Source organism: Hypanus sabinus, unplaced genomic scaffold (assembly GCF_030144855.1).
Source record: "Hypanus sabinus isolate sHypSab1 unplaced genomic scaffold, sHypSab1.hap1 scaffold_316, whole genome shotgun sequence".
In the NCBI taxonomy this organism is placed as follows: Eukaryota; Metazoa; Chordata; class Chondrichthyes; order Myliobatiformes; family Dasyatidae; genus Hypanus; species Hypanus sabinus.
The window spans coordinates 88213-232391 of NW_026781227.1; the positions used below are offsets into that span (position 1 = coordinate 88213).

General features: G+C 43.6%; 2 protein-coding genes across 2 annotated transcripts; both read right to left on the minus strand.

Annotated features, from left to right (window-relative positions):
* Positions 1-2534: 2534 nt before the first annotated feature.
* LOC132388400 (uncharacterized) lies at positions 2535-86147 on the minus strand. Its single transcript, XM_059960752.1, has 24 exons — positions 86039-86147; positions 83421-83528; positions 79484-79591; positions 77406-77513; positions 74784-74891; positions 72216-72323; positions 65263-65370; positions 63186-63293; positions 60606-60713; positions 57986-58093; positions 50580-50687; positions 49410-49517; positions 47735-47753; positions 46851-46958; positions 41325-41432; positions 38695-38802; positions 36062-36169; positions 29144-29251; positions 26526-26633; positions 17664-17771; positions 13421-13606; positions 11271-11381; positions 8035-8059; positions 2535-6064 (listed from the first exon to the last, which is right to left on the minus strand). The coding sequence occupies exons 1-24, from the start codon at positions 86057-86059 to the stop codon at positions 6037-6039; spliced, it is 2334 nt and encodes a 777-aa protein (XP_059816735.1). The 5' UTR covers positions 86060-86147; the 3' UTR covers positions 2535-6036.
* Positions 86148-87748: 1601 nt separating this feature from the next.
* Positions 87749-118397, minus strand: LOC132388401 (uncharacterized). Its single transcript, XM_059960753.1, has 12 exons — positions 118217-118397; positions 115302-115409; positions 112690-112797; positions 110197-110304; positions 107576-107683; positions 104973-105080; positions 102411-102518; positions 99816-99923; positions 98161-98268; positions 91236-91343; positions 88639-88746; positions 87749-87889 (listed from the first exon to the last, which is right to left on the minus strand). Exons 1-12 carry the CDS (start codon positions 118334-118336, stop codon positions 87749-87751), a joined length of 1341 nt encoding a protein of 446 aa, XP_059816736.1. The 5' UTR covers positions 118337-118397.
* Positions 118398-144179: the final 25782 nt, after the last annotated feature.

Here is a 144179-nt window from a genome sequence, read left to right on the forward strand (position 1 = left end):
CTGCTGGTGAGCCCCTTGAAACAAAGGATAAGAAAATTCTACGCAGATGAGAAAATGATTGAAAAATAATAAATACAGTATATATGTTGTACCTCTTGTCCTGGTAGAAGACACACAAACAAGTTAGAAATACACTGCGGGGGGGGGGGGGTCAGCAGATCAGGCAGCGTCTATGGAAATGAACAGGCAGTCGACGTTTCGGGTTAAGCGTTTGTTTGACGGGAGCTGAAGAGGGAGAATGCAGGAACGAACCGGTCGTACGATTCGACCCGGCGGGGGACCGTGATTCGAACGAGACAGGTGCCGGGATCTACTGAGGATCGGTAAATATTATTGTTACAAGTTGGAAAAGTTGAGCTTCAGCTTGTGCATATTTGACTGTTTAATTATAATGGACCCTTTTTATTTTATTCTTTTTTTTTTCTTTACTAACACTTTAGTCAAATTAACGTTCGTAAATATAATTCCTTTAATCGTTTGCAGTGTGCTGTCTGTTGTTTCTTGGCACTGAGTTGTTGCAAATTAACACTAACCACGGTTTGGGGTGGGAGAGCCGTCTCAATCTCACGGGTTTGGCGGGATCGGAGTGGGTATTCCCTAAACTTATACAGTCCAAGGAAACCAGGGTGGAGAATGGGTTTCACATGTAACTATGATAGTAGTAAACATACAGACACACAAAAAAACATAACAATTAAAGACGAGACAGTCTGCAGATGCAGGAAATCCAGAATAACACAAACAAAATGCTGTAAGAACTCAGAACTGAGGAAGGGTCTTGGCTTGACTCATCAGCTCATCAACTGTTTATTCATCTCCATAGATGCTGCCTGACCTGCTGCGCCACTGTGTTACTAATGATAATGCAGCCCAGGTCCTGAGCGTTATGTCCTGTAGACTGATGGTGCAGAGGATATGGCCGGCAAGAGGAAGCTCACAGCAACCTGATCATTATGTACTAGTGTTACCTCAGATGAACACAATCCAGCTTGTCATCCACTGAGTGAACACCAGAGGGCAGCACCAATGGGACGGACCAATCCCCAGCCCAGCATGGACACCCACCATGCCACACCGCTTCCGGCATCTTCTCTCAGGCGGCTACAACAGGCGATCCCGCAGCAAGAGGGCCTGGTCCATGCTACAACCAAGGCCACGCAGCTGCCCCACTGTCTGTCTCACCCATGAAACAGTGAACCAGACATGTAGTATTCTACATTACCAATGTCCTACAGGATCTTGCGGTCACAGGAAAAATGTCCCAAGACAATCACTTGCGCCTTTTGTTAGACGGCACACCGACTCCGACGCCCTCCTGTAGCAGATTGTCACACGGTCTGCAACATGTCCAGCTTCTTTACCATCTTACTGAGAAGTATTTAATCAACCAGTCATAAGGCAGCAACTCAATGCATAAAAGCTTGCAGACATGTCAAGAGGTTCAGTTGTTGTTCAGACCAAACGTCAGAACGGGGAAGAAAAGTGAATTTAACCTTGCAATAATTGTTGGCGCCAGACAGGGTGGTTTGAGCATCTCAGAAAATGTTGATCTGCTAGTTTTTTTTTACACACAGTGGCCTCTAGAGTTCGGTGCAAAAAAAAAAAACATCTAGTGAGTGGCCGTTCTGTGGGTGAAATCATCTTGTTCATGAGAGAGGTCAGAGGAGAATGGCCAGACTGGTTCAAGCTGACAGGAAGGCAACAGTAACTCAAAGAATCATGTGTTACGGTAGTGGTGTGCAGAGAGCATCTCTGAATGCACAACACATTGAATCTTGAAGTGGATGGGCTAAAGCAGCTGAAGGAGGTACCTAATAAAGTGGCCACCGAGTGTATTTAACTAAACTGTTGGAGTACTTTGTGTAGGCTGGACAGATCTACGTGGAGCAGTGATTTTACAAAAAGCATTTGAAAATATGCCATGCAAGAGAACATAAACACGTTTTGAGGATTCTCCGCACAAACACAGACTGGGCTGATGCTTTATACAATACCTCCATTCAGTCTGCCAGGGTCACCCTGTGTTTCTAGTTACCTGCCACTTCAGTTCTCTCTCCCAGTCTGAATCTGATCTTCCTATTCTGGTCCGCCAGGATTCTAACCTGGCCACCTCAATCTGTTCCGGTGCCTAGATCGATGTTCAAACATTGTGTTCAATTGCCTCGCTGCTCTCCAAGGCCTGGACCCTACCGCCTCGATTCGGCCTGTAACGGACCTTTCAGATTCGGCATGGCGCTTAAGTCTCTGTCCAAACTCGGCAGCTGAGGTACATACGGAAGATGAGTAGAATTTTATTTTGTCATCGGCTAGTCAGTGAGAACTGTTCTGATGCCATACAGCTAAAGAAATAAAGGGTGTTGTTGGTAAGTAATGAAGATTTCAAATTAGAAAAGGAATGTTTAAATTTGTTTATCCAATGAAACAAGAAAACCAGTTTATCTGTTCAGCAAGAATAAATCCATAATACAGTTTTGATAGTCACCGGGGTTTGTTGAAGAAGTGTAGTTATAAAGTTCAGCACAAGCACAAAGTTTAGAAACTAATTTATTGTACCGAAATACAATTGCAGAGAAAATTGCCTTCACAGAAGTTACATTAAATCTAAACATCTTTAACTACCCTCTGTGTTCACTTTGTTATGTACATATACCCATGCACGTGTTCATTAATGCAGGTATCCAATCAGCCAACTCAATGTATAAAAAGTATGCAGATATGGTCAAGAGGTTCAGTTGTTGTTCGAACCAAACATCAGAACGGGGAGGAAATGTGATCGAAGTGACTTTTGCCATGGAATGATTGTTGGCGCCAGATAGGGTGGATTAAGTATTTCAGAAACCGCTGATTTCATAGAACTTTCACACACAACCAGCTCTAGAGTTTGCAGAGACTGGTGCAAAAGTAAAGAAAGACATCCAGTGAGGAGCAGTTCCTTGGGAAAAAGCATCTTATCATTGAGAGAGGTTGGAGGAGAATGGCCAGACTGGTTCAAGCTAATAGGAAGATGAGAGTAACTCAAATAGCCACCAAAAGTGATGTGTAGAAAAACATCTCCAACATATCAAAACTTGAGCAACACACGGAAAATGCTGAAGGAACTCAGCGGCCAGGCAACATTTATGCAAAGAGTACAGTACACGTTTCAGACAGGACTGCTGAAGCGTCTCAGCCCAAAACATCAACTGCACTTTTTTCCATTGATCCTGCCTGGCCTTCTGATATCCTTCAGCATTTTGTGTGTGTTGCTTGGATTTCTAGCAACCGCAGAGTTTCTCTTGTTTGTGATATCAAAACTTTAAGTGGATGGGCTGCAGCAGCAGAAGACCATGAACAGGTACCAACTGCATATTGTAAAGTGGCCACTGAGTGTATAATTTATCACACTGATCTGACTATTCAATTATTGCAGAGCACTCTACAATAATATATGAAACAATTTGAAACACAGACTTGAGAGCTCAGTTAAATTTTGCAATTCACAACTTCAAAATCCATTACACTTACACAAAATGAAGCATTGCAAAAATTAATTCTATCAATGTGATAAGTATTGTAATCATAGTTTATTATTACACCTCACTTCAGAGGGAACGTGACTTGACTCTAAGACTATGCTGGTGGGTGTATAACTTATAACATGGAGACAAATTCAGCCGCTAATTTTAGGCATTAGGCCCTACAAAACAATCAAGACCATAAGACTGTAAATTTATTAGCAGAATTAGGCCATTCAGCCCATCGAGTCTGTTCCACCATCCCATCATAACTGATTTATTATCCCTCTCATCTTTGTTCTCCTACCTTCTCCCCGTGACCTTTGATCCCATGTTTAATCAAGAACCTATCAACGTCCACTTTAAATATATCCAATGACTTGGCCTCCACAGCTGTTCATGGCAATGAATTCCATAGATTCAACACACTCTGGCTAAAAAATTCCTCCTCATCCTTATTCTAAAGCAACATCTTTGCATTCTGAAGCTATGCCCTCTGGTCCTTGACTCTCTATAGGAAAGCGTCTCTCTACGTCCGTTCTATCTTGAGGCCATCCGTTGGTCAGGATTGTCCACGGGTGTTGCGTCACAGCTGTCTACGAGACACGCAAGCCAGGGAAGTACAATATGGAGAGCAAGCTGTTACCCACATAGCAAGCTCCCCCGATGAATTCAAAGGAACAACAGAGGCCGATACAGTTTGTCACCAACTGCGTCGCAGCAGTTGTCAGTCAGTGTTGAACGCAACCAAGGACAGCCTTAGGGACTCCAGCTCCGGCTTTTTCCTCAGGGGTTTACTCCCGAAGACTTCCCCATGAATGGGTACAGCCGCAAGGCAACGGAGGCTTGAGACGAGAGTTTATTTTTCTCCTAGATGAGCAATCAATCACGACTGATGAGCCCCATTTGACTGAAGTGACTGGTTTTAAGTTGCCAGTATCCCGTCTTTGCCCCTTCTTCAGTCAGTAGAAATGGATCCATCAGGCTTTGTAGCTAAACTGCATGTGAAGGCTAGGAGCTGGACTTGTTTGTCAGAGGCTATCTTAGACGCATACGTTTAGTCGCATTTAATAGGTAGCGAGCGCTTATCCCCACTGTCACCCCCTCCCACCCCCAGCCATCACAACCTTAAGGAACCCCAACTCATCTATGTAGGCCTTCCAATATTCTATAGGTTTAAATGAGATTCCCTCTCATTATTTTGAACTCTAGTGAGTACAGGCCCAGGACCATCATAAGCTCCTCATACATCAAACAAGTTGTAGAATAATGAGTCCAACAACTGGTTCCACTGTGGTTCAAACCTGTATCACGATCATGGACTTCTCTATTTCTTCCCGTGAGTATAAATGGTTGATTTCAATTATTTCTTTCTTACTCATTCATCTTTTTTTTTTCTTTTTGCTCGAAGTTTTTGAGTATCATTCCTTCGTCTTATTTATTTAGAAGCAGAATAAAGGAAACTGAATTCCACAGGCAACAATCACCATTCTCTGTGTCCTGTGTGTTACCATTCATAATATATTCTGTAGGATGTTCCCTTCCAGTCACCCTGCATGGACAGATCCCATTACAAGTCACTAACGGAAGGGCGAGACATTTGATAGATAGTTTTGTCTCTGATGCATGAGCTTGTTTTCCAGTCTGACATCAAGGCAGTTCATAAAGAGATTTTGCGGTTGCTGGAAATACTGGAGGGACTCATCAAGTCAGGCAGCATCTATGGAGAGGAATAAAGAGGCGGCGTTTCCGGCTGAGATCCATCTTCAGGACTGGAGAGGTAGGGGGACATCTCTGCTACATGACAAAGCCAAACTTGTGTTGGAGGAGAAACACTTCATATTCCTCCTACGTAGTCTTCAACCTGATTACATGAACATCGATCTCTCTAACTTCTGGTAAGTTCTCCCCTCTCCCTCTTCTCATTTCCCATTATGGTTACCCTTCTCTTCTCCTCAACTGTCCATCACCTCCCTCCTCCTTCCCTCTCTTGTATGGTCTATTGTCCTTTCCTATCAAATTCCTTCTTCAGCCCTTTACCTGTTCCACCTATCTACTAGCTTCTTACTTTATCATCTCTCCCCCACCCACCCACCTTCTCACTCACCCGGATCTCACCTATCACCTGCTGGATTGTAGTCCTTCCCCTCTCCCTGCCTTCTCATTCGGGATTCTTCCCCTTACCTTTCCAATCAACATTTCCCTTAAATATTCTCCACATTTATTTCCAGTATTTTCTTCCAATTTCATTCCAAATCATAGCCTGCAAATTACTACTAGCGAAATTAACAAATGCTCGTCATATTCCTAAGAAAGTTCCCAGCTTTAACATTAGTAAAGTTTAACTGGGTTGCCCTCTCTATCAAATAAACACTGAGGTAAAAAAAAAACAGCTGTAAAAAGCAATTTAACATTCATTTTAAAGACACAATTTGATTTAATATCACAAATTGCAACACGAGAAACCGATATATTTCTGTCGAATGATGTCATTCGTTGCTATTTCAAGTCCCGCTGAGCGATGTCAGTGTTGATCTACATGTCATCGTACCAGCCGCTGTGGAGTTGAACTTGAAGTGAATTGTAAGATAAGTTAATTTATTTCTTTGAAAAAGAAAGCGAACATGTTAGTAAATTCATTTAATCTAATGCAAACATACAGGCAAATCATCAGAGGTAATATCCTCGCCACCAGTGAGTAAGTTTACAAAGAGCATGCCACAGGAAAGAATCATCAATCATCCGGGACCCCAGCCGTCTAGGCCATGCTCTCCTCTCACCACCACATTCAGGAACAGTTATAGCCCCACAGCCATCAGGATCATGTACCTCACTCATCTCAACACTAAACTGATTCCAGAACCTATGGACTCACTTTCAAGAAGTCTATAACTCATCTTTTCAGTATTATATGTTTATTATTATTTTTGTTGTTTTATATTTGTACAGTTTGTCTACTTTTGCACATTGGGTTGTTTATAATTTTATTTTATGTGTCATTTTGCATTGATTCTATTGTATTACTGAGAATGCCTTTAAGAAAATTAATCTCTAGGTAGAATATGGTGATATTTACATATGTGCTTTGATAATATATTTACTTTAAAACTTTGAACACTTCCATCATTTAAAAATTGCTTAATTATCAAACACCATCCATTAAATGTTCTCTTTGTCAATTAATCCAACAGCTCACCAAATCTTTCACCTCTGCACAATTCTTTTTCCCTCCCCACACGCCGCTCTCTCCCAACCCTACCTGCAGTGAAGGTGAATGATGTTCACTCTCAAATGATTAAGATTTTTATTTCACTAATACTCCACCACTGAACATTCTTCACAGCAATATTCCTTTAATTTCCCCTTTGGCTTTGCCTCACATAATTGTGATCAAAACTCCAGTATTTATAAATAGCTGCTCTTTCTTCCTCCCCCACCCCGGTCTGAATGAGGTCTCAAATGGCCCCCTGTAAATATATTCATCATCAGGGGAGATTAATACTATCTGCTTATCTCATCTGTTAAGTCTTTTAGTGCATTACCACTCCATTCCTAAGAATATGGACCAAGAGTATGCCATTTAACAGACAGATCTGTGACCTTATCTCCAAAACCAGCTTTTCACTGTACAGCTTATAAATTTGTTTATCATTGACCCCAAAAATGCTCGATTATCCTATTTTGCAAAACGCCACTGGACATTTAACCTTAGTAGCCGGACGACGTTAAATTTACTACAGGAATTGGTGGGAAAGCAAATTTGAAACTTGGCTCCATTTTAATTCTACTTTCTATTCCAATTCCCATCCTCATTCTGACAGATCAGGCCATGAACGCCTCTACAGTCACAATGAGGCTACTGTCAGGTTGAAGGAGGAACACCTCACAATCCATCTGAGAAGCCTCCAACCTGATCGCATAAATATCAATTTGTCCGACTTTATTCAATTTCTCTTCTCTTTCCCTCCTCTCTTTTTCGATTCCCCATCTGTCTCATCTATTACCCCTTCTCTTCTCCTCACCTGCCCATCACCTCTCTTTGGTGTCCTTCCTGCTTCCCTTTCTCTATGTTCCACTGACCTCTCCAATCAAATCTCTTCTCCTTCAGCCCATTACATCTTCCACCTATCACCTCCCAGCTTCTCATTTCATTTCCCCTCCGCCACATACCCACCTTCCCCCCTCACCTGCCAGCTTGAAATCCTTCCCCTCCCCACCTTCTTAATCTAGCTTTTGCCCCCTTCCCTTCCAGTCCCGAATGATTATTCATCTCCATTGATGCTGCCTGACCTGCTGAGTTTCTCCAGCATTTTGTGTGTGCTCCAGGGTTCCATTAATGTCAGTGCTTTTAAAGCACCTGATTTCTTCCAAATACAGCAAAAGAGGAATTTATTCTGATAATTTTTAACCTCAGTGATACAGTGCTTTTGCTTCTGTCTAAAGTTATCTGACACAGTTGCAGAAGTCGCAGTCATTTTACCATCATTGAACTGCTTGCAACCATGAAGAAACAAACGCTGGAGAAGTTACCAATACTCACAGGTCATTGGTGATGTCGGCTTGTCCTAAAGTATGTGAAAAACAAAGGAAATTATTATTCTGAGGATTATCTCGTGGCAACAATAAATATTTTTCAGAATGTCTGCTTCCTGCAGCTTGTCCCAACCCGATTACCATAACTGACCTATAGCTCCCAAACTTCTTTCCCACAATTATTGATATTTCTAAAATTTGCCTTAGATTCTGCCTTTGCCCGTCCTCCAGAGTCCCAACAAACATATCACTACTCTTGTTAATAGGCGATACCTCAAGAAGGTAGCATTTTCATTCAGGACCTTCACCATCTGTGACAGAACACATACAGTCCTGTGCAAAAGTCTTCGGCACATATATACGGTCCTGTGAGTCCTGTGCAAAAGTCTTAGGCACATATTCTGTATATAGCTAGGGTGCCTAAGACACTTGGACAGTACTGTATATTGGTGGCTGAGAAACAGAAGTAATAGTATTCAGCTTTGTATTAGCTCTGCAGTATTAAGTGTTATTTGATAACTGTAAAGACGTACATACTGTATAAGCCTAAGAATTTTGCGCACTACATTTCCAATTCTTGTACCAGCAAATCCTTCAACATATTCATCATTCCTTGTGTGAAAATCTTTCCCCTCAGATCTCCTTTAAACCTTTCCCATCTCACCTGAAAGCTCCTGTTTTAGATTCCACTTTCCTGGGGAAAAGATTGTGACAATTCACCTTAACCTCTAGGCCACCCCCTGTACCAGATCATCCAGTCTCTGCTTATAACTTATTCCTCAGACTGACAACATCCTGTCAAAGGGGGTTCATATCCTTCCTGCCGATGGGTGACCAGGACTGCACACTGTACTCCAAGTGCATTCTCATCAATACTATTTACAGTTGCAATATTTCATTCCGAATTTTGTGGTCAGTACCCTGACTGATTCTTCACCTGGGTCTCCACTTTCAGAAAAGTATCTCTACGTCTCTTCTGTTCTACAACAATCTCCCTGCCATTTATGGTACAGCTTCTTCCTAACTTAACTTCGAAAAATGCTGCACATGACAGTTGTCAAAGTTAAAAATGGGCTTTAGAAACTCAAAGACTTGGAATATTTCTAAGGAAAATTTTCGGTAAGCAAGGGGTTGAAGGGATACCAGGTTCCGGCAGACACACAAAGTTGAGGTGATGTGACTTTACGTAATGGTGGATTTATTTGTTCGTCAAAAATACAGTGAAAGGGGTTGTTTGCATTAACAACAAAGACACCCAAGCCCGTCATGTTCAGCAGAACCACAGGGAACACAATGGAACAAAAAAACAAAGCAACAACAGTGAAACAAGCCCCCTCCCTCCCTCCCTACCTCCCTCCCACCTGCCAACACACACACATTCAATCCTTCAACCGCATTACAGAGTGGTGAATTTGTGGAATGTGTTACCATAGTCAGCTGTCAATGCCAGGTCGTTGGGTATATTTAAGGCAGAGCTTGATAGGTTCTACATGTCTGACGAATCTTATAAAATTTTTTGAAGATGTAACTAGTAAAGTGGATAGGGGAGAGCCAGTGGATGTGGTATATTTAGATTTTCAAAAGGTTTTTGACAAGGTCCCACACAGGAGATTAGTGTACAAACTTAAAGCACACAGTATTTGGGGTATGGTATTGATGTGGATAGAGAATTGGTTGGCCGACAGGAAGCAAAGTGTGGGAGTAAACGGGATCTTTTCAGAATGGCAGGCATGATTAGTGGGGTACCGCAAGGCTCAGTGCTAGGACACAAATCGTTTACAATATATCTTAATGATTTAGACGAGGGACCTAAATGCAGGATTTCCAAGTTTCCGGATGACACAAAGTAGCGCGGCAGTGTTAGCTGTGAGGAGGATGCTAAGAAGATGCAGAGTGACTTGGATAGGTTAGGTGAGTGGGCAAATTCATGGCAGATGAAATTTAATGTGGATAAATGTGAGGTTATCCACTTTGGTTGCAAGAACAGGAAAACAGATTATTATCTGAATGGTGGCCGATTAGGAGAAGGGGAGGTGCAACGAGACCTGGGTGTCATTGTACACCAGTCATTGAAGGTGGGCAGGCGGTGAAAAAGGCAAATAATATGTTGGAATTCATAACAAAAGGATTTGAGTACTGGAAAAGGGAGGTTCTACTGCAGTTGTACAAGGCCTTGGTGAGAGCGCACCTAGAATATTGTGTGCAGTTTTGGTCCCCTAATCTGAGGCAAGACATTCTTGCCATAGAGGGAGTACAGAGAAGGTTCACCAGATTGATTCTTGGAATGGCAGGACTTTCATATGAAGAAAGACTGGACCGACTAGGCTTATACTCATTTGAATTTAGAAGATTGAGGGGGGATCGTATTGAAACGTATAAAATTCTAAAGGGATTTGACAGGCTAGATGCAGGAAGATTGTTTCCGATGTTGGGGAAGTCCAGAACAAGGGGTCAGAGTTTAAGGATAAAGGTGAAGCCTTTTAGCACCGAGATGAGGAAGAACTACTTCACACAAGTAGTGGTGAATCTGTGGAATTCTCTACCACGGGAAAAGGTTGAGGCCGGTTCATTGGCTATATTTAAGAGGAAGTTAGATATGGCCCTTGTGGCTAAAGGGATCTGGGGTATGGAGAGAAAGCAGGTAAGCGTTTCTGAGGTGGATGATCAGCCATGATCATACTGAATGGCGGTGCATGTTCGAAGGGCCGAAGGGCTTACTCCTGCACCTGTTTTCTATGTTTCTATGTTTCTGGATTGGATACGGCATCAAAGGTTATTGGGAAAAGGCTGGGAAATGGGGCTGAGGAGGGGGAGAAACGATCAGCCATAATTGAATGGCATAGCAGACTCAATGGGCCAAATGGCCTAATTCTGCTTCTATGTCTTGTGGTGTTTGGTCTGCAGTTTCCAGAGGGCTCTTGGATTCGCAGACACTGGAACCCTGCAATCTTAGCAGACGATGAACCTTGCATCTATCAAGATCCCACTGCCTAAATCATTCCAGCTTCCTCTTCATGGTCCTTCCAGAAGTACTTACCTGCAGGCCATCAAATCTAAAGGCTTCAATATGATAGAAATATTGAGGGTGACGTAAGCATCACCCATCTGTCAGTAAACTGACAAGTTGAGGGTTTAGCACCACAGGTTTGCAATGCACAGGAAGTATAAGCTGTTCAGATTCAACTTGAGGAACTAACTAAGGAGTCTTCTGAACACTATTATTATTTTTTCAACATAAGTTACCTTGATGATTTCTCCTGCATCTCCAAACGATCAATGATATTATTAAAAGAAGTGCTGCTCCTACCACCACAGGAATAATGATGAGGATTGGATTGTGGCAATTGACAGCATCTGGAGATAGCAACAATAGAAAACAACAATAGATTAGATCACTCACAAATTTCTACAGATGTACCACAGAGTGCATTCTAACTGGTTGCATCACCATTTGGTATCAGGGTACTCCTGAACAGAATCAGAGAAAGATGCAGGAGGTTGTAAACTCAGCCAGCTCCATCATGGGCACTATCCTTCCCATTATCAAGGGCACATTCAAATGCCTCAGAAAGTTGGCATTTGTCATTAAGGTCCCCATCACTCAGAGCTGCCCTCTTCTCATTGCTACCATTGAGGACAGGCAAACAGATAATGTGGAAAAGACAGCAAATTGTGTGAATACAAAAAAAAAAATCATAGTAATAATAATAAATAAATAGGTACAGCTATCGAGCACATGAGTTGTAGAGTCCATGAAAGTGAATCAATAGGTTATGGAATCAGTTCAGTATTGAGGTGAATGAAGTTAACAACGTTGGTTCAGTAGCCTGATGGTTGAAGGGTTCCTGCACCTGGTGGTATGGGATCTAGGGCTCCTGTACCTCCTTCCAGATGGTTACAGATTACAATGAGAATGACGATATTCTCTCTGTGACTGCATCTGTTTTCTTCAGGTACAGCAGTTTCCTCTGGATCATCTGTGGGTTGGTAGCCACTGCAAATTCCTAGAGTATGTAGCTGAGTGAGAGAAAGCACAGCTGTACCTCTACATCCTTACGAAGATTCAGCATGACCTTCAGAACTTTGAACAACTTCTATAGATGTGTAGTGGAGAGTATATTGACTGTCTGCATCACAGCTTGGTATGGAAACAACAATGCCCTTGAATGCAAAACCTTACCAAAAGTAACGGTTAAAGCACTCCCAACCATTGAACACATTTACACGGAGCGCTGTCGCAGGAAAGCAGTTTTCACCATCAGGGACCTCTACCACCTCAGGACATTCACTCTTCTCACTGTTGCCATCAGGAAGAAGGTACAGGAGCCTCAGGACTCTCACCACCAGGTTCAGGAACAATTACTACCCCTCAACCATCAGGCATTTGAACCAAAGGGGATAACTTCATTCAACTTCACTTGCCCCATCACTGAAATGTTACAACCAATGGACTCACTTTCAAGATCTCTCCATCTCATGTTCTTGATATGTATTGCTTATTTATGCATTATCATTATTTCTTATTTTGTATTTGCATAGTCCGTTGTCTTCTGCACATTCTGCAGATGCTGAAAATCTGGAGCAGCAGACCCAAAATGGCGGAGGAACTCAGAAAGCAAAGCAGCATATATATAGGGGAATAAACAATCAAAGTTTCGGGTTGAGACTGGTCTTGGCCCAAAACATCGACTGCTTATTCCCCTACATAGATGTTAACTGACTTTCCAAGTTCATCCTGAATTTTGGTTGAACATGTAAGACGTGTGAGTTTAATAAACAGTTCCACTTCCACAGTAGGTAGAAAAGGTCTCAGAAACATATAGGAAAGCAAGGTTTACTACTATTCAGTAGTCAGGAGATATGTGCCAGGTCTGACGTTTAACTTTACAGACACCCACCAGGCTGTGCTGGCAATGATACAGTTTTATTTACTATACAAAAATATTATTAATAGAACTTAATGATCAGCTTAATTTTTCACATGTACATCCAAACATATAGTCAAATGCATAATTTGCATCAAATCAAATCAGTGTGGTTTGTGGTGAGGGTAGCCCACAAGTGCAAACACACTTCCAGCAGCAACACAGTGTGCCCAACACTCACTAATCCTAACCCGTACATGTTTGGAATGTGGGAGGAATCGGAAAACCTGGAGAAAACCCACACGGTCACGGGAAGAACACACGATCTCCTTACGAACCACAACGAGGTGGGACTTCAGGTCTTTGTAACTCCTGCCCAATATTTGCGGAAAGAAAATGGCATGGCCTAAACTTTGTAGGGATTTGCTAACCGCGGTGCAATCATGCCACCAATTTCTTACACTGGAGAAACAGGTAAATTCATTTCCCCAAGTGCCACAGGCTATCTAAACAGACCAGCACACTGACCTTGACAGACTGTGTTGTGAGCCGTCCAGACGCCAGATGCTTGGCATGTAGTTGAAATGGTCCCATTCAAAATAAACCCCGGTTCACAGGTAAAGGTGCACATAGACTGGAAGTGTTTCTCTCCGTGCAAGTCTTCGCATTTAACTTGGCTATTGTTTGGTTTAGTAAAACCTGGACACGTTGTAACTGGAAAAAAAAAGCAAAGGAAAAGGAGTTGTCTTTATAAGGAAGTTTTATTCGGACCCAAAGAATTTTGCAGTGAATTAAACTGTTTAAAGTGTAATTACCATTGATATTATAGAAAAGATAGCAACATTACAGTAAATTTTCATTTTGTTTTATTTATTTTGAGATATAGTTTGGTAACAAGCTAATCTTGGACAACAAGCCACATCACCCAATCATTCCAATGTGAAGAATTCACCTACTAGTCCGTGCATCTTTGGACTGTGGGAGGAAGCCAGAGCACCCAGAGGAAACCCTCTTGGTAACGGGGAGAACATCCAAACTCCTTACAGACAGTGGCGGGATTGAACCCAGATCCTGGTGCTGTATATTGTTACGCCAATCATTACGCCACCATACTGGACTGAGAAAGGAACTGACGATAGCCAGAAAATGAAGGAGAAATCCTTTTCTTTTCCATGAGAGTGTGTCATGGAACCTTTCACACCCACACAAGCAAGTAAACAGAATCTTGTTTTAAACCCATCCAATGGTTGCACCCCAAGCATTGAGCCACATCCTGTTTACTGATGTGTTCAAATGATGGTTTTGTTTCTTGATTTCAATCCAGGGACTAATGACGCATAGAATCATAGAGTTATTGTTTCTGACAGCGCAATAACAACATGTTACTTTTTGTACCTGTGTATGCTAATCCCAGTTACTCATATTAATTCCTTAGACCCTGAGATTAAGAAACTGTCATCAGTGAAGTGAAATAAAAAGTTATTCTTGTCATGAATGCAGAGCGCTTAAAGATTAATTTTATAATCGCACGCTTGCAAATGTTTTTGCTACAACCAAGCAGGTTTCAAAGTTTAGACACAAACATTACTGTAGATGCTGGAAATGTAGAGCAATACAAATAGTATGCTGGAGGAGCTCAGCAGATCAGGCAGCATCTATATATGGGAATAAACAGTTGACAGTTCGAGCCAAGACCCTTTATCGGGATTTAAAAGGAAGGGGAGAAGTCAGAATAGGAAGATAGGGGCAGGAGAGGAAGAAGTACAAGGTGGTAGGTGAGAGGTAAAACCGGAAGAAGGGACGGAAGTGAAGAAAAGAGCTGGGAAGTTGATTGGTTGAGGAGATAAAGGGCAGGAGACAGGGAAATCTGATAGGAGGACAGAAGACCATGGAAGAAAGGGAAAGGAGAGGTGATGGACAGGTAAGAAGAAAAGGTGTGAGAGAGAAACAAGAATGGAGAATCATGAAGGAAAGGACGCAGGGTAATTACTAGAGGATTGAGAAATTGATATTCATGCCATCAGGTTGGAGGTTACCAGGACGGAATATAAGGTGTTGCTCTTCCAACCTCAGTGTGGCCTCATCGTGACAGTAGAGTCTCCTGACTGACACATTGGAATGGGAATGAGAAGTAGAATTGAAACGGCTGGCCATCAAAAGAGCAAGATTTTATGGTGAAAGTGCTCGACAAAATAGTCTCCCAATATAGGTCGGGTCTCACCAATATAAAAGAGGCCACAATGGTAGAACCAGATACAGCAGACAAACTCATCAGACATGCATGTGAAGTGTCACCTGACGTGGAAGAACTGTTTGAGGCCCTCAGTGATAGTGAAATATGGGGTGTAGAGGCTTAAACATATAGAAACAAAACAGAATAGTATCTACCTATTGAAATACAACGAAAAATGAGTTACTCAAACAATTCCCTGGTGGACGTGTAATTACAGGAGAGGCAACATTAGCAAAAAGCCTGTTGATATTCAATTTAAAGTTTATGTATCCATACTGGGCCTCTTGGAATATTGGTAGCTCTAATCAACAAGCTAAATACATATGTAAAAACTAAATCCATTGGTGTAAATTAACCAAGAAGTTGCTTGGATTAGAGAGCATGTCTAATGAGCATAGGTTGGGAGAGTTAAGGCATTTCTCTGTGGAGTAAAGAATGAGAGGTAACTTGATAGAGGTGTACAAGATGGTAAGAGGCATAGGTCGAGCGGACAGCCAGAAACATTTTCCCAGGGTGGAAGTGATTAATATAAGGGCATAACTTTGAGGTGTTGGGAAGAAAGTATGGGGGGGGGGAATGTCAGGGATAGTTTTTTTTACACAGAGTCTGGTGGGTGTATGGAACATGCTGCCACGAGTCGTGATAGAAGCATATACATTAGGGACGTTAAAGACTCTTGGATCGGTGCATGAATGAATGAACAGTGGAGGACTATGTGCATGGAATTGGTGAAATTGACCTCAGACCGAAGAGCCTGTACTGTACTGTGCTGTACTGTTCAATGTTAAATTGGAATGAAAGCAATGGTTACAAAGAGAAAATAGTTTGGGAATTGTGGCTTCTATTCAGTTAGTGGTTTGAAACTGACTGTCTTACTCAGGTAAAGTCTCTGCCGATTGTGCTTCTGGGATCTACGGGATGTACAGGTTAGTCAGAGCAAAGGCAGGAAATTCGGAGCTAGAGAAAGGGATGTTAATGAGACAGAGTCCCAGTCACCGCTGGGCTGCGTAGGTGAGTGCGACTGTCTGGAGAGGCACCAAACAGCTTCATCTGAGCGACTCACAAAATCTTCCAGTAACGGTGTGATTAATAACATAATCCCAGTTTACTTAATTACTCCCAGTTTATCTGATTAATCATAGAATAGAAGCTACCTACTGATGTACAAAGCAAAATGTACCCAAGCATGGAATGCTTATTAGTGTTCGTCAAAGCATGTAGAATACAAGAGACAATGTTAACAAGAAGCCTGATGGCAGACAAATGGAAGTTTATGAATCCTGTGATTCATTCTGGGAATCTTTGTAATGTTGCTTCCTCTAATCAACAAAATAAGGAAATATGTAAGAACTAAAACTATTGTTGATTGTAAAGTAAGCTGAAAGCTGCTTGGATTGGAGGGCATCTTTTACGAAGAGAGGTTGAGAGAGCTAAGGCCTTTCTCTTTGGACCGAAGGAGAATGACAGCCAACTTGGTATAGGTGTACAAGAGGTATAGATCAAGTGGACAGCCAAAGACATTATCCCAGTATGGAAATGACTGATTTTGTTTTCGCGTGTCGCACCAGACAGTCAGCCACTCTTTGCCCGTGGTGTCAGGATTGGTTTCCTTTCGGGTTAACCATGGTATGAAGTTTACTGAATCGACCCCTTTGTTTTTTTTTTTCATTTACGAAGCCGTGTGGCTAGCTCGATGCTTAACTAGGCACGGATAGAAAGCATGCTCGAAGGTGGACCGACTTGGATTCCAACTCGAGAACCTTTGTTCCAAAGGCAGGCATAGATACCAATGCGCCAGCAGTCAGCGTAATGGCTAATAGAATGAGCATAAGTTGGAAGTGTTGGGAGAACACTTCAAAGTACAGCGGGGATCTCAGGGATATTTTATTTACACAGAGAAAGGTGGGTGCATGGAACAATCTGCCAGAGGTGCTGGTCGAGCCAGGTCCTTTAGGAGCATTTCTAAAACTCCGAGAAAGGCATATGGATAAAAGAAAAATGAAGGGCTATGCAGAAGAGAAGTTTAAAATTATGTTCGAATCTGTTAAAATCTCACCGGCACACAAAACGGCCTGTACTGTACGGTACTGTACTGTTCCATGTTCAAAATTGGAATGAAGGCAATGGTTACAAAAAGAAAATAGTGTGGGATTTGTGGCATCCACAGGCATACATTCAGTTAGTGGTTTGAAACGAACTGCCTTACACAGACAAAGTCTCTGCCGATTGTGCTTTTGGAATCGACGAGATGTGCCAGGTTAGTCAGAGCAAAGGCAGGAAATTAGCCGCTAGAGAAAGGGATGCTAATGAGACAGTCACCGCTGGGCCATGTGGGTGAGTGCGACAGTCTGGTGGGGTAGAAAACAGCTTTATTTGAGAGACTCACTCAATCTCCCAGTAACTCAGCACAGTCGGTGATGAAAAACGCCCGTTTGGAAATGAGAGCTAAAGGCCACGAAGCTTTATGGAATTGTGTTCCAACCAGTTATACGGCAGTAATGGGAACATATATTTTGAATTTTCAGTTCCATTCCTTACCGTTTTCACAACTGTTTCCATAGAAACCTTGCTCACATGTGCACCTGAGCCCAGCAGATAGTTCAGAACACGTGCCTCTTCCATTGCAGGTTGTTGAATTGCATTTCCCTGCAGAGACATCAGTACAAATTTTCATATTGATCCCACGCCAGTCAGAAAGTGTTCGTGTCAGAGGACTTCGCAGATTTAGCCTGTTTTGTATATCCTATCCAGATATAAAATCTGGACCCAGCACACACGTGCACACTGTCTGAATGCCCAGACGCTCCCTCCGCACCACTTCCCAACACACGGGCACACTCTCATCATGCACTGGTGATTTTTCATAGATAATAGACAATAGGTGCAGAAGTAGACCATTCGGCCCCTCGAGTCTGCACCGCCATTCTGAGATCATGGCTGATCATTCACTATCAATATCCAGTCCCTGCCTTGTCCCCATATCCCTTGATTCCCCTATCCATCAGATATCTATCTAGCTCCTTCTTGAATGCATCCAGAGAATTGGCCTCCACCGTCTTCCGAGGCAGTGCTTTCCACACCTCCACAACTCTCTGGGAGAAGAAGTTTTTCCTCAACTCTGTTTTAAATAACTGACCTCTTATGCTCAATCCATGCCCTCTGGTACTGGACTCTCCCAACATCTGGAACATATTTCCTGCCTCAATCCTATCAAATCCTTTAATTATCTTAAACGTTTCAATCAGATGCCCTCTCAATCTCCTCAATTCCAGTGTGTACAAACCCAATCTCTCCAATCTCTCTGCGTAAGACAGCCCTGCCATCCCAGGAATCTACCTAGTGAATCTACGCTGCACTTCCTCAATTGCCAGAATGTCCTTCCTTAAACCTGGAGATCAAAACTGTACACAATATTCCAGGTGTGGTCTCACCAGGGCCCTGTACAAATACAAAAGGACATCCTTGCTCTTGTACTCAATTCCCCTTGTAATAAAGGCCAACATTCCATTTGCCTCTTCACTGCCTGTTGCACTTGCTCATGCACCTTCATTGACTGATGAACTAGGACTCCTAGGTCTCTTTGCATTTCTCCCTTACATAAATCTACACCGATCAGACAATACTCTGCCCTCTTGTTCCTGCTTCCAAAGTGGATAACGTCACATTTATTCACATTGAATGACCTTTGCCAAGTATCTGCCCACTCACCCAGCCTATCCAAGTCTCCCTGTATTCATCTGTTATTGCTGTTGTTTCACAAATTTATACAACTGCTTGCTTTAATATAATCATACATGAATCATTATACTGGTCATATATGTATATGGACATGGCGTGGAGAGGGGAGACGTGCAGCTTGGGCAACTGCTGGTCTTCCAAAAAAAACCTGCCTGGGCTTACGCCCTGGAAACCTTCCAAGATGCTAATCCATGTCCTATCGAGACCTACCGAGGCCTAAATGTCTTATATTTCAATCTACCTGCCAGTTTTCAGGGAATTACACTCAGTGATTTGTGGTGATATTATTTTGTGACTGTGTGTGCTGGATCGTAACTATATATACTGTGACTATATTTACTGTGTTGTGCACATTGGCCCCAGAGGAACGATGGTCTGTTCAGCTTTATGCAAGTGTATGGTTAAAGAACAATAAGCTTGAACTTGAATTGAAATTGGTCGAGCGAAGGGCACAAACTGCTGGAGGATCTCAGCAGGTCATGGAATATTTATGGCAATGAATAACCATTCTACGTTTTGGGCCGAGATACTTCTGTACGGGAAGGAACAGAGCAAGGGACTCAATAAGATGGTGGAGCGAAGTTGATTCTCTCCATCATCTCAATAATCAAATTTATCTGGCTTTCGTTGCCTTATTTTCACTATGGAAATCCTGTCCCTAAACATTTCCATCCCCCGTCATGAAAACCGTAAATATCTCGGCTTCTTACTGGACAACAGGCCTAATCCTTTATAAGTTGGTGCTGTGCAGGAAGGAGTCAAACGTTTTGAAAGTTCAGATGTTGAAGTTTAACTTCTTTTTGTATCGTGCTGGATGGAAAGTTTACGAGATTAATCACTGAACAGAAGCTACCTATAGAAATACAAAGCATCAAGTACCCAATCAGGGAATGCGTCTCAGTGTTCCTCAGAGCATGTAGGTTACAAGAGAGAGAATTAGCAATAAGCACGATGGTAGACAAATGGAAGTTTATGAATCCTATGATCCGTTCTGTGACCCTTTGTAATGTTGCTTGCTCTAATCAACAACCTTAGTAAAATGTAAAGTAAGCTGAAAGCTGCTTGGATTGGAGGGCATTTTTTTACGAAGAGAGGTTGAGAGATCTAAGGCCTTTCTCTTTGGATCGAAGGGGGATGAGAACCAACTTGCTATAGGTGTACAAGAGGTATAGAGCAAGTGGAGAGCCAAAGTCATTTTCCCAGTCCGGAAATGACCAAAGTTTATTTCGCGTTTCGAATCGGACAGTCAGTCAATCTGGCCTGGCTCATGCTGTCAGGATTGGTCTCCTTTCCGATCAACCATGGTACGAACGATCCTGAACCGACCCTTTTGTTTTTTTTTTATTATTTCCGAGGCCGCGTGGCTAGATTGATGCTTAACCAGACACGGATAGATAGCCTGCTCGAAGGTGTACCGACTAGGATTCGATCTCGGGATCCTTCGCTCCTGAGTCCGGCGCTGATGCCATTGCGCCACAAGTCAGCCTAATGGTCAATATAAGGAGCATAAATTTGAAGTGTTGGAAGAACATTTCGAAGTTCTCCGAAAACTGCGAAGTTCAGGGGGAATCTGAGGGATAGTTTATTGACACAGAGAGAGGTGGGTGTATGTAAAAACCTGACAGAGGTGGTGGTAAAGGCAGATCCTTTAGGAGCATTTCTGAAACTCTGAGACAGGCATATGGGTGAAAGTGAAATAGATGACTATGTAAAAGAGAAGGTGTAATTTATGTTCGAATATGTTACAAGGTCAACGGCACACCAAAGGGCCTGTACTGTACAGTGCTGTACTGTTGCATGTTCCAAATTGGAATCAAGGCAGTGGTTACAAAGAGAATGTAGTGTGGGATTTGCGGCACCCATTCAGTTAGTGGTTTGAATCTGACTGCCTTACACAGACAAAGTCTCCGCCGATTGTGCTTTTGGGATCTTCGGGATCTGCCTGGTTTTTCAGAGCAAAGACAGGAAATTCTCAGCTAGAGAAAGGGATGTCAATAAGACAGAGTCCCAGTCACCGCAGGGCCGGGTTTGTGAATGCGACAATCTGCTGGGGCACAAACCAGCTTCATTTGAGAGACAAGCTCAATCGGCCAGTAACTCAGCAGAGTGGGTGATGAGGAATGTCCGTGTGGAAATGGAAGCTAACGTCAACCAAGCTTTATGGAATGTGTTCCAACCAGTTATCCAGCCGTAATAGGAACACATTTTTTGTCTTTTCTTTTCCATGCGTTACCTATTCACAGTTGTTTCCATAGAACCCTTGATCACATGTGCAACTGAGCTCAGTAGGAGGGTCAGAACACGTTCCTCTTCCATTCCAGGTTGCTGAATTGCATTTCTCTGCGGAGTATAAATGTTCACCTTGAACCCACGTCAGTCAACAAGCGTTCGTGTGCGAGGACATCACAGAATTAGCCTGTTCTGTATATTTGATACTGATATAAAACCTTGAACAAGCACCCACGTACACCCTCTTTGAATGCCCTAACGCTCCCTTCGCATCTCTTCCCAACTGACGGGCACAGTCTCATCCTGCACTGGTCATTTCTCATCTGTTATTGCTGCCGTTTCAAAAAAATTATACAACTGCTTGCTTTACTGCAATCATACCTGTAACAATATACTGGTTATACACATTCATATATATGTGTCTTATATGCCCTTCCCTTGGACAACATTGGTGGCGTGGAGAGGGGAGACCTGCAGCTTGGGCAACTGCTGGTCTTCAAAAAAAAAAAAACACTGACTGGGCTTACGCCCTGGAAACCTTCCAAGGTGCTAATCCATGTCCTATCGAGACTAACCGAGGCACATATGTCTTATATACCTTGCAATTTCTATCAAACTGCAAGTCTTCTGTCAATGACACTCAGTGATATGTGGTGACATTATTTTCTGATGGTGCGCGCTGGAACTTAACTCTATGTACTGTGACTATATTTACTGTGTTGTGCACCTTGGCCCCAGAGGAACGGTGGTCTGTTCGGCTTTATGCAAGTGTATGGTTAAAGAACAATAAACTTGAACTTGAATTGACATTGGTCGAGCAAAGGGTACAATGTGCTGGAGGATCTCAGCAGGTCATGGAGTATCTACGGAAATGAATAAGCAATCTACGTTTTGGGCTGAGATACTTCTGTATGGGAAAGAGGAGAGCATGAGCCAGAATAAGAAGGAGGAGCGATGCTGGTTCTCACAGTGTTTGGATCGACTTTGGAGGAACATGAGGAGAGGCTGTTGAAGGTGTTGGGCCGGCTTAATGAAGAAGGGTTGAAGCTTTCCCTGGACAAATGCCAGTTCTGCAAGTCGTCGGTTAACTACATTGGCCATATCATTTCGCGAGAGGGAGTGGCTACTGATCCAACCAAGATAAAGGCCGTGACCACCTGGCCGAGACCCCAGAAAGTGGGTGCTCTGCGCTCATTTTTGGGGTTCTGTGGGTATTACCGGCGATTTGTAAAAGGATACGCCAAAGTGTGTCACCCGTTGACTCAGCTGTCGTGTGGCTATCCCCCGGTGGGGAAGAAGAGGACAGGGAACCAGAGGCAGGATGCTGGAGGATACTGGAACCCGGCGGAACCTTTTGGCTCGCGATGGGATGATCAATGTGAAGAGGCGTTCCGATCTTTGAAAAGGGCACTGACCCAGGCCCCGGTGTTGGCTTTTGCCGATCCGCAGAAGCCCTATGTGCTGCACACGGATGCCAGCCGAGAGGTTCTCGGGGCTGTTCTGTACCAGGAGCATGGCAGAGCATTGAGACCAGTAGCCTTTGTCAGCCGAAGCTTGTCGCCATCGGAGAGAAACTATCCCACTCACAAGTTGGAATTCCTGGCCCTGAAGTGGGCGGTGGTGGACAAGCGGGGCGATAACCTGTACGGAGCCAAGTTTGAGGTGAGAACGGATAACAATCCTCTCACTTATATTTTGACTTCGGCGAAGCTGGATGCCACAGGATATCGGTGGCTGGTGGCCTTGTCGGTATATGATTTCAGCCTGAGGTACCGCCCAGGAAGCAAGAATGTCGATGCTGATGCATTGTCTCGCCGGGAGCCGGGGGAGGAGGAGAGGGACGAGGAGTGGGAGAGTGTCCCTGCCACTGGAGTGAAGGCGATGTGTCAGTTTGTTATCACCGTGAAGGCCTCTGGAACGAGCCGTGGACCATTTGGGGTTTTTTGATGACGCCATACCCCTAGTTTACTGTGACCTGACCGCACTGGGGACTAAGCTGTTGCCGGAACTGAGTCCGGGGGAAGTGGCAACTGCTCAGCAAAATGACCCGGGCATTGGCACAGTGTGGAGAGCGGTTGAGAAGGGGGATGGGGCGTTGGCTGAGAAGGCGAAACAACCATGCGTGCCTCGGTTGTTGAAGGAGTGGTCTCGGTTGAAGTTAAAGAACAAAATCTTGTACCGGGTAACGACGCCTCCGGACCAACCCCGCTGTTGGCAACTGGTCCTGCCGGAGGAGTATCGCCAGGCTGTACTCCAGGCCTTACATGATGATTCTGGACATTTGGGGGTGGAAAAGACATATGGATTACTCAAAGACCGGTTCTACCGGCCCCGGATGAGGGGGGACGTCGAAGAATACTGTAGGGGATGCCGTCGTTGCATTCAGAGGAAGACCCTGCCAGCGTTGGCGGCTCCACTGTCGCACTTGCAGAGTGCGGGACCTCTGGACCTGGTATGTATGGATTTCCTGTCGATTGAGCCTGACACCAGCAACACCGCGAATGTATTAGTCATCACCGATCATTACACTCGCTATGCTCAGGCATTTCCCACCAAGGATCAGAAGGCGACGACAGTGGCGAAGGTGTTATGGGAGAAGTATTTTGTGCATTGCGGCCTTCCCAGGCGAATCCATAGTGATCAGGGGCGGGACTTTGAGAGCCGCCTTATCCAGGAATTACTGACTACGCTTGGGGTTGAGAAATCCAGGACTACCCCTTACCACCCACAGGGAGATCCTCAGCCAGAAAGATTCAACAGGACCCTGTTGGATATGCTCGGGACGCTGGAGATTGGGCAGAAAAGCAGGTGGAGTCGTCATATTGGACAATTGGTTCACTGTTACAATTGCACTCGCAATGATGCTACAGGGTATTCGCCCTATTATCTGATGTTCGGGCGGGAAGCGAGGTTGCCCATTGACGTGTGTTTTGGAGGTGGAGTGGGTGAATTCCCAGGGAACTCCCATCTAAAGTACGTGTCCGACATGAAGAGGGAGTTACAGCGGGCGTACGAGTTGGCTGAGGCTGCGGCTACCAAACAAAATCAGAGGAATAAGATGCGGTATGATCGAAAGGTGAAGTTTGTACAATTATTACCGGGTGACCGGGTCCTTTTACGGAATTTGGGACTCCCTGGTAAGCAGATCGATGGGCGGCCAGCCCCTATGTAATAGAGAGCCAGATGCCGAACCTGCCCGTTTACCGGGTGAAACCTGAGGATGGAAAAGGGCCTATCAAGGTACTCCATAGGAATCACCTGCTGCCACTGGGTCAAGCGGTGCAGGTGGATAAGGAGCCCGAGAGGGAGGTTGCGCCTAGTACAAGGACTCTGCGAGGGCGCGGAGAACGGGAAGAGCCCGCTGCTGAAGAGCGGGGACGGGTCCCTCACCCGGGAATCGCTACCGATTCAGAGGAGGACGACTCAGATGAGTGGGCCCTGTCCCCATTCGCTGGTGCTCCAGTACCAGGAGAGGAGGCTCCTGTCCCTTCCCATACTGAATGGGTTGAGAGGAGGGAAGGTCTTGAGGGTCAGATGGAGAGACAGCCTACATTGGTGGGAGAGAGGGTGGAACCCGAGCGTGAGCCGGAGAGATCTCAGGTGAGGGAGGATCCCTGTGAGGAAGGGGGTGCGGGTCTGTCAGGTAGACCTGGGGTGTCCGAGACAGTGGGTTCGCAGGTGACGAGGGAGCCCAGTGGGGCAGAAGGGGTATGGAGATCTCAGAGGATTAGGCGCCCCCCGTAGCGGTTGACATATGTGGTACCGGGAGAACCGAGTGTGATTTCTACTGCTCGGGGTAGTTATGTCACTGCTTTCTGCACCTGGGTTGGGTTTTGTGTGTTGCAAGAAGCTTTGGGGACCTCTAGTAATGCCATGAGGGCATGACATTTGATGGTGGGGAGAGAATGTACAATCTCCTGGGTATGTTACTCAAAATGGCCTCTTTGGTTTGTTACAAGTAGGAATGTTTCTTTGTCGGATAAGTGTTTCTCTCGCCGTTGTTTCACTTAAGAATGGCTGATATGGTAATTGTCTTCATTTGTTAATCAATGGGGAATGTTATTGTGTCTTGTGATGCTGGGAACTTGGGGGAGGGGATTTCGCGGGTTTGCCTGGCGGGAGGAAGACGTCGAGGAAGGTGGACGTGCGCTGCACTGCTCGGAAGACCCCCGCGCGTGGTCCTAGGGGCGAAGACGTGGAGGTCGGAGGCAAGCGACGAGGGGTCGAATGGTTCGTTGATTGAGCTCCAACGAGTGCACTAAACAGACTGAACTTTGATAAGTTGGCGCCTTTTGTTTTCCTCCTTGTATATATATATTGTATTGCCTACTACTCTTTTAATTTTAGTAAACTCATTAAAGTGTATGTCATAACGGTATTTGTTGTGTGTTTGATACTGTTGGCGGGGGCGAGGCATAAAACTCGATTCTCACAGCACCTGCGTGTACGGGAGGTGGGTTGGTGAGTGGCTGGATCTCCTTTTCCCCTAGACATATACCAGCCTGTTGGGTAAGGGTTACACTTATTTACGAGGCCATATGGCCAGCTCGATGCTTAACCAGGCACCGATAGAAAGCATGCTCGAAGGTGGCCCGACTTGGATTCGAACTCTGGAAACTTCGCTCCGTGTCCGGCACAGATACCATTGAGCCACCACTCAGCCTAATGGCCAATGTAAGGAGCATAACTGAAGTGTTGGGAGAACACTTCAAAGTTCAACGAACACTGCAAAGTACAGGGGTGATCTCAGGGATATACACAGAGAGAGGTGGGTGTATGGAACAACCAGCAAGAGGCGGTGGTAGAACCAGATCCTTTAGGAGCTTTTCGGATTCTCTGAGACAGGCAAATGGATGAAAGAAAAATGGAGGGCGATGTAGAAGAGAAACGTTAATTTATGCTCGAATATGTTAAAAGGTCAACGGCACACCAAACAGCCTGTATTGTACTGTGTCGTACTGTTCTATGTACCTAATTTGGATAACCGCAGTGGTTACAAAGACAAAATAGTGTGGGATTTGGTTTTTACAATGAGAAAATAGTGTGGGATTCGTGGGATCTATTCAGTTAGTGGTTTGGATCTGACTGCATAACACAGGCAAAGTCACTGACGATTGTGGTTTTGGGATCTACGTGATGTCCCATGATATACAGAGCAGAGGCATTAAATTCGCAGCTAGAAAAAGGGCTGCCAATGAGACAGAGTCACAGTCACCGCAGGGACGTTTGGGTGAGTGCGACTGTCTGGTGGGGCACAAAGCAGCTTCAGCTGAAACGCTCCCACATTCTCCCCGAAACACAGCAGAGTTGGTCATGAAAAATGCCGGTGTGGAAATGGGAGCTATATTTAACGAAGCTTTAAGGAATTGTGTTCCAACCAGTTATCCAGCCGCAATGGGAACATATTTTCCGTCTTTTCTTTTCATGACTTACCGTATTCACAATTCTTTCCATAGAAAGCATGGATACATGCGCACCTGTGCCCAGCAGGCAGTTCAGAACACGTGCCTCTTCCATTGCAGGTTGTTGATTTGCATTTCTCTGCGGAGACATCAGTACAAATTTTCACATTGAACCCACGTCAGTCAGCAATTGTTCGTGTTAGAGGACTGCATAGGGTTAGTCTGTTCTGTATATCTAATCCAGATATAAAACCTAGACCCAGGACCCATGTACATCCTATAAGAATGCACTGACTCACCCTCCGCACCACTTCCCAACTCACGGGCACACTCTCATCCTGCACTGGTCATTTTTCATCTGTTATTGTTGCTGTTTCACATGTTCATACAACTATTTGCTTTATTATAATCATACCTGTAGCATTATACTGGTTATTTACCTGTCATATATATTTGTCTTATATGCCCTTTCCTTGGAAAATATTGGTGGCCTGGAGAGGTGAGACTTTCAGCCTGGGCAACTCCTGGTTTTCCTGAAAAAATCCCTGCCCAGGATGCGCCCTGGAGACTTTCCGAGCTGATACTCCATGGTCTTTCGAGACTAACGGAGGCCAAGATGTCTTAAATACTTTGCAATTTCTATAAACCTGCCACTCTTCAGGCCGTGACACTCAGTGATTTGTGGTGAGATTATTTTGTGACTGTGCGTGCTGGATCATACCTATATGTACTGTGACTATATTTACTGTGTTTTGCACCTTGGCCCAAGAGGAACGATGATTTGTTCAGCTGTATACAAGTGTATGGTTGAAGGACAATAAACATGAACTTGAATTGTAATTTGTCGAGCAAGGGGCGCAAAATGCAAGAGGAACTCAGCAGATCAGGGAGTATCCATGGAAATGAATAAACAGTCTACGTTTGGGCCGAGAGCCTTCTGTATAGGAGAGAACGGAGCATGAACCAGAATAAGAAGGTGGAGGGAGGTTGATAATCTCCATCACCTCAATAATCAAGGTTTTCTGGCTTTCATTCCTTTATTTCCACTATGGACATACTGTCCCTGCACAATTCCAAATCCCATCAGGGAGACAGCATATCTCTTGGCTTCTTACTGGACAACAGCCGTAATCATTTGCAAGTTTTTGCTGTGAATAGGCAGGCTTCAAACGTTTTCAAAGTTCAGATTTTGAACTTTGAATTTTTTTGCATCGTGGTGGATGGAAGGTTTGTGATATTTATCACAGAATGGAAGCTACCTATTGAAATACAAAGCAAAATGTACCCAAGCAGGGTATGCTTATTAATGTTCCTCAGAGCATGTGGATTACAAGAGATTTTTAACAATATGCCTGATGGTAGGAAAATGGAAGTTTATGAATACTGTGATCCATTCTGGGGCTCTTTGTAATGTTGCTTGCATCAATCAACAACCTAAGTAAATATGTAAGAACCAAAACTATTGGTGAATGAAAAGTATGCTAAAAGCTGATTGGATTGTAGGGCATGTTTTATGAAGATAGGTTGAGAAGGCTAAGGTCGTTCTCTTTGGAGTGAAGGAAGATGAGAGGCAACTTGTTATATGTATATAAGTGGAATAGATCAAGTGGACTGCCAAAGACATTTTCCCAGTTTGTAAATGACCAATATTTTTTCGCGTGTCTCACCAGACAGTCAGCCATTCCTGTCCAGCGCGTGGTGTCAGGGTTGGTCTCCTTTCGGATTAACCATAGTAAGAACGTTCCTGACTCGACCCCTTTTTTTAATTTAAGTGTTCGATGCTCTCGATGCTTAAACAGGCACGGATGGAAAGCAAGCTCGAGGGTGTCACGATTTGAATTCGAACTCGTTAACATTCGCTTCGGAATCCGGGGCTGATGCCATTGAACCACCAGTCAGTCTAATGGCCAATATAAGGCGCATAACTTTGAAGTGTTGGAGGAATACTTCGACGTTCTGCGAACACTGCAAAGTACAGGTGGAATCTCAGGGATAGTTTATTGACACAGAGAGATGTGGGTGTATGGAGCAACCTGCCAGAGGTGGTGGTAGAGCCAGATCATTTACGAGCATTTCGGAAACTTTGAGACAGGCATATGGGTGAAAGAAAAATAGATGACTATGTAAAAGAGAATGTTTAATTTATGTTCTAACATGTTACAAGGTCAACGGCACACCAAAGGGTCTGTACTGTACAGTGCTGTACTGTTCCATGTTCCAAATTGGAATGAAGGCTGTGGTTACAAAGAGAAAGTAGTGTGGGATTTGCGGCATCCATTCAGTTAGTGGTTTGAAACGGACTGCCTTACACAGACAAAGTCTCTGCCGATTGTGCTTTTGGGATCTTCGGGATCTGCCAGGTTATTCAGAGCAAAGACAGGAAATTCGCAGCTAGAGAAAGGGATGTCAATAAGACAGAGTTCCAGTCAACGCAGGGCCGTCTGTGTGAGTGCGACAGTCTGGTGGTGCACAAACCAGCTTCATCTGAGAGACTCCCTCAATCTGCCAGTAACTCAGAAGAGTGGGAGATGAAGAATGCCCGTGTGGAAATGGGAGCTAACGTCAACCAAGCTTTATGGACTTGTGTTCCAACCAGTTATCCAGCCGCAATAGGAACATATTTTTTGTCTTTTCTGTTCCATGCCTTACCGTATTCACAGTTGTTTCCATAGAAACCTTGATCACATGTGCAACTGAGCCCAGTAGGCAGTTCAGAACACGTTCCTCTTCCATTGCAGGTTGTTGAATTGCATTTCTCTGGGGAGACAACAGTATAAATTTTCACATTGAACCCAAGTCAGTCAGCAAGCGTTCGTGTGAGAGGAGTTCATAGAATTAGCCTGTTCTGTATATTTAATTCTGATACAAATCCTTGTCCAAGCACACACGTACACTCCCTGTGAATGCGCTAACGCTCCCTCCGCAGCTCTTCCCAACTGACGGGCTCTCTCTCATCCTGCACTGGTCATTATTCATCTGATATTGCTGCGGTTTCACAAATTTATTCAACAGCTTGTTTTATCATAATCATACCTGTATCATTATACTAGTTATACACAAGTCATATATATGTGTCTTATAATGCCCTACCTTTGGACAACATTGGTGGAGCGAAGAGGGGAGACGTGCAGCGTTGGCAACAGCTGGTCTTCCAATCAGCACCCTGCCTGGGCTTGCTTGCTGGAAACCTTCCAAGTTGCTAATCCATGTCCTATCGAGACTAACGGAGGCCTATATGACTTATATACCTTTCAATTTCTGTCAAACTGCCAGTCTTCAATCTATGACACTCAGTAATTTGTGGTGATATTATTTTGTGACGGTGCGTGCTGGATCGTAACTATATGTACTGTGACTATATTTACTGTGTTGTGCACCTTGGCCTCAGAGGAACAATGGTCTGTTCAGCTTTATACAATTGTATGGTTAAAGAACAATAAACTTGAACTTCAATTGAAATTGCTGGACGATCTCAGAAGGTCATGGAGTATCTATGTAAATGAATAAGCACTCTACGTTTTGGGCCAAGCTGGTTCTGTATGGGAAAGAACGGAGCAGGAGACAGAATAAGAAGGTGGAGCGAGGTTGATTCTCTCCATCGCCTCAATCATCAAAGTTATCTGGCTTTAGTTGTCTTATTTTCACTATGGACATCTTGTCTCTAAACACTTCCATCCCCCAACAGGAAGACCGTAAATATCTCTTTTCTTACTAGAGAACAGGACTAATGCTTTCCAAGTTGGTGGTGTGTGCAGGTATGTTTCAAACATTTTGAAAGTTCCGATTTTGAACTTTACTTCTTTTTGTATCCTGGTGGATGGAAAGTTTACGAGATTAATCACTGAACTGAAGCTACCAATAGAAATACAAAGCAACTTGTCCCAATCAGGGAATGCCTCTCATTGTTCCTCAGTGTATGTAGATTACAAGAGACAAAATTAACAAGAAGCACGATAGTAGACAAATGGAAGTTTATGAATCCTATGATCCGTTCTGTGACCCTTTGTAATGTGGCTTGCTCTAATCAACTTCCTAACTCAATATGTACGAACTAATACTATTGGTGAATGCAAAGTATGCTGAAAGCTGCTTGGATTGGAGGGCATCTTTTATGAAGAGAGGCTGAGAGAGCTAAGGCCTTTCTCTTTGGAACGAAGGGGGATGAGAGCCAACTTGATATATGTGTTCAAGAGGTATAGAGCAAGTGGACAGCCAAAGACATTTTCCCAGTACGGAAATTACCAATTTTTTTCGCGTTTCGCACCAGACAGTCAGCCACTCCGGCCTGGCGCGTGCTGTCAGGATTGGTCTCCTTTCCGATTTACCATGGTCTGAATGTTCCTGAACGACACCTTTGTTTTTTTTTATTTAAGAGTACTTCTGGCTAGCTCGATGATTAACCAGGCACGAATAGAACGCATGCTCGAAGGTGGACCGACTTGTCCTCTTTTGGAAGAGGACAGCGAGCCTTTGAGAGCGAGTGCGGCGGCGGCCATTTTAGAATTGTCCAATTGCGTCTCAGATCGGAGTTCTGAGAGGCGGGACTGCGCAGGCGCGTGAAGGAGCCCTGGGAAGGAGGGAAGATTTAAAAAGAACGCACCCTTAAGAAGCGGGCAGCTTCGTTTGCGGGAGCAGAGTGTAGGGCTTGGGCTCAGGGGGCTTAGGCGGAAGAGGGCACAGTAGGCTTATCTTTTAGTTCTTGTTATTTTCAGTTATTTGGGAAGTATGAGTGTGAGGGCAGCTTGATGTTCTCCGTGTCGGATGTGGGATGTCCTGGAGTCTCCGAGCCTCCGGGACGTCCACATCTGCGCCAGGTGCACCGAACTGAAGCTCCTGAGGGTCCGAGTTAGGGAACTGGAGCTGCAGCTCGATGACCTTCGCCTGGTCTGGGAGAGTGAGGAGGTGATAGAGAGGAGTTACAGGCAGGTGGTCACTCCGGGGCCACGGGAGGCTGGTAGGTTGGTCACGGTCAGGAAGGGGAAAAGGCAGGTACTAGAGAGTACCCCAGTTGCTGTACCCCTTGACAATAGGTTCTCGTGTTTGAGTAACGTTGAGGGGGACAGACTACCTCGTGGAAGTGTCAGTGGCCGGGTCTCCGGCACAGAGGACGGCCCTGTAGCTCAGAAGGGAAGGGATAGAAGAAAGAGGGCCATAGTATTAGGGGACTCGATAGTCAGGGGTTCAGACAGGCGGTTCAGTGGAGGTGATCGGGAGTCCCGGATGGTAATTTGCCCCCCTGGTGCCAGGGTTCGGGACGTTTCTGATCGCGTTCAAGATACCTGAAGTGGGAGGGTGAGGAGCCAGAGGTCGTGGTACATGTAGGTACCAATGACATAGGTAGGAAAGGGGAAGAGGTCCTGAAACCAGCGGATAGGACGTGAGGAAGGCAGTTAAGAAGAAGGACCGCAAAGGTAGTAATCTCGGGATTAATGCCTGTGCCACGCGACAGTTACAGTAGGAATAGTATTAGGTGGAGGAAGATTGCGTGGCTATGGGATTGAAGCAGGGGGCAGGGATTCAAGTTTCTGGATCATTGGGGCCTCTTCTGGGGCAGGCGTGAACTGTTCAAGACGGACGGGTTACACTTGAATCCCGGGGGGACCAATCTCCTAGCGGGGAGGTTTGCTTGGGCTACAGGGCAGACTTTAAACTAGTAAGATGGGGGGTGGCGGGAATCAATTTGAGGAGTCTATGGGAGAGGAGGTTAGTTCACCAGTAGAGCAAGTAAATAGACAGTGTGTGAGGGAGGAAAGGCAGATGGTGGAGATGGGATGCGCTCAGCCCGAAGATGCAGAGGAGAAGAAAGAAAAGGATCATAAATTTGAATGCATTGTTAAGGATGAAAAGAGAGGAGGAGTTGGAGAGTATCTTAAATGTATCTATTTTAATGCTCGGAGCATTGTAAGAAAGGTGGATGAGCTTAAAGCGTGGATTGATACCTGGAATTATGATCTTGTCGCTATTAGTGAAACATGGTTGCAGGAAGGGTGTGATTGGCAACTAAATATTCCTGGATTTAGTTGCTTCAGGTGTGATAGAGTAGGAGGGGCCAGAGGAGGAGGTGTTGCATTGCTTGTCCGAGAAAATCTTATGGCGGTGCTTTGGATGGATAGATTAGAGAGCTCATCTAGGGAGGCTATTTGGGTGGAATTGAGGAATGGGAAAGGTGTAGTAACACTGATAGGCTTGTATTATAGGCCACCTAATGAGGAGCGTGAGTTGGAAGAGCAAATGTGTAAGGAGATAGCAGATATTTGTAGTAAACACAAGGTGGTGATTGTGGGAGATTTTAATTTTCCACACGTAGACTGGGAAGCTCATTCTGGTAAAGGGCTGGATGGTTTAGAGTTTGAGAAATGTGTGCAGGATAGTTTTTTGCAACAATACATAGAAGTACCGACTAGAGATGGGGCAGTGTTGGATCTCCTGTTAGGGAATGCGATAGGTCAGCTGACAGAAGTATGTGTTGGGGAGAACTTTGGATCCAGTGATCACAATAGCATTAGCTTCAATATAATTATGGAGAAGGACAGGACAGGACAGGACCAAGAGTTGAGAGTTTTGATTGGAGAAAGGCTAACTTTGAGGAGATGCCAAGGGATTTAGAGAGAGTGGATTGGGTCAAGTTGTTTTATGGGAAGGATGTAATAGAGAAATGGAGGTCATTTAAGGGTGAACTCATGAGGGTACAGAATCTTTATGTTCCTGTTAGGTTGAAAGGAAAGGTTAAAGCACCATGGTTTTAAAAGGGATATTAGAAATTTGGATCGGAAAAAGAGGGATGTCTACAATAGATATAGGCAGCAAGGAGTAAAGGAATTGCTCGAGGAATATAAAGAATGTAAAAGGAATCTTAAGAATGAGATTAGAATAGCTAAAATAAGATATGAGGTTGGTTTGACAAATAAGGTGAAAGTAAATCCGAAAGGTTTCTACAGTTATATTAAAAGCAAGAGGATAGTGAGGGATAAAATTGGCCCCTCAGAGAATCAGAGTGGTCAGCTATGTGTGGAGCCGAGGAAGATGGGAGAGATTTTGAACGATTTCTTCTCTTCGCTATTCACTAAGGAGAAGGATATTGAATTGTGTAAGGTGTGGGAAACAAGTAAGGAAGTTATGGAACCTATGACAATTAAAGAGGTGGAAGTACTGGCGCTTTTAAGAAATTTAAAAGTGGATAAATCTCCGGGTCCTGACAGGATTGCCCCAGGACCTAGAGGGCAGTTTGTGTAGAAATAACAGGAGCTCTGACGGAGATCTTTAAGATTTCATTAGAAACTGGGATTGTGCCGGAGGATTGGCGTATTGCTCATGTGGTTCCATTGTTTAAAAAGGGGTCTAGAAGTAAGCCTAGCAATTATAGACCTGTCAGTTTGACATCAGTCGTGGGTTAATTAATGGAAAGTATTCTTAGAGATAGTATTAATAATTATCTGTATAGACAGGATCTGATTAGGAGTAGCCAGCATGGATTTGTGCGTGGAAAGTCATGTTTGACAAACCTTATTGAATTTTTTGAAGAAGTTACGAGGAATGTTGACGAGGGTAAGGCAGTGGATGTAGTCTATATGGACTTCAGCCAAGCCTTTGGCAAAGTTCCACATGGAAGGTTAGTTAAGAAGGTTCAGTCGTTAGGTATTAATGCTGGAGTAATAAAATGGATTCAACAGTGGCTAGATGGGAGATGCCAGAGAGCAGTGGTGGATAATTGTTTATCGGGATTGAGGCCGGTAACTAGCGGGGTGCCTCAGGGATCTGCTTTGGGCCCAATGTTGTTTGTAATAAACATAAATGATCTGGATGATGGGGTGGTAAATTGGATTAGTAAGTATGCCGATGATACTAAGGTAGGAGGTGATGTGGATAATGAGGTGGGTTTTCAAAGCTTGCAGGGAGATTTTTGCCGGTTAGAAGAATGGGCTGAACGTTGGCAGATGGAGTTTAATGCTGAGAAGTGTGAGGTTCTACATTTTGGAAGGAATAATCCAAATAGAACATACAGGGTAAATGGTAGGGCATTGAGGAATGCAGTGGAACAGAGTTCTAGGAATAACAGAGCATAGTTCCCCGAAGGTGGAGTCTCATGTAGATAGGGTGGTGAAGAAGGCTTTTGAAATGCTGGCGTTTATAAATCAAAGCATTGAGTACAGAAGTTGGGATTTAATGTTGAAATTGTACAAGGCATTGGTAAGGCCAAATTTGGAATACTGTGTACAGTTCTGGTCACCGAACTATAGGAAAGATATCAATAAATTATAGAGAGTGCAGAGACGATTTACTAGGATGTTACCTGGGTTTCAGCACTTAAGTTACAGAGAAAGTTTGAACAAGTTAGGTCTCTACTCATTGGAGCGTAGAAGTTTGAGGGGGGATTTGATCAAGGTATTTAACATTTTGAGAGGGTTAGAGAGAGTTGACGTGAATAGGCTGTTTCCATTTAGAGTAGAGGAGATTCAAACGAGAGGACACGATTTGAGAGTTAGGGGGCAGAAGTTTAAGGGAAACATGAGGGGGCATTTCTTTACTCAGAGAGTGATAGCTGTGTGGAATGAGCTTCCTGTAGAAGTAGTAGAGGCCAGTTCAGTTGTGTCATTTAAGGTAAAATTGGATAGGTATATGGACAGGAAAGGAGTGGAGGGTTATGGGCTGAGTGCGGGTAGGTGGGACTAGGTGCGATTAAGAGTTAGGCACGGACAACGAGGGCCGAGATGGCCAGTTTCCGTGCAGTGACTGTTATATGGTTATGTGGTTATATGGATTCGATCTCGTGAACCTTCGCTCCGGAGTCCGGCGCTGATGACGTTGCGCCACCAATCAGCCTAATATCCAATATAAGGAGCATAACTTTGAGTGTTGGAAGAACACTTCGAAGTTCTCCGAACACCGCAAAGTACAGGGGGAATCTCATGGATAGTATATTTACTCAGAGAGAGGTGGGTTTATGGAACAACCTGACAGTGGTGGTGGTAGAACCAGATCCTTTAGGAGCAATTCTGAAACTCTGAGACAGGCATCTGGGTGAAAGAAAAATAGATGACTATGCAAAAGAGACGTTTTAATTCATGTTCGAATGTGTTACAAGGTCAACGGCACACCAAAGGACCTGTACTGTACAGTGCTGTACTGTTCCATGTTCCAAATTGGAAAGAAGGCAGTGGTTACAAAGAGAAAGTAGTGTGGATTTCTGGCATCCATTCAGTTAGTGGTTTGAAACGGACTGCCTTACACAGACAAAGTCTCTGCCGATTGTGCCTTTGGGATCTTCGGTATCTGCCAGGTTATTCAGAGCAAAGACAGGAAATTCGCAGCTAGAGAAAGGGATGTCAATGAGACAGAGTCCCAGTCACCGCAGGGCCGGGTTTGTGAGTGCGACTGTCTCGTGCGGCACAAACCAGCTTCATCTGAGAGACTCCCTCAATCTCCCAGTAACTCAGAAGAGCGGGTGATGAAGAATGCCCGTGTGGAATGGGAGCTAACGTCATCCAAGCTTTATGGACTTGTGTTCCAACCAGTTATCCAGCCGCAATAGGAACATATTTTTTTTGTCTTTTCTTTCCAATGCCTTACCGTATTCACAATTGTTTCCATAGAAACCTTGATCACATTCGCACCTGATCCCAGTAGGCAGTTCAGAACACGTTCCTCTTCCATTGCAGGTTGTTGAATTGCATTTCTCTGCGGAGACAACAGTATAAATGGTCACCTTGAACCCACGTCAGTCAGCAAGCATTTAGAGTTAGAGGACTTCATAGAATTAGCCTGTTCTGTATATTTAATCCAGATATAAAACTTTGTCCAAGACCAACGTCCACCCTGCTTGAATGTCCTAGCGCTCCCTCCGCAGCTCTTCCCAACTGACGGGCTCTCTCTCATCCTGCACTGGTCATTTTTCATCTGATATTGCTGCGGTTTCACAAATTTATACAATTGCTTGTTTTATCATAATCATACCTGTATCATTATACTGGTTATACATATGTCATATATATGTGTCTTACATGCCCTTCCCTTGGACAACATTGTTGGAGTGGAGAGGGGAGCTTGGGCAACTGCGGTCTTCCAAAAAAAAAAAAAACACACCGACTGGGCTTACGCCCTGGAAACCTTCCAAGGTGCTAATCCATCTCCCGTCGAGACTGACGGAGTCCTATATGTCTTATATACATTGCAATTTCTATCAAACTTCCAGTCTTCAGGCAATGACACTCAGTGATTTGTGGTGATATTATTTTGTGACGGTGCGTGCTGGATCGTTACTATATGTAGTGTGACTATATTTACTGTGTTGTGCACATTGGCCCCGAGGAACGATGGTCTGTTCAGCTTTATGCAAGTGTACGGTTAAAGAACAATAAACTTGAACTTCAATTGAAATTGGTCGAGCAAAGGGCACAAAGTGCTGGAGGATCTCAGCAGGTCATGGAGTATCTATGGAAATGAATAAGCAGTCTACGTTTTGGGCCGAGATACTTCTGTATGGGAAAGAACGGAGCATGAGCCAGAATAAGAAGGTGGAGCGATGTTGATACTCACTACCACCTCAATAATCAAAGTGATTTGGTTTCATTGCCTTATTTTCGCTATGCACATCCTGTCCCTAAAAACTTCCATCCCCCATCCGGATTACCGTAAATATCTCGGGTTCCTACTGGACAACAGGCCTAATCCTTTGCAAGTTGGTGCTGTGTGCAGGCAGGATTCAAATATTCTGGCATTTCAGATTTGAAGTTTGATTTCTTTTTGTATTTTGCTGGATGGAAAGTTTACGAGATTAATCACTGAACAGAAGCTACCTATAGAAATACAAAGCAACATGTACCCAATCAGGGAATGCCTCTCAGTGTTCCTCAGAGCATGTACACTACAAGAGACAAAATTAACAATAAGCAGGATGGTAGACAAATGGAAGTTTATGAATCCTATGATCCGTTCTGTGACCATTTGTAATGTTGCTTGCTCTAATCAACAACCTAAGTAAATATGTACAAACGAAAACTATTGGTGAATATAAAGTAAGCTGAAAGCTGATTGGATTGGAGGGCATCTTTTATGAAGAGAGGTTGAGAGAGCTAAGGCCTTTCTCTTTGGAACGAAGGGGGATGAGAGCCAACTTGATATATGTGTACAAGAGGTATATAGCAAGTGGACAGCCAAAGACATTTTTCCCAGTACGGAAATTACCAATTTTTTTCGCGTTTCGCACCAGACAGTCAGCCACTCTGGCCTGGTGCGTGCTGTCAGTATTAGTCTCCTTTCCGATCAACCATGGTATGAACGTTCCTGAACCGACACCTTTGTTTATTTTTTTTTTTTTATTTACGAAGCCGTGTGGCTAGCTCGATGCTAAACCAGGCACGGATAGAAAGCATGCTCGAAGGTGGACCGACTTGGATTCGATCTCGGGAATATTCGCTCCGGAGTCCCGCGCTGATGCCATTGCGCCACCTATCAGCCTAATGGGCAATATGAGGAGCATAAATTTGAAGTTTTGGAAGAACACTTCGAATTTTTCCGAAGAACGAAAAGTACAGGGGGAATGTCAGGGATAGCTTATTTACTCATAGAGAGGTGTGTGTTTGTAACAACCTGACAGAGGTGGTGGCAGAGCCAGATCCTTTAGGAGCATTTCTGAAACACTGAGACAGGCATATGGGGTGAAAGAAAAATAGATGACAAAGTAAAAGAGAAGGTTCAATTTATGTTCAAATATGTTACAAGGTCAACGGCGCACCAAAGGGCCTTAGTACTGTGCTGTACTGTTGCATGTTCCAAATTGGAATCAAGGCAGTGATTACAAAGAGAAAGTAGTGTGGGATTTGCGGCACCCATTCAGTTAGTGGTTTGAAACGGACTGCCTTACAAAGACAAAGTCTCTGACGATTGTAATTTTGGGATCTTCGGGATCTGCCAGGTTAGTCAGAGCAAAGACAGGAAATTCGCAGCTAGAAAAAGGGATGTTAATGAGACAGACTCCCAGTCACCGCAGGGCCGTGTTTGTGAGTGCGACAATCTGGTGGGGCACAAACCAGCTTCCTCTGAGAGACTCACTCAATCTGCCAGTAACTCAGCAGAGTGGCTGATGAAGAATGCCCGTGTGGAAATGGGAGCTAACGACAACCAAGCTTCATGGATTTTTGATCCAACCAGTTATCCAGCCGCAATAGGAACATATTTTTTGTCTTTTCTTTTCCATGCCTTACCGTTTTCACAATTGTTTCCATAGAATCCTTTATCACACGCGCACCTGAGCCCAGTCGGCAGTTCAGAACACGTTCCTCTTCCGTTGCAGGTTGTTGAATTGCATTTCTCTGCGGAGACAACAGTATAAATGTTCACCTTGAACCCACTTCAGTCAACAAGCGTTCGTGTCGGATGACTTCATTGAATTAGCCTGTTCTGTATATCTTAATACTGATACAAATCCTTGTCCAAGTGCCTTCGTACACACTCTTTGAATGCCCTAAAGCTCCCTACGCAGCTCTTCCCAACTGATGGGCACACTCTCATCCTGCACTGGTCATTTTTCATCTGTTATTGCTGCTGTTTCAAAAATTTATACAACTGCTTGTTTTATTATAATCATACCTGTAACATTATACTGGTTATACACAGGTCATATATAGGTGTTTTAGAATGCCCAACCTTTGGTCAACATTGCTGGCGTGGAGTGGGGCGACGTGCAGATTGGGCAAATGCTGTTCTTACACATAGAACCCTGCCTGGGCTTACTCCCTGGAAAACTTCCTTGTCCCTGTCCTATTGAAAATAACGGAACCCTATATGACTTATATACCTTGCAATTTCTATCAGACTTACAGTCTTCAGGGAATGACACTCAGTGATATGTGGCGATATAATTTTGTGACTGTGCGCGCCGGATCGTAGCTATAGGTTCTGTGACACTATTTATAATGTTGTGCACATTGAGCCCAGAGGAACGGTGGTCTGTTCAGCTTTTTACAAGTGTATGGTTGCAGAACAATAAACTTGAACATGAATTTAAATTGGTCGAGCAAGTTGCACAAAGCGCTGGAGGATCTCACCAGGTCATGGAGTATCTATGGAAATGAATAATCGGTCTGCGTTTTGCGCCGAGATACTTCTGTATGGGAATGAACGGAGCATGAGCCACAATAAGTAGGTGGAGCGACGTTGATTTTCTCCATCACCTCAATAATCAAATTGAACTGGCTTTCATTGTCTTATTTTCATTATGGACATCCTGTACCTAAACACTTCCATCCACCATCAGGAACACCGTAAATATCTCGGCTTATTACTGGACAACAGGCCTAATCTTTTGCAAGTTGCTGCTGTGTGCTGGCAGGATTCAAACATTTTGAAAGTTCAGATTTTGAAGGTTGATTTCTTTTTGTATCATGCTGGATGGAAAGTTTACGAGATTAATCACTGAACAGAAGCTACCTATATAAATACAAAGCAACAAGTACCCAATCAGGGAATGCCTCTCAGTGTTCCTCAGAGCATGTAGATTACAAGAGACAAAATTAACAGTAAGCACGATGGTAGACAAATGGAAGTTTATGAATCCTAAGATCGGTTCTGTGACCCTTTGTAATGTTGCTTGCTCTAATCAACAACCTAAGTAAATACGGAAGAACTAAAACTATTAGTGAATGTAAAGTAAGCTGAAAGCCGCTTGCATTGGAGGGCATCTTTTACGTAGAGAGGTGGAGAGAGCTAAGGCCTTTCTCTTTGTAGCGAAGGATGATGCGATCCATCTTGTTATAGGTGTACAAGAGGTATAGAGCATGTGGACAGCCAAAGACATTTCCCAGTACGGAAATGACCTATTTTTTTTGCGCCTGTCGCACCAGACTGTTAGCCACTCTGGCCTGGCGCGTGCAGTCATGATTGGTTTCCTTTCCGATTAACCATGGTATGAACGTTCCTGAAAAGACCCCTTTGTTTTTTTTTTTTATTTACGAGGCCGTGTGGCTAGCTCGATGCTAAACCAGGCACGGAGAGAAAGCATGCTCGAAGGTGGCCCGACTTGGATTCGACCTGTCGAACTTTCGCTCCGGAGTCCGGCACAGATACCATTGTGCCACCAGGCAGGCTACTGGCCAATATAAGGAGCATAACTTTGAAGTGTTGGGAGAGCACTTCAAAGTTCAACGAACACTGCAAAGGACAGGGGGGGGGGGTATATTAGGGATAGTTTATTTACACAGAAAGTGGTGAGTGTATGGAACAACCTGCCAGATGTGGTCGTAGAGCCAGATCCCTTCGGAGCATTACTGAAAATCTGAGAGAGTCATATGGGTGGAAGATAAATGCAGGGCTATGCAGAAGAGATTGATTAATTTATGTTCGAATATGTTAAATGTCAACGGCACACCAAAGGACCTGTACTGTACTGTGCTGTACAGTTCAATGTTCCAAATAGGAATGAAGGCAGTGGTTACTAAAAATAGTGTGGGATTTGCGGCGTTCTTTCAGGTAGTGTTTTGAAACGGACTGCCTTACACAGACAACGTCTCTGCCGATTGTGCTTTTGGGATCTTCGGGATGTGCCAGGTTATTCAGAGCAAAGGCAGGAATTTCGCAGCTAGAGAAAGGGATGTCAAAGAGACAGAGTCCCTGTCACCGCAGGGCCGTGTGTGTGAGTGCGACTGTACGGTGGTGCACAAACCAGCTTCATCTGAGAGACTCAGTCAATCTGCCAGTAACTCTGCAGAGTGGGTGATGAAGAATGCCCGTGTGGAAATGGGAGCTGTCCTCAACGAAGCTTTATGGAATTGTGTTCCAAACAGTTATCCAGCCGTACTCAAAGCATATATTTTGTCTTTTCTTTTCCATGCCTTACCGTTTTCACAATTGTTTCCATAGAATCCTTGGTCACATGTGCACGTGAGCCCAGTCGGCAGTTCAGAACACGTTCCTCTTCCATTGCAGGTCGTTGAATTGCATTTCTCTGCGCAGACAACAGTATTAATGTTCACATTGAACCCACTTCAGTCAGCAAGTGTTCATGTTAGAGGACTCCATAGTTTTAGACTGTCTGTAGAACTAATCTAGATATAAAAGCTTGTCCAAGCACACACGTACAGCCTATCTGAATGCCCTATCGCTCCCACCGCATCAATTCCCAACTCATGGGCATACTGTCATCCTGCACTGGTCATTTGTCATCTATTATTGCTGCCGTTTCACATATTTATACAACTGCTGGCTTTATTATAATCATACCTGTAACATTATACTGGTTTTATGTATATATATATATATATATATATATATGTCTTACATGCCCTTCCTTTGGACAACATTGTTGGCGTGGAGAGGGTAGACTTGCAGCTTGGACAACAGCTGGTCTTACAAAAAAACCCTGCCCAGGCCTGCGCCCTGGAAACATTCCGAGGTGCTAACTCGTGGTCTATCGAGACCAACGGAGGCCTATTTGTCTTACATACCTTGCAATTTCTACAAACCTGCCACTCTTCAGGCCGTGACACTCAGTGATTTGTGGTGAGATTATTTTGTGACTGTGCGTGCTGCATCGTAACTATACGTGCTGTGACATTTTTTTTCTGTGTTGTGCAGCTTTGCCTCAGAAGAACGATGATTTGTTCAGCTGTATACAAGTGTATGGTTGAAGAACAATAAACATGAACTTGAATTGTAATTGGTCAAGCAAGGGGCCCAAAATGCAAGTGGAACTCAGCAGTTCAGGCAGTATCCATGCAAATGAATAAACAGTCTACGTTTTGGGCGAGATACTTCTGTATAAGAAAGAACGGAGAATGAGCCAGAATAATTAGGTGGAGGGAGGCTGATTCTCTCCATCACCTCAGTAATCAAAGTTATCTGGCTTTCATTGCCTTATTTTCACTATGGACATACAGTCCATACACACTTCCATAACCCATCAGGAAGTCCGTAAATCTCCCGGCCTCTTTCTGGAAAACGGGCTTCATCATTTGAAAGTTTTTGCTGTGAATAGGAAGGCTTCAAACGTTTTCAAAGTTCAGAATTTGAAACATTGTTGGCGTGGAGAGGGGAGACTTGCAGCTTGGGCAACAGCTGGTCTTCCGCAAAAAAAAAACCCTGACCAGACCTGCGCCCTGGAGACTTTCGAAGGTGCTAATCAATGGAATACGGAGACTAACGGAGGCCTATATGTATTTTATACCTTGCAAATTCTAGCAACCTGCCAGTCTTCAGGCCATCACACTCAGTGATTTGTGCTGATATTATTTTGAGACTGTGAGTGCTGGATCGTAACTATATGTACTGCGACTATATTTACTGTGTTGTGCAGCTGTGCCCCAGAGGAACGATGTTTTCTTCAGCTGTATACAAGTGTATGGTTGAAGGACAATAAACATAAACTTGAATTGTAATTTGTCGAGCAAGTGGCGCAAAATGCAAGAGGAACGCGGCAGTTCAGGGAGTATCCATGGAAACGAATAAACATTATAATTATTGGCCGAGATACGTCTGTATGGCAAAGAACGGAGCATTAGCCAGAATAAGAAGGTGGAAGGAGGTTGATACTCTCCATCAACTCAATAATCAAAGATATCTGGCTTTCATTGCCTTATTTCCACTATGGACATATTGTACCTACACACTTCCAAATCCCAGCAGGGAGACAGCAAATCTCTTCGCTTCTTACTGGACAAGAGCCTTAATCATTTTCAAGTTGTTGCTGTGAACAGGAAGGCTTCAAACGTTTTCAACGTTCAGATTTTGAACTTTGAACTTTTTTTTATCGTGATGGATGGAACGTTTATGATATTTATCACAGAATGGAAGCTACCTATTGAAGCACCAGATTGTCAGCCATTCCGGTCTGGCGCGTGGTGTCAGGATTGGTCTCCTTTCCGATTAATCATAGTATAAGCGTTCCTGATACGACCCCTTTATTTTATCTACGAGGCCGAATGACCAGCTCGATGCTTAACCGGGTACGGATAGAAGGCATGCAGAAGGGGTCCCGACTTGGATTCTTTCTCTGGAAACTTCGCTCCGGAGTCCGGCACAGATACCAATGCGCCAGCACTCAGCCTAATGGCCAGTATAAGGAGCATAACTTTGAAGTGTTGGGAGAACACTTCAAACTTCAAGGAACACTGCAAAGTACAGGCGGGATCTCAGGGATAGCTAAATTACACAGAGAGAGGTGGGTGTGTGGAACAACCTGCAAGAAGTGGTGGTAGAGTCGGATCCTTTAGGAGCATTTCGGATTCTCTGTGACAGGCATATGGATGAAAGAAAAATGGAGGGCTATGTAGAAGAGAAATGTTAATCTATGCTCGAATATGTTAAAAGGTCAACGGCACACCAAACGGCCTGTATTGTACTGAGCTGTACTGTTCTATGTACCAAAATTGGATGAAGGCAGTGGTTACAAAGAGAAAATAGTGTGGGATTTGGTTTTTACAATGAGAAAATAGTGTGGGATTCGTGGGATCTATTCAGTTAGTGGTTTGAATCTGACTGCATAACACAGGCAAAGTCTCTGCCGATTGTCGTTTTGGGATCTACGTGATGTGCCAAGATAGTCAGAGCAATTGCATGAAATTCGCAGCTGGAGAAAGGGATGTCAATGACACAGAGTTCCAGTCACCGCAGGGCCGTTTGCGTGAGTGCGACTGTCTGGTGTGGCACAAACCAGCTTCAGCTCAGAGACTCCCGGATTCTCCCAGAAACTCAGCAGAGTCGGTGATAAAAAATGCCCGTGTGGATATGGGAGCTAAAGTTCACGAAGCTTTAAGGAATTGTGTTCCAACCAGTTATCCATCCGCAATGGGAACATATTTTTCGTCTTTTCTTTTCAATGACTTACGTGTTCATTTTTTTTTCCCATAGAAAGCAAGGTTACTTGCGCACCTGAGCCCAGTAGGCAGTTCAGAACACGTGCCTCTTACATTGCAGGTTGTTGGTTTGCATTTCTCCGCGGAGACATCAGTACAAATTTTCACATTGAACCCACGTTAGTCAGCAATTGTTCGTGTGAGAGGACAGCATAGGACTAGTCTGTTCTGTATATCTAATCCAGATATAAAACCTATAACCAGCATCCACGTACACCCTATATGAATGCACTGACTCTCCCTCCGAACCAGTTCCCAGCTGACGGGCACACAATCATCCTGCACTGGTCATTTTTCATCTGTTATTGCTGCTGTTTCACATGTTTATACAACTACTTGCTTTATAATAATCATACCTGTAACATTATACTGGTTAATTACATGTCATATATATTTGTCTTATATGCCCTTCCCTTGGATAATATTGGTGGCCTATAGATGTTAGACTTTCAGCTTGGGCAACTCCTGGTTTTCCTGAAAAAATCCCTGCCCAGGAGACTTTCCGAGGTGTTAATCCATGGTCTATCGAGACTAACGGAGGTCTATATGTCTTATATACATTGCAATTTCTACAAAACTGCCACTCTTCAGGCCGTGACACTCAGTGATTTGTGGTCAGTTTATTTTGTGACTGTGCGTGCTGGATTATAACTATATGTACTGTGACTACATTTACTGCGTTGTGCACCTTGGCCCAAGAGGAACGATGATTTGTTCAGCTGTATACAAGTGTATGGTTGAAGGACAATAAACATGAACTTGAATTGACATTTGTCGAGCAAGGGGCGCAAAATGCAAGAGGAACTCAGCAGATCAGGGAGTATCCATGGAAATGTATATACAGTCTACGTTTGGGCCGAGAGCCTTCTGTATGGGTGAGAACGGAGCATTAACCAGAATAAGAAGGTGGAGGGAGGTTGATAATCTCCATCTCCTCAATAATCAAGGTTTTCCGGCTTACATTCCTTATTTGCACTATGGACATACTGTCCCTACACACTTCCTAATCCCATCAGGGAGACCGCAAATCTCTTGGCTTCTTACTGGACAACAGCCGTAATCATTTTCAAGTTGTTGCTGTGAACAGGAAGGCTTCAAACGTTTTCAACGTTCAGATTTTGAGTTTTTAATTTTTTTGTATCCATGGTGGATGGAAAGTTTGTGATATTTATCACAGAAATGAAGCTACCTATTGAAATAAAAAGCAAAATGTACCCAAGAAGGGTGTTCTGATTAGTGTTCCTCAGAGAATGTCGATTACAAGAGGGAATTTTAACAAAATGCCTGATGGTAGGCAAATAGAAGTCTGTGAATCCTGTGATCCATTCTGGGACGCTTTGTAATTTTGCTTGCTCTAATCAACCACCTAAGTAAATATGTAGAACCAAAACTATTGGTGAATGAAAAGTAAGCTGAAAGCAGTTTGGATTGTAGAGGATGTTTTATGAAGGTAGGTTGAGAAGGCTAAGGCCGTTCTCTTTGGAGCGAAGGAGGATGAGAGGCAACTTGTTATTGGTGTACAAGAGGTATAGATCAAGGGGACTGCCAAAGACATTTTCCCAGTATGTATATGACCAATTTTATTTCGCGTGTCGCACCAGACAGTCAGCAAATCCTGAAAGGTTTGGTCTCCTTTCGGATTAATCATGGTATAGGCGTTCCTGACACGATCTCTTTATTTTATTTACGAGGCCTAATGACCAGCTCGATGCTTAACCAGGCACGGAGAGAAAGCATGCTCGAGCATGGCCCGACTTGGATTCGTTCTCTGGAAACTTCGATCTGGATTCCGGCACAGATACCATTGCGCCACCAATCAGCCTAATGGCCAATATAAGGAGCATAACTTTGAAGTGTTGGAAGAATTTCTCCGAACACTGCGAAGAGCAGGGGGAATCTCAGGGATAGTTTATTTACCCAGAGAGAGGTGGGTGTATGTAACAACCTGCCAGAGATGGTGGTAGAGCCAGATCCTTTAGCAGCATTTCTGAAAATCTGAGGGAGGCATATGGGTGAAAGCGAAATAGATGACTATGGAAAAGAGGTATAATTTATGTTCGAATATGTTACAAGGTCACCGGCACTCCAAAGGGCCTGTACTGTACAGTGCTGTACTGTTCCATGTTCCAAATTGGAATGAAGGCAATGGTTACAAAGAGAAAATAGTGTGGGATTTGCGGCACCCATTCAGTTAGTGCTTTGAAACGGACTGCCTTACACAGACAAAGTATCTGCCGAATGTGCTTTTGGGATCTTCGGGATGTGCCAGGTTATTCAGAGCAACGGCAGGAAATTCGCAGCTAGGGAAAGGGATGTCAGTTAGAAAGAGTCCCAGTCACTGTGTGTGAGAGTACGACCGTCTGGTGGTGCACAAACCAGCTTAATCTGAGAGACTCAGAATGCCCGTGTGGAAATGGGAGCTAACGTCAACCAAGCTATATGAACTTGTGTTCCAAACAGTTAGCCAGCCGTAAAAGGAACATATTTTTTGTCTTTTCTTTACCATGCCTTACCGTTTTCACAATTGTTTCCATAGAAACCGTGATGACATGTGCACCTGAGCCCCGTAGGCAGTTCAGAACACTTTCCTCTTCCATTGCAGGTTGTTGAATTGCATTTCTCTGCGGAGACAACAGTATAAATGTCCACGTCAGTCAGCAAGAGTTCGTGTGAGAGGACATCACAGAATTAGCCTGTTCTGTATATTTGATACTGATATAAAACCTTGAACAAGCACCCACGTACTCCCTCTTTGAATGCCCTAACGCTCCCTTCGCATCTCTTCCCAACTGACAGGCACACTCTCATCCTGCACTGGTCACCTTTCATCTGTTATTGCTGCCGTTTCAAAAATTTATACAACTGCTTGCTTTACTGCAATCATACCTGTAACAATATACTGGTTATACACATTCATATATATGTGTCTTATATGCCCTTCCCTTGGACAACATTGGTGGCCTGGAGAGGGGAGACCTGCAGCTTGCGCAACTGCTGGTCTTCAAAAAAAAAATAAAACACAGACTGGGCTTACGCCCTGGAAACCTTCCAAGGTGCTAATCCATGTCCTATCGAGACTGACCGAGGCCCATAATTCTTATATACCTTGCAATTTCATTCAAACTGCAGGTCTTCTGTCAATGACACTCAGTGATATGTGGTGATATTATTTTCTGATGGTGCGCGCTGGAACTTAACTATATGTACTGTGACTATATTTAATGTGTTGTGTACATTGGCCCCAGAGGAACGATGGTCTGTTCAGATTTATGCAAGTGTATGGTTAAAAAACAATAAACTTGAACTTAAATTGACATTGGTCGAGCAAAGGGTACAATGTGCTGGAGGATCTCAGCAGGTCATGGAGTATCTACGGAATTGAATCTACGAAATCTACGTTTTGGGCTGAGGTACTTCTGTATGGGAAAGAGGAGAGCATGAGCCAGGATAAGAAGGAGGAGCGATGTTGGTTCTCACCATCACCTCAGTAATCAAAGTTGTCTGGCTTTCAGTGCCTTATTTTCACTATGGACATCCTGTCCCTAAACGCGTCCGTCCCCGATCAGGAAAACCGTAAATATCTCGCCTTCCTACTGGACAACAGGCCTAATCTTTTGCAAGTTGGTGCTGTGTGCAGGCAGGATTCAATCATTTTGAAAGTTCAGATTTTGAAGTTTGATTTCTTTTTGTATCGTGAGGGATGGAAAGTTTACGAGATTAAACACTGAACTGAAGCTACCAATAGAAATACAAAGCAGCATGTACCCAATCAGGGAATGCCTCTCAGTGTTCCTCAGAGCATGTAGATTACAAGAGACAAAAATAGCAATAAGCATGATGGTAGACAAATGGAAGTTTATGCATCAATGATCCGTTCAGTGACACATTGTAATGTTGATTGCAATAATCAACAACCTAAGTAAATATGTAAGAACTAAACCTATTGGTGAATGTAAAGTAAGCTGAAAGCTTCTTGGATTAGGGGGCATCTTTTATGAAGAGGTTGAGAGAGCTAAGGCCTTTCTAGAGCCAACTTGATAATGGTGTACAAGAGGTATAGAGCAAGTGGACAGCCTTAGACATTTTCCCAGCAGGAAATGACCAAATATTATTTTTGCGTTTCGCACCAGACAGTCAGCGAATCTGGCTTGGCGTGTGCTGTCATGATTTGTCTCTTTTCCGATCAACCATGGTATGAAGGATACTGAACCGATGCTTAACCAGGCACGGATAGATAGCATGCTCGAAGGTCGACCGACTAGGATTAGATCTCGGGAACCTTCGCTCCGGAGCCCGGCTCCGATGCCATTGCGCCACCAATCAGCCTTATGGCCAATATAAGGAGCATAACTTTGAAGTGTTGGAGGAATACTTCGTCGTTCTGCGAACACCGGAAATTACAGGGGGAATCTCAGGGATAGTTTATTTACACAGAGAGAGGTGGGATTACGAAACAAGCTGACAGAGGTGGTGGTAGAGCCAGATCCTTTCGGAGCATTTCTGAAGCTCTGAGACAGGCATATGGGTGAAAGTAAAATAGATGACAAAGTAAAAGAGAAGGTTTAATTCATGTTCGAATATGTTACTAGGTCAACGGCACACCAATGGGCCTGTACTGTACAGTGCTGTACTGTTGCATGTTCCAAATTGGAATGAAGGCTGTGGTTACAAAGAGAAAGTAGTGTGGGATTTGCGGCACCCATTCAGTTAGTGGTTTGAAACGGACTTCCTCACAAAGACAAAGTCTCTGACGATTGTGCTTTTGGGATCTTCGGGATGTGCCAGGTTATTCAGAGCAACGGCAAGAAATTCGCAGCTAGGGAAAGGGATGTCAATGAGACAGAGTCCCAGTCACCGCAGGGCCGTGTGTGTGAGTGCGACAGTCTGTTGGTGCACAAACCAGCTTCATCTGAGAGACTCACTCAATCTGCGAGTAACTCAGAAGAGTGGGAGATGAAGATTGCCCGTGTGGAAATGGGAGCAAACGTCAACCAAGCTTTATGGACTTGTGTTCCAATCAGTTATCCAGCCGTAATTGGAACATATTTTTTGTCTTTTTTTCCATGCCTTACCGTTTTCACAATTGTTTCCATAGAAACCGTGATGACATGTGCACCTGAGCCCCGTAGGCAGTTCAGAACACGTTCCTCTTCCATTGCAGGTTGTTGAATTGCATTTCTCTGCGGAGACAACAGTATAAATGTTCACATTGAACTCACGTCAGTCAGCAAGAGTTCGTGTGAGAGGACATCACAGAATTAGCCTGTTCTGTATATTTGATACTGATATAAAACCTTGAACAAGCACCCACGTACTCCCTCTTTGAATGCCCTAACGCTCCCTTCGCATCTCTTCCCAACTGACAGGCACACTCTCATCCTGCACTGGTCATTTTTCATCTGTTATTGCTGCCGTTTCAAAAATTTATACAACTGCTTGCTTTACTGCAATCATACCTGTAACAATATACTGGTTATACACATTCATATATATGTGTCTTATATGCCCTTCCCTTGGACAACATTGGTGGCGTGGAGAGGGGAGACCTGCAGCTTGGGCCGAACACAGCAAAGTACAGGGGGAATCTCAGGGATAGTTTATTCACACAGAGGGAGGTGGGTGTATGTAAGAACCTGTTAGAGGTGGTGCTATAGCCAGATCCTTTAGGAGCATTTCTGAAACAGGCATATGGGGTGATCGAAAAATAGATGACTATTTAAAAGAGAAGTTTTAATTCATGTACGAATATGTTACAAGATCAACGGCACACAAAAGTGCCTGTACTGTACAGTGCTGTACTGTTGCATGTTCCAAATTGGAATGAAGGCAGTGGTTACAAAGAGAATGTATTGTGGGATTTGCGGCATCCATTCAGTTAGTGGTTTGAAACGGACTGCCTTACACAGACAAAGTCTCTGCCGATTGTGCTTTTCGGATCTTAGTGATCTGCCAGGTTATTCAGAACAAAGAACGGAAATTCGCATCTGGAGAAAGGGATGTCAATGAGACAGAGCCCTAGTCACCCCAGGGCCGTGTTTGTGCGAGCGACAGTCTGGTGGTGCACAAACCAGCTTCATCTGAGAGTCTCTCTCAATCTCCCAGTAACTCAGAAGAGCGGATGATGAAGAATGCCCGTGTGGAAATGGGATCTAACGTCAACCAAGCTTTATGGACTTGTGTTTAAACCAGTTATCCAGCCGTAATAGGAACATATTTTTTGTCTTTTCTTTTCCATGCCTTACCGTATTCACAGTTGTTTCCATAGGAACCTTGATCACATTCGCACCTGATCCCAGTAGGCAGTTCAGAACACGTTCCTCTTCCGTTGCAAGTTGTTGAATTGCATTTCTCTGCGGAAACAACAGTATAAATTTTCACATTGAACCCACTTCAGATAACAAGCGGTCGTGTCAGAGGACTTCATAGAATTAGCCTGTTCTGTATATCTTAATACTGATACAAATCCTTGTCCAAGTGCCTTCGTACACACTCTTTGAATGCCCTAGCGCTCCCTCCGCAGCTCCTCCCAACTGACGGGCACACTCTCATCCTGCACTGTTCATTTTCATCTGTTATTGCTGTTGTTTCAATCATTTATACAACTGCTTAGTTTATTATAATCATACCTCTAACATTATACAGGTTAAACACTAGTCATATATATATGTCTTATAATGCCCTAACTTTGGACAACATTGGTGGCGTGAAGAGGGGAGACGTGCGGAATGGGCAACAGCTGGTCTTCCATTAAGCACCCTGCCTGGGCTTTCGCCCTTGGGAACCTTCCAAGGTGCTAATCCATGTCCTGTCGAGACTAACGGAGGCCTATATGACATATATACCTTGCAATTTCTTTCAATCTTCCAGTCTTCAGGGAATGACACTCAGTGATTTGTTGCGATCTTATTTTGTGACTGTACGCGCTGGATTATAGCTATATGTCCTGTGACTATATTTACAATGTTGTACACATTGAGCCCAGTGGAACGAGGGTCTGTTCAGCTTTATACAAGTGTATGGTTGCAGAACAATAAACTTGAACAGAAATTGAAATTGGTCGAGCAAGTTGCACAAAGTGCTGGAGGATCTCAGCAGGTCATGGAGTATCTGTGGTAATGAATAAGCAGTATTCATTGAATATCTGTGGCAATGAATAAGCAGTATTCATTGAATATCTGTGGCAATGAATAAGCAGTATTTATTGAATATCTGTGGCAATGAATAAGCAGTATTCATTGAATATCTGTGGCAATGAATAAGCAGAATAAGCAGTATCCTCAGAGCATGTAGATTACAAGAGACAAAATTATCAATAAGAACGATGGTAGACAAATGGTAGTTTATGAATCCTAAGATCGGTTCTGTGACCCTTTGTAATGTTGCTTGCTCTAATCAACAACATAAGTAAATATGTAAGAAATAAAACTATTGGTGACTGTAAAGTATGCTGAAAGCTGCTTGAATTGGAGGGCGTCTTTTATGAAGAGAGGTTGAGAAAGCTAAGGCCTTTCTCTTTGGATCGAAGGGGGATGAGAGCCAAATTGATATATGTGTACAAGAGGTATAGAGGAAGAGGACAGCCAAAGACTTTTTCCAGTACGGAAATGACAAAATTTATTTTCGCCTGTCGCACCAGACAGTCAGCCACTCTGGGCTGACGCGTGCAGTCAGGATTCGTCTCCTTTCCGATTAACCATCGTATGAACGCTCCTGAACCGACCCTTTTGTTTTTTTTATTTACTTGTCCGTGTGGCAATCTCGATTCTTAACCAGGCACGGTTAGAAAGCATACTCGAAGGTGGCCCGAATTGGATTCGATCTCGGGAACATTCGCTCTGGAGTCCGGCACTGATACTATTGCGCCACCAGCCAGCCTAATGGGCAATATAAGGAGCATAACTTTGAAGTGTTGGGAGCAATCTTCAAAGTTCAACGAACACTGCAAATGACAGGGGGGATCTTAGGGATAGTTTATTTTCACAGAGAGGGGTGAGTATATGGAACAACCTGCCAGAGGTGGTGGTAGAGCCAGATCCTTTCGGAGCATTTCTGAAAATCTGAGAGAGGCATATGAGTGGAAGATAAATACAGGGCTATGCAGAAGAGATTGATTAATTTATGTTCCAATATGTTAAAAGTTCAATGGCACACCAAAGGGCCTGTACTCTATGGCGCTGTACAGTTCAATGTTCCAAATTGCTATGAAGGAAGTGGTTACAAAGAGAAAGTAGTGTGAGATTTTTGGCATCCATTCAGTTAGTGGTTTGAAACGGGCTGCCTTACACAGACAAAGTCTCTGCCGATTGTGCTTTTGGAATCTTCGGGATCTGCCAGGTTATTCAGAGCAAAGGCAGGAAATTCGCAGCTAGAGAAAGGGATGTCAATGAGACAGAGTCCCAGTCACCGCAGGGCCGTGTGTGTGAGTGCGACAGTCTGTTGGTGCACAAACCAGCTTCATCTGAGAGACTCACTCAATCTGCGAGTAACTCAGAAGAGTGGGAGATGAAGATTGCCCGTGTGGAAATGGGAGCAAACGTCAACCAAGCTTTATGGACTTGTGTTCCAATCAGTTATCCAGCCGTAATTGGAACATATTTTTTGTCTTTTTTTCCATGCCTTACCGTTTTCACAATTATGTCCATAGAATCTTTGGTCACATGTGCACCGGAGCCCAGTAGTCAGTTCAGAACACGTGCCTCTTCCATTGCAGGTTGTTGAACTGCATTTCTCTGCGGAGTCAACAGTATTAATAATCACATTTAACCCACGTCAGTCAGGAAGTGTTCGTGTTAGAGTACTGCATTGTTTTAGACTGTCTGTAGAACAAATCCAGATATAAAAACTTGTCCCAGCACACACGTACACCCTATCCGAATGCCCTTACGCTCCCACCGCATCAGTTCCCAACTCACGGGCATAGTGTCATCTTACACTGGTCATCTTTCATCTATTATTGCTGCTGTTTCACATATTTATACATCTGCCACTGTCTATGCCCATGGTCTATCGAGACTAACGGAGGCCCATATATCTTATATACCTTGCAATTTCTATGAACCTGCCACTCTTCATGCCATAACACTCAGCCATTTGTGGTGATATTATTTTGTGACTGTGCGTGCTGGATCGTAAATATACGTGCTGTGACGATTTTTTCTGTGTTGTGCAGCTGTGCCCCAGATTAACGATGTTTTGTTCAGCTTTATCCAAGTGAATAGTTGAAGAACAATAAACTTGAAATTGAATTGTAATTGGTCAAGCAAGGGGCCCAAAGTGCAAGTGGAACTCAGCAGTTCAGGGTGTATCCTTGCAAATGAATAAACAGTCTACGTTTTGGGCGAGATACTTCTGTATAAGAAAGAACGGAGCATGAGCCAGAATAAGAAGGTGGAGGGAGGTTGATTTTCTCCATCACCTCAGTAATCAAAGTTATCTGGCTTTCATTGCCTTATTTGCACTATGGACATACAGTCCATACACACTTCCATAACCCATCAGGAAGTCCGTAAATCTCCCGGCTACTTTCTGGAATAAAAGGCTTCATCATTTGCAAGTTGTTGCTGTGAACAGGAAGGCTTGAAATGTTTTCAACGTTCTCATTTTGAGTTCTTAATTTTTTTGTATCGTGGTGGATGGAAGGTTTGTGATATTTATCACAGACTGGAAGCTACCTATTGAAATAAAAAGCAAAATGTACCCAAGAAGGGTGTTCTGATTAGTGTTCCTCAGAGAATGTCGATTACAAGAGGGAATTTTAACAAAAAGCCTGATGGTAGGCAAATAGAAGTTTGTGAATCCTGTGATCCATTCTGGGACGATTTGTAATTTTGCTTGCTCTAATCAACCACCTAAGTAAATATGGAGAACCAAAACTATTGGTGAATGAAAAGTAAGCTGAAAGCAGTTTGGATTGCAGAGGATGTTTTATGAAGGTAGGTTGAGAAGGCTAAGGCCGTTCTCTTTGGAGCGAAGGAAGATGAGAGGCAACTTGTTATTGGTGTACAAGAGGTATAGATCAAGGGGACTGCCAAAGACATTTTCCCAGCATGTATATGACCAATTTTATTTCGCGTGTCGCACCAGACAGTCAGCCAATCCTGAAAGGTTTGGTCTCCTTTCGGATTAATCATGGTATAGGCGTTCCTGACACGATCTCTTTATTTTATTTACGAGGCCATATGGCCAGCTCCATGCTTCACCAGGCACGGATAGAAAGCATGCTCGAGCGTGGCCCGACTTGGATCCGTTCTCTGGAAACATCGCTCTGGAGTCCGGCACAGATACCATTGCGCCACCAATCAGCCTAATGGCCAATATAAGGAGCATAACTTTGAAGAGTTGGAAGAATTTCTCCGAACACTGCGAAGAGCAGGGGGAATCTCAGGGATAGTTTATTTACCCAGAGAGAGGTGGGTGTAAGTAACAACCGGCCAGAGATGGTGGTAGAGCCAGATCCTTTAGGAGCATTTCTGAAAATCTGAGGGAGGCATATGGGTGAAAGCGAAATAGATGACTATGGAAAAGAGGTTTGATTTATGTTCGAATATGTTACAAGGTCAACGGCACTCCAAAGGGCCTGTACTGTACAGTGCTGTACTATTCCATGTTCCAAATTGGAATGAAGGCAGTGGTTACAAAGAGAAAATAGTGTGGGATTTCTGGCATCCATTCAGTTAATGCTTTGAAACGGGCTGCCTTACACAGACAAAGTATCTGCCGAATGTGCTTTTGGGATCTTCGGGATGTGCCAGGTTATTCAGAGCAACGGCAGGAAATTCGCAGCTAGGGAAAGGGATGTCAATAAGACAGAGTCCCAGTCACCGCAGGACCGTGTGTGTGAGTGCGACAGTCTGGTCGTGCACAAACCAGCTTCATCTGAGAGACTCCCTCAATCTGCCAGTAACTCAGAAGAGTGGGTGATAAGGAATCCCCGAGTGGACATGGGAGCTAACGTCAACCAAGCTTTATGGACTTGTGTTTTAACCAGTTACCCAGCCGGAATAGAAACATATTTTTTGTCTTTTCATTTCCATGCCTAACCGTTTTCACAATTGTTTCCATAGAAACCGTGATGACATGTGCACCTGAGCCCCCTAGGCAGTTCAGAACACGTTCGTCTTCCATTGCAGATTGTTGAGTTGCATTTCTCTGGGGAGACTACAGTATAAACGTTCACATTGAACCCACGTCAGTCAGCAAGTGTTCGTGTGAGAGGACATCATAGAATTAGCCTGTTCTGTATATTTGATACTGATATAAAACCATGAGCAAACACCCACGTACACCCTCTTTGAATGCCCTAACGCTCCCTTCGCATCTCTTCCCAACTGACAGGCACACTCTCATCCTGCACTGGTCATTTTTCATCTGTTATTGCTGCCGTTTCAAAAATTTATACAACTGCTTGCTTTACTGCAATCATACCTGTAACAATATACTGGTTATACACATTCATATATATGTGTCTTATATGCCCTTCCCTTGGACAACATTGGTGGCGTGGAGAGGGGAGACCTGCAGCTTGGGCAACTGTCGGTCTTCAAAAAAAAAAACACTGACTGGGCTTACGCCCTGGAAACCTTCCAAGGTGCTAATCCATGTCCTATCGAGACTAACCGAGGCACATATGTCTTATATACCTTGCAATTTCTATCAAACTGCAAGTCTTCTGTCAATGACACTCAGTGATATGTGGTGATATTATTTTCTGATGGTGCGCGCTGGAACTGAACTCTATGTACTGTGAGTATATTTACTGTGTTGTGCACATTGGCCCCAGAGGAACGATGGTCTGTTCAGCTTTATGCAAGTGTATGGTTTAAGAACAATAAACTTGAACTTGAATTGACATTGGTCGAGCAAATGGTACAATGTGCTGGAGGATCTCAGCAGGTCATGGAGTATCTACGGAATTGAATAAGCAATCTACGTTTTGGCCTGAGATACTTCTGTATGGGAAAGAGGAGAGCATGAGCCAGAATAAGAAGGAGGAGCGAAGTTGGTTCTCACCATCACCTCAATAATCAAAGTTGTCTGGCTTTCAGTACCTTATTTTCACTTTGGACATCCTGTCCCTAAACGCGTCCGTCCCCCATCAGGAAAACCGTAAATATCTCGACTTCCTACTGGACAACAGGCCTAATCTTTTGCAAGTTGGTGCTGTGTGCAGGCAGGATTCAATCATTTTGAAAGTTCAGATTTTGAAGTTTGATTTCTTTTTGGATCGTGAGGGATGGAAAGTTTACGAGATTAATCACTGAACTGAAGCTATCAATAGAAATACAAAGCAGCATGTACCAAATCAGGGAATGCCTCTCAGTGTTCCTCAGAGCATGTAGATTACAAGAGACAAAAATTGCAATAAGCATGATGGTAGACAAATGGAAGTTTATGCATCAATGATCCGTTCTGTGACACTTTGTAATGTTGATTGCAATAATCAACAACCTAAGTAAATATGTAAGAACTAAACCTATTGGTGAATGTAAAGTAAGATGAAAGCTGCTTGGATTAGGGGGCATCTTTTATGAAGAGAGGTTGAGAGAGCTAAGGCCTTTCTAGAGCCAACTTGATAATGGTGTACAAGAGGTATAGAGTAAGTGGACAGCCTTAGACAGTTTCCCACTACGGAAATGACCAAATTTTTTTTCGCGTTTCGCACCAGACAGTCAGCGAATCTGGCCTGGCGCGTGCTGTCACGATTGGTCTCCTTTCCGATCAACCATGCTATGAAGGATACTGAACCGACCCCTTTGTTTTTTTTTATTTATTTACGAGGGCGTGTGGCTAGAACAATGCTTAACCAGGCACGGATAGAAAGCATGCTCGAAGGTGTACTGACTATGATTCGGTCTCGGGAACCTTCGCTCCGGAGACCGGCGCCGATGCCATTGCGCCAACAAATAGCCTAATGGCCAATATAAGGAGCATAACTTTGAAGTGTTGGAGGAATACTTCGTCGTTCTGGGAACACTGCAAAGTGCAGGGCGAATATCAGGGATAGTTTATTTACACAGAGAGAGGTGGGATTACGAAATATGCTGACAGAGGTGGTGGTAGAGCCAGATCCTTTCGGAGCAATTCTGAAGCTCTGAGACAGGCATATGGGTGAAAGTAAAATCGATGACAAAGTAAAAAAGAAGGTTTAATTCATGTTCGAATATGTTACTAGGTCAACGGCACACCAAAGGGCCTGTACTGTACTGTGCTGTACTGTTGCATGTTCCAAATTGGAATGAAGGCAGTGGTTACAAAGAGAAAGTAGTGTGGGATTTGCGGCACCCATTCCGTTAGTGGTTTGAAACGGACTTCCTTACAAAGACAAAGTCTCTGTGCTTTTGGGATCTTCGGGATCAGCCAGGTTAGTCAGAGCAAAGACAAGAAATTCGCAGCTGGTGAAACGGATGTCAATGAGACAGAGTCCCAGTCACCGCAAGGCCGGGTTTGTGAATGCGACTGTCTCGGGCGGCACAAACCAGCTTCATCTGAGAGACTCACTCAATCTGCCAGTAACTCAGAAGAATGGCTGATGAAGAATGCCCGTGTGGAAATGGGAGCTAACGACAGGCAAGCTTCATGATTTTTGATCCAGCCAGTTATCCAGCCGTAATAGGAACATATATTTTGTCTTTTCTTTTCCATGCCTTACCGTTTTCACAATTGTTTCCATAGAAACCTTGATCACATGTGCACCTGAGCACAGTAGGCAGTTCAGAACAATTTCCTCTTCCATTGCAGGTTGTTGAATTGCATTTCTCTGCGGAGACAGCAGAATAAATGTTCACATTGAAACCACGTCAGTCAACAAGCGTTCGTGTGAGAGGACTTCATAGAATTTGCCTGTTCTGTATATTTAATACTGATACAAATACTTGACCAAGCACACACGTACACTCTCTTTGAATGCCCTAACGCTCCCTCCACAACTCTTCCCAACTGACGGGCACACTCTCTTCCTGCACTGGTCATTTTTCATCTGTTATTGCTGCCGTTTCAAACATTCATACAAATGCTTGCTTTATTATAATCAGACATGTAACATTATACCGGTTATACACATTCATATATATGTGTCTTCTATGCCCTTCCCTTGGACAACATTGGTGGCGTGGAGAGCGGAGACCTGCAGCTTGGGCAACTGCGGGTCTTCCAAAAAAAAAAAAAACACTGACTGGGCTTAGGCCCTGGAAACCTTCCAAGGTACTAATCCATGTCCTATCGAGTCTAACGGAGGCCTATATGTCTTATATACTTTGCAATTTCTATCAAACTGCCAGTCTTCAGGCAATGACACTAAGAGGTCAGTGGTGATGTTTATTTGTGACGGTTCGTGCTGGAACAGAACTCTATGTACTGTGAGTTTATTTACTGTGTTGTGCACATTGGCCCCAGAGGAACGATGGTCTGTTCAGCTTTATGCAAGTGTATGGTTAAAGAACAATAAACTTGAACTTGAATTGACATTGGTCGAGCAAAGGGTACAATGTGCAGGAGGATCTCAGCAGGTCATGGAGTATCTACGGAATTGAATAAGCAATCTACGTTTTGGCCTGAGATACTTCTATATGGGAAAGAGGAGAGCATGAGCCAGAATAAGAAGGAGGAGCGATGTTGGTTCTCACCATCACCTCAATAATCAAAGTTGTCTGGCTTTCAGTGCCTTATTTTCACTATGGACATCCTGTCCCTAAACGCGTCCTTCCCCCATCAGGAAAACCGTAAATATCTCGCCTTCCTACTGGACAACAGGCCTAATCTTTTGCAAGTTGGTGCTGTGTGCAGGCAGGATTCAATCATTTTGAAAGTTCAGATTTTGAAGTTTGATTTCTTTTTGTATCGTGAGGTATGGAAAGTTTACGAGATTAATCACTGAACTGAAGCTATCAATAGAAATACAAAGCAGCATGTACCCAATCAGGGAATGCCTCTCAGTGTTCCTCAGAGCATGTAGATTACAAGAGACAAAAATTGCAATAAGCATGATGGTAGACAAATGGAAGTTTATGAATCAATGATCCGTTCTGTGACACTTTGTAATGTTGATTGCAATAATCAACAACCTAAGTAAATATGTAAGAACTAAACCTATTGGTGAATGTAAAGTAAGCTGAAAGCTGCTTGGTTTAGGGGGCATCTTTTATGAAGAGAGGTTGAAAGAGCTAAGGCCTTTCTAGAGCCAACTTGATAATGGTGTACAAGAGGTATAGAGCAAGTGGACAGCCTTAGACAGTTTCCCACTACGGAAATGACCAAATTTCTTTTCGCGTTTCGCACCAGACAGTCAGCGAATCGGGCCTGGAGCGTGCTGTCACGATTGGTCTCCTTTCCGATCAACCATGGTATGAAGGATACTGAACCGACCCCTTTGTTTTTTTTTATTTATTTACGAGGGCGTGTGGATAGAACGATGCTTAACCAGGCACGGATAGATAGCATGCTCGAAGGTGTACTGACTATGATTCGATCTCGGGAACCTTCGCTCCGGAGACCGGCGCGGATGCCATTGCGCCAACAAATAGCCTAATGGCCAATATAAGGAGCATATCTTTGAAGTGTTGGAGGAATACTTCGTCGTTCCGCGAACACTGCAAAGTACAGGGCGAATCTCAGGGATTGTTTATTTACACAGAGAGAGGTGGGATTACGAAATATGCTGACAGTGGTGGTGGTAGAGCCAGATCCTTTCGGAGCAATTCTGAAGCTCTGAGACAGGCATATGAGTGAAAGTAAAATAGATGACAAAGTAAAAGAGAAGGTTTAATTCATGTTCGAATATGTTACTAGGTCAACGGCACACCAAAGGGCCTGTACTGTACTGTGCTGTACTGTTGCATGTTCCAAATTGGAATGAAGGCTGTGGTTACAAAGAGAAAGTAGTGTGAGATTTGCGGCACCCATTCAGTTAGTGGTTTGAAACGGACTGCCTTACATAGACAAAGTCTCTGACGATTGTGCTTTTGGGATCTTCGGGATCTGCCAGGTTAGTCAGAGCAAAGACAAGAAATTCGCAGCTGGAGAAAGGGATGTCAATGAGACAGAGTCCCAGTCACCGCAAGGCCGGGTTTCTGAGTGCGACTGTCTCGGGCGGCACAAACCAGCTTCATCTGAGAGACTCACTCAATCTGCCAGTAACTCAGAAGAGTGGCTGATGAAGAATGCCCGTGTGGAAATGGGAGCTAACGACAACCAAGCCTCATGGATTTTTGATCCAATCAGTTATCCAGCCGTAATAGGAAGATATTTTTTGTCTTTTCTTTTCCATGCCTTACCGTTTTCACAATTGTTTCCATAGAAACCTTGATCACATGTGCACCTGAGGCCCGTAGGCAGTTCAGAACACGTTCCTCTTTCATTGCAGGTTGTTGAATTACATTTCTCTGCGGAGACAGCAGAATAAATGTTCACATTGAAACCACGTCAGTCAGCAAGCTTTCGTGTGAGAGGACTTCATAGAATTTGCCTTTTCTGTATATTTAATACTGATACAAATCCTTGTCCAAGCACGCACGTACACTCTGTTTGAATGCCCTAACGCTCCCTCCACAACTCTTCCCAACTGACGGGCACACTCTCATCCTGCACTGGTCATTTTTCATCGGTTATTGCTGCCGTTTCAAACATTTATACAAATGCTTGTTTTATTAAAATCAGACATGTAACATTATACCGGTTATACACATTCATATATATGTGTCTGCTATGCCCTTCCCTTGGACAACATTGGTGGCGTAGAGAGGGGAGACTTGCAGCTTGGGCAACTGCGGGTCTTCCAAAAAAAAAAAGACTGACTAGGCTTAGGCCCTGGAAACCTTCCAAGGTAGTAATCCCTGGTCCTATCGAGTCTAACGGAGGCCTATATGTCTTATATACTTTGCAATTATCAAACTGCCAGTCTTCAGGCAATGACACTAAGAGGTCTGTGGTGATCTTCATTTGTGACGGTGCGTGCTGGAACTGAACTTTATGTACTGTGACTATATTTACTGTGTTGTGCACCTTGGCCCCAGATGAACCATGGTCTGTTCAGCTTTATGCAGTAGTATGGCTAAAGAAAAATAAACTTCAATTTGAATAAAAATTGGTCGAAAAAACTGCGCAATGTGATGGAGGATCTCAGCAGTCATGGAGTATATATGGAAATGAATAAGCAGTCTACGTTTTGAGCCGAGATATTTCTGTATGGGAAAGAACGGAGCATGAGCCAGAATAAGAAGGTGGAGCGATGTTGGTTCTCACCATCACCACAATAATCAAAGTTGTCTGGCTTTCATTGCCTTATTTTCACTATGGACATCCTGTCCCTAAACACGTCCATCCCCCATCAGGAAAACCGTAAATATCTCGCAAGTTTGTGCTGTGTGCAGGTAGGATTCAAACATTTTGGAAGTTCAGATTTTGAAGTTTGATTTCTTTTTGTATCGTTCTGGTTGGAATGTTTACGAGATTAATCACTGAAGAGAAGCTACCTATAGCAATACAAAGCAACAAGTACCAATCAGGGAATGCCTCTCAGTGTTCCTCAGAGCATGTAGATTACAAGAGACAAAATTAACAATAAGCACGATGGTAGACAAATGGAAGTTTATGAATCAATGATCCGTTCTGTGACACTTTGTAATGTTGATTGCAATAATCAACAACCTAAGTAAATATGTAAGAACTAAACCTATTGGTGAATGTAAAGTAAGCTGAAAGCTGCTTGGTTTAGGGGGCATCTTTTATGAAGAGAGGTTGAAAGAGCTAAGGCCTTTCTAGAGCCAACTTGATAATGGTGTACAAGAGGTATAGAGCAAGTGGACAGCCTTAGACAGTTTCCCACTACGGAAATGACCAAATTTCTTTTCGCGTTTCGCACCAGACAGTCAGCGAATCGGGCCTGGAGCGTGCTGTCACGATTGGTCTCCTTTCCGATCAACCATGGTATGAAGGATACTGAACCTACCCCTTTGTTTTTTTTATTTATTTACGAGGGCGTGTGGATAGAACGATGCTTAACCAGGCACGGATAGATAGCATGCTCGAAGGTGTACTGACTATGATTCGATCTCGGGAACCTTCGCTCCGGAGACCGGCGCGGATGCCATTGCGCCAACAAATAGCCTAATGGCCAATATAAGGAGCATATCTTTGAAGTGTTGGAGGAATACTTCGTCGTTCCGCGAACACTGCAAAGTACAGGGCGAATCTCAGGGATTGTTTATTTACACAGAGAGAGGTGGGATTACGAAATATGCTGACAGAGGTGGTGGTAGAGCCAGATCCTTTCGGAGCAATTCTGAAGCTCTGAGACAGGCATATGAGTGAAAGTAAAATAGATGACAAAGTAAAAGAGAAGGTTTAATTCATGTTCGAATATGTTACTAGGTCAACGGCACACCAAAGGGCCTGTACTGTACTGTGCTGTACTGTTGCATGTTCCAAATTGGAATGAAGGCTGTGGTTACAAAGAGAAAGTAGTGTGAGATTTGCGGCACCCATTCAGTTAGTGGTTTGAAACGGACTGCCTTACATAGACAAAGTCTCTTACGATTGTGCTTTTGGGATCTTCGGGATCTGCCAGGTTAGTCAGAGCAAAGACAACAAATTCGCAGCTGGAGAAAGGGATGTCAATGAGACAGAGTCCCAGTCACCGCAAGGCCGGGTTTCTGAGTGCGACTGTCTCGGGCGGCACAAACCAGCTTCATCTGAGAGACTCACTCAATCTGCCAGTAACTCAGAAGAGTGGCTGCTGAAGAATGCCCGTGTGGAAATGGGAGCTAACGACAACCAAGCCTCATGGATTTTTGATCCAATCAGTTATCCAGCCGTAATAGGAAGATATTTTTTGTCTTTTCTTTTCCATGCCTTACCGTTTTCACAATTGTTTCCATAGAAACCTTGATCACATGTGCACCTGAGGCCCGTAGGCAGTTCAGAACACGTTCCTCTTTCATTGCAGGTTGTTGAATTACATTTCTCTGCGGAGACAGCAGAATAAATGTTCACATTGAAACCACGTCAGTCAGCAAGCTTTCGTGTGAGAGGACTTCATAGAATTTGCCTTTTCTGTATATTTAATACTGATACAAATCCTTGTCCAAGCACGCACGTACACTCTGTTTGAATGCCCTAACGCTCCCTCCACAACTCTTCCCAACTGACGGGCACACTCTCATCCTGCACTGGTCATTTTTCATCGGTTATTGCTGCCGTTTCAAACATTTATACAAATGCTTGTTTTATTAAAATCAGACATGTAACATTATACCGGTTATACACATTCATATATATGTGTCTGCTATGCCCTTCCCTTGGACAACATTGGTGGCGTAGAGAGGGGAGACTTGCAGCTTGAGCAACTGCGGGTCTTCCAAAAAAAAAAAAGACTGACTAGGCTTAGGCCCTGGAAACCTTCCAAGGTAGTAATCCCTGGTCCTATCGAGTCTAACGGAGGCCTATATGTCTTATATACTTTGCAATTATCAAACTGCCAGTCTTCAGGCAATGACACTAAGAGGTCTGTGGTGATCTTCATTTGTGACGGTGCGTGCTGGAACTGAACTTTATGTACTGTGACTATATTTACTGTGTTGTGCACCTTGGCCCCAGATGAACCATGGTCTGTTCAGCTTTATGCAGTAGTATGGCTAAAGAAAAATAAACTTCAGTTTGAATAAAAATTGGTCGAAAAAACTGCGCAATGTGATGGAGGATCTCAGCAGTCATGGAGTATCTATGGAAATGAATAAGCAGTCTACGTTTTGAGCCGAGATATTTCTGTATGGGAAAGAACGGAGCATGAGCCAGAATAAGAAGGTGGAGCGATGTTGGTTCTCACCATCACCACTATAATCAAAGTTGTCTGGCTTTCATTGCCTTATTTTCACTATGGACATCCTGTCCCTAAACACGTCCATCCCCCATCAGGAAAACCGTAAATATCTCGCAAGTTTGTGCTGTGTGCAGGTAGGATTCAAACATTTTGGAAGTTCAGATTTTGAAGTTTGATTTCTTTTTGTATCGTTCTGGTTGGAATGTTTACGAGATTAATCACTGAAGAGAAGCTACCTATAGCAATACAAAGCAACAAGTACCAATCAGGGAATGCCTCTCAGTGTTCCTCAGAGCATGTAGATTACAAGAGACAAAATTAACAATAAGCACGATGGTAGACAAATGGAAGTTTATGAATCCTATGATCCGTTCTGTGACCCTTTGTAATGTTGCTTGCTCTAATCAACTTCCTAACTCAATATGTACGAACTAAAACTATTGGTGAATGTAAAGTAAGCTGAAAGCTGCTTGGATTGGAGGGCATCCTTTATGAAGAGAGGTTGAGAGAGCTAAGGCCTTTCTAGAGCCAACTTGATAATGGTGTACAAGAGTTATAGAGCAAGTGGACAGCCAAAGACATTTTGCAGTACGGAATTGAACATTTTTTTCGCGTTTCGCACCAAACTGTCAGCCACTCCAGCTGGCGCGTGCTGTCAGGATTGGTGTCCTTTCCGATTAACCATGGTATGAACGTTCCTGAACCGACCCCTTTGTTTTCTTTTTATTCACGAAGCCGTGTGGCTAGCACGATCCATAGCCAGGCACGTATAGAAAGCCTGCTCGAAGGTGGCCCCACTGGTATTCGAACTCGGAAAACTTCGCTCAGGTTATTCAGAGCAAAGACAGGAAATTCGCATCTGGAGAAAGGGATGTCAATGAGACAGAGCCCCAGACACCCTAGGGCCGTGTTTGTGCGAACGACAGTCCGGTGGCACAAACCAGCTTCATCTGAGAGACTCCCTCAATCTGCCAGTAACTTAGAAGAGTGGGAGATGAAGAATGCCCGTGTGGAAATGGGAGCTAACGTCAACCAAGCTTTATGGGTTTGTGTTGCAACCAGTTATCCAGACGCAATAGGAAAATAGTTTTTGTCTTTTCTTTGCCATGCCTTACCGTATTCACAGTTGTTTCCATAGAAACCTTGATCACATTTGCACATGATCCCAGTAGGCAGTTCAGAACACGTTCCTCTTCCGTTGCAAGTTGTTGAATTGCATTTCTCTGCGGAAACAACAGTATAAATTTTCACATTGAACCCACTTCAGATAACAAGCGGTCGTGTCAGAGGACTTCATAGAATTAGCCTGTTCTGTATATTTAATACTGAAATAAACCCTTGTCCAGGTGCCAACGTACACCCTCTTTGAATGCCCTAAAGCTCCCTCCGCAGCTCCTCCCAACTGACGGGCACACTCTCATCCTGCACTGTTCATTTTCATCTGTTATTGCTGTTGTTTCAATCATTTATACAACTGCTTAGTTTATTATAATCATACCTCTAACATTATACAGGTCAAACACAAGTCATATATATATGTCTTATAATGCCCTAACTTTGGACAACATTGGTGGCGTGAAGAGGGGAGACGTGCGGAATGGGCAACAGCTGGTCTTCCATTAAGCACCCTGCCTGGGCTTTCGCCCTTGGGAACCTTCCAAGGTTCTAATCCATGTCCTGTCGAGACTAACGGAGGCCTATATGACTTATATACCTTGCAATTTCTTTCAAACTTCCAGTCTTCAGGGAATGACACTCAGTGATTTGTGGCGATATTATTTTGTGACCGTGCGAGTTGGATTGTAGCTGTATGTCCTGTGACTATATTTACTGTGCTGTACACATTGAGCCCAGAGGAACGATGGTCTGTTCAGCTTTATACAAGTGTATGGTTGCTGTACAATAATCTTGAACATGAATTGAAATTGGTCGAGCATGTTGCACAAAGTGCTGGAGGATCTCAGCAGGTCATGGAGTATCTATGCAAATGAATAATCGGTCTATGTTTGCACCGAGATACTTCCGTATGGGAAAGAACGGAGCATGAGCCAGAATAAGAAGGTGGAGCGAGATTGATTCTCTCCATCACCTCAAGAATCAAATTGAGCTGGGTTTCATTGTCTTATTTTCACTATGGACATTCTGTACCTAAACCCTTCCAACCTCCACCAGGAAAACCGTAAATATCTTGGCTTCTTACTGGACAACAGGTCTAATCCGTTGCAAGCTGGTGCTGTGTGCAGGCAGGATTCAAACATTTTGAAAGTTCAGATTTTGAAGTTACATTTTTTTTTTTTGTATCGTGCTGGATGGAAAGTTTACGAGATTAATCACTGAACAGAAGCTACCTATAGAAATACAAAGCAACATGTACCCAATCAGTGAATGCCTCTCAGTGTTCCTCAGAGCATGTAGATTACAAGAGTTAAAATTAACAAAAAACACGATGGAAGACAAATGGAAGTTTATGAATCCTATGATCCTTTCTCTGGCCCTTTGTAATTTTGCTTGCTCTAAATAACAACCTCGGTAAATTCGGAAGAACTAAAACTATTAGTGAATGTAAAGTAAGCTGAAAGCCGCTTGCATTAGACGGTATCTTTTACGAAGAGAGGTTGAGAGAGTTAAGGCCTTTCTCTTTTTAGCGAAGGATGATGAGAGCCAACTTGTTACAGGTGTACAAGAGGTATAGATCAATTGGACAGCCAAAGACATTTTACCAGTATGGAAATGACCAAATTTATTTTCGTCTGTCGCACCAGACAGTCAGCGAATCTGGCCTGGCGCGTGCTGTCACGATTGGTCTCCTTTCAGATTAACCATGGTATGAACGTTCCTGAACCGACCCCTTTATTTTTTTTTTTTTTTACGTGTCCGTGTGGCTATCTCGGTGCTTAACCAGGCAGTAGGCAGTTCAGAACACGTGCCTCTTCCATTGCAGATTGTTGAACTGGATTTCTCTGCGGAGTATTAATAATCACATTGAACCCACGTCAGTCAGGAAGTGTTCGTGTTAGAGGACTGCATAGTTTTAGACTGTCTGTAGAACTAATCCAGATATAAAAAACTTGTCCCAGCACACACGTACACCCTATCCGAATGCCTTTACGCTCCCACCGCATCCGTCCCCAACTCACGGGCATAATGTCATCCTACACTGGTCATTTTTCATCTATTATTGCTGCTGTTTCACATATTTATACATCTGCTGGATTTATTGTAATCATACCTGTAACATTATACTGATTATATATATATGTCGTACATGCCTTTCCTTTGGAAAACATTGTTGGCGTGGAGAGGGTAGACTTGCAGCTTGGGCACCAGCTGGTCTTCCAAAAAAAGCCCTGTCCGGGCCTGCGCCCTGGAAACTTTCCGAGGTGCTAGCCCATAATCTAGCGAGACTAACGGAGGCCCATATATCTTATATACCTTGCAATTTCTATGAACCTGCCACTCTTCATGCCATAACACTCAGCCATTTGTGGTGATATTATTTTGTGACTGTGCGTGCTGGATCGTAAATATACATGCTGTGACGATTTTTTCTGTTTGGAGCAGCTGTGCCCCAGATTAACGATGTTTTGTTCAGCTTTATACTAGTGTATGGTTGAAGAACAATAAACTTGAAATTGAATTGTAATTGGTCAAGCAAGGGGCCCAAAGTGCAATTGGAACACAGCAGTTCAGGGTTTATCCATGCAAATGAATAAACAGTCTACGTTTTGCGCGAGATACTTCTGTATAAGAAAGAATGGAGCATGAGCCAGAATAAGAAGGTGGAGGGAGATTGATTTTCTCCATCACCTCAGTAATCAAAGTTATCTGGCTTTCATTGCCTTATTTTCACTATGGACATACAGTCCATACACACTTCCATAACCCATCAGGAAGTCTGTAAATCTCCCGGCTAGTTTCTGGAAAAAAAAAGGCTTCGTCATTTGCAAGTTTTTGCTGTGAATAGGCAGGCATCAAATGTTTGCTAAGTTCAGATTTTGAACATTGAATTTTTTTGTATCGTGGTGGATGGAACGTTTATGATATTTATCACAGAATGGAAGCTACCTATTGAAATACAAAGCAAAATGTACCCAAGCAGGGTATGCTGATGAGTGTTCATCTGACCATGTAAATTACAAGAGTGAATTTTAGCAATAAGCCTGATGGTAGACAAATGAAAGATTATGAATCGTGTGATCCATTTTGGGACTCTTTGTAATGTTGCTTGCTCTAATCAACAAATAATTAAATATGTAAGAACTAAAACCATTGGTGAATGAATAGTAAGCTGAAATCTGCTTGGATTGTAGGGCATGTTTCATGAAGATAGGTTGAGAGAGCTAAGGCCGTTATCTTCAGAGCGAAGGAGGATGAGAGTCAACTTGTTATAGGAATACAGGAGGAATAGATCAAGGGGACATCCAAAGTCATTTTCCCAGTATGTGAATAAACATTTTTTTTTCGCGTGTCGCACCAGACTGTCAGCCGTCTGGCCTGTGGTGTCAGGATTGGTCTCCTTTCGGAATAACCACAGTATGAGCATTCCTGACTCGACCCCTTTTTTTTAATTTAAGAGGCCGATGCTCTCGATGCTTAAAGAGGCACGGATAGAAAGCATGCTCGAGGGTGTCACGATTTGAATTCGAACTCGTTAACATTCGCTCCGGAGTCCGGCGCTGATGCCATTGAGCCGCCAGTCAGCCTAATGGCCAATATAAGGAGCATAACTTTGAAGTGTTGGAAGAACACTTCGAATGTCTCCGGACACTGCTAAGTACAGGGGGAATCTCAGGGATAGTTTATTTACCCAGAGAGGTGAGTGTATGTAACAACCTGCCCAGAAGTCGTGGTAGAGCCGGATTCTTTAGGAGCATTTCTGAAACTCTGAGATAGGCATACGGGTGAAAGCAAAATAGACGACTATGGAAAAGAGGTTTAATTTATGTTCGAATATGTTACAAGGTCAACGGCACACCAAAGGGCCTGTACTGTACTGTGCTGTACTGTTACATGTTCCAAATTGGAATGAAGGCTGTGGTTACAAAGAGAAAATAGTGTGGGATTTCTGGCATCCATTCAGTTAGTGGTTTGAAACGGACTGCCTAACACAAAGACAAAGTCTCTGCCGATTGTGCTTTTGGGATCTTCGGGATCTGCCAGGTTATTCAGAGCAAAGGCAGGAAATTCGCAGCTAGACAAAGGGATGTCAATGAGACAGAGTCCCAGTCACCGCAGGGCCGGGTTTGTGAGTGCGACTGTCTCGTGCGGCACAAACCAGCTTCATCTGAGAGACTCCCTCAATCTCCCAGGAACTCAGAAGAGTGGGAGATGAAGAATGCCCGTGTGGAAATGGGAGCTAACGTCAACCAAGCTTTATGGACTTGTGTTCCAACCAGTTATCCAGCCGCAATAGGAACATAGTTTTTGTCATTTCTTTCCCATGCCTTACCGTATTCACAATTGTTTCCATAGAAACCTTGATCACATGTGCACCTGAGGCCCGTAGGCAGTTCAGAACACGTTCCTCTTCCATTGCAGGTTGTTGATTTACATTTCTCAGCGGAGACAGCAGAATAAATGTTCACATTGAACCCACGTCAGTCAGCAAGCGTTCGTGTGAGAGGACTTCATAGAATTAGCCTGTTCTGTATATTTAATACTGATACAAATCCTTGTCCAAGCACGCACGTACACTCTCTTTGAATGCCCTAACGCTCCCTCCACAACTCTTCCCAACTGACGGGCACACCCTCATCCTGCACTGGTCATTTTTCATCTGTTATTGCTGCCGTTTCAAACATTTATACAAATGCTTGCTTTATTATAATCAGACATGTAACATTTTACCGGTTATACACATTCATATATATTTGTCTTCTATGCCCTTCCCTTGGACAACATTGGTGGCGTGGAGAGGGGCGACCTGCAGCTTGGCAAACTGCGGGTCTTCCAAAAAAAAAAAACACTGACAGGGCTTAGGCCTTGGAAACCTTCCAAGGTATTAATCCATGTGCTATCGAGTCGAACGGAGGCCTATATGTCTTAAATACTTTGCAATTTCTATCAAACTGCCAGTCCTCAGGCAAAGACACTAAGAGGTCTGTGGTGATGTTTATTTGTGACGGTTCGTGCTGGAACTGAACTCTATGTACTGTGAGTATATTTACTGTGTTGTGCACATTGGCCCCAGAGGAACGATGGTCTGTTCAGCTTTATGCAAGTGTATGGTTTAAGAACTATAAACTTGAACTTGAATTGACATTGGTCGAGCAAAGGGTACAATGTGCTGGAGGATCTCAGCAGGTCATGGAGTATCTACGGAATTGAATAAGCAATCTACGTTTTGGGCTGAGATACTTCTGTATGGGAAAGAGGAGAGCAGGAGCCAGAATAAGAAGGAGGAGCGATGTTGGTTCTCACCATCACCTCAGTAATCAAAGTTGTCTGGCTTTCAGTGCCTTATTTTCACTATGGACATCCTGTACCTAAACGCGTCCGTCCCCCATCAGGAAAACCGTAAATATCTCGCCTTCCTACTGGACAACAACCCTAATGTTTTGCAAGTTGGTGCTGTGTGCAGGCAGGATTCAATCATTTTGAAAGTTCAGATTTTGAAGTTTGATTTATTTTTGTATCGTGTGGGATGGAAAGTTTACGAGATTAATCACTGAACTGAAGCTACCAATAGAAATACAAAGCAACATGTACCAAATCAGGGAATGCCTCTCAGTGTTCCTCAGAGCATGTAGATTACAAGAGACAAAAATTGCAATAAGCATGATGGTAGACAAATGGAAGTTTAGGAATCAATGATCCGTTCCGTGACACTTTGTAATGTTGATTGCAATAATCAACAACCTAAGTAAATATGTAAGAAATAAACCTATTGGTGAATGTAAAGTAAGCTGAAAGCTGCTAAGATTAGGGGGCATCTTTTATGAAGAGAGGTTGAGAGAGCTAAGGACTTTCTAGAGCCAACTTGATAATGGTATACAAGAGGTATAGAGCAAGTGGACAGCCAAAGAAATTTTCCCAGTACGGAAATGACCAAATTTTTTTTCGCGTTTCGCACCAGACATTCAGCCAGTCGGGCCCGGCGCGTGCTATCACGATTGGTCTCCTTTCCGATCAACCATGGTATGAAGGATACTGAACCGACCCCTTTGTTTTTTTTATTTATTTACGAGGGCGTGTAGCTAGAATGATGCTTAACGAGGCACGGATATATAGCATGCTCGAAGGTGGACCGACTAGGATTCGATCTCCGGAACCTTCGCTCCGGAGCCCGGCGCCGATGCCATTGCGCCACCAATTAGCCTAATGGCCATTATAAGGAGCATAAATTTGAAGTGTAGGAGGAATACTTCGTCGTTCCGCGAACACTGCAAAGTACAGGGCGAATCTCAAGGATAGTTTATTTACACAGAGAGAGGTGGGATTACGAAACAAGCTGACAGAGGTGGTGGTAGAGCCAGATCCTTTCGGAGCAATTCTGAAGCTCTGAGACAGGCATATGGGTGAAAGTAAAATAGATGACAAAGTAAAAGAGAAGGTTTAATTCATGTTCGAATATGTTACTAGGTCAACGGCACACCAAAGGGCCTGTACTGTACTGTGCTGTACTGTTGCATGTTCCAAATTGGAATGAAGGCAGTGGTTACAAAGAGAAAGTAGTGTGGGATTTCTGGCATCCATTCAGTTAGTGGTTTGAAACGGACTGCCTAACACAAAGACAAAGTCTCTGCCGATTGTGCTTTTGGGATCTTCGGGATCTGCCAGGTTATTCAGAGCAAAGGCAGGAAATTCGCAGCTAGACAAAGGGATGTCAATGAGACAGAGTCCCAGTCACCGCAGGGCCGGGTTTGTGAGTGCGACTGTCTCGTGCGGCACAAACCAGCTGCATCTGAGAGACTCCCTCAATCTCCCAGGAACTCAGAAGAGTGGGAGATGAAGAATGCCCGTGTGGAAATGGGAGCTAACGTCAACCAAGCTTTATGGACTTGTGTTCCAACCAGTTATCCAGCCGCAATAGGAAAATAGTTTTTGTCTTTTCTTTCCCATGCCTTACCGTATTCACAGTTGTTTCCATAGAAACCTTGATAACATTTGCACATGATCCCAGTAGGCAATTCAGAACACTTTCCTCTTGCATTGCAGGTTGTTGAATTGCATTTCTCTGCGGAAACAACAGTATAAATGTTCACATTGAACCCACGTCAGTCAGCAAGCGTTCGTGTGAGAGGACTTCATAGAATTAGCCTGTTCTGTATATTTAATACTGATACAAATCCTTGTCCAAGCACGCACGTACACTCTCTTTGAATGCCCTAACGCTCCCTCCACAACTCTTCCCAACTGACGGGCACACTCTCATCCTGCACTGGTCATTTTTCATCTGTTATTGCTGCCGTTTCAAACATTCATACAAATGCTTGCTTTATTATAATCAGACATGTAACATTTTACCGGTTATACACATTCATATATATGTGTCTTCTATGCCCTTCCCGTGGATAATATTGGTGGCGTGGAGAGGGGAGACCTGCAGCTTGGGCAACTGCGGGTCTTCCAAAAAAAAAAAACACTGACAGAGCTTAGGCCTTGGAAACCTTCCAAGGTATTAATCCATGTGCTATCGAGTCGAACGGAGGCCTATATGTCTTAAATACTTTGCAATTTCTATCAAACTGCCAGTCCTCAGGCAAAGACACTAAGAGGTCTGTGGTGATGTTTATTTGTGACGGTTCGTGCTGGAACTGAACTCTATGTACTGTGAGTATATTTACTGTGTTGTGCACATTGGCCCCAGAGAAACGATGGTCTGTTCAGCTTTATGCAAGTGTATGGTTTAAGAACTATAAACTTGAACTTGAATTGACATTGGTCGAGCAAAGGGTACAATGTGCTGGAGGATCTCAGCAGGTCATGGAGTATCTACGGAATTGAATAAGCAATCTACGTTTTGGGCTGAGATACTTCTGTATGGGAAAGAGGAGAGCAGGAGCCAGAATAAGAAGGAGGAGCGATGTTGGTTCTCACCATCACCTCAGTAATCAAAGCTGTCTGGCTTTCAGTGCCTTATTTTCACTATGGACATCCTGTCCCTAAACGCGTCCGTCCCCCATCAGGAAAACCGTAAATATCTCGCCTTCCTACTGGACAACAGGCCTAATGTTTTGCAAGTTGGTGCTGTGTGCAGCCAGGATTCAATCATTTTGAAAGTGCAGATATTGAAGTTTGATTTCTTTTTGTATCGTGAGGGATGGAAAGTTTACGAGATTAATCACTGAACTGAAGCTATCAATAGAAATACAAAGCAGCATGTACCAAATCAGGGAATGCCTCTCAGTGTTCCTCAGAGCATGTAGATTACAAGAGAGAAAAATAGCAATAAGCGTGATGGTAGACAAATGGAAGTTTATGCATCAATGATCCGTTCTGTGACACTTTGTAGTTGGTGAATGTAAAGTAAGCTGAAAGCTGCTTGGATTAGGGGGCATCTTTTATGAAGAGAGGTTGAGAGAGCTAAGGACTTTCTAGAGCCAACTTGATAATGGTGTACAAGAGGTATAGAGCAAGTGGACAGCCTTAGACATTTTCCATTACGGAAATGACCAAATTTTTTTTTCGCGTTTCGCACCAGACAGTCAGCGAATCTGGCCTGGCGCGTGCTGTCACGATTGGTCTCCTTTCCGATCAACCTTGGTATGAAGGATACTGAACCGACCCCTTTGTTTTTTTTAATTATTTACGAGGGCGTACGGCCAGAACGATGCTTAATCAGGCACGGATATATAGCATGCTCGAAGGTGGACCGACTAGGATTCGATCTCGGGAACCTTCGCTCCGGAGTCCGGCGCCGATGCCATTGCGCCACCAATTAGGCTAATGGCCATTATAAGGAGCATAACTTTGAAGTTTTGGAGGAATACTTCGTCGTTCTGCGAACACTGCAAAGTACAGGGCGAATATCAGGGATAGTTTATTTACACAGAGAGAGGTGGGATTACGAAATATGCTGACAGATGTGGTGGTAGAGCCAGATCTTTTCGGAACAATTCTGAAGCTCTGAGACAGGCATATGGGTGAAAGTAAAATAGATGACAAAGTAAAAGAGAACATTTAATTCATGTTCGAATATGTTACTAGGTCAACGGCACACCAAAGGGCCTGTACTGTACTGTGCTGTACTGTTGCATGTTCCAAATTGGAATGAAGGCAGTGGTTACAAAGAGAAAGTAGTGTGGGATTTCTGGCATCCATTCAGTTAGTGGTTTGAAACGGACTGCCTAACACAAAGACAAAGTCTCTGCCGATTGTGCTTTTGGGATCTTCGGGATCTGGCGGGTTATTCAGAGCAAAGGCAGGAAATTCGCAGCTAGACAAAGGGATGTCAATGAGACAGAGTCGCAGTCACCGCAGGGCCGGGTTTGTGAGTGCGACTGTCTCGTGCGGCACAAACCAGCTTCATCTGAGAGACTCCCTCAATCTCCCAGGAACTCAGAAGAGTGGGAGATGAAGAATGCCCGTGTGGAAATGGGAGCTAACGTCAACCAAGCTTTATGGACTTGTGTTCCAACCAGTTATCCAGCCGCAATAGAAACATAGTTTTTGTCTTTTCTTTCCCATGCCTTACCGTATTCACAGTTGTTTCCATAGAAACCTTGATCACATTTGCACATGATCCCAGTAGGCAATTCAGAACACTTTCCTCTTCCATTGCAGGTTGTTGAATTGCATTTCTCTGCGGAAACAACAGTATAAATGTTCACATTGAACCCACGTCAGTCAGCAAGCGTTCGTGTGAGAGGACTTCATAGAATTAGCCTGTTCTGTATATTTAATACTGATACAAATCCTTATCCAAGCACGCACGTACACTCTCTTTGAATGCCCTAACGCTCCCTCCACAACTCTTCCCAACTGACGGGCACACTCTCATCCTGCACTGGTCATTTTTCATCTGTTATTGCTGCCGTTTCAAACATTTATACAAATGCTTGCTTTATTATAATCAGACATGTAACATTTTACCGGTTATACACATTCATATATATTTGTCTTCTATGCCCTTCCCTTGGACAACATTGGTGGCGTGGAGAGGGGAGACCTGCAGCTTGGGCAACTGCGTGTCTTCCAAAAAAAAAAAAACACTGACAGGGCTTAGGCCTTGGAAACCTTCCAAGGTACTAATCCATGTCCTATCGAGTCGAACGGAGGCCTATATGTCTTAAATACTTTGCAATTTCTATCAAACTGTCGGTCCTCAGGCAAAGACACTAAGAGGTCTGTGGTGATGTTTATTTGTGACGGTTCGTGCTGGAACTGAACTCTATGTACTGTGAGTATATTTACTGTTTTGTGCGCATTGGCCCCAGAGGAACGATGGTCTGTTCAGCTTTATGCAAGTGTATGCTTTATGAACGATAAACTTGAACTTGAATGGACATTGGTCGAGCAAAGGGTACAATGTGCTGGAGGATCTCAGCAGGTCATGGAGTATCTACGGAATTGAATAAGCAATCTACGTTTTGGGCTGAGATACTTCTGTATGGGAAAGAGGAGAGCATGAGCCAGAATAAGAAGGAGGAGCGATGTTGGTTCTCACCATCACCTCAATAATCAAAGTTGTCTGGCTTTCAGTGCCTTATTTTCACTATGGACATCCTGTCACTAAACGCGTCCGTCCCCCATCAGGAAAACCGTAAATATCTCGCCTTCCTACTGGACAACAGGCCTAATGTTTTGCAAGTTGGTGCTGTGTACAGGCAGGATTCAATCATTTTGAAAGTGCAGATTTTGAAGTTTGATTTCTTTTTGTATCGTGAGGGATGGAAAGTTTACGAGATTAATCACTGAACTGAAGCTATCAATAGAAATACAAAGCAGCATGTACCAAATCAGGGAATGCCTCTCAGTGTTCCTCAGAGCATGTAGAATACAAGAGACAAAAATTGCAATAAGCGTGATGGTAGACAAATGGAAGTTTATGAATCAATGATCCGTTCTGTGACACTTTGTAATGTTGATTGCAATAATCAACAACCTAAGTAAATATGTAAGGACGAAACCTATTGGTGAATGTAAAGTAAGCTGAAAGCTGCTTGGATTAGGGGGCATCTTTTATGAAGAGAGGTTGAGAGAGCTAAGGCCTTTCTAGAGCCAACTTGATAATGGTGTACAAGAGGTATAGAGCAAGTGGACAGCCTTAGACATTTTCCCAGTACGGAAATGACCAAATTTTATTTCGCGTTTCGCACCAGACATTCAGCCACTCTGGCCTGGCGCGTGCTGTCACGATTGGCCTCCTTTCAGATCAACCATGGTATGAAGGATACTGAACCGACCCCTTTGGTTTTTTTATTTATTAACGAGGGCGTGTAGCTAGAACGATGCTTAACCAGGCACGGATAGATAGCATGCTCGAAGGTGGACCGACTAGGATTCGGCTGATCTCGGGAACCTTCGCTCCGGAGTCCGGCGCCGATGCCATTGCGGCACCAATTAGCCTAATGGCCAATATAAGGAGCATAACTTTGAAGTGTTGGAGGAATACTTCGTCGTTCTGCGAACACTGCAAAGTACAGAGCGAATATCAGGGATAGTTTATTTACACAGAGAGAGGTGGGATTACGAAACAAGCTGACAGAGGTGGTGGTCGAGCCAGATCCTTTCGGAACAATTCTGAAGCTCTGAGACAGGCATATGGGTGAAAGTAAAATAGATGACAAAGTAAAAGAGAAGGCTTAATTCATGTTCGAATATGTTACTAGGTCAACGGCACACCAAAGGGCCTGTACTGTACTGTGCTGTACTGTTGCATGTTCCAAATTGAAATGAAGGCAGTGGTTACAAAGAGAAAGTAGTGTGGGATTTGCGGCACCCATTCAGTTAGTGGTTTGAAACGGACTGCCTTACATAGACAAAGTCTCTGACGATTGTGCTTTTGGGAACTACGGGATCTGCCATGTTAGTCAGAGCAAAGACAGGAAATTCGCAGCTGGAGAAAGGGATGTCAATGAGACAGAGTCCCAGTCACCGCAAGGCCGGGTTTGTGAGTGCGACTGTCTCGGGCGGCACAAACCAGCTTCATCTGAGAGACTCACTCAATATGCCAGTAACTCAGAAGAGTGGCTGATGAAGAATGCCCGTGTGGAAATGGGAGCTAACGACAACCAAGTTTCATGAATTTTTGATCCAACCAGTTATCCAGCCGTAATAGGAAGATATTTTTTGACTTTTCTTTTCCATGCCTTACCGTTTTCACAATTGTTTCCATAGAAACCTTGATCACATTTGCACATGATCCCAGTAGGCAATTCAGAACACTTTCCTCTTCCATTGCAGGTTGTTGAATTACATTTCTCTGCGGAGACAGCAGAATAAATGTTCACATTGAACCCACGTCAGTCAGCAAGCGTTCGTGTGAGAGGACTTCATAGAATTAGCCTGTTCTGTATATTTAATACTGATACAAATCCTTGTCCAAGCACGCACGTACACTCTCTTTGAATGCCCTAACGCTCCCTCCACAACTCTTCCCAACTGACGGGCACACTCTCATCCTGCACTGGTCATTTTTCATCTGTTATTGCTGCCGTTTCAAACATTTATACAAATGCTTGCTTTATTATAATCAGACATGTAACATTATACCGGTTATACACATTCTTATATATGTGTCTTCTATGCCCTTCCCTTGGACAACATTGGTGGCGTAGAGAGGGGAGACCTGCAGCTTGGGCAACTGCGTGTCTTCCAAAAAAAAAAAAAGACTGACTGAGCTTAGGCCCTGGAAACCTTCCAAGGTAGTAATCCCTGGTCCTATCGAGTCTAACGGAGGCCTATATGTCTTATATACTTTGCAATTATCAAACTGCCAGTCTTCAGGCAATGATACTAACAGGTCTGTGGTGATCTTTATTTGTGACGGTGCGTGCTGGAACTGAACTTTATGTACTGTGACTATATTTACTGTGTTGTGCACCTTGGCCCCAGATGAACCATGGTCTGTTCAGCTTTATGCAGTAGTATGGCTAAAGAAAAATAAACTTCAATTTGAATAAAAATTGGTCGAAAAAGCTGCGCAATGTGATGGAGGATCTCAGCAGTCATGGAGTATCTATGGAAATGAATAAGCAGTCTACGTTTTGAGCCGAGATATTTCTGTATTGGAAAGAACGGAGCATGAGCCAGAATAAGAAGGTGGAGCGATGTTGGTTCTCACCATCACCTCAATAATCAAAGTTGTCTGGCTTTCATTGCCTTATTTTCACTATGGACATCCTGTCCCTAAACACGTCCATCCCCCATCAGGAAAACCGTAAATATCTCGCAAGTTTGTGCTGTGTGCAGGTAGGATTCAAACATTTTGGAAGTTCAGATTTTGAAGTTTGATTTCTTTTTGTATCGTTCTGGTTGGAATGTTTACGAGATTAATCACTGAAGAGAAGCTACCTATAGCAATACAAAGCAACAAGTACCAATCAGGGAATGCCTCTCAGTGTTCCTCAGAGCATGTAGATTACAAGAGACAAAATTAACAATAAGCACGATGGTAGACAAATGGAAGTTTATGAATCCTATGATCCGTTCTGTGACCCTTTGTAATGTTGCTTGCTCTAATCAACTTCCTAACTCAATATGTACGAACTAAAACTATTGGTGAATGTAAAGTAAGCTGAAAGCTGCTTGGATTGGAGGGCATCCTTTATGAAGAGAGGTTGAGAGAGCTAAGGCCTTTCTAGAGCCAACTTGATAATGGTGTACAAGAGTTATAGAGCAAGTGGACAGCCAAAGACATTTTGCAGTACGGAAATGACCATTTTTTTCGCGTTCCGCACCAAACTGTCAGCCACTCCAGCTGGCGCGTGCTGTCAGGATTGGTGTCCTTTCCGATTAACCATGGTATGAACGTTCCTGAACCGACCCCTTTGTTTTCTTTTTATTCACGAAGCCATGTGGCCAGCACGATCCATAGCCAGGCACGTATAGAAAGCCTGCTCGAAGGTGGCCCCACTGGTATTCGAACTCGGAAAACTTCGCTCAGGTTATTCAGAGCAAAGACAGGAAATTCGCATCTGGAGAAAGGGATGTCAATGAGACAGAGCCCCAGACACCCTAGGGCCGTGTTTGTGCGAACGACAGTCCGGTGGCACAAACCAGCTTCATCTGAGAGACTCCCTCAATCTGCCAGTAACTCAGAAGAGTGGGAGATGAAGAATGCCCGTGTGGAAATGGGAGCTAACGTCAACCAAGCTTTATGGGTTTGTGTTGCAACCAGTTATCCAGACGCAATAGGAAAATAGTTTTTGTCTTTTCTTTGCCATGCCTTACCGTATTCACAGTTGTTTCCATAGAAACCTTGATCACATTTGCACATGATCCCAGTAGGCAGTTCAGAACACGTTCCTCTTCCGTTGCAAGTTGTTGAATTGCATTTCTCTGCGGAAACAACAGTATAAATTTTCACATTGAACCCACTTCAGATAACAAGCGGTCGTGTCAGAGGACTTCATAGAATTAGCCTGTTCTGTATATTTAATACTGAAATAAACCCTTGTCCAGGTGCCAACGTACACCCTCTTTGAATGCCCTAAAGCTCCCTCCGCAGCTCCTCCCAACTGACGGGCACACTCTCATCCTGCACTGTTCATTTTCATCTGTTATTGCTGTTGTTTCAATCATTTATACAACTGCTTAGTTTATTATAATCATACCTCTAACATTATACAGGTCAAACACAAGTCATATATATATGTCTTATAATGCCCTAACTTTGGACAACATTGGTGGCGTGAAGAGGGGAGACGTGCGGAATGGGCAACAGCTGGTCTTCCATTAAGCACCCTGCCTGGGCTTTCGCCCTTGGGAACCTTCCAAGGTTCTAATCCATGTCCTGTCGAGACTAACGGAGGCCTATATGACTTATATACCTTGCAATTTCTTTCAAACTTCCAGTCTTCAGGGAATGACACTCAGTGATTTGTGGCGATATTATTTTGTGACCGTGCGAGTTGGATTGTAGCTGTATGTCCTGTGACTATATTTACTGTGCTGTACACATTGAGCCCAGAGGAACGATGGTCTGTTCAGCTTTATACAAGTGTATGGTTGCTGTACAATAATCTTGAACATGAATTGAAATTGGTCGAGCATGTTGCACAAAGTGCTGGAGGATCTCAGCAGGTCATGGAGTATCTATGCAAATGAATAATCGGTCTATGTTTGCACCGAGATACTTCCGTATGGGAAAGAACGGAGCATGAGCCAGAATAAGAAGGTGGAGCGAGATTGATTCTCTCCATCACCTCAAGAATCAAATTGAGCTGGGTTTCATTGTCTTATTTTCACTATGGACATTCTGTACCTAAACCCTTCCAACCTCCACCAGGAAAACCGTAAATATCTTGGCTTCTTACTGGACAACAGGTCTAATCCTTTGCAAGCTGGTGCTGTGTGCAGGCAGGATTCAAACATTTTGAAAGTTCAGATTTTGAAGTTTCATTTTTTTTTGTATCGTGCTGGATGGAAAGTTTACGAGATTAATCACTGAACAGAAGCTACCTATAGAAATACAAAGCAACATGTACCCAATCAGTGAATGCCTCTCAGTGTTCCTCAGAGCATGTAGATTACAAGAGTTAAAATTAACAAAAAACACGATGGAAGACAAATGGAAGTTTATGAATCCTATGATCCTTTCTCTGGCCCTTTGTAATTTTGCTTGCTCTAAATAACAACCTCAGTAAATTCGGAAGAACTAAAACTATTAGTGAATGTAAAGTAAGCTGAAAGCCGCTTGCATTAGACGGTATCTTTTACGAAGAGAGGTTGAGAGAGTTAAGGCCTTTCTCTTTTTAGCGAAGGATGATGAGAGCCAACTTGTTACAGGTGTACAAGAGGTATAGATCAATTGGACAGCCAAAGACATTTTCCCAGTATGGAAATGACCAAATTTATTTTCGTCTGTCGCACCAGACAGTCAGCGAATCTGGCCTGGCGCGTGCTGTCACGATTGGTCTCCTTTCAGATTAACCATGGTATGAACGTTCCTGAACCGACCCCTTTGTTTTTTTTTTTTTTATTTACGTGTCCGTGTGGCTATCTCGGTGCTTAACCAGGCAGTAGGCAGTTCAGAACACGTGCCACTTCCATTGCAGGTTGTTGAACTGGATTTCTCTGCGGAGTATTAATAATCACATTGAACCCACGTCAGTCAGGAAGTGTTCGTGTTAGAGGACTGCATAGTTTTAGACTGTCTGTAGAACTAATCCAGATATAAAAAACTTGTCCCAGCACACACGTACACCCTATCCGAATGCCTTTACGCTCCCACCGCATCAGTTCCCAACTCACGGGCATAATGTCATCCTACACTGGTCATTTTTCATCTATTATTGCTGCTGTTTCACATATTTATACATCTGCTGGATTTATTGTAATCATACCTGTTACATTATACTGATTATATATATATATATGTCGTACATGCCTTATATCTTATATCTTATATACCTTGCAATTTCTATGAACCTGCCACTCTTCATGCCATAACACTCAGCCATTTGTGGTGATATTATTTTGTGACTGTGCGTGCTGGATCGTAAATATACGTGCTGTGACGATTTTTTCTGTGTTGTGCAGCTGTGCCCCAGAGGAACGATGTTTTGTTCAGCTTTATACAAGTGTATGGTTGAAGAACAATAAACTTGAAATTGAATTGTAATTGGCCAAGCAAGGGACCCAAAGTGCAAGTGGAACTCAGCAGTTCAGGGTGTATCCATGCAAATGAATAAATAGTCGACGTTTTGGGCGAGATACTTCTGTATAAGAAAGAACGGAGCATGAGCCAGAATAAGAAGGTGGAGGGAGGTTGATTTTTTCCATCACCTCAGTAATCAAAGTTATCTGGCTTTCATTGCCTTATTTTCACTATGGACATACAGTCCATACACACTTCCATAACCCATCAGGAAGTCCGTAAATCTCCCGGCTACTTTCTGGAAAAAAAGGCTTCATCATTTGCAAGTTTTTGCTGTGAATAGGCAGGCATCAAATGTTTTCTAAGATCAGATTTTGAACATTGAATTTTTTTGTATCGTGGTGGATGGAACGTTTATGATATTTATCACAGAATGGAAGCTACCTATTGAAATACAAAGCAAAGTGTACCCAAGCAGGGTATGCTGATGAGTGTTCATCTGACCATGTAAATTACAAGAGAGAATTTTAGCAATAAGCCTGATGGTAGACAAATGAAAGATTATGAATCCTGTGATCCATTTTGGGACTCCTTGTAATGTTGCTTGCTCTAATCAACAAATAATTAAATATGTAAGAACTAAACCCATTGGTGAATGAAAAGTAAGCTGAAATCTGCTTGGATTGTAGGGCATGTTTCATGAAGATATCTTTTGGCTTATGTCTTGGTAAACTCATTTATATTGTAACTATTATGTATGTTTTTTTTATATGTAATGGAATGTGTATGTTGGTAATTTCTTTATCAATATATCATCTGTATTCTGTCCATATTATTAATATTAATAAAAAGATTTAGAAAGGGAGAGCACTTCAAAGTTCAACGAACACTGCAATTGACATTGGGGATCTTAGGGATAGATTATTTACACAGAGAGGGGTGAGTGTATGGAACAAGCTGCCAGATGTGGTGGTCGAGCCAGATCCTTTCGGAGCATTTCTGAAAATCTGAGACAGGCATATGGGTGGAAGATAAATGTAGGGCTATGCAGAAGAGATTGACTAATTTATGTTCGAATGTGTTAAAAGGTCAACGGCACACCACAGGGCCTGTACTGTACTGTGCGGTACAGTTCAATGTTCCAAATTGGAATGAAGGCAGTGGTTACTAAACATAGTGTGGGATTTGCGGCATCCATTCAGTTAGTGTTTTGAAACGGACAGCCTTACACAGACAAAGTCTCTGCCGATTGTGCCTTTGGAAACTTGGGGATGTGCCAGGTTATTCAGAGCAAAGGCAGGAAATTCGCAGCTGGAGAATGGGATGTCAATGTGACAGAGTCCCAGTCACCGCAGGGCCGTGTGTATGAGTGCGACTGTCTGGTGGTGCACAAACCAGCTTCATCTGAGAGACTCACTCAATCTGCCAGTAACTCAGCAGAGTGGGTGAGGAAGAATGCCCGTGTTGAAATGGGAGCTAACGTCAACGAAGCTTTATGGAATAGTGTTCCAACCAGTTATCCAGCCGTTATGGGAACATATGCTTTGTCTTTTCGTTTCCATGCCTTACCGTATTCACATTTGTATCCATAGAAACCATGATTACATGTGCACCTGAGCCCAGTAGGCAGTTCAGAACACGTGCCTCTTCCATTGCAGGATGTTGAATTGCATTTCTCTGCGGAAACAACAGTATAAATGTTCACGTTGAACCCACGTCAGTCAGCAAGCGTTCGTGTGAGAGGACTTCATAGAATTAGCCTGTTCGGTATATTTAATGCTGATACAAATCCTTGTCCAAGCACACACGTACACCCTCTTTGAATGCCCTAACGCTCCCTCCGCAGCTCTTCCCAACTGACGGGCACACTCTCATCCTGCACTGGTCATTTTCATCTGTTATTGCTGCTGTTTCAAATATTGATACAACTACTTGCTTTATTATAATCAGACATGTAACATTATACTGGTTTTACACATGTCATGTATATGTGTCTTATATGCCCTTCCCTTGGACAACATTGGTGGCGTGGAGAGGGGAGACCGGCAGCTTGGGCAACTGCGGGTCTTCAAAAAAAAAAAACACTGACTGGGCTTACGCCCTGGAAACCTTCCAAGGTGCTAATCCATGTCCTATCGAGACTACGGAGGTCTATATGTCTTATATATCTTGCAATTTCTATCAAACCGCCAGACTTCAGGCAATGACACTCAGTGATTTGTGGTGATATTATTTTGAGACGGTGCGTGCTGGATCGTAAATATAAGTACTGTGACAATATGTATTGTGTTGTGCACCTTGGTCCCAGAGGAACGATAGTTTGTTCAGCTTTATACAAGTGTACGGTTAAAGAACAATAAACTTGAACATCAATTGAAATTGTTCTAGCAAACGGCACAAAGTGCTGGATGATCTCAGCAGGTCATGGAGTATCTATGGAAATGAAGAAACAGTCTTCGTTCTGGGCCGAGATACTTCGGTATGGGAAAGAACGGAGCATGAGCCAGAATAAGAAGGTGGGGCGATGTACATTCTCCCCATCACCTCACAATAAAGGTTCTCTGGCTTTCATTGCCTTATTTTCACTATGGACATCCTGTCCCTAAATACTTCCATCGCCCATCTGGAAAACCGTAAATATCTCGGCTTCCTACTGGACAACAGGCCTAATCTTTTGCAAGTTGCTGCTGTGTGCTGGCACGATTCAAACACTTTGGAAGTTCAGATTTTGAAGTTTGATTTCTTTTTGTATCGTTCTGAATGGAAGGTTTACGAGATTAATCACTGAACTGAAGCTACCTATAGAAATACAATGCAACATGTACCCAATCAGGGAATGCCTCTCAGTGTTCCTCAGAGCATGTAGATTACAAGAGAAAAAATTACCAATTAGCACGATGGTAGACAAATGGAAGTTTATGAATCCTATGATCCGTTCTGTGAACCTTTGTAATGTTGCTTGCACTAATCAACTACCTAAGTAAATCTGTACGAATTAAAACTATTTGTGAATGTAAAGTAAGCTGAAAGCTGCTTGGATTGGAGGGCATTTTTTACGAAGAGAGGTTGAGAGAGCTAAGGCCTTTATCTTTGGATCGAAGGGGGATGAGAGCCAACTTGATATAGGTGTACAAGAGGTATAGAGCAAGTGGACAGCCAAAGACATTTTCCCAGTAGGGAAATGACCAAATATTTTTTCGCGTTTCACACCAGACAGTCAGCCACTCTTTCCTGGCGGGTGCTGTCAGGATTGGTCTCCTTTCCGATTAACCATGTTCCTGCACCGACCCCTTTGTTTTTTTTTTCATTTACGAAGCCGTGTGGTCAGCTCGATGCTTAACCAGGCACGGATAGAAAGCATGCTCGAAGGTGGACCGACTTGGATTCGATCTTGGGAACCTTCGCTCCGGAGTCCGGCGCTGATGCCATTGCGCCACCAGTCAGCCTAATGGCCAATATAAGGAGCATAACTTTGAAGTGTTGGAAGAATACTTCCACGTACTGCGAACACCGCAAAGTACAGGGGAAATCTCAGGGATACTTTAATGACACAGAGAGGGTGTATGTAGGAACCTGCCAGAGGTGGTGGTAGAGCCAGATCCTTTACGTGCATTTCGGAAACTCCGAGACAGGCATATGGGTGAACGGAAAATAGATGACTATGTAAAAGAGAAGGTTCAATTTATGTTCGAGTATGTTACAAGGTCAACAGCACACCAAAGGGCCTGTACTCTACTGGACTGTACTGTTCCATGTTCCAAATTGGAATGAAGGCAGTGATTACAAAAGGAAAATAGTGTGGATTTCAGGCATCCATTCAGTTAGTGGTTTGAAACGGACTGCAGTACACAGACAAAGTCTCTGCCGATTGTTTTTTGGGATCTTCGGGATGTGCCAGTTTATTCAGAGCAAAGGCAGGAAATCCGCAGCTAGAGAAAGGGATGTCAATGAGACAAAGTCCCAGTCACCGCAGGGCCGTGTGTGTGAGTGCGACTGTCTCGTGGGGCACAAACCAGCTTCATCTGAGAGACTCCCTCAATCTGCCAGTGACTCAGAAGAGTGGGAGATGAAGAATGCCCGTGTGGAAATGGGAGCAAACGTCAACCAAGCTTTATGGACTTGTGTTCCAACCAGTTATCCAGCCGCAATAGGAACATAGTTTTTGTATTTTCTTTTCCATGCCTTACCGTATTTACAGTTGTTTCCATAGAAATCTTGATCACATTTGCACATTATCCCAGTAGGCAATTCAGAACACTTTCCTCTTCCATTGCAGGTTGTTGAATTGCATTTCTCTGCGGAAACAACAGTATAAATGTTCACGTTGAACCCACGTCAGTCAGCAAGCGTTCGTGTGAGAGGACTTCATAGAATTAGCCTGTTCTGTATATTTAATGTTGATACAAATCCTTGTCCAAGCACACACGTACACTCTCTGTGAATGCCCTAACGCTCCCTCCGCAGCTCTTCCCAACAGACGGGCACATTCTCATCCTGCACTGATCATTTTTCATCTGTTATTGCAGCCGTATCAAAAATTTATACAACTGCTTGCTTTATTATAATCATACCTGTAACATTATACTGGTCATATATATGTGTCTTATAATGCCCTACCTTTGGACAACATTGGTGGCGTGGAAAGGGGAGACGTGCAGCGTGGGCAACAGTTGGTCTTCCAATCAGAACCCTGCCTGGGCTTGCGCCCTTGGAAACTTTCCAAGGTGCTAATCCATGTCCTATCGAGACTAACGGAAGCCTATATGACTTATATACCTTGCAATTTCTCTCAAACTGCCTTTCTTCTGGCAATGACACTCAGTGAGTTGTGGTGATATTATATAGAGACGGTGCGTACTGGATCGTAACTATATGTACTGTGTTGTGCACCTTGTCCCCAGAGGAACGATGGTCTGTTCAGCTTTATACAAGTGTATGGTTAAAGAACAATAAACTTGAACATCAATTGAAATTGTTCTAGCAAACGGCACGAAGTGCTGGACGATCTCAGCAGGTCATGGAGTATCTATGGAAATGAATAAGCAGTCTACGTATTGGGCCAAGATAGTTCTGTATGGGAAAGAACGGAGCATGAGCCAGAATAAGAAGGTGGGGCGATGTACATTCTCCCCATCACCTCACAATAAAGGTTCTCTGGCTTTCATTGCCTTATTTTCACTATGGACATCCTGTCCCTAAACACTTCCATCGCCCATCTGGAAAACCGTGAATATCTCGGCTTCCTACTGGACAACAGGCCTAATCTTTTGCAAGTTGTTGCTGTGTGCTGGCACGATTCAAACACTTTGGAAGTTCAGATTTTGAAGTTTGATTTCTTTTTGTATCGTTCTGAATGGAAGGTTTACGAGATTAATCACTGAACTGAAGCTACCTATAGAAATACAATGCAACATGTACCCAATCAGGGAATGCCTCTCAGTGTTCCTCAGAGCATGTAGATTACAAGAGAAAAAATTACCAATTAGCACGATGGTAGACAAATGGAAGTTTATGAATCCTATGATCCGTTCTGTGAACCTTTGTAATGTTGCTTGCACTAATCAACTACCTAAGTAAATCTGTACGAATTAAAACTATTTGTGAATGTAAAGTAAGCTGAAAGCTGCTTGGATTGGAGGGCATTTTTTACGAAGAGAGGTTGAGAGAGCTAAGGCCTTTATCTTTGGATCGAAGGGGGATGAGAGCCAACTTGATATAGGTGTACAAGAGGTATAGAGCAAGTGGACAGCCAAAGACATTTTCCCAGTAGGGAAATGACCAAATATTTTTTCGCGTTTCACACCAGACAGTCAGCCACTCTTTCCTGGCGGGTGCTGTCAGGATTGGTCTCCTTTCCGATTAACCATGTTCCTGCACCGACCCCTTTGTTTTTTTTTTCATTTACGAAGCCGTGTGGTCAGCTCGATGCTTAACCAGGCACGGATAGAAAGCATGCTCGAAGGTGGACCGACTTGGATTCGATCTTGGGAACCTTCGCTCCGGAGTCCGGCGCTGATGCCATTGCGCCACCAGTCAGCCTAATGGCCAATATAAGGAGCATAACTTTGAAGTGTTGGAAGAATACTTCCACGTTCTTCGAACTCCGCAAAGTACAGGGGAAATCTCAGGGATACTTTAATGACACATTGAGAGAGGTGGGTGTATGTAGGAACCTGCCAGAGGTGGTGGTAGAGCCAGATCCTTTACGTGCATTTCGGAAACTCCGAGACAGGCATATGGGTGAAAGGAAAATAGATGACTATGTAAAAGAGAAGGTTCAATTTATGTTCGAGTATGTTACAAGGTCAACAGCACACCAAAGGGCCTGTACTCTACTGGACTGTACTGTTCCATGTTCCAAATTGGAATGAAGGCAGTGATTACAAAAGGAAAATAGTGTGGATTTCAGGCATCCATTCAGTTAGTGGTTTGAAACGGACTGCAGTACACAGACAAAGTCTCTGCCGATTGTTTTTTGGGATCTTCGGGATGTGCCAGTTTATTCAGAGCAAAGGCAGGAAATCCGCAGCTAGAGAAAGGGATGTCAATGAGACAAAGTCCCAGTCACCGCAGGGCCGTGTGTGTGAGTGCGACTGTCTCGTGGGGCACAAACCAGCTTCATCTGAGAGACTCCCTCAATCTGCCAGTGACTCAGAAGAGTGGGAGATGAAGAATGCCCGTGTGGAAATGGGAGCAAACGTCAACCAAGCTATATGGACTTGTGTTCCAACCAGTTATCCAGCCGCAATAGGAACATAGTTTTTGTCTTTTCTTTTCCATGCCTTACCGTTTTCACAATTGTTTCCATAGAAATCTTGATCACATGTGCACATGATCCCAGTAGGCAATTCAGAACACTTTCCTCTTCCATTGCAGGTTGTTGAATTGCATTTCTCTGCGGAAACAACAGTATAAATGTTCACGTTGAACCCACGTCAGTCAGCAAGCGTTCGTGTGAGAGGACTTCATAGAATTAGCCTGTTCTGTGTATTTAATGTTGATACAAATCCTTGTCCAAGCACACACGTACACTCTCTGTGAATGCCCTAACGCTCCCTCCGCAGCTCTTCCCAACAGACGGGCACATTCTCATCCTGCACTGATCATTTTTCATCTGTTATTGCTGCCGTATCAAAAATTTATACAACTGCTTGCTTTATTATAATCATACCTGTAACATTATACTGGTCATATATATGTGTCTTATAATGCCCTACCTTTGGACAACATTGGTGGCGTGGAAAGGGGAGACGTGCAGCGTGGGCAACAGTTGGTCTTCCAATCAGAACCCTGCCTGGGCTTGCGCCCTTGGAAACTTTCCAAGGTGCTAATCCATGTCCTAACGAGACTAACGGAGGCCTATATGACTTATATACCTTGCAATTTCTCTCAAACTGCCTTTCTTCTGGCAATGACACTCAGTGAGTTGTGGTGATATTATATAGAGACGGTGCGTACTGGATCGTAACTATATGTACTGTGTTGTGCACCTTGGCCCCAGAGGAACGATAGTCTGTTCAGATATATACAAGTGTACGGTTAAAGAACAATAAACTTGAACTTCAATTGAAATTGTTCTAGCAAACGGCACAAAGTGCTGGACGATCTCAGCAGGTCATGGAGTATCTATGGAAATGAATAAGCAGTCTACGTATTGGGCCAAGATCGTTCTGTTTGGGAAAGAACGGAGCATGAGCCAGAATAAGAAGGCGGAGCGATGTACATTCTCACCATCACCTCAATAATAAAGGTTCTCTGGCTTTCATTGCCTTATTTTCACTATGGACATCCTGTCCCTAAACACTTCCATCGCCCATCTGGAAAACCGTAAATATCTCGGCTTCCTACTGGACAACAGGCCTAATCTTTTGCAAGTTGTTGCTGTGTGCTGGCACGATTCAAACACTTTGGAAGTTCAGATTTTGAAGTTTGATTTCTTTTTGTATCGTTCTGAATGGAAGGTTTACGAGATTAATCACTGAACTGAAGCTATCTATAGAAATACAAAGCAACATGTCCCAAATCAGGGAATGCCTCTCAGTGTTCCTCAGAGCATGTAGATTACAAGAGAAAAAATTACCAATTAGCACGATGGTAGACAAATGGAAGTTTATGAATCCTATGATCCATTCTGTGAACCTTTGTAATGTTGCTTGCACTAATCAACTACCTAAGTAAATATGTACGAATTAAAACTATTTGTGAATTTAAAGTAAGCTGAAAGCTGCTTGGATTGGAGGGCATTTTTTACGAAGAGAGGTTGAGAGAGCTAAGGCCTTTATCTTTGGATCGAAGGGGGATGAGAGCCAACTTGATATAGGTGTACAAGAGGTATAGAGCAAGTGGACAGCCAAAGACATTTTCCCAGTAGGGAAATTACAATTTTTTTTCGCGTTTCACACCAGACAGTCAGCCACTCTGTCCTGGCGGGTGCTGTCAGGATTGGTCTCCTTTCCGATTAACCATGTTCCTGCACCGACCCCTTTGTTTTTTTTTCATTTACGAAGCCGTGTAGTTAGCTCGATGCTTAACCAGGCACGGATAGAAAGCATGCTCGAAGGTGGACCGACTTGGATTCGATCTTGGGAACCTTCGCTCCGGAGTCCGGCGCTGATGCCATTGCGCCACCAGTCAGCCTAATGGCCAATATAAGGAGCATAACTTTGAAGTGTTGGAAGAATACTTCCACGTACTGCGAACTCCGCAAAGTACAGGGGAAATCTCAGGGATACTTTAATGATACAGAGAGAGGTGGGTGTATGTAGGAACCTGCCAGAGGTGGTGGTAGAGCCAGATCCTTTACGTGCATTTCGGAAACTCCGAGACAGACATATGGGTGAACGGAAAATAGATGACTATGTAAAAGAGAAGGTTCAATTTATGTTCGAGTATGTTACAAGGTCAACAGCGCACCAAAGGGCCTGTACTCTACTGGACTGTACTGTTCCATGTTCCAAATTGGAATGAAGGCAGTGATTACAAAAGCAAAATAGTGTGGATTTCAGGCATCCATTCAGTTAGTGGTTTGAAACGGACTGCATTACACAGACAAAGTCTCTGCCGATTGTTTTTTTGGGATCTTCGGGATGTGCCAGTTTATTCAGAGCAAAGGCAGGAAATCCGCAGCAAGAGAAAGGGATGTCAATGAGACAAAGTCCCAGTCACCGCAGGGCCGTGTGTGTGAGTGCGACTGTCTCGTGGGGCACAAACCAGCTTCATCTGAGAGACTTCCTCAATCTGCCAGTGACTCAGAAGAGTGGGAGATGAAGAATGCCCGTGTGGAAATGGGAGCTAACGTCAACCAAGCTTTATGGACTTGTGTTCCAACCCGTTATCCAGCCGCTATAGGAACATAGTTTTTGTCTTTTCTTTTCCATGCCTTACCGTATTCACAGTTGTTTCCATAGAAACCTTGATCACATTTGCACATGATCCCAGCAGGCAATTCAGAACACTTTCCTCTTCCATTGCAGGTTGTTGAATTGCATTTCTCTGCGGAAACAACAGTATAAATGTTCACATTGAACCCATGTCAGTCAGCAAGCGTTCGTGTGAGAGGACATCATAGAATTAGCCTGTTCTGTATATTTAATACTGATACAAATCTTTGTCCAAGCACACACGTATACCCTCTTTGAATGCCATATCGCTCCCTCCGCAGATCTTCCCAACTGCCCGGCACATTCTCATCCTGCACTGATAATTTTTCATCCGTTATTGCTGCTGTTTCAAAAAGTTTATACAACTGCTTGCTTTATTATAATCATACCTGTAACAATATACTGGTATTATAAATCTCATATATATGTGTTTTATATGCCCTTCCCTTGGACAACATTGGTGGCGTGGAGAGGGGAGACCTGCAGCTTGGGCAACTGCGGGTCTTCCAAAAAAAAAAACACTGACTGGGCTTACGCCCTGGAATCCTTCCAAGGTACTAATCAATCACCTATCGAGACTACGGAGGTCTATATGTCTTATATACCTTGCAATGTCTATCAAATTGCCAGTCTTCAGGCAATGACACTCAGTGATTTGTGGTGATGTTATTTTGAGACGGGGCGTGCTGGATCGTAAGTATATGTAGTGTGACTATATTTACTGTGTTGTGCACCTTGGCCCCAGAGGGACGATGGTCTGTTCAGATATATACAAGTGTACGGTTAAAGAACAATAAACTTGAACTTCAATTGAAATTGTTCTAGCAAACGGCACAAACTGGTGAACGATCTCAGCAGGTCATGGATAATCTATGGAAATGAATAAGCAGTCTACGTATTGGGCCGAGATACTTCTGTGTGGGAAAGAACGGTGCATGAGCCAGGATAAGAAGGTGGAGCGATGTTGATTCTCACCATCACCTCAATAATAAAGATTCTCTGGCTTTCATTACCTTATTTTCACTATGGATATCCTGTCCCTAAACTCCTCCATCTCCCATCTGGAAAACCTTAAATATCTCGGCTTCCTACTGGACAACAGGCCTAATCTTTTGCAAGTTGCTGCTGTGTGCCGACAGGATTCAAACATTTTGGAATTTCAGATTTTGAGGTTTGATTTCTTTTTGTATTGTGCTGGATGGAAATTTTTCGAGATTAATCACTGAACAGAAGCTACCTATAGAAATACAAAGCAACATGTACCCAATCAGGGAATGCCTCTCAGTGTTCCTCAGAGCATGTAGATTGCAAGAGGCAAAATTAACAATAAGCATGATGCTAGACAAATCGAAGTTTATGAATCCTATGATCCGTTCTGTGACCCTTTGTAATGTGGCTTGCACTAATCAACAACCTAAGTAAATATGTAAGAACTAAACCTATTGGTGAATGTAAAGTAAGCTGAAAGCTGCTTGGATTGGAGGGCATCCTTTATGAAGAGAGGTTGAGAGATCTAAGGCCTTTATCTTTGGAACGAAGGGGGATGACAGCCATCTTGATAATGGTGTACAAGAGGTATAGAGCATGTGGACAGCCAAAGGCATTTCCCCATTACGGAAATGACCAAATTTCTTTTCGCGTTTCGCACCAGACAGTCAACCACTCTGGCCTGGCGCGTGCTGTCAGGATTGGTCTCCTTTCGGATTAAACATGGTATGAACGTTCCTGAACCGACCACTTTGTTTTTTTTTAGTTACGAAGCCGTGTGGCTTGCTCGATGCTTAACCAGGCACGGATAGAAAGCATGCTCGAAGCTGGACCGACTTGTCCTCTTTTGGAAGAGGACAGCGAGCCTTTGAGAGCGAGTGCGGCGGCGGCCATTTTCGAATTGTCCAATTGCGTCTCAGATCGGAGTTTTGAGACGCGGGGCTGCGCAGGCGCGTGAAGGAGGCCTGGGAAAGAGGGAAGATATAAAAAGAACGCAGCCTTAAGAAGCGGGCAGCTTCGTTTGCGGGAAACAGTGTGCACCGGGAGCAGCGTGTGGGGCTTGGGCTCAGGGGGCTTAGGCGGAAGGGGGCACAGTAGGCTTATCTTTTAGTTCTTGTTATTTTCAATTATTCAGGAAGTATGAGTGTGCGGGCAGCTTGTTGTTCTCAGTGTCAGATGTGGGAGGTCCTGGAGTCTCCGAGACTCCCGGACGTCCACATCTGCGCCAGGTGCACCGAACTGCAGCTCCTGAGGGACCGAGTTAGGGAACTGGAGCTGCAGCTCGATGACCGTCGCCTGGTCAGGGAGAGTGAGGAGGTGATTGAGAGGAGTTACAGGCAGGTGGTCACTCCGGGGCCACGGGAGGCAGATAGGTGGGTCACGGTCAGGAAGGGGAAGAGGCAGGTACTAGAGAGTACCCAGTGGCTGTACCCCTTGACAATAAATTCTCGTGTTTGAGTAATGTTGGGGAGGACAGCCTACCTGGTGGAATTGACAGTGGCCGGGTCACCGGCACAGAGGACGGCCCTGCAGCTCAGAAGGTTAGGGATAGAATAAAGAGGACCATAGTAATAGGGTACAGACAGGCGGTTCAGTGGAGGTGATCGGGAGTCCCGGATGGTAATTTGCCTTCCTGGTGCCAGGGTTCGGGACGTTTCTGATCGCGTCCAAGATATCCTGAAGTGGGAGGGTGAGGAGCCAGAGGTCGTGGTACATGTATGTACCAATGACATAGGTAGGAAAGGGGCAGAGGTCCTGTAACGAGAGTATAGGGAGTTAGGAAGGCAGTTAAGAAGAAGGAACGCATAGGTAGTAATCTCGGGATTACTGCCTGTGCCACGCGACAGCGAAAGTAGGAATAGAATTAGGTGGAGAATGAATGCGTGGCTGTGGGATTGGAGCAGGGGGCAGGAATTCAAGGTTCTGGATCATTGGGACCTCTTTTGGGGCAGGCGTGACCTGTTCAAGAAGGTCGGGTTGCACTTGAATCCCGGGGGGACCAATATCCTAGCGGGGAGGTTTGCTAGTGCTACAGGGAAGACTTTAAACGAGTAAGATGGGGGCGGGGCGGGAATCAATTTGAGGAGTCTATGGGAGAGGAGGTTAGTTCACCAGTAGAGCAAGTAAATAGACAGTGTGTGAGGGAGGAAAGGCAGGTGATGTAGAAGGGATACGCTCAGCCCGAAGATGTAGGGGAGAAGAAAGAAAAGGATAATAAATTTGAATGCACTGTTAGGGATGAATAGAGAGGAGGAGGTGGAGAGTATCTTAAATGTATCTATTTTAATGCTAGGAACATTGTAAGAAAGGTGGATGTGCTTAAAGCTTGGATTGATACCTGGAATAATGATGTTGTAGCTATTAGTGAAATATGTTTGCAGGAAGGGTGTGATTGGCAACTAAATATTCCTGGATTTAGTTGCTTCAGGTGTGATAGAGTAGGGGGGGCCAGAGGAGGAGGTGTTGCATTGCTTGTCCGAGAAAATCTTATGGCGGTGCTTTGGAAGGACAGATTAGAGAGCTCCTCTAGGGAGGCTATTTGAGTGGAATTGAGGAATGGGAAAGGTGTAGTAACACTGATAGGAGTGTATTATAGGCCACCTAATGGGGAGCGAGAGTTGGAAGAGCAAATGTGTAAGGAGATAGCAGATAGTTGTAGTAAACACAAAATGGTGACTGTGGGAGATTTTAATTTTCTACACGTAGACTGGGAAGCTCATTCTGGTAAAGGGCTGGATGGTTTAGAGTTTGTGAAATGTGTGCAGGATAGTTTTTTGCAACAATACATTGAAGTACCGACTAGAGATGGGGCAGTGTTGGATCTCCTGTTAGGGAATGCGATAGGTCAGCTGACAGATGTATGTGTTGGGGAGCACTTTGGGTCCAGTGATCACAATAGCATTAGCTACAATATAATTATGGAGAAGGACAGGACAGGACCCAGAGTTGAGATTTTTGATTGGAGAAAGGCGAACATTGAGGAGATGCGAAGGGATTTAAAGAGAGTGGATTTGGTCAAGTTGTTTTAATGGAAGGATGTGATAGAGAAATGGAGGTCATTTAAGGGTGAAATTATGAGGGTACAGAATCTTTATGTTCCTGTTCGGTTGAAAGGAAAGCTTAAAGGTCTGAATGCACCATGGTTTTCAAGGGATATTAGAAATTTGGTTCGGAAAAAGAGGGATGTCTACAATAGATATAGGCAGCATGGAGTAAAGTAATCGAGGAATATAAAGAATGTAAAAGGAATCTTAAGAAAGAGATTAGAAATGCTAAAAGAAGATATGAGGTTGGTTTGGCAAATAAGATGAAAGTAACTACGAAAGGTCTCTGCAGTTATATTAAACGCAAGAGGATAGTGAGGGATAAAATTGGCCCCTTAGAGAATCAGAGTGGTCAGCTATGTGTGGAGCCGAGGGAGATGGGAGAGATTTTGAACGATATCTTCTCTTCTGTATTCACTACGGAGAAGGATATTGAATTGTGTAAGGTGTGGGAAACAAGTAAGGAAGTTATGGAACCTATGACAATTAAAGAGGTGGAAGTTAACTTTAAATTAAGAAATTAAGAAATTTAAAAGTGGATAAATCCCCCAGTCCTGACAGGATATTCCCCAGGTCCTTGAGGGAAGTTTGTGTAGAAATAGCAGGAGCTCTGACGGAGATCTTTAAGATGTCATTAGAAACGGGGATTGTGCCGGAGGATTGGCGTATTGCTCATGTGGTTCCATTGTTTAAAAAGGGGTCTAGAAGTAAGCCTAGCAATTATAGACCTGTCAGTTTGACATCAGTGGTGGGTTAATTAATGGAAAGTATTCTTAGAGATAGTATTAATAATTATCTGTATAGCCAACATGGATTTGTGCGTGGAATGTCATGTTTGACAAACATTATTGAATGTTTTGAAGAGGTTACGAGGAATGTTGACGAGGGTAAGGCAGTGGATGTAGTCTACCTGGACTTCAGCAAAGCCTTTGACAAAGTTCCACATGGAAAGGTAGCTAAGAAGGTTCAGTCGTTAGGTATTAATGCTGGAGTGATAAAATGGATTCAACAGTGGCTAGCTAGGAGATGCCAGAGAGTAGTGGTGGAAAATTGTTTATTGGGATAGAGGCCGGTGACTAGCGGGGTGCCTCAGGGATCTGCTTTGGGCCCAAGGTTGTTTGTAATATACATAAATGATCAGGAGGATGGTGTATTAAATTGGATTAGTAAGTATGCCGATGACACTAAGGTAGGAAGTGTTGTGGATAATGAGGTTGGTTTTCAAAGCTTGCAGGGAGATTTTTGCCGGTTAGAAGAATGGGCTGAACGTTGGCAGATGGAGGTTAATGCTGAGAAGTGTGAGGTTCTACAGTTTGGCAGGAATAATCCAAATAGAACATACAGGGTAAATGGTAGGGCATTGAGGAATGCAGAGGAACAGAGAGATCTAGGAATAACAGTGCATATTTCCCTGAAGGTGGAGTCTCATGTAGATAGGGTGGTGAAGAAGGCTTTTGGATGCTGGCCTTTGTAAATCAAAGCATTGAGTACAGAAGTTGGGATGTAATGTTAAACTTGTACAAGGCATTGGTAAGGCCAAATTTTGAATATTGTGTACAGTTCTGGTCAGCGAATTATAGGAAAGATATCAATAAATTAGAGAGAGAGCAGAGACTATTTACTGGGATGTTACCTAGGATTCAGCACTTAAGTTACAGAGAAAGGTTGAACAAGTTAGCTCTCTATTCATTGGAGCGTAGAAGGTTGAGTAGGGATTTGATCGAGGTATTTAAAATTTCCAGAGGGATAGATAGAGTTGACGTGAATAGGCTGTTTCCATTGAGAGTAGGGGAGATTCAAACGAGAGGACATGATTTGAGAGTTAGGGGGCCGAAGTTTCAGGGAAACACGAGGGGGTATTTCTTTACTCAGAGAGTGATAGCTGTGTGGAATGAGCTTCCTGTAGAAGTAGTAGAGGCCAGTTCAGTTGTGTCATTTAAGGTAAAATTGGATAGGTATATGGACAGGAAATGTGTGGAGGGTTATGGACTGAGTGCGGGTAGGTGGGACTAGGAGAGATTGAGAGTTCGGCACGGACTAGGAGGGCCGAGATGGCCTGTTTCCGTGCTGTGATTGTTATATGGTTATATGGATTCGATCTCGGGAACCTTCGCTCCGGAGTCCGGCACTGATGCCATTGCGCCACCAGACAACCTAATGGCCAATATAAGGAGCATAACTTTGAACTGTTGGAAGACAACTTCGAAGTTCTCCGAACACTGCAAAGTACAGGGGGAATCTCAGGGATAGTTTATTTACTCAGAGAGAGGTGGATTTATGGAACAACCTGACAGAGGTGGTGGTAGAGCCAGTTCATTTGGGAGCATTTCTGAAACTCTGGGTCAGGCATATGGGTGAAAGAAAAATAGATGACTATGCAAGAGAGAAGTTTTAATTCATGTTCGAATATGTTACAAGGTCAACGGCATACCAAAGGACCTGTACTGTACAGTGCTGTACTGTTCCATGTTCCAAATTGGAAAGAAGGCAGTGGTTACAAAGAGAAAGTAGTGTGGGATTTGCGGCATCGATTCAGTTAGTGGTTTGAAACGGACTGCCTTACACAGTCAAATTCTCTGCCGATTGTGTTTTTGGGATCTTCGGGATCTGCCAGGTTATTCAGAGCAAAGACAGGAAATTCGCAGCAAGAGAAAGGGATGTCAATGAGACAGAGTCCCAGTCACCGCAGGGTTTGTGTTTGCGACAGTTTGGTGGGGCACAAACCAGCTTCATCTGAGAGACTCCCTCAATCTGTCAGTAACTCAGAAGAGTGGCTGATGAAGAATGCCCGTGTGGAAATGGGAGCTAACGTCAACCAAGCTTTATGGACTTGTGTTCCAACCAGTTATCCAGCCGCAATAGGAACATATTTTTTGTCTTTTCTTTTCCATGCCTTACCGTATTCACAATTGTTTCCATAGAAACCTTGATCACATGTGCACCTGAGCCCAGTAGGCAGTTCAGAACACGTTCCTCTTCCATTGCAGGTTGTTGAATTGCATTTCTCTGTGGAGACAACAGTATAAATGTTCACATTGAACCCACGTCAGTCAGCAAGCGTTCGTGTGAGAGGACTTCATAGAATTAGCCAGTTCTGTATATTTAATACTGATGTAACACCTACCTATAGAAATACAAAGCAACATGTACCCAAGCAGGGAATTAGTCTCAGTGTTCCCAAGAGCATGTAGATTACAAGAGACAAAATTAACAATAAGCACGATGGCAGACAAATGGAAGTTTATGAATCCTAAGCTCCGTTCTGTGATCCTTTGTAACGTTGATTGCTCTAATCAACAACCTAAGTTATAATGTACGAACTAAAACTATTGGTGAATGTAAAGTAAGCTGAAAGCTGCTTGGATTGGAGGGCATCTTTATGAAGAAAGGTTGAGAGATCTAAGGCCTTTCCCTTTTGAACGAATGGGGATGAGATCCAACTTGATATAGGTGTACAAGAGGTATAGAGCAAGTGGACAGCCAAAGACATTTTCACAGTACGGAAATGACCAGATCTTTTTTTTTTCTAGTTTCGCACCAGACAGTCAGTACTTTGACCTGGCATGTGCTGTCAGTATTAGTCTCCTTTCCGATCAACCATGGTATGTACGTTCCTGAACCGACTGTATGTTTTTTTTTTTATTCACGAGGCCGTGTGGCTATCTCGGATAGAAATACCCGGCACGGATAGAAAGCATGCTCGAAGTTGGCCCGACTTGGATTCGATCTCTCGAACCTCCGCTCCGGGGCCCGGCGCTAATACCATTGCGCCACCAGGCAGGCTAATGACAAATATAAGGAGCATAACTTTGAAGTGTTGGGAGAACACTTCGAAGCTTGCAGAACACAGCAAAGTTCAAAGTTCAACGAACACTGCAAAGGACAGGGGGGATCTTAGGTATAGAGTATTTACACAGAGAGGGGTGAGTGTATGGAACAAGCTGTCAGAGGTGGTATTAGAGCCAGATCCTTTCGGAGCATTTCGGAAAATCTGAGACAGGCATATGGGTGGAAGATAAATGTAGGGCTATGCAGAAGAGATTGATTAATTTATGTTCGAATATGTTAAAAGGTCAACGGCACACCACAGGGCCTGTACTGTACTGTGCTGTACAGTTCAATGTTCCAAATTGGAATGAAGGCAGTGGTTACTAAAAATAGTGTGGGATTTGCGGCATCCATTCAGTTAGTGTTTTGAAACGGACTGCCTTACTCAGACAAATTCTCTGCCGATTGTGCATTTGGAAACTTGGGGATGTGCCAGGTTATTCAGAGCAAAGGTAGGAAATTCGCAGCTAGAGAAAGGGATGTCAATGAGACAGAGTCCCAGTCACCGCAGGGCCGTGTGTGTGAGTGCGACTGTCTGGTGGGGCACAAAACAGCTTCATTTGAGAGACTCCCTCAATCTGCCAGTAACTCAGAAGAGTGGGAGATGAAGAATGCCCGTGTGGAAATGGGAGCTAACGTCAACCAAGCTTTATGGAATTGTGTTCCAACCAGTTATCCAGCCGTAATGGGAACATATTTTTTGTCGTTTCTTTTCCATGCCTTACCGTATTCACATTTGTTTCCATAGAAACCTTGATCACATGTGCACCTGAGCCCAGCAGGCAGTTCAGAACACGTGCCTCTTCCATTGCAGGTTGTTGAATTGCATTTCTCTGCGGAGACAACAGTATAAATTTTCTCATTGAACCGACTTCAGACAACAAGCGTTAGTGTTAGAGGACTTTGTAGAATTAGCCTGTTCTGTATATTTAATACAGATGTAAAACTTTGTCCAAGCACCAACGTCCACCCTGCTTGAATGTCCTAACTCTCTCTCCGCAGCTCTTCCCAACTTCCCAGCTCTTCTCTCATCCTGCAACGGTCATTTTTCATCTGTTATTGCTGCTGTTTCAAATATTTATTCAACTACTTGCTTTATTATAATCATACTTGTAACATTATACTGGTTATACACTTGTCATATATAAGTGTCTTAAATGCTCTTCCCTTGGGCAACATTGTTGGCGTGGAGAGGGGAGTCGTGCAGCGTGGGCAACTGCTGGTCTTCCAAACAGAACCCGGCCTGGGCTTGCGCCCTGGAAACCTTCCAAGGTGCTAATCCATGTCCTATCGAGACTACCGGAGGTCTATATGTCTTATATTCCTTGCAATTTCAATCTACCTGCCAGTTTTCAGGGAATTACACTGAGTGATTTGTGGTGATATTATTTTGTGACTGTGTGTGCTGGATCTTAACTATATGTACCGTGACTATATTTTCAGTGTTGTGCACCTTGTCCCCTCAGGAACGATGGTCTGTTCAGCTTTATGCATGTGTATGGTTAAAGAACAATAATCTTGAACTTGAATTGAAATTGGTCGAGCAAAGGGCACAAAGTGCTGGAGGATCTCAGCAGCTCAGGTAGTATCAATGGAAATTAATAAACAGTCTAAGTTTTGGGCAGAAATACTTCTGTATGGGATAGGAAGGAGCATGAGGCAGAATAAGAAGTTGGAGGGAGGTAGATTCTCTCCATCACCTCAATAATCAAAGTGATCTGGCTTTCATTACATTACTTTCACTATGGACATCCTGTCCCTAAACACTTCCATCCCCCATCAGGAAAACTGTAAATATCTCGGCTTCTTACAAGACTACAGGCCTAAATATTTGGAAGTTGGTGCTGCGTGCAGGCAGGATTCAAAGATTTTCAAAGTTCAGATTTTGAAGATTTTTTTTTTGTATCGTAGTGGATGGAAAGTTTACGAGATTAATCACAGGACAGAAGCTACCTATAGAAATACAAAGCAACATGTACCCAATCAGGGCATATCCTCAGAGCATATTGATTACAAGAGACAAAATTAACAATAAGCACGATGGTAGACAAATGGAAGTTTATGAATCCTGTGATTCATTCTGGGACTCTTTGGAATGTTGCCTTATCTAATCAATAACTAATACTGTTGGTGAATGCAAAGTAAGCTGAAAGCTGCTTGGCTTGGAGGGATCTTTTACGAAGAGAGGTTAAGAGAGCTAAGGCCTTTCTCTTTGGATCGAAGGAGGATGAGAGCCAACTTGTTATAGGTGTACAAGAGGTATATATCAAGTGGACAACCAAAGACATTTTCCCAGTTCGGAAATGACCAATCTTTCTTTTCGCGTGTCGCACCAGACAGTCAGCCACACTGGCCTGTCGCCTGCTGCCAGAATTGGTCTCCTTTCGGATTAACCATGGTATGAACGTTCCTGAACCGCCCTGTTTGTTTCTTTATTAACCAGGCCTGGAGGCTAGCTCGATGCATAACCAGGCACGGATAGAAAGCATGCTCCAAGGTGGCCAGACTTGGATTCGATCTCTGGAACCTTCGCTCCGGAGTCAGGCACTGAAGCCATTGCGCCACCAGTCATCGTAATGGCCAATAAAAGGAGCAGAACTTTGCAGTGTTGGGAGAACACTTCAAAGTTCTCCGAACACTACAAAGTAAAGGTGGGATCTCAGGGAAATTTTATTTACACAGAAAGAAGTGGGTGTATGGAACAACCCGCCAGAGGTGGCGGTAGAGCCAGATGCTTTAGGAGCATTTCTGAAACTCTGAGACAGGCATATGGCTGGAAGAAAAAAGTACTACTATGCAGAAGAGATGCGTTAATTTATTTACGAATATGTTAAAGGTCAACGGCACACTAAAGGACCTGTAATGTACTATGCTGTAAATTTCCATTTTCCAAATTGGTATGAAGGCAGTGGTTACAAAGAGAAAATAGTGTGGGATTTGCGGCATCCATTCAGGTAGCGGTTTGAAACGGACTGCCTTACACAGACAAAGACTCTGCCGATTGTGCATTTGGGATCGTCTGGATGTGCCAGGTTATTCAGAGAAAAGGCAGGAAATTCGTAGCTAGAGAAAGGGATGACAATGAGACAGAGGGCCTGTCAACGCAGGGCCGTGTGTGTGAGTGCGACTGTACGGTGGTGCACAAACCAGCTTCATCTGAGAGACTCACTCAATCTGCCAGTAACTCTGCAGAGTGGGTGATGAAGAATGCCCGTGTGGAAATGGGAGCTGTCCTCAACGAAGCTTTATGGAATTGTGTTCCAAACAGTTATCCAGCCGTACTAGGAACATATTTTTTGTCTTTCTTTTCCATGCCTTACCGTTTTCACAATTGTTTCCATAGAATCCTTGGTCACATGTGCACCTGAGCCCAGTAGGCAGTTCAGAACACGTGCCTCTTCCATTGCAGGTTGTTGAATTGCATTTCTCTGAGGAGACAACAGTTTTAATGTTCACATTGAACGCACGTCAGTCAGCAAGTGTTCGTGTTAGAGGACTGCATAGTTTTAGACTGTCTGTAGAACTAATCCAGATATAAAAATTTGTCCAAGCACACACGTACAGCCTATCTGAATGCCCCAACGCTCCCACCGCATCAATTTCCAACTCGCGGGCATACTGTCATCCTGCACTGGTCATTCGTCATCTATATTTTCTGCTGTTTCACATGTTTATTCAACTGCTGGCTTTATTATAATCATACCTGTAACATTATAATGGTTATATATATGCCTTACATGCCCTTCCTTTGAACAACATTGTAGGTATGGAGAGGGGAGACTTGCAGCTTGGGCAACTGCTGGTCTTCCCAAAAAACAAACCCTGCCCAGGCCTGCGCCATGGAAACTTTCCGAGGTGCTAACCCGTGGTCTACCGAGACTAACGGAGCCCCATACATCTTATATACCTTGCGATTTCTATAAACCTGCCACTCTTCAGGCCATAACACTCAGTCATTTGTGGTGATATTATTTTGTGACTGTGCGTGCTGGATCGTAATTATACGTGCTGTGACGATTTTTTCTGTGTTGTGCATCTTGGCCTCAGAGGGACGTTGTTTTGTTCAGCTTTATACAAGTATATGGGTGAAGAACAATAAATTTGAAATTGAATTGTAATTGGTCAAGCAAGGGGCGCAAAATGCCAGTGGATCTCAGGAGTTCAGGGAGTATCCATGCAAATGAATAAACAGTCTACGTTTTGGGCCGAGATACCTCTGTATAGGAAAGAACGGAGCATGAGCCAGAATAAAAAGGTGGAGGGAGTTTGAATCTCTCCATCACCTCAATAATCAAAGTTATCTGGCTTTCATTGCCTTATTTTCACCATGGACATACAGTCCATACACACTTCCATAACCTATCAGGAAGTCCGTAAATCTCCCGGCTTCTTTCTGGAAAACAGGCTTCATCATTTGCAAGTTTTTGCTGTGAATTTGAACTTTAATTTTTTTGCATCGTGGTGGATGGAACGTTTATGATATTTATCACAGAATGGAAGCTACCTATTGAAATACAAAGCAAAATGTACCCAAGCAGGGTATGCTGATTAGTGTTCCTCAGACCATGTAAATTACAAGAGAGAATTTTAGCAATAAGCCTGATGGTAGACAAATGGAAGATTATTTGTGATCGATTTTGGGACTCTTTGTAATGTTGCTTGCTCTAATCAACAACCTAAGAAATTATGTAAGAACAAATACTATTGGTGAATGAAAAGTAAGCTGAAAGCTGTTTGGATTGTAGGGCATGTTTCATGAAGATAGGCTGAGAGAGCTAAGGCCGTTATCTTTATAGCGAAGGGGGATGACAGTCAACTTGTTATAGGTATACAAGAGGAATAGATCAAGGGGACTGCCAAAGTCATTTTCCAAGAATGTGAATAACCAATTTTTTTTCGCGTGTCGCACCAGACAGTCAGCCATTCCTGTCTGGCGAGTGGTGTCAGGATTGGTCTCCTTTCGGATTAATAATGGTATGAGCGTTCCTGACACGACCCTTTTTCTTATTTACAAGGCCGAGTGGTTAGCTCAGTGCTTAACCTGGCACGGATAGAAAGCTCGAAGATGGCCCGACTTTGATTCAAACTCGGGAACTTTCGCTCCGGAGTCCGGAGTTCAACCATTTCGCTACCAGCCTAATGTCGAATATAAGGAGCATAAATTTGAAGTTTTATCCCAAAGCTTCAAAGCTCCCCCAACACTTCAAAGTGCAAGCAGGATGTAAGGGATATTTATTTACACTGAGAGAGCTGGGTGTATGGAACGACCAGCCAGAGGTGGTGGGAGAGTCAGATCCGTTTTGGATCATTTTTGAAACTCTGAGACAGGAATATAGATGAAATAAAATGGAGGGCTTTGTCGACGAGAAGGGGTAAATTATGTTCGAATATGTTAAAAGGTGAACGGCACACCAACGTGCCTGTACTGTACTCTGCTGTACAGTTCAATGTTCCAAATTGGAATGAAGGCTGTTGTTACAAAGAGAAAATAGTGTGGAATTTGAGTCTTCCATTCAGTGAGAGGTTTAAATCTAACTGCCTTACACAGGCAAACCTCTGCCGATTGTGGTTTTGGGATCTATGGGCTACGCCAGGTTAGTCATAGTACAGGCATGATTTTCGCAGCTAGGGAAAGGGATGTCAATTAGACAGAGTCCCAGTCACCGCAGGGCCGGGTTTGTGAGTGCGATAGTCTGGTGGGAGAAAAACCAGCTTCATCTGAGAGACTCACACAATCTCCCAGTAACTCTGCAGAGTGGGTGATGATGAATGCCCGTGTGGAAATGGGAGCTAACGTCAACCACGCTTTATGGAATAGTGTTCCAACCAGTTATCCAGCCGTACTCGGAGCATATATTTTGTCTTTCTTTTCCATGCCTTACCGTTTTCACAATTGTTTCCATAGAAAGCATGGTCACATGTGCACCTGAGCCCAGTGGGCAGTTCAGAACACGTTCCTCTCCCATTGCAGGATGTTGATCTGCATTTCTCTGCGGAGACATCAGTACAAATTTTCATATTAAACCCAGGTCAGTCAGTAATTTTACCTGTTAGAAGACTGCATATGTTTAGACTGTCGCTATAACTAATACAGATATAAAACTTGTGCTCAGCACACACGTTCACCCTGTTTAAATGCCCTAATGCTCCCAACGCACCACTTCCCAACTCACGGGCACACTTTCATACTGCACTGGTCATTTTCATCTGTTATTGCTGCTGTTTCAAATATTTATACAACTGCTTGCTTTATTATAATCATACCTGTAACATTGTACTGATTATACACATGTCTTATACATATGTCTTGCATGCCCTTCCCTTGGACAACATTGGTAGCGTCGAGAGCGTAGACTTGCAGCTTGGGCAACTGCTGGTCTTCCCAAAAAAAAACCCTGGAGACTTTCCAAGGTGCTAATCCATGGACTACCGAGACTAACGGAGGCCTATATGTCTTTTATACCTTGCAAATTCTATCAACCTGCCAGTCTTCAGGCCTTCACACTCAGTGAATTGTGCTGATATTATTTTGACACTGTCAGTGCTGGATCGTATCTATATGTATGCGACTATATTTACTGTGTTGTGCAGCTTGGCCCCAGAGGAACGATGTTTTCTTCAGCTGTATACAAGTGTCTGGTTGAAGGACAATAAACATGAAGTTGAATTGTAATTTGTCGAGCAAGGGGCGCAAAAGGCAAGAGGAACTCAGCAGTTCAGGGAGCATCAGTTGAGATGAATAAACAGTCTACCTATTGGCCGAGATACGTCTGTATGTCAAAGAACGGAGCATTAGCCAGAATAAGAAGGTGGAGGGAGGTTGATACTCTCCAGCAACTCAATAATCAAAGATATCTGGCATTCATTGCCTTATTCCCACTATGGACATATTGTCCCTACACACTTCCAAATCCCATCAGGGAGACAGCAAATCTGTTCGCTTCATACTGGACAACAGGCATAATCATTTGCAAGATGTTGCTGCGAACAGGAAGGCTTTAAACGTTTTCAACGTTCAGATTTTGAACTTTGAATTTTTTTGTATGGTGATGGATGGAAGGTTTATGATAGTCGTCACAGAATGGACGCTACCTATTGAAATAAAAAGCAAAATGTACCCAAGCAGGGTATGCTGATTAGTGTTTTTCAGAGCATGTAGATTACAAGAAAGAATTGTAACAATAAGCACGAAGGCAGACAAATGGAAGTTTATGAATCCTGTGACCCGTTATGGGACTCTTTGTAATGTTGCTAGCTCTAATCAACAACCTAAGTAAATTTGTAAGAGCCAAAACTATTTGTTAATGAAAAGTAAGCTGAAAGCTGCTTGGATTGTAGAGCATGTTTTATGAAGAACGTTTGAGAAGGCTAAGGCCGTTCTCTTTGGAGCGAAGGAGGATGAGAGGCAACTTGTTATTGGTGTACAAGAGGTATAGATCAAGGGGACTGCCAAAGACATTTTCCCAGTAAGTAAATGACCATTTTTTTTCGCGTGTCGCACCAGATTGTCAGCCATTCCTGTCTGGCGCGTGGTGTCAGGATTGGTCTCCTTTCGGATTAATCATGGTGTAAGCCTTCCTGACACGACCACTTTATTTTATTTACGAGGACGAATGGCCAGATCGATGCTTAACCAGGCACGGATAGAAAGCATGCTCGAGGGGGGCGGACTTGGATTCTTTCTCTGGAATCTTCGCTCCGGAGTCCGGCACAGATACCATTGCGCCACCAATCAGCCTAATGGCCAATATAAGGAGCATAACTTTGAAGTGTTGGGAAAACATTTCAAAGTTCAACGAACAGTACAATGTACGGGGGGATCTCCGGGAAATCTTATTCATACAGAGAGAGTTGGGTGTATCGAACAACCTGCAAGAGGTAGTGGTAGAGCCAGATCCTTTAGGAGCATTTCGGATTCTCTGAGACAGGCATATGGATGAAGGAAAAATGGAGGGCTATGTAGAAGAGAAATGTTAATTTATGCTCGAATATGCTAAAAGTTCAACGGCACACCAAACGGCCTGTGTTGTACTGTGTCGTACTGTTCTATGCACCAAATTTGGATGAAGGCAGTGGTTACAAAGAGAGAATAGGGTGGGATTTGTGGCATCCATTCAGTTAGTGTTTTGAATCTGACTGCCTAACACAGGCAAAATCTCTGCCGATTATCGTTTTGGGATCTACGTGATGTGCCATGATAGTCAGAGCAGAGGCATTAAATTCGCAGCTAGAGAAAGGGATGCCAATGAGACAGAGTCCCAGTCACCGCAGGGCCGTTTGCGTGAGTGCGACTGTCTGGTGGGGCACAAACCAGCTTCAGCTGAGAGATTCCCACATTCTCCCAGAAACTCAGCAGATTCGGTGATAAAAAATGCCGGTGTGGAAATCGGATCTAAAGTTCACGAAGCTTTAAGGAATTGTGTTCCAACCAGTTATCCAGCCGCAATGGGAACTTATTTTTCGTCTTTTCTTTTCCATGACTTACCGTATTCACAATTTTTTCCATAGAAAGCATGGTCACATGTGCACCTGAGCCCAGTAGGCAGTTCAGAACACGTGCCTCTTCTATTGCAGGTTGTTGATTTGCATTTCTCTGCGGAGACATCAGTACAAATTTTCACATTGAACCCACGTCAGTCAGAAATTGTTCGTGTTAGATGACAGCATAGGATTAGTCTGCTCTGTATATCTAATCCAGACATAAAACCTATACCCAGCACCCACGTACACCCTATATGAATGCCCTGACACTCCCTCCGAACCAGTTCCCAACTCAATGGCACACTGTCATCCTGCACTGGTCATTTTTCAACTATTATTGCTGCTGTATCACATATTTATACAACTACTTGCTTTATTATAATCATACCTGTAACATTATACTGGTTATTTGCATGTCATATATATTTGTCTTATATGCCCTTCCCTTGGATAATATTGGTGGCCTGGAGCAGTGTGACTTGCAGCTTGGGCAACTGCTTGTTTTCCTGAAAGATTCCCTGCCCAGGGACGCGCCCAGGAGACTTTCCGAGGTGCTAATCCATGATCTATCGAGAATAACGGGGGCCTACATGTCTTATAAACATTGCAATTTCTACAAACCTGCCACTATTCAGGCCGTGGCACTCAGTGATTTGTGGTGAGATTATTTTGTGACTGTGCGTGCTGGATTATAACTATATGTACTGTGACTACATTTACTGCGTTGTGCAACTTGCCCCAAGAGGAACGATGATTTGTTCAGCTGTATACAAGTGTATGGTTGAAGGACAATAAACATGAACTTGAATTGCAATTTGTCGAGCAAGGGGCGCAAAATGCAAGAGGAACTCAGCAGTTCATGGAGCATCCATGGAAATGATTAAACAGTCTACGTTTGGCCCTAGAGCCTTCTGTATGGGAAAGAACGGAGCATTAACCAAAATAAGAAGGTGGAGGGAGATTGATAATCTGCATCACCTCAATAATCAAGGTTTTCTGGCTTACATTCCTTATTTGCACTATGGACATACTGTCCCTGCACACTTCCAAATCCCATCAGGGAGACAGCAAATCTCTTGGCTTCTTACTGGACAACAGCCTTAATCATTTGCAAGTTGTTGCTGTGAACAGGAAGGCTTCAAACGTTTTCAACGTTCAGATGTTGAACTTTGAATTTTTTTGTATCGTGGTGGATGGAAGGTTTATGATATTTATCACAGAATGGAAGCTACCTATTGAAATAAAAAGCAAAATGTACCCATGCAGGGTATGCTGATTAGTGTTCCTCAGAGCATGTGGATTACAAGAGGGAATTTTAACAAAATGCCTGATGGTTGGCAAATGGAAGTTTGTGAATCCTGTGATACATTCTGGGGCTCTTTGTAATGTTGCTTGCTCTAATCAACAACCTAAGTAAATATATAAGAAACAAAACTATTGGTGAATGAAAAGTAAGCTGAAAGCTGCTGGGATTGTAGAGCATGTTTTATGAAGAAAGTTTGAGAAGGCTAAGGCCGTTCTCTTTGGAGCGAAGGAGGATGAGAGGCAACTTGTTATTGGTGTACAAGAGGTATAGATCAAGGGGACTGCCAAAGACATTTTCCCAGTAAGTAAATGACCATTTTTTTTCGCGTGTCGCACCAGATTGTCAGCCATTCCTGTCTGGCGCGTGGTGTCAGGATTGGTCTCCTTTCGGATTAATCATGGTGTAAGCCTTCCTGACACGACCACTTTATTTTATTTACGAGGACGAATGGCCAGATCGATGCTTAACCAGGCACGGAAAGAAAGCATGCTCGAGGGGGGCGGACTTGGATTCGTTCTCAGGAATCTTCGCTCCGTGTCCGGCACAGATACCATTGAGCCACCAATCAGCCTAATGGCCAATATAAGGAGCATAACTTTGAAGTGTTGGGAAAACATTTCAAAGTTCAACGAACAGTACAATGTACGGGGGGATCTCAGGGAAATCTTATTTACACAGAGAGAGTTGGGTGTATCGAACAACCTGCAAGAGGTGGCGGCAGGGCCAGATCCTTTAAGAGCATTTCGGATTCATTGATACAGGCATATGGATGAAAGAAAAATGGAGGGCTATGTAGAAGAGAAATGTTAATTTATGCTCGAATATGCTAAAAGTTCAACGGCACACCAAACGGCCTGTGTTGCACTGTGTCGTACTGATCTATGTACCAAATTTGGATGAAGGCAGTGGTTACAAAGAGAAAATAGTGTGGGATTTGTGGCATCCATTCAGTTAGTGTTTTGAATCTGACTGCCTAACACAGGCAAAATCTCTGCCGATTATCGTTTTGGGATCTACGTGATGTGCCATGACAGTCAGAGCAGAGGCATTAAATTCGCAGCTAGATAAAGGGATGTCAATGAGACAGAGTCCCAGTCACCGCAGGGCCGTTTGGGTGAGTGCGACTGTCTGGTGGGGCACAAACCAGCTTCAGCTGAGAGATTCCCACATTCTCCCAGAAACTCAGCAGAGTCGGTGATGAAAAATGCCCGTGTGGAAATCGGAGCTAAAGTTCACGAAGCTTTAAGGAATTGTGTTCCAATCATTAATCCATCCGCAATGGGAACATATTTTGTCGTCTTTTCTTTTCCATGCCTTACCGTATTCACAGTTCGTTCCATAGAAAGCATGGCTACAGGTGCACCTGAGCCCAGTAGGCAGTTCAGAACAGGTGCCTCTTCCATTGCAGGTTGTTGATTTGCATTTCTCTGTGGAGACATCAGTACAAATTTTCACATTGAACCCACGTCACTCAGCAATTGCTCGTGTTAGCGGACTGCATAGGATTAGTCTGTTCTGTATATCTAATCCAGATTTAAAATCTATACCCAGAACCCTCGTACACCCTATATGAATGCCCTGACGCTCCCTCCGCACCACTTCCCAACTGACGTGCACACTCCCATTCTGCACTGGTCATTTTTCATCTGTTATTGCTGTTGTTTCACATATTTATACAACTGTTTGCTTTATTATAATCATACCTGTAACATTATACTGTTTATTTACATGTCATATATAATTGTCTTAATTACCCTTCCCTTGGATAATACTGGTGGCCTGGAGAGGTGGGACTTTCAACCTGGGCAACTGCTGGTTTTCCTGTAAAAATCCCTGCCCAGACCTGATCCCTGCAGTCCTTCAGAGGTGCTAATCCATGGTCTTTCGAGACTAACGGAGTCCTATATGTCTTATATACATTGCAATGTCTATAAGCCTGTCACTCTTCAGGCCGTGCCACTCAGTGATTTGTGTTGAGATTATGTTGTGACAGTGCGTGCTGGATCATAACTATATGATCCAGGGGCGCAAAATGCAAGAGGAACTCAGCAGTTCAGGGAGGATCCATGAAAATGAGTAAACAGTCTACGTTTGGGCCGAGAGCCTTCTGTATGGGAACGAATGGAGAATGAACCAGAATAAGAAGGTGGAGGGAAGATGATAATCTCCATCACCTCAATAATCAAGGCTTCCTGGCTTTCATTGCCTTATTTGCACTATGGGCATACTGTCTCTACACAATTCCAAATCTCATCAGGGAGTCAGCATATCTCTTGGCTTCTTCCTGGACAACAGCCTTAATCATTTGCAAGTTGTTGCTGTGAATAGGAAGGCTTTAACTGTTTTCAACGTTCAGATTTTGAACTTTGAATTTTTTTGCATCGTGGTGGATGGAAGGTTTATGATATTTATCACAGAATGGAAGCTACCTATTGAAATACAAAACAAAGTGTACCCAAGCAGGGTATGCTGATGAGTGTTCCTCAGAGAATGTGGATTACAAGAGAGAATTTTATCAATATGCCTGATGGTAGGCAAATGGAAGTTTATGAATCCTGTGCTCCATTCTGGGACTCTTTGTAATGTTGCTTGCACCAATCAACAACCTAAGTAAATATTTAAAAACCAAAACTATTGGTGAATGAAAAGTATGCTAAAAGCTGTTTGGATTGCAGGGCATGTTTTATGAAGATAGGTTGAGAAGGCTAAGGTCGTTTTCTTTGGAGTGAAGGAGGATGAGAGGCAACTTGTTATAGGTATATAAGTGGAATATATCAAGTGTACTGCCAAAGACATTTTCCCAGTTTTCAAATGACCAATATTTTTTCGCGTGTCCCACCAGACAGTCGGCCATTCCTGTTTGGAGCGTGGTGTCAGGGTTGGTCTCCTTTCGGATTAACCATAGTATGAGCGTTCCGGACTCGACCCCTTTTTTTAATTTAAGAGTTCGATGCTCTCGATGCTTAAACAGGCACGGATAGAAAGCATGCCCGAGGGTGTCCCGATTTGAATTCGAACTCGTTAACATTCAATGCAGAGTCCGGCACTGATGCCATTGAGCCACCAGTCAGCCTAATGGCCAATATAAGGCGCATAACTTTGAAGTGTTGGAAGAATACTTCGAATTTCTCCGAACAATGCTAAGTACAGGGGGAATCTCAGGGATTGCTTATTTACACAGAGAGAGGTGGGTGCACGGAGCAACCTGCAACAGGTGCCGTTAGAGCCAGATCCTTTAGGAGCATTTCGGATTCTCTGAGACAGACATATGGATGAAAGAAAAATGGAGAGCTATGGAGATGTGAAAAGATATTTTATGGTCGAATATGTTAAAAGGTCAACGGCACACCAAACGGCCTGTATTGTACTGTGCTGTACTGTTCTATGTACCAAATTTGTATGAAGGCAGTGGTTACACAGAGAAAGTAGTGTGGAATTTGTGGCATTAGTGGTTTGAATCTGACTGCATAACACAGGCAAAGTCTCTGCCGATTGTGGTTTTGGGATCTACGTGCTCTACCATTATAGTCAGAGCAATTGCATGAAATTCGCAGCTGGAGAAAGGGATGTCAATGACACAGAGTCCCAGTCACCGCAGGGCCGTTTGGGTGAGTGCGACTGTCCTGTGGGGCACAAACCAGCTTCAGCTGAGAGATTCCAACATTCTCCCAGAAACTCAGCAGAGTCGGTGATGAAAAATGCCCGTGTGGAAATGGGAGCTAAAGTTCTCGAAGCTTTAAGGAACTGTGTTCCAACCTGCTATCCAGCCGCAATGGGAACATAGTTTTCGTCGTTTCTTTTCCATGCCTTACCGTATTCACAATTCTTTCCATAGAAAGCATGGTAACATGTGCATCTGAGCCCAGTAGGCAGTTCAGAACACGTGCCTCTTCGATTGCAGGTTGTTGATCTGCATTTCTCTGCGGAGACATCAGTAGAAATTTTCACATTGAACCCACATCAGTCAGTAATTGTTCGTGTTAGAGGACTGCATAGGATTAGTCTGTTCTGTATATCTAATCCAGAAATAAAACCTAGGCCCAGCACCCACGTACACCTTATATGAATGCCCTGACGTTCCCTCCACAACACTTCCCAACTTACGGGCACACTGTCATCCTGCACTGGTCATTTTTCATCTGTTATTGCTGTTGTTTCACATATTTATGCAACTGCTTGCTTTATTATAATCATACCTGTAACATTATACTGTTTATTTACATGTCATATATATTTGTCTTATATGCCCTTCCCTTGGATAATATTGGTGGCCTGGAGAGGTGGGACTTTCAGCCAGGGCAACTCCTGGTTTTCCTGAGAAAATCCCTGCCCAGGGCTACGCCCTGGAGACTTTCCGAGGTGCTAATCCATGGTCTTTCGAGAATAACGGGGGCCTATATGTCTTATAAACATTGCACTTTCTACAAACCTGCCACTACTCAGGCCGTGGCACTCAGTGATTTGTGGTGAGATTATTTTGTGACTGTGCATGCTGGATCATAACTATATGTACTGTGACTATATTTACTGTGTTTTGCACTTTGGCCCAAGAGGAACGATGATTTGTTCAGCTGTATACAAGTGTCTGGTTGAAGGACAATAAACATGAACTTGAATTGTAATTTGTCGAGCAAGGGGCGCAAAATGTAAGAGGAACTCAGCAGATCAGGGAGTATCCATGGAAATGAATAAACAGTCTACGTTTGGGCCGAGAGCCTTCTGTATGGGAGAGAACGGAGCATGAACCAGAATAAGAAGGTGGAGGGAGTTTGATAATCTCCATCACCTCAATAATCAAGGTTTTCTGGCTTTCATTGCCTTATTTCCACTATGGACATACTGTCTCTACACAATTCCAAATCCCTTCAGGGAGACAGCATATCTCTTGGCTTCTTACTGGACAACAGTCTTAATCATTTGCAATTTGTTGCTCTGAATAGGAAGGCTTTAACCGTTTTCAACGTTCAGATTTTGAACTTTGAATTTTTTTGCATCGTGGTGGATGGAAGGTTTATGATATTTATCACAGAATGGAAGCTACCTATTGAAATACAAAGCAAAATGTACCCAAGCAGGGTATGCTGATTAATGTTCCTCAGAGCATGTGGATTACAAGTGGGAATTTTAACAATATGCCTGATGGTAGGCAAATGGATGTATATGAATCCCGTGATACATTCTGGGACTCTTTGTAATGTTGCTTGGACCAATCAACCAGCTAAGTAAATATGTAAGAAGCAAAACTATTGGTGAATGAAAAGTATGCTAAAAGCTGTTTGGATTGCTGGGCATGTTTTATGAAGATAGGTTGAGAAGGCTAAGGTCGTTCTCTTTGGAGTGAAGGAGGTTGAAAGGCAACCTGTTATAGGTATATAAGTGGAATTGATCAAGTGGACTGCCAAAGACATTTTCCCAGTTTGTAAATAACCAATATATTTTTTTCCCGTGTCTCACCAGATTATCAGCCATTCCTGTCTGGCGCGTGGTGTCAGGGTTGGTCTCCTTTCGGAATAACCATAGTATATGCGTTCCTGACTCGACCACTTTTTTTAATTTAAGCGGCCGATGCTCTCGATGCTTAAACAGGCACGGATAGAAAGCATGCTCGAGGGTGTCCCGATTTGAATTCGAACTCGTTAACATTCGCTCAGGAGTACGGCTCTGATGTCATTGAGCCACCAGTCAGCCTAATGGCCAATATACGGAGCATAACTTTGAAGTGTTGGGAGAACACTTCAAAGTTCAACGAACACTGCAAAGTACCGGGGGATCTCAGGGATAGCTTATTTACACAGAGAGAGGTGGGTGTGAGGAACAATCTGCAAGAGATGCTGGTAGAGCCGGATCCTTTAGGAGCATTTCGGATTCTCTGAGACAGGCAAATGGATGAAAGAAAAATGGAGGGCTATGTAGAAGAGAAAAGTTAATTTATGCTCGGCAACGGCACACCAAACGGCCTGTATTGTACTGAGCTGTACTGTTCTATGTACCAAATATGGATGAAGGCAGTGGTTAGAAAGAGAAAATAGGGTGGGATTTGTTGCATCCATTCAGTTAGTGGTTTTAATCTGACTGCCTAACTGCCTAACACAAAGTCTCTGCCGATTATCGTTTTTGGATCTACGTGATGTGCCATTATAGTCAGAGCAATTGCATGAAATTCGCAGCTGGAGAAAGGGATGTCAATGACACAGAGTCCCAGTCACCGCAGGGCCGTTTGGGTGAGTGCGACTGTCTGGTGGGGCACAAACCAGCTTCAGCTGAGGGACTCCCACATTATCCCAGAAATTCAGCAGAGTCGTGATAAAAAATGCCCGTGTGGAAATGGGAGCTAAAGTTTACGAAGCTTTAAGGAATTTTGTTCCAACCAGTTATCCAGCCGCAATGGGAACATATTTTCCGTCTTTTCTTTTCCATGACTTACCGTATTCACAATTTTTTCCATAGAAAGCATGGGTACATGTGCACCTGAGCCCAGTAGGCAGTTCAGAACACGTGCCTCTTCTATTGCAGGTTGTTGATTTGCATTTCTCTGCGGAGACATCAGTAAAAATTTTCATATTGAACCCAGGTCAGTCAGTAATTTTTCCTATTAGAGGACTGCATAGGTTTAGACTGTCGCTATATCTAATCCAGATACAAAACTTGCACTCAGCACACACGTTCACCCTGTCTAAATGCCCTAATGCTCCCAACGCACCACTTCCCCACTCACGGGCACACTCTCATACTGCACTGGTCATTTTCATCTGTTATTGCTGCTGTTTCAAGTATTTATACAACTGCTTGCTTTATTATAATCATACCTGTAACATTGTACTGTTTATACACATGTCTTATACATATGTCTTGCATGCCCTTCCCTTGGATAGCATTGGTAACGTCGAGAGCGTAGACTTGCAACTTGGGCAACTGCTGGTTTTCCCAAAAAAACCCTGGAGACTTTCCAAGGTGCTAATCCATGGACTACCGAGACTAACGGAGGCCTATATGTCTTTTATACCTTGCAAATTCTATCAACCTGCCAGTCTTCAGGCCTTCACACTCAGTGATTTGTGCTGATATTATTTTGACACTGTCAGTGCTGGATCGTATCTATATGTATGCGACTATATTTACTGTGTTATGCAGCTTGGCCCCAGAGGAACGATGTTTTCTTCAGCTGTATACAAGTGTCTGGTTGAAGGACAATAAACATGAACTTGAATTGTAATTTGTCGAGCAAGGGGCGCAAAAGGCAAGAGGAACTCAGCAGTTCAGGGAGCATCCGTGGAAGTGAATAAACAGTCTACTCATTGGCCGAGATACGTCTATATGTCAACGAACGGAGCATTAGCCAAAATAAGAAGGTGGAGGGGGGTTTATACTCTCCATCAACTCAATAATCAAAGATATCTGGCATTCATTGCCTTATTCCCACTATGGACATATTGTACCTACACACTTCCAAATCCCATCAGGGAGACAGCAAATCTCATCGCTTCATACTGGACAACAGGCATAATCATTTGCATGTTGTTGCTGTGAACAGGAAGGCTTCAAACGTTTTCAACGTTCAGATTTTGAACTTCGAATTTTTTTGTATGGTGATGGATGGAAGGTTTATGATAGTTGTCACAGAATTGACGCTACATATTGAAATAAAAAGCGAAATGTACCCAAGTAGGGTATGCTGATTAGAGTTCTTCAGAGCATGTAGATTACAAGAGTGAATAGTAACAATAAGCACGATGGTAGACAAATGGAAGTTTATGAATCCTGTTATCCGTTATGGGACTCTTTGTAATGTTGCTAGCTCTAATCAACAACCTAAGTAAATTTGGAAGAACCAAAACTATTGGTGAATGAAAAGTAAGCTGAAAGCTGATGGATTGTAGAGCATGTTTTATGAAGATAGGTTGAGAAATCTAAGGCCGTTCTCTTTGGAGCGAAGGACGATGAGAGGCAACTTGTTATATGTATACAAGAGGAATAGATCAAGGGGACTGCCAAAGACATTTTCCCAGTATGTGAGTGACCAATTTTTTTTCGCCTGTCGAACCAGACGCTCAGCCAATCCTATCTGGCGAGTGGTGTCAGGATTGGTCTCCTTTCGGATTAATCATGGTATAAGCGTTCCTGACACGATCTCTTTATTTTATTTATGAGGCCGAATGGCCAGCTCGATGCTTAACTTGGCACGGATAGAAAGCATGCTCGAGTGTGACCCGACTTGGATTCGTCCTCTGGAAACTTCGCTCCGGAGTCCGGCACAGATACCATTGCGCCACCAAACAGCCTAATGGCCAATATAAGGAACATAAATTTGAAGTGTTGGGAGAACACTTCAAAGTTCAAGGAACACTGCAAAGTACAGGGGGGATCTCAGGGGTAGTTTATTTACACAGAGAGAGGTGGGTGTGAGGAACAATCTGCAAGAGGTGGTTGTAGAGTCGGATCCTTTAGGAGCATTTCGGATTCTCTGAGACAGGCAAATGGATGAAAGAAAAATGGAGGGCTATGTAGAAGAGAAATGTTAATTTATGCTCGAATATGTTAAAAGTTCAACGGCACACCAAACGGCCTGTATTGTACTGAGCTGTACTGTTCTATGTACCAAATTTGGATGAAGGCAGTGGTTACAAAGAGAAAATAGAGGGGGATTTGTGGCATCCATTCAGTTAGTGGTTTGAATCTGACTGCCTAACACAAAGTCTCTGCCGATTATCGTTTTTGGATCTACGTGATGTGCCATGCTAGTCAGAGCAATTGCATGAAATTCGCAGCGAGAGAAAGGGATGTCAATGACACAGAGTCCCAGTCACCGCAGGGCCGTTTGGGTGAGTGCGAATGTCTGGTGGGGCACAATTGGTCCGGCGCTGATGCCATTGAGCCACCAATCAGCCTAATGGCCAATATAAGGAGCATAACTTTGAAGTGTTGGGAGAACACTTCAAAGTTCAAGGAACACTGCAAAGTACAGGGGGGATCTCAGGGATCGTTTATTTACACAGAAGTAGGTGGGTGCATAGAACAACCAGCCAGAGGTGGGGGTTGAGCCAGATCCTTTCGGAGCATTTTTGAAACTCTGAGTCAGGCATATGGATGAATAATTGGAGGGCTATGTAGAAGAGAAGTGTTAAATTATTTTCGAATGTGAGTGCGACTGTCCGCAGGTGCACCAAGCAGCATCAAATGAGAGACTTATTACATCTCCCAGTAACTCAGCAGACTCGATGATGAAGAATGCCCGTTTGGAAATGAGAGCTACAGTCCAGGAAGCTTTATGAAATTGTGTTCCAACCAGTTATCCAGCCGTAATGGGAACATATTTATTGTCTTTTCTTTTCCATGTCTTACCGTTTTCACAGTTGTTTCCATAGAAACCTTGATTACATGTGCACCTGAGCCCAGTAGGCAGTTCAGAACACGTGCCTCTTCTATTGCAGGTTGTTGATCTGCATTTCTCTGCGGAGACATCAGTACAAATTTTCACATTGAACTCTCATCAGTCAGCAAGTGTTCGTGTTAGAGGACTGCATAGGATTAGCCTGTTTTGTATATCTAATCCAGATATAAAACCTAGTCCCTTCCTTACACTCTTCTGCCTCCCAGCACCCATTTACACCCTGAATGCCCTAACGCTCCCCCCGTACCACTTCCCAACTCACGGGCACGTTCTCTTTTGTGAGCCTTGCGGGCCTCCGCGGCTTGCCATAGACAACTGGGCTTCAAGGTTTTTTGAGCTCCTGTGTTTTCTAATTTTGTCTTAAGCAGAGCCGTTAGGTCCTTGTCTTCTCTGTTTAATCTTGACAAGGTAATTGCAGCTGGCATGGACTTTCTGTGTTCAGTGATTATTTAATGCTGACTCCTGATTACTGCTTTTAGCGGAGTCTTTCGTCATTGAGAATAATTTGTCTCGCGCAGCCACTCAGTCACACCACCGATGGTCTGCTGATATTTCTATATCTACCTTCTTGCTCCTGTCTCTACAAGGGAGTCTGATGTTCCTCCGCGCAAGGTCTCAGTCGACTCCGGCGCTCACCGTGAGCCTCTCATCCTGCACTGATCACTATTCATCTTTTGTTGCTGCTGCTTCACACATTTCTACGACTACTTGTTTTATGTTAATAGTGTCAGTGATATTATACTGCCTTAAGTAGACGTGTATCTTGCACTTTATTTCAGCCTGTCATTCTTCAGTCCATGCAACTCTGGGACTTGTTCTTATATTATTTTGTGATTGTGTGCACTCTGTGCGATTATATGTGCTGTGTTTTGCAGAGGAACAATGTTTCATTTAGCTGTACAAATATGTATGGTTGAATGGCAATTAACTTGAACTTGACAGAAGAGTACAGCGCAGTACAGACCCTTTGGCTCATGATGTTGTGTCAACCTATCTAGAAATGCTCCACGGTCAATCTGACCCTTTTGATGCCATAAGGTTTAATCTAACCCATTGTAGTGGATTTGTTACTCACCATCATTTTTCCCGAGAGAAGTAAAATTCTTAAACTAACACATCGATGCAAAAATTATTCTATAATCTTCTCTTCAACCGCCGCATTAGGGTATAAGGCAATAAGATACAGGAGTAGAATTGGACCATTCTGCTCCGCCATTTCATCATGGCTGATCCATTTTCCCTCTCAATCCCAATCTCCTGCCTTTGCCCCGTATCCCTTAATGTCCTGACTAATTTAGAACTTATCAACCTCTACCTTAAATGTACCCAAAGACTTGTCCTCCATAGCTGCTTGTGGAAGCAATGACTTCCACAGTTTCACTACTCTCTGGCTAAAGAAATTCCTCCTCATCTCCATTCGAAATGGACGTCCCTCTATTCTGAGGCTGTGTTTTCTGATCCTAGACTCCCCGACCATTGGAACCATCTTCTCCCATATTCACTCTATCGAGGATATGCGTTTTCAGTGACATCCCCCTTATTGTTCCGAATTCCAGTGAGTACAGGCAGGCGTCATCAATCGAACCTCATTGAGTCTGCTCTGCCATTTCATCATGGATGATCCATCTCCCCTCTCAGCTCCATTCTCCTTCCTTCTCTGTGTATCCCTTCATACCCTGTTTTGAGTAATTAAAAGCAATTGGCTCTTTAGCACTCATATTCACAGAGATTCCTCCAGCTCCCCTTCGAGCCACGTAGCCTAGCAATCCCTCGATTTAATCCGAGCCTAATCTCAGGACAATTTACAATGTCCAATTAACCTAACCACCAGTACATCTTTTGTCTGTGGGAGGGAACTGGAACACCCAGTGGAAACCCACACAATCGGAAGGGAAACAGAAATTCCTTACGGGCAGCGGCAGGATTTGAACCCTGGGTCGCTGGTACGGTAAAGCGTTGTGCTGGTTCAGTAGTCACGTGCTGCCCACAATTTTTAGAGTAAGAGCCATATTTCTGCTTCTAGAATTAGCTCTACTTGCTATATTCTGTGTTTCTCGCCCAATTCTTCTTGTTTTTGTTTTTGGTGCCGGGGAGGGGGAGATGGGGGTTGTTACTTTGATAATAAATGAACTTCAGACCTTATATGCTGTGGCTAATGAGACAAATGAAGCAATTGACTATATATTCCTTACTTTCACCCTTTCTATTGAAACCATTGCTTATTTGTAAGCTTCAGCACATGGGAACTGGGAGTTGGGTTGGAAATACGTCTCCACCAAAGGAGCTGTAAGGCGTTCCTTCCTTCCGCCACCATTGGGTAAGGTGTAGCAACTACTTAGCCACCCCCCACCGACCAATCAGGGTCACGTGATTCCATGGGAGCTGGTTGGATGGTCGTATGAGCAGCCGGTGCTGATCACAAGTCCTGGTTGTGCGACCATTGACACCAAGCAGACAATTTCTGAAGAGTATTGATAATGGCTGGGGTCATCCGCTTGTGAAGACACTGTCCAGGAAAACACAAAGGCAAACCACTTCTGTAAAAAGATTTGCCAAGAACAATCATGGTCATGAGTCCGTTTTGCCATTGTCATATGAGGGATAGATATAGTACAGGCAGGAAAGTTGTTTCCTACAACTAGTACTAGGGGACATAGCTTCAAAATTCAGGGGAATATATTTAGGACGGAGATGAAGAGGAACTACTTTTCCCAGAGAGTGGTGAATCTGTGGAATTCTCTGCCCGATGAAGAAGTGGAGGCTACATCAGCAAATGTATTTAAGACAAGGTTGGATAGATTTTGGCATAGTAGGGGAATTAAGGGTTATGGGGGAAAGGCCGGTAGGTGGAGATGAGTCCCTGATCTTATTAAATGGTGGAGCAGGCTCGACGGGCCAGATCGCCCACTCTTGCTCCTATTTCTTGTGGTCTTACGAGACGGCACAAAACGGTGACGATATATAATAAAGCTAAAATTTATTCACAGATTTATATTAATGATAAATAACAAATGTGAAGCACCTCAGGACAGAAGTCCTTTCATTACTGCTAGAGCTAAATCTTCTAACTCCCAACCCAGCAGCACTGTGTCCACTCCGTGATACAAGGTGTGCGCACATGTGTGCCAGCTGAAGATAAGACCGGATTCAATCCAGTTACTTGCCATTGTCAATTGCCATCAACGCAGAGAAATAGACACTGAAGAATCATTGCCTCAAGAGATACTGGCATTATAGTTTTGAATACATGTCTTCTCTTACCATTTTCACACTTGACGCCATAGTAACGTTGGTTACAGCTGCACTTAAAACCATTAATTAATTCAGAACATCTGCCTCTTCTGTTACAAGTCGTTTCTTTGCAATGAACTGTAAAACCATTAGTAAAAGCATCATTGTTAACAGTCGGATTTGACATAATCGCTCAAAAATCTTTGCAGCTTGATTACTTACACCAAATCATACAAGTGACGGAGGTGGATCCATTAATGACACAATAATGTGCATTGGCATGATCAACAAGGGAACCAACAAAAACTTATTTACTCTAGAAATTCGACAAGTCCGTGTTCTTTCGCTGTAACGGAGGATGCTGCCTTCCCTCACACTTCAACGTGCGGCGGATGTAGCCAGCAAAGGGGTTTGTTCAGGGACAGTTTCGACCAGAATGGAAGCAGGATATCAGCTCCATAAGTGAATAAAGTGGATAACTCCTAACACCTCGTATCCTAAACCTCAAGTCAGTGTTAACAGTAGTAAGGCAAGATTCTTGGGGCAACTAATGGTTCAATGGTTCCATTGAAATTCAGAGAATGTATGCAATATACAACCTGAAATTCGTACTCTTCACAGACATCCATGATACAGAGAAACGTTCGAGCCCCTTTCCCCCTCCCATGCACCAACCCTCCCCCCTCCCTTTCCTCTCAATTATTACAGCAGAGAGCATCACCCCCCCACAGCTGCCAAGCAATTGGGAGCCTTCAGAGACAATCTACAGGCCTTCAATCCTACAGTTCGACTTCCCACAGATGCACTCTCTCTCCCTCTCACAAACAAGGGACTGAGAGGTATTCAAGCAGCCATTATTCTAGACCATTGATTCAGAAACTGGTGCCTGAAATCCAAGAAGGAATTTAAATTCAAATTCAAGAATTTAGGGCAATTTGTCTGTGATATATTGGTAAATCATCCTGTGTAGACATCAATTACTTACAGAAAAGTATCAGATTCCACACACAGATACTATTCATCCATTAACCCCACTTTAACAAGTAGTCTCGAATCACCATTTTACAAGTGTCAAGATTTCTTTTCAAATTCTGTACAGTTTAGTTCCTCTTTATCTGAGTTTTTTTTTCAATAGTCCAAAATTCACATAGTACACTTAATATTCTGATATATTGCTTTGTCCTGTAATGCAACGAGTTAAATCTTGTTCTATTTTACTCTAGCTTTGTATTACTTCTCAAAAGCTTTGCTTCATGGCTACTTTTCAAAAGCTTATAGAGACCTTTCCTTTCAGCTGTGTCTTTGGCTCCTCCTCTCTAAGTTGCTCAGAATCATGTTTAGTATCACCGGCATATGTTGTGATTTTTTTTTGAAATTCCTTTTTCTTGAAATGATGCCCTTTTATACTGAAAGAGCGGAAAAGTGGGGAGGGAAAGTGGGAGAGGGAAGAGGGGAGAGAGGAGACAGAAGGAGAGAGAGAGAGAGAGAGAGAGAGAGAGGAGAGAGAGAGAGAGAGAGAGAGAGAGAGAGAGAGAGAGAGAGAGAGAGAGAGAGGGAGAGAGGGAGAGTGTGAGAGAGAGTGCGTGAATGAGTGAGTGAGTGAGTTATTGAGTTTTTTGGCTGTTGTTCTGCCAAGCATTATGGGGATGCCTTTCTGGCGCCAGAATGTGTGGTGACACTTGTGGGCTGCAGGAAGAGAGGAGCAGGAGGGATTTTTTTAACAGAAGAAGAAGCTGATATTCATGCCATCAGTTTGGAGGTTATCTAGATGAAACATAAGGTATTGATTCTCCACTCTGAGGGTGGCCTCACGGCACAGAGAAGGCCATTGGCTGACATGTCAGAATGGGAATAGGAAATAAAATGCTTGGCCATCAGAAAGTTCTGCTTTTGGTGGACGGAACGGAGGTGTGAAGTGAAGTGGGCCCCCAATTTATGACAGGTCTCACCAATCTATAGGAGGTCAGATTGGGAGCACGGACACAATAGACGACCACAACAGATTAGTAGGTGAAGTGTTGTCTTTCCTGCAAGGAATGTTTTGTGCCCTGAATTGCGGTGAGGGAGGAGGTGAATGGACAGGTATAACACTTTTGCTACTTGCAGGGATAAGTGCCAGGAAGGAGATTATTGGGGAGGGATGAATAGACAGCGAGTGTGTGAGAGAGAGAGAGAGAGAGAGAGAGAGAGAGAGAGAGAGAGAGAGAGAGAGAGAGAGAGAGAGAGAGAGAGAGAGAGAGAGAGAGAGAGAGAGAGAGAGAGAGAGAGAGAGAGAGAGAGAGAGAGAGAGAGAGGGGGGGGAGAGGGGGGGAGTGTGTGAGAGAGAGAGGGAGAGAGGGGGGGGGAGAGAGGGGGGAGAGAGAGTGTGAGTGAGAGAGAGGGTAGAGAAGTCGTGGATGATATGTTAGATGCGGAGGCTCATGGGGTTGTAGGTAAGGACAAGAGAAACTCTATCACTGATACGGTGGTGGGAAGATGGAGTGTCAGTGGATTGTTATACTGGTTGCTCACACAAATAACACTTTCCACGTTTCATGTGATAAGTGAAACTGTGTCTGAATCTGAACAGGAATCTAGATGGATGAAGAATGAATGAAGAGTCACCAAAAAAAGAAATCCAGTGACAGAGATACGAGTCTACACATGGCAAAATCTGGGGCAAACACAAAACAAACTCCTGGAGAGTCTAGTCTAGTGTCTCCACACAAAATATAAAGTATTCACTTCCATCTGCTTCCCTCAGGTTGAGTTGAGTTCCCGTTGAGTTCCTACAGCATTTTGTTTTAATTTAAAACCCAATGACATGTGTGTGTGTGTAACCTGTCTCCAACAATCTTTGTGATTATGGAAAACACTACTTACGTTTCTGGCACACAAAATAGTTTTCGTCATCACAATTTTCATCATTCCATTCATGGCTACTTAGCATCTCGACACAATTCTCTTCTCCGCCAAAGGAAAGGAATTTGTAGTTGTTTGGCTCTCCATATGCCCAGTTGGTGTAGGATACCCTACTAAGTGAGCTAGAATAGCACCAGTTTCTACCACATTTTCGTACTCCGATCCAAGCACTGTCTTTGACTATTCGTGATAAAACCCTTTGCTGCTGTGAATTGTGGACTTCAGCAAGTCCATCAAACGCGCTGGTACAATATTGCCGAGATTTTTCAAATGATTTGGATATTTGCATGAACCTGTAGAATACACCTTCAGAAACAGGGGGGGCAACCTCGTGTGGGAAAGAAAACAGGTGAAAGTTGTGAAGAATGGTGATAACCAGGTGAAAGTTCAATACAGCACCCACAAAATGCTGGATGAATTCAGCAGGCCAGGCAGAATTTATGGAAAAGTGTAAGCAGTCAACGTTTCAGTCTGAGACCCTTCATCAGGAGTGTGTTTGTAAATTCTATGAAATTCATTGTAATCGCAAAGAGGATCTGCAGGTTCTGGAAATCCACACATGGTGATGAAGGAACTCAGCAGATCAGGCAGCATTGATAGAAAATTAATCAACTCTGCATTTTAACCCTTCATCAGGACTGGAAAAGAAGGGGGGGATCCCAAAAGGCAGGAAATTGGTTACAATTCTTGAAAACCAAACCATTACACTGCTATTACATTTTATTTGTTAGTTTAATTAACCAAGCTGAATTAGTCTTTTACTTTCCTGTAAATGGCTGCAATCTCATACTGCGTACACATACTTTTAGAATCAGAATCTAGTTTAATATCACCAACATATGTCATGGAATTTGTTAACTTTACAGCAGCAGTACAATAAAACACACGATAAATATAGAGGAAAAAAACTGAATTGCAGTAGGTATTTATGTAACTAATAAAGAGTTAAAACAAGTAGTGCGAAAGACAAACAGAAATAAAAAAAGGGTGGTGAGGTAGTGTTCGTGGGTTCAATGTACATTTAGGTAATTACTTTTGACATTGAAAGCATTTGTAATATCTATTATAAATATCCTGCAATCACTTGATAAATTCACGACATGCACTTAGTACGTTACCTGATATGAGAACGATTGCAATAATATTTTTCCACATGGTGTCACAACAAAATCCGTTGAAGAGCGCGGAGAACTGATTTTGTTCAAGAATCCGCTTGTTCTCGAAGGGAAATAAACAATCCTGGACTCATAAAACTTTTGATATAACGAGGCACCAACTTTCAGTCAACTGGAAAACAGAATGACGAGGGATTTCTGTGTTTGTCTGGTGATTGCAAAATGAAAATTAACTTCTTCTACCACTTGAGTGCTTTAAGCAGTTCAAGTCTGGTACAATTCCCTCAATGAGGAAACAGGAGCCTGACCAGAAGGCAAAGAAAACTAGAGATTCGCACAAATCGAAGGAACTGAAACAATATAGAAAATGCTCAAAATGGCCTGAGGCATTTCCTTAGATGTGAACTTTGCAGACATATTTCTGTTTGTGAGGTAACAGATAATTGGATGCAGCTCAGTCCATCATAGCTAAAGCCCTCCCAACTGTTGAGCACATCTACAGGGAGTGCTGCTGCAGGAAAGCAGCTTCCATCGTCAAGTACACCCCAACATCTTCTGTATCTAGTTTTTCACTGATTCTATTGTATTTCTTTGTTCTTCCGTGAATGCCTGCAAGAAATTAATCTCAAACGTTTTGTAAGTTTTGAGGCAGAAATAAATCCAATAGGAATCCGAGGAGAAGCATTTTTCTCCAGAGTTAGGAAAGATGGGATTGTTGATCAGACAGCCAGATGGTAGCTCTACAGCTCAATCCAATTCCCTACCCTCTTTCAGCCTTTCAGTATCTGTTGGTCTGCTCTCTGTCAAATATTCCATTTGTTATCTGTACCCCTTCCTCTCTCTGAACTTTCAAATACATTTTGACTTTTCCTTCATTCTGTTGAAAAATCTTCTCCCCGAGACATTGACTCTGTTTCTGTACCATAATGTTATCTGACCTCCTGTGTGTTTCCGGAAATTCTGTTCTTATTTCAGTTTCCTGCATTTGAACTACTCTACTTTTTAAGCAGCAGATATTTGTTGGGCTGAATGGTCCAATTCTACTCCAGATTCTCTATAATTCTCTTTACTCTGCAGCTGTGTAACTTTGCACTCTCTCTTTCTTCCTGTATCCTGTTCTCTTTCCCTTTCCCTGCCTCACTCTTTTCTCATCCGGACTCTTTCTGAGACCTCTTCCATCTCAGGAGACAAACTTTTCACCTATCTCTACATTAATCCAATGGAGGCTAACAGCTGCTTCCCACCCTATTTCCTGCAAGAATAACATCTCTTTCAGTTTTTCTGCTTCTTCCACAAATATTCTCAAGATAATATGTTCTCCTGCAGAATATTTGCCTTCTTTACGAAGCACCATTTTCCTCTGCTGGAGTTGAAGGAGACCTCTCATGTATTTCTTCCATTTTCCACATGTCTACTCTCCTCCTCGCCAGGCAGAACAGATGGAGTTCACTTGGGCCTCCCCTTTAACACCACTAGACTACGCACCATTTACTGTTTCACCAGTTCCTTCAAGATCCTATCACCAGCGACATCTCCCCTCCTCCTTTTTCTGCTGACTCTCTGGTCCATTCATCCTTTACCACCCACACCACCCCATTTCCTGGCACTTCCTCCAGCAAGTGTAGGAGATGCATCAGTTGTCCCTGCACCTCCTCCCTCACCACCCTCAGGGAATGTAAATAGTCCTTCCAGTGAGGCAGGAATTCACGTGCACTTCCTCCGCCTTGTTCTATCTCATTCAGTACCTGCTACGCGGCCTCCTCTACATTGCCAAGCCCAAGTATAGCCCTACACCCGTCCAAAGTATCCGTACTCCTCAGTCATAGCCTCTGGCATGTCCCATTATCTCGCTGAAACACTATTGGTGGCAGTCACTACAACTCGAAGTTCAAAGTAAATTTATTTTCAAAGTACATATCTCACCTCAATCCACGCTGAGATTTATTTTCTTGCGTATATTTTCACGTATACAGGAAAATAAAAAAATATAATAGAATTTATGGAAAATTATACATAAGCAAAGTCAACCAACCAATGTATAAAAGGAAATAAATCGTGCAAGTTAAAGAAACTGTCAACGTTTTGGAATTCCCTGCCAAAATGCTTTGCTTTTCAACATTTAAAGCTTGTTTTGATCACATTTAGTTAATCTACTTCATATTGCCATGTATTATTCCATTTCGGATTCTGTTTGATGGCCCTCTCAGGAAGCTCCTTTGAACATTTATCTCATTAAAGCTACTGCATGAAGCTGTTGATATAATCTGTGTCTACTTTAGGGATTGGAGGCAAATACTTCGTTCCGCCGACATACAGCAGGTGAGGACTGTTTATTGGATTCACTTCTTGCCTAAGAGCCCCCGCACTAATCCTTCATCTCATCTTTTCCTGTTCGAAGTCTTTGTAGTACGTTGTATAGTCCTAATCTGGACTATGTTCCAACCATTAGTTAAACAAGTAACTCCAAATTATGCTGATCAGATATCAGCTTCCATCAGCTTCATTGATATTCTTTGGAATGATTCGATATCATCAGTAAACCCAGACCTGTAACTGCTTCAACATTATTCAGAAGAATAAAAAGAAATGAGAATGGGCCACATGGCCTATTAAGCCCGCTCTGCCATTGAATAGAGTCACATATAATCTGAATTAGTCGTCGGTCCTATTTTCTTTTTGTTCCGTATAATCCTTGATTTCCAAGGGATTCCAAGGGATTCCCAATCTGAGGTCCACATATACCTTACTTTATGGTATTTGTCCATGCATAAAAAAAGGCATCTGCTATAGACCAAAAAACCTGTAAATGACTCTTGCTCCAGCGATCTCTAGCCGACAGAATTTCCAAGATTTGGCAGATACTTTGGCGAAATTTAAGAAGCTTTTAGAAAGGCACAAGGATGATAGAAAAATGGAGAGATATGTGGGAGATAAGGATTAGATTGATTTTAGCGTAAGTTAAAAGGTGAGGCACAATTTTGTGGGCTGAAAGTTCAGTATTGTGCTGTAATGTTGTGTGTTCTATTTCTCTGAGAGGACAGCAATCTCAGATCTGTCCTGTTCTGTAGCGCGAGCACTTGTTCAAGACTCTTGCAAGAGGGGAGACCTCTCGTCCGTCTTTATACTGACAATCACTCTCAGAATATACGCTTCAATTGGTAACCTCTCTTCCTTCTCAGCTCCACCTCTTTTAGGCACAGTTGTTCAACCTTTCCTTACAAGTTAACCCTTTCAACCCGGGAATCAGCAAATGACTGTACTGTGATCTCCGCAAAATCCAGTAATCTTTGTACCAATATTCATTGCTATTGCTATTTTATTTGCTTTTGATCGTGATGGATTAAATCCGCAAGACACACAGCTAAATTTAACTGAACTAAATTAACCTCCAAGAGGACCATAACCTTGTCGTATGGTTTGCAGGCTTGCGTGACTCAATGACCCAGTGTATTACGTTGGCTGGAGTCAGAGCTCTATGATTTGGCTCTTGGTAGGATCACCCATGTCAAACAAGTCAAATGGTAGAGGCCAGACTAAGAGTGGTCCACCAGTCCCTCCAGGTTTGGAGGTTCAGATCAGGGCTAACAAGCCAGACTGGTCAAAAAAAAATTATTACAGAAACAATAATGAAGTATCCTTCTAAATCTGTGGGTGACTGTATGAACAGACAGAGACGGAGAACCTCCATTGCGGCCTCAAACACAAGTGGTATAACGGGCAGTAAGGAAATAAGATAATAAGTTGAACAATCCTCGACTGTTTAAATTACGTTGTTGCTCGATGATGTATATTTGGTGCTGTTTGCTTGCATTTTGCCATTTGCACGATTTGGTCTTTACTCATTGGGTGTTTGATGTTCTCTTTGACTGGGTGTTTCTTTGTCTCATGGCTGTCTGTGGGAAGATGAATTTCAGGGTTATATAATTGAAAGTAAATGTACTTTGAATCTTTGACCTTTGAAGATTTCCCTACTTTTTTCCACTCTTAACTGCTACACTCTTTTATAAGACAGCTATCTTTATTCTCCTCTTGCAAACTATCCTTCCAAAACTCCAAGAATATTTAGTTAGCAAACACGAGGAAATCTGCAGATGCTGGAAATTCAAAACAACAGACACAAAATACTGGTGGAACACAGCAGGCCAGACAACATCTATAAGGAGAAGCACTGCCGACGTTTCGGGCCGAGACCCTTCGTCAGGAAAAGTATATTTAGTTCCCTGCTTTTATCACGTAGCAACCATTTTCTGTCACATCTGATCATTGTCCTCTCTCCATTTGTGCCATTAAGTTGCTCACAACAGGACAGATGTGCCCATTCAAGTACTGAGTGTTTGATCTGCCTTTCATTTATTTATCGATTCAATGATTGAGGGAAAGCATGGAAATAGGCCTTTTCAGCCTTTCGAACCACGTTGCCCAGCAATCCCCGATTTAACCATAGCCTAAGGACGGGACAAATTACAATGACAATCTATGTCTTTGGACTATGGGAGGAACCCAGAACACCAGGATGCGGTCACGGGAGAACGTGTGCCCCAGTTTCAGCACATCCTTTCTAAGATAAGGTGACCAAACCTGCTCACAGTCTCCAAGTGAGGCCTCACTGGTGCTTTATATAGTTTCAACATTACATCATTGTTTTTATATTCTCATCCTCTTGAAATGAATGTTAACATTGCATTTGCCTTCCTCACCACAGAGTCAACCAGTAAATTAATAATCTTCAGGGACTCCTGCACAAAACTGAGGTCCCTTTGCACCTCAGTTTTTTTGTATTTTCTGTCCATTTTGAAAATAGTCAATTCTTTCATTTCTTCTACCAAAGTGCAAGACCATACACTTCCCAGCAATGTATTCTTATTTACCTAATCTGTTTACGTCCTTCTGTAGTCTTTCCACTTCCCTCAAAACTACCTGCCCATCCAGTTATCTTCATATCGTCTTCAAACTTTGCAACAAGCCATCAATTCCACCATCCAAACCATTGACTTACAAAAACAATCAGTCCCCAACATAGATCCCTGTGATACACTACGATTCACCAACAACCAATCAGAAAAGGCTCCCTTTATTCCCACTCTTTGCCTCCTACCAATGAGCCACTCGTTTTACCCTTGAATCTTTCTGTAATACCATGGGCTCATTGGTTGCTAAGCAGCCTCATGTGTGGCACTTTGTCAAAGGCCTTCTGAAAATCCAAGTACACAACATCAACTGATTTTCCTTTGTCTACTATACTTTAAAGAACTCCAACAGGTTTGTCAGGCAAGATTTTCCCTTGAAGAAACCATACTGACTCTTGCCTATTTTATCATGTGCCTCCAAGTACCCTGAGATTTCATCCTTAATATCGACTCCAACATCTTCCCAAACACTGAGGGTCAGACTAACAGTCCTATAGTTTCCTCTCCTCTGCCTCTCTCCCTTCTTGAAGAGCGGAGTGACATCTGTAATTTTCCTGTCTTCCGGAACCATTCCAAAATCTAGTGATTCTTGGATGATCATTACTAATTCCTCAACAATCTCTTCAGGTACCTCATTGAGAACTCCGTGGTATACGTCATCTGGTCCAGGTGACCTACCTACCTTCAGATCTTTCAGTTTCTGAAAAACCTTCCGTCTAGTTATGGTAACTTCACACACTTCATGACCACTGACACCTGGAACTTCCACCATAATGCTAGTATCTTCCATAGTGATACCAATGCAAAATGTTTATTCAGTTTGCCCACCATTTCATTGTCCCCCATTGTTTTCCCGTGGTCTGATAACAACTCCCGACTCTCTTTTACACTTTATGATCTGAAGAAACTTTAATATTATTGGCTAGCTTACTTTTGTATTCCAACTTTACCTACATAATGACTTTTTTTATTTGCCTTTTGGTGGATTTTAAAAATTTCCCAATCCTATAACTTCCATTAATTTTTGCTGTATTATATGTCTTCTCTTTGGCTTTTTTGTTAGCCACAGTTGGGTCAACTTTCCTTTAGAATACTGCTTCCTCTTTGGGATATAGACTGTATATCCGGTATCTTCTGAATTGCCTCTGGAATTTATAGACATTGCTACTCTGTCATCATCCCTGCCAGTGTTTCATTTCCAATCAATTTTGGCCAAACCCCCCTCATGCCCTCTGTATTTCCTTTACTCCACTGTAATCCCATTACATCTGACTTTAGCTTCTCCTTCTCAAAATTCATTGTGAATTCAATCATATTATGATTGCTTTCCCTAATGTTTCTTTTACATGCAGCTCTCTAATCAATTCTGGTTCATTGCACAATCCTGCCACATTTGACACTCACCAATGTACTTACTGACAAAACCACTCTATAACAGATGCCATAGCATCTGTCCTGCACCTGACCCTGACACACTTTGAAAACAAGGACTGTTGTGTCAAAATCCTGCTTCTGGATTTCACGTCAGCATTGAACACTATTATCCCACAGACCTTCATGAACAAATTTCTCCTCCTTGGTCTAAATACACCACTGTGTAACTGAGTCTTGGGACTTCCTAACCAACAGACTTTAGAAGGGTAACATCATCCTTTCTTCCTAGCATCCCCAACTGCCCCCCCCCACCCCAGGGCTGTGTGCTGAGCCTATTGCTGTATACGCCATACACCCGAGTAGCCACATTGTCAAGGTTGCTGATGACGCACAGTGATGGAGCTCATCGCCAAAAATTATAAGATGGCCTACTGGAGGCCTCTCTCTCTCTCTCCCCTCTCTCTCTCTGTCCCCTCCCCCTCTCCCCCCCCCCCCCCCCTCTCTCTCTCTCTCTCTCTCTCTCTCTCTCCTCTCTCTCTCTCTCTCTTCTCTCTCTCTCTCTCTCCTCTCTCTCTCTCTCTCTCTCTCTCTCTCTCTCTCTCTCTCTCTCTCTCTCTCTCTCTCTCTCTCTCTCTCACCATTGTCTGTATGTCCATTCTCCTTGATATAATAATATGGTTTTTCTCCATGAGCCAGGCACCCAGGTTCCCTATCACATTCTAAAGATACACATTATAAAGATACACAGGTTGGGGTTATTAACTTGTGACTATGCTACATGGGTTGACGGAAGACTGGTAACACTTACGGGCTGCCCTCAGTACACCCTCAGAATGCGGTGGTTGTTAATGCAAACAATGCATGCATTTCACTGTATGTTTCAATGCACATGTCACAAAATAAGCTAATCAATCTAGCATTTGTTTTTTTTTTCTGTTTTAACTGCCCCCACGCCTCTATTGCCCTTTAAATCATACCACTAGCACTCCTGCCTGTCCTTTCTATGTTGCAGGTTCTTCGATTGATTTCCATTTTGTCCTAAGCCATATCGCTCCGGTTCCCACACAATTCCTCCCCCCACCCCCGGCTAAATACTTTAAACCCTGCCTTCCAGCTGTAGTAACAATGCCTACTCAGATATTTTCGTTTCAGGTGTAACCCGTCCGTATTGTACAGGTCGTCCTACCCACAGAACCAGCCCGAATGATCCTGGAACCCAAAGCACTTTCCCTACTCCTGTTTCTCAGCCACACATTAATATGCCTATGAAAACACTATTATGAGAATCTAATAGTAAATATTAACAGGAGATTTTAGAACACTATTAGGACACGACGCTGTGACCGTTTCTATGTCTAAAATTTCAATGTACGATTGCGTAGCAACAAGTTTTCAAGTTGTTCCAGGACTCCTAAAAGAACCTTGAAATCAGCAGATCTTACTGATTCTAAAAGCAAACCTCATTGTAAATTGAACATCGCATGCATATAGAATGATCTCAGTGAACAAATATATAATCGTCCATCACACCGCAAAATCTGCAGGTGATATCCTTCTGTTCACCAGTAAGACCATTAGAAATACGAGTATAATGAGGCTATTTGACCCATCCACTCTGATCCAACCTTATTCTCCTGTGTTCTCCCTTAAACCCTTAACCTCCTTACCAGTCAAGAACATAACAGTCTCTGTTGTATCACAATGACAGACTCCAATACCGTTTGTGGCAACAAATTCCACAGATTAACAATCCATTGTCAAAAGAAATTGCTCTGACCTCAGTTTTAAAGGGAAGTTTCTTTATTCTGAAGGTGTCTCGGATTTCAAACTGTCTGACTAATGAAAATATCCTCTCAATGTACACGCTTTTCATGCTATTCAACATTCAGAGTTTTAAGTAAGATCCCACCCAGTCCCAGCGCTCTGAACTCCACTGATCACAGGCCCAGAACCATCAAACGCTCCTCATAGTTAAAGCCTGTCATTTCTGTGATCATTCTTCTGAACATTGTTAGCAACAACTGTACTGAACACATTTTCAGCAATAGCAGGCAAATCGGTACCAGGGTAATTTACAGGGAAAAAACACTTTTTCTTACTGCTGCACTAACCATCACAAAATGTGCACCAATGCACTGGTCAAATACCAGGAGATTTAAACCATTCCAGGGTGAATGTAATTAAAAGATAAACTGGAATTATTTGAAACGGTCAGCAGGTGGGAACAGCTGTGGGAAGAGGAACAGAGTTACAATTCAGGTTCACAAACTTTCGTTAGAATGGCTTCAAACATTTTCCACGTTTAGTGCAGATCTCCAGCATCCTGACTTTCTCAAATCCAAACATCACACACACAAACTAGCGCAAGATATTACTGGGCCATCCCAGCCTCCAAACTTGAGTTCCTCCTGCATTTTGTGCGGTCTTGAGTTTCTGTTTGATTTCCTCTGCCTGACAGACAGGTGACATTTGGGGGCAAATTTCTGCATATGGTTTGAACACAGGATCGAGTTTAATCTCGGCATTTGGAATAGGAGCTTAATCCTCTCCTCAGATTAGCAGTCTTTGCTTCCAAATGAACTTCAGAACCAAATATCTGAGCCCAACACCTAAAAAAGCTTGGTGGTTCGATCTTCAGGTCCATTTTTCTCTAGTCAAAAACTGACATCAGGATCTAGATCTGTGGTAAAACGGGAGTGGGAAATGGGACATGTCCAGTGGAGGGTCTCCCACCTGAACCAGTGACCTTGCTCCTCGCCCCAAAAACACTACCTACCCACCAAATTATTTCCAAATTATTCCATATTTACACCAGCTACATTATGAATTATTCTCTCCGTATCTTCCCCGTTCACTTCACCCCACCACCGGGTCACAGAGTTAAGGGTTCGAATCCCATCCCGGTCTGTCGCATAATTCAGAACCAAACGGGAAATGTGCAGGTTTCATTTAAATCACTCATTTGTGTACAAACACTAATTTCTATTCACATTCCTCCGGTCTCACTGGACAGGAACATCATGTGAGAAACAGCAGGGGTGGCCATTCAGCCCCTCAAACCATCAACAAGATGAATCCTGCTCTCCCATCTCAGTTACGTGTTTCTGCCCTATCCTCAATTCCTCGATCCCTTCACTCTCCACACATCTGCCAGCCTCTGTTTTATGTGAGGACGATGACTGAGTCTTCACTGTCCTTTGTGGTGGGAATTTATAGACATTCACCACCCTTGGAGTGGAAACATTTCTCCTCATCACAGTACCGGTCAGTCCACTGCCTTTTTCAGAGACTGGGATCCCTGGTTCAAACGTTAATGATGTTGTGCATTTCAATGTGTTCACCTCTCAGCCTTCGATTCTCTAAATGAAAGGGTTATCACATTTGATCTTTCTTCATATGATGACCTCACCACACCAGGGACCAGTCTGGTGAATTTTCATTGCACTCTCTATAATAAATACTCTCTAACCTCTTTATCAATCCTCTGTGGAATTAATTTTCATCTTCTAAAGTCCCGTGTTGCCCCAACCACTCACCTCCCAACCCTGTCACTGCTCCCACATTCCCTCCTCCCCCTCACCTGGATCCATCTCTCACTCCCCAGCTCTTGCCTCATCCCAACCCCTCACCTCTTTTCTCTGACTATTTCCCGTCAACTCTCAGTCCAGACAGAGGGTCTCGGCCCGAAATGTTGACGGTCCATTTCCCTTCACAGATGCTGCCGACCCACTGAGCTCCTCCGGCAGTTTGTTCTTTGGTCTGTATAACCCGTGTTAGTATGGGGAGCAGGACTTTACACCGCATTCGAGGTAAAATCACAACAAAGTCCAAATAATTGTTAAATACATTTTCACACTTAAACCTAATAACTCTTACAATAAATACAGTGTACGATCTAAGATTCTCCCTCCCTACTGCACCTCATTCCCTCACCAGTTAAACATTATGTTTCCGTTTCTCCTACAGAAGTGGGTGATCTCATATTTCCCACACTGGGCTCCAGCGGACCTGTTGTTCACACTTACCCCCTTTGCTTCCGTCTCCCCGAAACCTCTCAACAAGAGACACAGAACATTGAACAGTAGAGTACCAGAACAGGCTCTTGGGTCCAAAATATTATGCTCAGCAAATTAAATTAGGAATCAAATGGCCAACTCATCCCTTCTGCCGAAAGAGTATCTGCATGTTCCTCACATTCATGTGCTGATTTAAATATCTCTAAAAATAAACAGTGTATCTGTCAGAACCTTCACCCCAGGCAGCACATTCTAGCAACCCACTACTCTCTCTGTTAAAAACACTTGTCCCTCACTTCTCCTTTCAAACTGCGCCCTCTCACTTTAAATACATGGCTTTTTGTATTAGACATCTCTAACTCGGATAAAAAATATATTATCTGTCTTCTCTATCTATGCCTCTCATCATCTTATACAGCTCCATCGTCTCATCCCTGCCTGTGTCGCTCCAGAGAGAACAACCCAAGTTTGTCCAAACACTTGTAATAGCTCATGCCCTCGAATCGAGTCAATATCCCGGTGAGCCTCTTCTGCGCCATCTCCAGGGCCACTGACATCCTTCTTGGAATGAGTCGACCAGAACTGTATGAATTAATCCAGATGTGGCCTACCTCGAGTTTTATGAAGCTGCAACATAACTTCCTGAATTTTGAATGCAATATCTTGACTAAAAAAGGCAAACACGTCATTTGGCTTCTTAAGCACCTTGTCAATCGGTGTAGCCACCTTCAGGGAGCGATGAACTTGGGACTTCAAGATCCATCTGCTCATCGACACTGTTAGGGTCTGGTACTAACGCTGTAGTATCTCTATGTTGGGCCTAGCGAGCTGCCAAGATGATCATCACTAATCAAATCTCACTGAGATTTCTCAGGTCCTGTTGAAGTTATTGTCAACTGCACAAGTACGGGAAGGTACAGGTACAGAGAAAACCTGACTTGTAGTAACATCACAGGCAAGTACATTCAAATAATACACGGAACATAAATTATACAATTCTGTGTCGTTATCAATAGAGTAATAACAGTTTTATATCATTAACAATATGCAAATATATATGTTGTGTCAATAATCATAAATATACATTCTCTGTCATTAACTTTGTACAAATATACCTTTTTTTCAAGAGCTGACTTGGAAATGTTGAATTTGATCCTTCGGTCAAATTGTTGACACAGTATGGGAACAACTGAGCTCCAAGCACCGGTCGCTACAACACCGACTGGGATATCCTGCAGGCCCAAGAAGGGTCTGGTTATTCTTTCTCTTTAAACACAGGAACAGGAGCAGGCCATTCGGCCCAGCACGTCTATCCTGTCATTTAATAATACACCACACCAGTCCATTCTTGCCCCCATCATCATTCCAATCCACTTTGCCTCGACCATTAGCCCCACTTGCAAGTCAACAGTCTGCCAGTAATAGTCACCCAAAGTGGTGAATATCTCTCCTTGCCACCACCATGGCGTCAGACATTTCCACAGATGAGCCCCCTTGTCACTTCTCCACTGTTAATGCGCCCTTTCCCCATCCTGCTCATTGATCCCCCATTGGGACAAACACCCTCTCAGACACCATGCTGTTCACCCCCCTGACTCTATCTTCACGCTCACAGTAAAATCCCTCACAGTCGTCCTTCTGCCAGATCACACTCTGCGAGAAGCCTGCATCAATCCACTGGACCGAGTGGTCTCCACCTACCTGTCAGTGATTCATTATACTCCAGCCGCAGAAGTCACTTCACAAAGCACCCAACTTCCCATGGAGGAAAATGGAAATAATACAGAAAGCTGGACATTTACTTTGAGGTTTGTTCCATTTTGATTGGAAGTTCAGATCGGGAGCAGGAGATGGTCCAGTGGGGGTAATGCCCTCTCAGCAGGCCCATTTCTGCTATTGACAGTAAACAGTGATTTACATTGCTTCACACTAATGGAAAGGGAGTAACTCCTCTGTTGACTGTGGGATGGTGTGGGTGGATCAGATAATTGTTACCTCAGCCGGTAAAGTTCAACCGTCTCAGAGCCAGTGTGACGTAAGGAATTGCACACATGCGATGTCAGATCCCAGACTGGGGAACCCACACGTGACATCAGGCATATCAGCGGCGCAGAGTGACGGCACATGTGGGTGAGAACTTATTTTCAAAAGCTGTTTTTAATGATTTAAAAAAGATACTTTTAATGATTTCACGGGGGCAACGAAGGAAACATAATAGATGTCATCGCTGAATCCAGTGCCGTGTGAGGGAAAGTCAATAGACAATAGACAATTGTTGCAGATGTAGACCATTCGGCCCTTCGAGACTGCACCGCAATTCTGAGATCATGGCTGATCATCTGCTATCAATAGCCGGTTCCTGCCTTGTCCCCATATCCCTTGATTCCCCTATCCGTCAGATAACTATCTAGCTCCTTCTTGAAAGCATCCAGAGAATTGGTCTCCACTGCCTTCCGAGGCAGTGCATTCCAGACCCCCACAACTGTCTGGGAGAAGAAGTTTTTCCTTAACTCTGTCCTAAATGAGCAGCCCCTTATTCCTAAACCATGCCCTCTGCTACTGGACTCTCCCGGCATCTGGAACATATTTCCTGCCTCTATCTTGTCCAATCCCTTAATAATCTTATAAGTTGCAATCAGATCCCCTCTCAATTTCCTTAATTCCAGCGTGTACAAGCCCAGTTTCTCTAACCTCTCTGCATAAGACAGTCCGGACATCCCTGGAATTAACCTCGTGAATCTACGCTGCACTTCCTCTACAGCCAGGATGTAATTCCTTAACCCTGGAGACCAAACTTGTACACAATACTCAAGGTGTGGTCTCACCAGGGCCCTGTACAAATGCAAAAGGATTTCCTTGCTCTTGTACTCAATTCCCTTTGTAATAAAGGCCAACATTCCATTAGCCTTCTTCACAGCCTGCTGCACTTGCTCATTCACCTTCAGTGACTGATGTACAAGGACTCCTAGATCTCTTTGTATTTCTCCCTTACCTAACACTACACCGTTCAGATAATACTTTTGTCTTCCTGTTCTTACTCCCAAAGTGGATAACCTCACACTTATTCACATTAAACGTCATCTGCCAAGTATCGGCTCACTCACCCAGCCTATACAAGACACCCTGAATACTCCTAACATCCTCATCACATGTCACACAGCCACTCAGCTTAGTATCATCAGAAAACTTGCTGAGGTTATTCTCATTGTCTTCATCTAAATCGTTGATGTAAATCGTAAACAACTGTGGTCCCAATGCCGAGCCCTGGGGCACCCCACTAGTAACCACCTGCCATTCCGAGAAACACCCATTCATCGCTACCCTTTGCTTTCTATCTACCAACCAGTTTTCTATGCATGTCAATATCTTCCTCCCAATGCCATGAGCTCCGATTTTATCCACCAATCTCCTATGTGGGTCCTTATCAAATGCCTTTTGAAAATCGAGGTACACTACATCCACTGGATCTCTCTTGTCTAACTTCGTGATTACATCCTCGAAAAGCTCCAATAGATTAGTCAAGCATGATTTGCCCTTGGTAAACCCATGCTGGCTCGGCCCAATCCTATAACTGCTATCTAGAGATGCCACTATTTCATCTTTAATAATGGACTCTAGCATCTTCCACACTACAGATGTTAGGCTGACAGGACGATAGTTCTCTGTTTTCTCCCTCCCTCCTTTCTTAAAAAAGTAGGATAATATTAGCCATTCGACAATCCTCAGGAACTGATCCTGAATCTAAGGAACATTGAAAAATGATTACCAATGCATCCGCACTTTCCAGGGTCACTTCCTTCAATACACGAGGATGCAGACCATCTGGACCTGGGGATTTGTCAGCCTTCATTCCCATCAGTCTCCTCATCACCGTTTCCTTCCTAATGTCAATCTGTTTCATTTCCTCTGTTACCCTATGTCCTTGGCCCATCCATACATCTGGGAGATTGTTTGTGTCTTCCCTGGTGCAGACAGATCTAAAGTACTTATTAAATTCATCTGCCATTTCTCTGTTTCCCATAAGAATTTCACCAAATCATTCTTCAAGGGCCCAATATTGTTCTTAACTATGTTCTTTCTAAGATAGTATGACAGAGCTAAAGTGGCTTTTGCTATCCTCCTTTACATTCCTGGCTAGCTTCCGTCCGTACCTCATTTTTTCCCCGTATTTCCTTTTTAGTTAAGTTCTGTTGTTCCTTAAAAATGTCCCAATCATCTGTCCTCCAACTCACTTTATCTCTGCCCTTACTTCCTTGTTTTAATGCTATGCAATCTCTGACTTCCTTTGTCAACCACTGTGGCCCCTTTCCCCCCTTTGAATCCTTCTTTCTCTGGGGGATGAACTGATTTTGCACCTTGTGCATTATTCCCAAGAATATCTGCCATTGCTGTTCCACTGTCTTTTCTGCTAGGATATCCGTCCAGTTAACTTTGGCCAGCTCCTCCCTCATAGCTCCATTGTCTCCCCTGTTCAACTGCAACACTGACACCTCCGATCTGCCCTTATCCTTCTCAAATTGCAGATAAAAACTTATCATATTATGGTCACTACCTCCTAATGGCTCCTTCAAGATCGCTTATCAAATTCTGTTCATTACACAAGACTAAATCCAGAATAGCCGTCCCTGGTCGGCTCTCGTACAAGCTGTTCCAAGAATGCATCCCGTAGGCACACTTCAAACTCCCTATCCTGGGATCCAGCACCAACCTGATTCTCCCAGTTCACCTGCATGTTGAAATCCCCCATAACTACTGCAACATTACCTTCGCCACATGTCAATGTTAACTCCCTATTCAACTTGCACCCAATATCCATGCTACTGTTTGGTGGCCTGTAGACAACAACCATTAGGGTATTTTAGCCCTTACTGTTCCTCAGTTCTATCCACACAGACTCTACTTCTCCTGATCCTATGTCCCCCTTTGCAAAGGACTGAATCTCATTCCTCACCAACAGGGCCACCCACCACCTCTGCCCATATTTCTGCTCCTACGATAGCACGTATACCCTTGTACATTCATTTCCCAGGTCTGATCTCCCTGCAGCCATGTCTTCGTTATCCTAACCTCATCATAGTTACCCATTCGCACCAGAGCTTCAAGCTCATCCGCCTTATTTCTGACACTTCGTGCATTCAGATATAGAATTTTTAGCCCATTTCTCCTCTCCCTATTTGAATCGCTGCCTATTGTGCTTAACCCAGCTCCCCTAACTCCCATCGGGCTATACGCCCCTAGAACTTTGTTGTCCTTCCTAAATTTACTTATTCTTTATGCACATTTAACTCTATGTTCCGTCAGACCATCCCTCTGTACGTGTGTCCTCCTTATCATTTGTTCCGCCTCACCTTTCTCTTCTACACACTTAATATTCCAGAACCGTGTATTCCCCACCTTTATTCTTCATCTTGCTATCCTCTCTCGCATTCTGGATCCCTGCCCCCTGCAAATATAGTTTAACCCACCCTCCCCCCCGAGAAGCACTAGCAAACTTTCCTGCAAGAATATTAGTACCGCTCCAGTTCAGGTTTAAACCGTCCCGTCGGAACAGATCCCATCTTCCCTGGAACAAAACCCAATTATATAAAAATCTGAATCCCTCCCTCCTGCACTATCCTCTCAGGCACTGACACATGCCTGGATTTGTCATGTTGTTGACGGAGTGGGCAGCCTGGCTTTTTTCTTGAGTTGGGTCACAAAACCCCAAATGTTTCTGGGGAGGACTTTCCAGGGTGATCTGGTTTGGGTGGTTTAGTCAGTGCCGTATCCTGTTGTTTACTATTTTCATAAGCAACGGCTTTACTGATGTAAAACGGATTTGGCTGCAGTGTAAACACAGAGTCATGGTAAGACGTAAGTCACAGGAGCAGAATTAGGTGACCTTATCCATTGAGTCTGCTCCACCATTGATCCATGGCTGATTTTATTCCAATAGCATATTCCTGCCTTCCTCCTGTGACCCTAAAGCTCAAGTCAAGTCAAGTCATTTTTATTGTCATTTCGACCACAACTGCTGGTACAGTACAGAGTAAAAAATTTTCCGGACCAATGTGTTAAATGACACATTACAAAAACTAGACTGAACTACGTAAAAAAAAAACACAAAGAGAAATAAAAAACACACACAAAAACTACACTAGACTACAGACCTACCCAGGACTGCATAAAGTGCAGGCATTACAATAAATAATAAACAGGACAATAGGGCAAGGTGTCAGACCAGGCGCTGGGTATTGAGGATTCTGATAGCTTGGGGGCAGAAACTGTTAAATAGTCTGATTGTCAGAACCCAAGCGCTTCGGTGCCTTTTCCCAGACTGCAGGAGGGAGAAGAGTTTGTATGAGGGGTGCATGGGGTCCTTCATAATGCTGTTTGCTTTGTGAATGCAGCATGTAGTGTAAATGTCCGTAATGGCGGGAAGAGAGACCCCAATGATTTTCTCAGCTGACCTCAGTATCCGCTGTAGGGTCTTGCGATCCGAGATGGAGCAATTTCCAAACCAGGCCGTGATGCGGCTGCTCAGGATGCTCTATATGATGAGGATAGGGGGTGGGAGATGGACTTTCCTCAGCCTTCGCAGAAAGTAGAGACGCTGCTGGGCTTTCTTTGATATCGAGCTGGTGTTGAAGGACCAGGTGAGATTCTCCGCCAGATGAACACCAAGAAATTTCGTGCTCTTAACGATCTCCACCGCGGAGCCGTCGATGTTCAGCGGGGAGAGGTCGCTCCATGCCCTCCTGAAGTCAACAACTATCTCTTTCGCTTTGTTCAAATTAAGAGACAGGTTATTGGCTCTGTACTAGTCCGTTAGCCGCTGCACCTCTTCTCTGTAAGCTGACTCGTCGTTTTTGCTGATGCGAACTTGATGTTATGGTTCCAGCTGTGTGTTGCAGCACAGTCGTGGGTCAGCAGAGTGAACAGCAGTGGACTGAGCACGCAGCCCTGGGGAGCACCCGCGCTCAGTGTGTTGGTGATGGAGATGCTGCTCCCGATCTGCACTGACTGAGGCCTCCCAGTCAGGAAGTCTAGGATCCAGTTGCAGAGGGATGTATGCAGGCCTAATAGGCTCAGCTTTCCAATCAGTTTCTGAGGAATGATTGTGTTGAATGCTGAACTGAATTCTATGAACAGCATCCGAATGTATGTGTCTTTCTTGTCCAGGCAGATTAAGGCCAGATGGAAGGTGATGACAATGGCGTCATCTATTGAGCGGTTGGGATGGTACGCAAACTGCAGGGTGTCCAGTGAGGGGGACAGCAGGGTCTTGATATGCCTCTCGAAACACTTCATGATGATGGATGTGAGTGCAATGGTAGTAATTTAGGCAGGACGGTGAAGACTTCTTCGGCACGGGGACGACGGTGGCGGCCTTGAAGCACGTTGGAACGGTGGTGCTGCTCAGGGAGATGTTGAAGATGTCGAAGCTGTCAGTGAGGACGTCTGCTAGCTGGACTGCACATCCTCTGTGCACTCTACCAGGGATGTCGTCTGGTCCAGCAGCCTTCCATGGGTTGACCCATGGACTTCCTCGCGACTTGGAACAATCACAAATATATTCATCTCTGCCATAAATATAACCAAATGGCTGCTTGATCCACCCTGTGTGGCAACAAATTCCACAGGTCAGCCACCCTTTACTGAAGATATTCTCCTCATCTCAATTTTAAAGGAAAGCATCTTTATTCCGAAACTGTTCTGTCAGATCCCAGACTCTCTGTCTAATGGAAACATCCTCTCCATGTCCACTGTATCCAGGCTTTTCAGCATTCGGTAGGTTTACTTAAACAAGCACCACCCCACTGCGGTTCTGAACTCCATTGAGCACAGGTCCAGGACCATTGCCTAACAGACAGGTGACAGGGAGGGGAAATGTCCAAACACGTTTTGAACACTGAACCACTGCGTCGAATTCTACTGCTGCAAACATTTACTGACCTCCTCTCCATGTGAGGGATGGTATAGGAACTCATTATCTCCTCAGATTAGCACTCATTGTCTCCAAAGGAACTCCGGAAAAAAAACAACTGAAGCCAGACCATAAACACTATGTCCACATCTCATAAGCCAGAGCAGCCCGATCCCCAGATCCATTTCACCAGGGTTAAAAGCTGTCATAGGGTCGCCCAGCTGAACGTGCCACTTACCTCGCACATCGTCCCCACATCAGGGATTTCCCCACAACCAATGTCCAGCAACCCAAGACTTCTGATTCATTATGGAAGGAGAAACATTCAGCCCCAGCTGCAGAAGTACTGACCTGGTTAAATCCCAAAAGCTGACAGTTCCATATACTCGGAGTCTGCATCCCAGGTTTACAGTCCAAGCACCAATTTCCCAGGACTCCCTTACTGCCGGTAACATGCTGCAGTG

Excerpts from the sequence above, each read along its gene's own strand:
- LOC132388400 (XM_059960752.1), bottom strand. The coding sequence starts at position 86,059 with ATGGAAACAACTGTAAATACG. Across the intron at positions 77,514-79,483 it reads TGGAAACAACTGTGAATACG|AGAAATGTAATTCAACAACC; the intron begins GTAAGGCATGGC and ends CTGTCTCCGCAG. Across the intron at positions 50,688-57,985 it reads TGGAAACAATTGTGAAAACG|AGAAATGCAATTCAACAACT; the intron begins GTAAGGCATGGA and ends TTGTTTCCGCAG.
- LOC132388401 (XM_059960753.1), bottom strand. The coding sequence starts at position 118,336 with ATGTCTCCGCAGAGAAATGCAGATCAACAACCTGCAATAGAAGAGGCA. Across the intron at positions 88,747-91,235 it reads TGGAAACAACTGTGAATACG|AGAAATGCAATTCAACAACC; the intron begins GTAAGGCATGGA and ends TTGTTTCCGCAG. Across the intron at positions 87,890-88,638 it reads TGGAAACAATTGTGAAAACG|GCTGACTGGTGGCGCAATGG; the intron begins GTAAGGCATGGA and ends ATTGGCCATTAG.